The sequence below is a fragment of the Macaca nemestrina genome, chromosome 13, assembly GCF_043159975.1.
Source record: "Macaca nemestrina isolate mMacNem1 chromosome 13, mMacNem.hap1, whole genome shotgun sequence".
Lineage (NCBI taxonomy): Eukaryota > Metazoa > Chordata > Mammalia > Primates > Cercopithecidae > Macaca > Macaca nemestrina.
The window spans coordinates 32,119,944-32,224,469 of record NC_092137.1 but is presented as its reverse complement, the minus strand read 5'-3'; the positions used below and the strand labels follow the sequence as shown (position 1 = coordinate 32,224,469).

Here is a 104,526-nt window from a genome sequence, read left to right as displayed (position 1 = left end):
AGGTCAGGAGTTCGAGACCAGCCTGGTCAACATGGTGAAACCCTGTCTGTACTAAAAATACAACAAATTAGCTGGGCGTAGTGGCGGGTGCCTGTAATCCCAGCTACTCAGAAGGCTGAGGCAGGGGAATTGCTTGAACCTGGGAGGCAGAGGTTGCAGTGAGCCGAGATCATGCACCTGCACTCCAGCCCGGGCAACAGTACAAGACTTCGTCTCAAAAAAATTAAGAAATAAAAAATAGATAAAATCTTAGGTATTATTGTCTATCTACAGTCTGTTCTCCACACTGCAGCCACAGTAATCTTTTTTAGTAGAGGTGAGGTCTTGCTATGTTACCCAGGCTGGTCTGGAACTCCTGGGCTCAGGTGATCCTTCTGCCTCAGCCTCCCAAAGTGCTAGCATTACAAGCACAAGCCAACACCCCTGGCCTATACCTAGGATTTAATGAGCTCTTAATATGTAGTAGGCAGTATTCTAAGAGTTTGAGGCCAGGCACAGTGGCTCATACCTGTAATCCCAGCACTTTGGGAGGCTGAGGCAGGCAGATCACTTGAGGTCAAGAGTTTGAGATCAGCCTGGCCAACATGGCAAAACCCTGTCTCTACTAAAAATACAAAACTTAGCTGGGTGTGGTGGTGGGCACCTGTAATTCAGCTACTCGGGAGGCTGAGGCAGGAGAATCGCTTGAGGCAGGAGAATTGCTTGAACCCAGGAGGCGGAGGTTGCACCGAGCTGAGATGGAGCCTGGGTGACAGAGTAAGACTCCATCTCAAAAAAAAAAAAAAAAAAAAAAAGCTGGTGCGGTGGCACATGCCTGTAATCCCAGCACTTTGGGAGGCCAAGGCAGGTGGATCACAAGGTCAGGTTTTTGAGACCATCCTGGCCAACATAGTGAAACCCCATCTCTATTGAAAATACAAAAAATTAGCCAGGGGTGGTGGCAGGAACCCGTAATCCCAGCTACTCAGGAGGCTGAGGCAGGAGAATCGCTTGAACCTGGGAGGCAGAGGTTGCAGTGGGCTGAGATCATGCCATTGCACTCCAGCCCAGGCGACAGTGCAAGACTCTGTCTCAAAAAAAAAAAAAAAAAAAAAAAAAAAAAGCGTGATTATGTGATAGCTCATTTAATCCTCATAACAGCCTTTGATATAGATACTACTGTTATCCCCTGCTCGGCAAAACCACACACCTAGTCACTGGCAGATTATAGACAGGTGCCACCACACCCAGCTAATTTTTGTATTTTTAGTAGAGTCAGGGTTTCACCATGTTGACCAGGCTGGTCTCAAATGCCTGACCTCAGGTAATCTACCTGCCTTGGCCTCCCAAAGTGCTGGGATTACAGGCGTGAGCCACTGCACCCGGCCTGGAGAGGTACCTTTAAGCCATATAATTATCACATTCCTCATTATGCTTGTAATTTGTTTATGTACATATTCATATATTCACATCAGCTCATGGTTTATTTCATCTGATGGATTATATATAATTACTATTACTTATTTTGATGCTCAAATTTGTCCAGTGGGAACCCTTTTAATCTGTGTGTCATTTCAGTGATTCATGCTCATCATTCTTTGGGCACTTTCTTCTCTCTGGCACAAGAAGTTCCAAGCTCATGTATTTTCTCTGCCCCAGCCCTGAATTTAGCCATTTTATCAGTCTTGGTTCCTTTAGTTGATGTTATGGACTGAATGTTTGTGTCCCTCAAATTAATATGTTGAAGCCTTCACCAGCAATGTGATGGTCTTTGGCGGTTCGGCCTTTGGGAAGTACCTAGGGTTAGATGAGATAATGAGGATGGGACCGTCATGACGGGATTAGTGCCCTTATGTTTTTTTTTTTTTTTTTTTTTTTTTTTTTTTTTTTTTTTTTTTTTTGAGACGGAGTCTCGCTCTGTCACCCAGGCTGGAGTGCAGTGGCCGGATCTCAGCTCACTGCAAGCTCCGCCTCCCGGGTGTACGCCATTCTCCTGCCTCAGCCTCCCGAGTAACTGGGACTACAGGCGCCCGCCACCATGCCCGGCTAATTTTTTGTATTTTTAGTAGAGACAGGGTCTCCCCGTGTTAGTCAGGATGGTCTCGATCTCCCGACCTTGTGATCTGCCCGCCTCGGCCTCCCAAAGTGCTGGGATTACAGGCATGAGCCACCATGCCCGGCTAGTGCCCTTATGAAAAGGGACACCAGAGAGCTTGTGCTCTCTGCCATACGAGGACACGGCGAGAAGGTGGCCATCTGCAAGCCAGGAAGAAAGCCCTCACCAGAAACCAAACTGGCTGGTACTTTAATCTTGGACTTCCAAACTTCTAGAACTGTGAGGATAAATTTCTGTTATTTAAGCTGCCCAGTCTTTGGTATTTTGTAATGCAGCCCAAGCAGACTAAGAAAGTGAAGAATGGCCGGGCGCGGTGGCTCAAGCCTGTAATCCCAGCACTTTGGGAGGCCGAGGCGGGCGGATCATGAGGTCAGGAGATCGAGACTATCCTGGCTAACATGGTGAAACCCTGTCTCTACTAAAAATACAAAAAAAAACTAGCCAGGCGTGGTGGCGGGCGCCTGTAGTCCCAGCTACTTGGGAGGCTGAGGCGGGAGAATGGCGTGAACCCGGGAGGCGGAGCTTGCAGTGAGCCGAGATCAGGCCACTGCACTCCAGCCTGGGAGACACAGCGAGACTCCGTCTCAAAAAAAAAAAAAAAAGTAAAGAATTTGGAAGGCAAGATATGGGTACTTTATGTGCTCATTACTATTGGAGTGTAACTGCTCCAAGGCCACCTTGGTGGACAGACTAGGGAACACACATATTTGGACACATACACAAGTGTATATTTATATACTTACGTCTATATTTCCTCTATTTTTATTTATTTTGAGACAGGATCTCATTTGCCCAGGCTGGAGTGCAGTGGCGCGATCTCAGCCCACTGCAACCTCCACCTCCCAGGTTCAAGTGATTCTTGTGCCTCAGCCTCCCAAGTAGCTGGGACTACAGGTGCGTACCACCACACCTGGCTAATTTTTGTATTTTTAGTAGAGATGGGGTTTTGCAGTGTTGGCCAGAGTGGTCTCAAACTCTTGATCTCAAGCGATCTGCTCGCCTCAGCCCCCCAAAGTGCTGGGATTATATGCATGAGCCACTGTGCCCAACCAATATTTCATCTATTTTTATAGATTTTAAACCATGAATTCACTCTTAAACCCAACTCAAGCTGAACTCCAAGTTTCATTCTAACTTTCCCCCTTTGTGTATTTATAATTACCTTCTCTGATGGTGAGAAACCTGGCTTCCACTGTGGTTAGTATATTCACTTGATTCAATCAAGTCTTTGGTATGCAACCAATCTACCGTCTCTGCTGACACCCTTACCCCATATGGACACTCCTTTCTGTGCTTGAGCTTATTCCTCATTCCAGGTTGCCCCTATCCACCATGTGAATAACTGCCTCAATCTGTCCCTGACACCTCATACCTAGCTGTCCATCATTGTACACACAGTCTTCACCCTATTAGGTCTCTGACACCCAAATTTGGGCTTCCATAGGTCCCCTCTACCCAATGTAGGCACTTTGATCTGAACCATTGTGCAAATGAGTGCCTGAGACTGCTACCCCTAGAAAGGCCTGCTGGCAAGGTTGACCCTTGCCAGGCATCTGGGAACTTGAATTTGAGGAAAGATTCCTTCTATTCCCTAACAAGCTTACTATGCCTAACAGTGAGGCCTGACACTTTCACATGCTGTCACTTGTTGCTGGAGTGACATCCTGTGTGACTTCACCAGGAGAGAACCCTTAGAAGCTGGTGCTTGGTTTCCTCTGGACTTCACTTAATTCCCTTTTTTCCCTTTTGCTGAATTTGCTTCATATCCTTTTGCTCTAATAAATCATTGTTGGGAGTAAGGCTATATGCTGAGTCCTGTGAGTGCTCCTAATGAATCATCAAACTTGCACATAATCTTGAGGGCTTAACCACCTAATGACTTTAAAACAATAGTTCCAGCAGGGTGCAGTGGCTCTGCCTGCCTGTAATCCCAGCACTTTGGGAGGCCGAGGCAGGAGGATCACTTGAGCCCAGGAGTTTGAGACTACAGGGAGGTATGATTGCATCACTGCTGTCCAGCCTGGGGCAAACGAGACTCTGTCTCTAAAAAAAAAAAAAAAACCCCAACTCCTTGAAAAAAAATAAAAAATAAAAAATCCACAATAGCTCAGGAAGGAGGAAGGTAAGCAATTTAGTGACATTACTTAATTTCAGCTCTACCATCCCACTGTTTTATCTTACAGTTCTTTGCTCTATTTTTCTTTCCTTGATTTCATTTGACCAATCACATAACTCTTAGTAATTCTTAGCCATTTCATCTTCTCTAATGGCTTTTTAGATCTAGTGCAGTAGATCACCCCAGTGATGGGGTGAGAGATTATGAAATGCATTCTTATCACAGTCTACCTTACATTAATGCTATCTCACCTTGTGTACAATGTAATAATATTATTTCAATATAATTACATTTATTGTCCTCTCTGGCCCTTCATGCTATTTCTGTCTCATATTTTACTTATACATATATTATAAACAGTGCAATACTATTTTTGTTTGCTTTAAACAGCAATGATATTTAGAAAAATAAAAAAAGAAAAATGTAAATATGTTATTTACCAACATATTTGTCATTTCAAAATTCTTAATTCCATCCTGGAGATTACAGGTTCTCATTGAGAAATCCATTTACTGGTAAGTCCATCCAAGGAAAATTTTAATTTCAGGTACTTCATTTTTCACTTCAGATTTGTATTTTCCTTCAGCCTGAAGAATTTCTTAAAGCATTCCATATAAAGTCAGTCTGCCAGCAACAAATTCTGTTTTCATCTGGAAAAGTTTAAGTTTTTCAAGAGATAGGGACTCACTCTGTCCCCCAGGCTGGAGTGCAGTAGCACGATCACAGCCCATGCCCAGCTAATTTTATTTTTTGATGGGGTTCTCACTAGGTTGCCCAGGCTGGTCACTCATGGCCTCAAGGGATTCTCCTGCCTCAGCCTCCCAAAGTGTTGGGATTAGAGGGTTAAGCCACTGAGCCTGGCCATTGCCTTAACATCTTGAAGGATATTTTAACTGGATAGAGTTTTAAGTTAACCTTTGTTGTTTAATCTTTGCACCTTAAAGACGTCATTCCATCATTTTCTGAATTTCATCATTTCTGATGAGGTTAGCCATCACTCTTGTTTATCTGAGTGTAATGCTATTCCTTCCCACTCCCCACCTTGGTTGCTTTTAAGATTTTTTTTTTTTTTTTTTTTTGGCAATGTGATGTACCCAGATGTCATCTTTGTTGTATTTATTCTGCTTGGGGGGTTCAGTAAACTTCTTAGATCTGTACATTGATGCCTTTCAACACTTGGGGGAAAATTTCAGGCATTATTGCTTCAAAGATTTCTCTTGCCCCATTCTCTTCCTTTCCTTCTCTACTTCAAATTGCAGGAACTGATAATGTTCCAAAGGTCTCAAACCTCTGCTATTTTTTTTTCTTTCTCTCTGTGCTTTGGTTTGATACCTACTTGCTTGTCTTTTTCAGTCTTTCCTCTGTTGTGCCTAGTTTACTGTTAAGTCCGTGCATTTAAATTTTTAACTTCAGATACTATATTTTTCATTACAAGACTTTCCAGTGGGTTATTATTTTCTAATTATTATTTTTTATTTATTTTTAGACGGTTGCCCAGGCTGGAGTGCAGTGGCATGATCTCGGCTCACTGCAAGCTCCGCCTCCCGAGCTCACCCCATTCTCCTGCCTCAGTCCCCCAAGTAGCTGGGACTACAGGTGCCCACCACCATGCCAGGCTAATTTTTTGTATTTTTAGTAGAGACAGGGTTTCACCGTGTTAGCCAGGATGGTCTTGATCTCTTGACCTTGTGATCCGCCCGTCTCAGCTTCCCAAAGTGCTGGGATTACAGGTGTGAGCCACTGCGCCTGGCCAATTTTTATTATTTTTTGAGATGGAGTTTTGCTTTTCTTGCCCAGGCTGGAGTGCAATGGCATGATCTTGGCTCACTGCAAGCTCTACCTCCCGCGTTCAAGCAATTATCCCACTTCAGCCTCCCAAATAGCTGGGATTACGGGCATGTAACACCCATGCTTGGCTAATTTTGTATTTTTAGTAGAGACAGGGTTTCACCATTATTGGTCAGGATGGTCTCGACGTCCTGACCTTAGGTGATCTGCCTGCCTCGGCCTCCCAAAGTGCTGGGATTACAGGCGTGAGCCATGGCGCCCGGCCTCCATTGAGTTTTTAATTCCTATTTTTCTGCTGAAACTCCTAATCTATTCACCCATTTTCTCTTTTCCTGTAAATTCTTTTAACATATTTTAACACTATTTTAAAATCACTCTCATAGAGGTCACTTGTGCATCTGCTTCTATATATTCTCTGTTGAGTATGGTATGGACCACTTTTTTTTTTTTCCATGAGGGAAGGTGAGTCAAAAGGATCACATACTTTTTCCTTGCATGCTTAGTAACTGTTTATTATGTACTGAGCTTTGGGTATATGCTGTGATGACTGTTTTCTTCTCAAGAATGCTGTGTTTTGTTCTGGTTTTAAATTACTGATGGATAACCTTGATGCTGTAAGATTTGATTTTAAGCTTCATTACAGTGAGTTTCTTTCCATTTTGGCCTTAGTGCTAAAGCACAGCCTTTAGTTCTGGGATGCTGTCATTCTTCCTTAAGGCATGGCATTTTGGGGGTTCAATGGGAAACACCAAGTATTTACTCAGTCCTTCTTAGTGGAATTTGAATTTCAAACTCTCTGTCCTTGGGCAGCTGCAATTCTGCTGAGTTCTTTAGACTTTAACATGCTTTCTGCTGGGTTCCTTTAAATGATCACACTGCACAAGCACAATTTTGGAATCCACCAAGGATTTGAAAGGAATATGTAGGCAGATTTCAGGGCTTACTTTCTGAGGCACTCTCCTTCCCAAAATTTGTCTTCTAATTTTCAGGTGTTCTACAAGTCCCAAATGACTCCTCAGCCCATCAAGACTGCCACATTCTACTTGAATTCTATACCCGTGAACTGCACAAACTGGAAATTGCCCTATGGGTAAAAGCTGGTTAAGGTGAATCTCTTGTTTACTTTTTTTGAGACAGGGTCTCTGTAACCTGGGCTGGAGTGCAGTGGTGTGATCTTGGCTCACTGCAACCTCCTCCCAGGCTCAAGCAATCTTCTAACCTCAGCCTCTTGAGTAACTGGGACTACAAGTGTGGGCCACCAAACCTGGCTAATTTTTAGTTTGTTTTTTATTTTATTTTTATTTTTTTTTTTGCAGAAACGGCGTCTCCCTATATTCCCCAGGCGGGTCTTGAATTCCTGGGCATAAGCGATTCTCTCATATTGGCCTCCCAAACAGGCATGAGCCACCGCACCCAGCCTGAATCTTCCAATATAGGACTTTGCAGTTTCTACCTTGTTTTGATTGCTCTGCAGAGCCGCCCAATCATTGTTTTTTTTTGTTTTGTTTTGTTTTTTTTTTTTTTTTGAGACGGAGTCTTGCTGTGTCGCCCAGTCTGGAATGCAGTGGCCGGATCTCAGCTCACTGCAAGCTCCGCCTCCCGGGTTTACGCCATTCTCCTGCCTCAGCCTCCCGAGTAGCTGGGACTACAGGCGCCCGCCACCTCGCCCGGCTAATTTTTTTGTATTTTTTAGTAGAGACGGGGTTTCACTGTGTTAGCCAGGATCGTCTCGATCTCCTGACCTTGTGATCTGCCCGTCTCCGCCTCCCAAAGTGCTGGGATTACAGGCTTGAGCCACCGCGCCCGGCCTGCTTTCTAAATTTTGTTAAGAATTTATAATTGTTACTAACAGAATCCAATACACACAACTCCTTCATTATCAGACTGCAACCCCTAAAATATCAAAAAGTTTTAAAGTAAAAAAGTAAAGGCAAAATAAAGTTTATCATTTATTTCCAATACATTAGGATAAAAACCCACTTTATGCAACTGTACCCTTTAATTCATTTCTTCTGAAGAAAAGTACAAAAGACCAGACTAAAATTGAGACAAGCATTTAAAGGAAAATCCTTTGACTCAGAGTCCAAAACCGAACTGTAAATGGTTCATTTTTACCAAAAGAATTAGTTTTTGTACAAAATATAAAGAATTCTACACTATAAACAAAGACTGCTGTGTATGTACTTAAATTAGAATTCTAGTATCTGCTTTTCCTCTAATTCTTCTGGAGTACAAACATATTTGCAAGTCAGAAATCTAATATTCTCAATGGACAGACTATCTTAGAATAAGCTTTTACCCTTAAGATACCTGGAAAGATAGTACTCATTCTTCCCTTGGCTCAAAGTCCAATATATCAGTAAGTTTTAATTTAGTTTACAAAACTCTGCCATATTAACATGAAGAGCACACCAATGCTTAATGTTTAAGCATTATCTTTTAGGAAGTAATATAACACAGAGCTCAACACCCAATCTAAAAGGTCACAATCTAAGTCATTATTAATTCAGAAAACTTCAACAACTTCTATCTTTATTGAAAAAAGACCACACCAATCCCTTATCTCCTACTATATCATTACTCTATTTTCATGGCCCTTCTATCAAAGAAATAGCTTAAAATAAAACTTGGTTAGAGTTAAGTCATAGAAAATAATTCTCTAGCACTAGCTGAAGTTCAGACTTGATCAGGAAAGCAATTTCTATACAGCAATGATTTTCTGACTCAATGTTTAAGACTTTTATCTCTTTTAACATTTGAAATCTTTGTTACCTAAAAGTCTTTCCCAATAGAATTATAATCATGATAATTTTAAAGGAGATAATATATTAAAAGTTGAGCTGGAACCACATAGTCCTTTAATATGATTTGCCAGTTATCCAAGTATCAATAACGTTAATCCCCTTTTAAATGAAAACAATGAAATTTTATGAGCTTAACTGAAATGTCTTAATTTAGAACTTCTCAATTCTTTTAATCACATATATTTCATTACTACCTTTCATTATCAATATTTTGTAATTGATGTTGTAAGTTTGAGACCTTAAGAGGATACTATGCATCACCTAAAATACGCATAGCTCTGGCTTAAAACAAATTTTTTTCCCCTATTTATCTCAGCTCTCATTTTTATTATTCAGGGAGTTCCAAAATCATGATTAGAAGAGACATGATTTACTTTATGGCTACGAGCAGCATATGATCCTAAAAAATCATGCCTCTTCTGGCCGGGCATGGTGGCTCATGCCTGTAATCCCAGCACTTTGGGAGGCCAAGGTGGGCGGATCACCTGAGGTCAGGAGTGCAAGACCAGCCTGACCAACATGGAGAAACCCCGTCTCTACTAAAAATACAAAATTAGCTGGGGTGGTGGCACATGCCTGTAATTCCAGCTACTTGGGAGGCTGAGGCAGGAGAATTGCTTGAACCCGGGAGGCGGAGGTTGCAGTTAGTTGAGATTGCGCCATTACACTCCAGCCTGGGCAACAAGAGCAAAACTCCGTCTCAAAAAAGAAAAACCAGATTCATGCATCTTCTGTATTCAAACAAATCTTTAACAAGAGCAAGAGTAAATTTAAGAAGAATATGTCTTCATTATAAAGTTCTTACCTAGTAGGGGCAAGTTTTTTATCTTAACGTATTATTTCAAAAGCTAAGAAATCTTTCCTAAATGAAAAATTTTTGTTACTATTACAAATATTCTTTCCACCCATGACATTTTACATAGCATCATTTAAGCACCAGAGAAAAGTTCTGTAAACAAACTTTTAACCAGTAAACTAAGGGCAAATATCTATTTGCCTTTATTACAATATTTAAAAGGCCATGATATGAGTCTCTACTCCCTACAATGACATTTTTATAATGAAAATCCAGGCATATTTATACAAACAAGAAACAGAATTACTGTACATTTTGAGAGAACAAAAGGCAGATCAACAGACTAGAACTAGAACTTTTGAGTTAATAAAGCAAGCAGAAGGAACCTAGAAAAATGTATGCCATGTATAAAAATTCAGTTTTTTTAAAGTTTCATTGAAGGGATTTTTATTATTAAGAATAAAAGATGGTAGTTCCACTTGCTTATAATTATCCTGTAAACATTAAGAAAGTAATAAGCAATAAATTAGAAATGTCTTATACGTTCCTAGTATTTCCCTTCTCTTGCACTGGAAACATTTTCACAGCAGTTAAAATTGGCTCTCTTAAATATCAGAGTAATTCTTGCAGAAAATAAATTCCATCAGGAAGAAGTTAACAGTCTACAATAGATTTCTGACAAATACATTAGGAAAAAAAAATACTGCAGGTCACATGAGGACTGATCTACATGTTATATGACAGAGTAACTCAAACCTTCAAACCTTCTCTGTTCTACCAGATTTGCTTTGTTGCTATTATATTGCTATCTAAACTGTTTGGTAGCAAGGTAATAGAAAAATAAAAGGTAAAAAGAACACAACAATTGTTTAACGTCTGTAGATTTATGAAGAAGAAACTCTCAAAATAAACTTTTTGCTATTACAGTTACTTAAGAAAAAGGTTTAATTTGGCACACTGAATTTATAAAAAGAAAAAAGAAAATAAAGAGTGTTTGGCATTCCAATCACCCGTAGTTAAGACAACAGTAGGAAAGAAAAGTAAGAGAAATTACTATTTTAAGAAAAAACATCAGAAGACAACCAACCACATGTTCTTGTGTCTTCTACCATTCACTGTCTCTGGAATACTTTCATCTGCAACACAATATACAAATTATTATTTACATGATGATTATATTGGTAAAGAAGACCAGAATCAGTTTTTGTTGTGCTCTTACAGTGTCCATTGGGATAACTGTGACCATCAAGGCAAGGCCTTAAACAACAAAAAATTCTATTTGCATTGTGTATTTTGTTTAAGTTTGTTTTCTGGTTCATCTTCAAGTTTGGTGCACAAATATGTAAGACTCTAAAAAGTCCTGTAAACTTAGGCTGTTTCTGTAGCTGATGACTGTTCATTGAAGATCTTGTGTTTCCTCTTTTGTTAAGTAAAATGTTCTGCAGGTTTACAAAGGTATTTCCTTAAACGGTGGTATCTCCGAAGTCCTTGTTCCAACGAATGTACGCTTCTAAAGTTTGAGGGCTGACGCTGCGTTTTATTTTTTTCAAGGATTCAGTGAAGTCAGATAATTGAATATTTCTCATCTAGATTTTTAAAAAGCACATGACAATACATATGATGAACAGGTATATAGTGGTAAACGAAATGATGGATTAAAGTAATGATGCTGCTGTTTATTAATGTTATAAAAAATAAAAGTATGTATTCTTAGAAAATCATGTCAGCCATTTAAATATATTTTCTATGTACAAGAAACCTTAATAAATGCTATACTAATATATTTATTACTTGTGTTTAGTTTCATAGGATTAACATTTGAAAGCATAATATTTTTCCAATATAAAAACAAAACACTCATTATAGAAAAGTTCACAAAATATAGACAAAGATAAAAAAAGAATCACAATTTCACCACTCAGATGTGCAACCTCTGCCTCCCACGTTCAAGCAATTCTTCTGTCTCAGCCTCCCGAATAGCTGGGATTACAGGTGCATGCCACCATGCCCAGCTAATTTTTGTATTTACTAGTAGAGACAGGGTTTTGCCATGGTGGCCAGGTTGGTCCTGAACTCCTAACCTCAGGTGAGCTGCCCGCCTTGGCCTCCAAAAGTGCTGGGATTACAGATGTGAGCCACTGTGCCCAGCCTAAAGTATGCATTTTTATATGAATTTGGTCTTATTTTCTGATCTTTTAAATTGCCTTTGGAAATATAGATTAAAACAATGAGTTAATGAATATCTATATTTACACCTAAGTATTTTTAAAAGGCAAAATGGATAGGTTCACAGAGTCCAGGTAATAGAAAAATAAATAAAAATTTCGGCCAAGCATGGTGGCTCACACCTGTAATCCCAGCACTTTGGGAGGCCGAGGCGGGTGGATCATTTGAGGTCAGGAGTTCGAGACCAGCCTGGCCAACATGGTGAAACCCTGTCTCCATTAAACATACAAAAATTAGCCAGGCGGGTGCCTGTAATCCCAGCTGCTTGGCTGAGCAGGAGGATTGCTTGAGCCCAGAAGCTGGAAGGTGCAGTGAGCCATGATTGCACCACTGCACTCCAGCCTGGGCAACCAAGCAAGACACTGTCCCAAAAAATAAAATGAAAATAAAAATAAAAATAAATGAAATAAAATAAAATAAGTTAGAAAGCCAAAAGCTTTCAGCTGGGCGTGGTGGCTCATGCCTGTAATCCCCAGCACTTTGGGAGGCTGAGGTGGGTGGATCCCGAGGTCAGGAGATTGAGACCATCCTGGCCAACATGGTGAAACTCCATCTCTACTAAAAATACAAAAAAAAAAAAAAAAAAATTAGGTGGGCGTGGTGGCACACACCTGTAGTCCCAGCTACTCGGGAGGCTGAGGCAGGAGAGTCACTTGAACCCAGTAGGCGGAGGTTGCAGTGAGCCAAGATCCCACCACTGCCTTCCACTCCAGCCTGGCGACAGAGCAAGACTCCGTCTCACCAAAAAAAAAAAAAAAAACAAAAAAAAACTAAAAGCTTTCTTAAAAAAAAAAAAAAATCCAGTATGATGCCTCATCTGACAGGTGACTAAAAGCCTGAAAAAAAAAAAAAACCTCCAAAATGTACTCCTGAATACACTCATTATCTATGTTAAGTTCACTGTCCCCTCAACAGTTGCTAAAATCAGGGAAATAAAAAAATAAGTTACAAATATACAGCTGTCCCTTGGTATCTCTGGGAAATTGGTTCCCCCATAGACAGCAAAATCTGCAAACACTTAAAGTCCCTTATATAAAATGGTGCAGTATTTGCATACAACCTACGCAATCCTCCTGTATACTTTAAATCATCTCTAGATTACTTGTAACATTTAATTCAATGTAAATGCAATATAAATAGCTTTTGTACTATATTGTTAAGGGAATAATAACAAGAATAAAAGTGTACATGTTCAACACAGATGCTTTTTTTCCCCCAAATATTTTTGATCTGCAGTTGGTTGAATCCATGAATGCAGAATCCATGGATAGAAAAGGCTAACTGTAATTAAAGCCTGATTTCAAAAGTCTGCTCACATAGTTATGATCATTCTGTATACCCAGTTTTATATTTTACATGCAACTTTTTTTTCAAATGAAATGCTTCAGTGTCTCATAAGGGGGTCTTCCATATTAAGAAACAGTAATAAACTGGCCAGGCACGGTGGCTCACGTCTGTATCACCTGAGGTCAGGAGTTCAAGACCCACCTGGCCAACATGGTGAAACCCCATCTCTACTAAAAATACCAAAAAAAAAAAAAAAAAAAAAAAAATTAGCCGAGCATGGTGGCCCATGCCTGTAATCCCAGCTATGCAGGAAGGAGGCTGAGGCAGGAAAATCGCTTGAACCTGGGAGGTGGAGGCTGCAGTGAGCCAAGATTGTGCCACTGCACTCCAGCCTGGGCGACAGAGCAAGAGTCCTTCTCAAAAAAAAAGAAATTAATTAAAAAAAAAAAAAGATTGAAAAACAAAATAGAACGTTATTAAAGGATTAACCTATAGTTACAGGTTATTTTTATAATGTATAAAACCCCACAAGCTTCATATAATTTGTTTTTTCCTTTTTTTTTTTTTTTTTTGAGACAGGGTCTCACTCTGTCACCCAGGCTAGAGTGCAATGGTGCAATCTTGGCTCACTGCAACCTCTGCCTCCCAAGTTCAAGTGATTCTCCTGCCTCAGCCTCCCAAGTAGCCAGGACCATAGGCACGTGCCACCATGCCCAGCTAATTTTTTTCTATTTTTGATAGAGACAGGGTTTTGCCACGTTGGCCAGGCTGGTCTTGAACTCCTGACCTCAAGTGATCTGCCCACCTCAGCCTCCCAAAGTGATGGGATTACAGGCATGAGCCACCACACCTGTCCCATAGTTTTCTTCTGTTTGGTCTTTACATAATATGATTTGATAGAAAATGACTTAATGACTATGTATATATGTTTTGTCCATTACCAAAAAAAATTTGACTGAGACTATTTCATAGGTTCCATATTTTGAAATGAAGCAAAGTTCATTTTTTCTAGCTTCTAATCAACTAGAAAAATCCATTAAAAAAAATTAGTCCCAAGCACTGAGAGGCTGAGGCAGGAGGATTACTTGAGGCCAAGAGTCTGAGGCCACCCTGGGCAACAGGGAAAGACCCCATCTCTACAGGAAATTTAAAAATTAGTGGGGTGTTGTGGCACTTGCCTGTAGTCCCAGCTACCAACAAGTTTGAGACAAGAGGACTGCTTGAGATCAAGAGGTGAAGGCTACAGTCAGCCATGATTGCACCACCGCACTCCAGCCTGGGAACAGAGCAAGACCCTGTGTCTCAAAAAAAAAAAAAAAAAAAAAAACAGCCAGATGCAGCGGCTCAAGCCTGTAATCCTAGCACTTTGGGAGGCCGAGTTGGTTGGATCACTTGAAGTCAGGAGTTTGAGACCAGACTGGCCAACATGGTGAAATGCCCTCTCTACTAAAAACACAAAAATTAGATGGGCTTGGTGGTACATGCCTGTAGCTACTTGGGAGGCTGAGGCAGGAGAATCGCTTGAATCCAGGAGGTGGAGGTTGCAGTGAGCCGATACTGTGCCAGACAGTCTCAAAAAAAAAAAAAGAAAAAAAAAAAATACACACCCACACACTCATATGTATATGTCCTACAATACAGAGGACCAAAACAAAGAAAATATTGTAAAATACTATACCTCACTGGCAGACATATTCTTCACCTGTTCTGGTTTTAGTTCTGTAAAATATAAAAGTCAGGCACTTAAAAATATATAGATTTTGCAGTTTAAATTGTTGAAGGGCAAAACCAAGTACAATGATCTAAATGTATCTATTCAGTACAAATCATTATATTAAAAGAAAGAGACACATGTTAACTTTGAGAGCACATACAATTTATAAATGCTTAGAGGAGAATATTCCTTCTTAGGAATAACTGGAAAGTGTTCAATTTCTTGCATATTGCCAAAAACAATAGTTTACAAATCTGAAAGGGAACTTAAAAGAATGCAACTTGTTCTTTACAAAATGCATTAGTCTTTTTTGTTTTTACTCTATACTTTATGTACTTTTCTTTTCTTTTTTTTTTTTTTTTTGAGACAGAGTCTTGCCTTGTTGCCCAGGCTGCAGTGCTCGGCTTAATGCAACCTCCCAGATTCAAGAGATTCTCCTGCCTCAGCCTCCTGAGTAGCTGGGATTACAGGCACGCACAACCACACCTGGCTAATTTTTGTACTTTCAGTAGAGATGTGGTTTCACCATATTGGCCAAGCCTGATCTCGAACTCCTGACCTCATGATCCACCCATCTTGGCCTCCCAAAGTGCTGGGATTACAGGTGTGAGCCACCGTGCCTGGACTATTTATTTACTGTTTAAGACAGCACCTCACTCTGCTACCCACCCAGGCTGGAGTGCAGCGGCATGACCATGATTTACTGCTGCCTGGACCTTCCAGGCTCAAGTGGTCCTCCTACTTCAGCCTTCCGAGTAGCTGGGATTACAGGCACATGCCAACAGGCCTGGTTAACTTACTATATTTTTTTGTAGAGACAGGATCTCCCTATGTTGCCCAGTCTAGTCTCAAACTATTAGGCCCATGCAATCCTCCCACCTTGGCCTCCCGAAGTGCTGGGATTATAGGCGTGAGCCACTGCACTCGGCCATTTTCTGTACTTTAATGGATGCGAATCTTTTGTAAACCCAAATTTTGTCTACCTTAGAATAGCCAAAATGTTCTAAGAAAATACAACTGATTTATGCATTAGCTACTGTTTCTGAATCCACTATTTGAACAAGATTTAAGCTCCGGCAGCAAGAAAATTTGTTTATCCAGAGTTTCAAAATACTCTCAAGGCTACATTTTTTATTTTGCAAAGTAGCAGTTCTTAATCAGTACCCTATTTCACTACGGGAGGTGTTACTGGTAATTTTTAACCAGTAAAACAAAAAGGTTTTGTATAATGTAGGCTTTTAATGCAAATTACAGTGGACACTATGATAACATCTTTCTCATACAACTACATTCAATTGTACTTTCTTGAATGAGAGAAAAGGGATGGAGCTATTATGATTATTTTATCATCACAGCTAATAATCTGAGAGCATCAACCATTCACTACCCATGCTGGCTGTGGAAATGTAGCTGAAAATATCTATGTGAGTTTATCCTAACCTAACCTAAAAAGAATCAGTCGTGGTATTTCGGCATCAACCAAGAAAGTTGAATAAAAACATAGCAATAAATATTTTGCTGTAATTCCTCAAAAGACATAACTTCTCTTATATAATTTCTTTTAGACACATTAATTTCAAATGATGTCACAATATGAAAAGAGCCAGAAAACAGGTAACAACATTTTCCTTACATTATTCTTTTTTGTTTAAAGTTTTCTTTTTGAGTTTTCTGCTGCTTACTTACTATCAAGAAGTGAAACCTCTTGCCTAGAACAGGGGTCATAGTCCACTAGCTCACAGACTGTTTTTGAATGATCTGTGAGCTAAGAATGGTTTTAATTTTAAGGCAGGGCATGGTGGCTCACGCCTGTAATCCCAGCACTTTGGGAGGCCAAGGCAGGCTGCTCACTTGAGCCCAGGAGTTCAAGACCAGCTTGGGCAAGTGAAACCCTGTCTCTACAAAGAAAAAAAAATAAAATAATGATCCAGGCATGATGGTGCATGCCTGCAGTCCCAGCTACTGGGAAGGCTGGGTGGGAGAATCACCTGAGCCTGGGGGGTTCAAGGCTGCAGTGAACCACGATTGTGTCACTGCACTACCGCCTGGGCAACAGAGTGAGACCCTTTCTCCAAAAGAAAAAAAAAAAACTCTTGGCAGAGTTTTTTGGACTTCTTAAACTTCTAAGGTGGTGTAATAAACAGTTCTAAATGTTTCAAGCTCTTGTATACCTACCTCGGATAGGACCCAGTGCTGCATCTTTTGCCAAAGCTGTTAGGTCACTTCCTGAGTATCCATCAGTCATTCTGAGGAAGGGAAGGAAGAAACAGCAAATTATTTCCCCTTTTTTTTTTTGAGACGGAGTTTTGCTCTTGTTGCCCAGGCTGGAGTGCAATGGCATGATCTTGGCTCACCGCAACCTCCACCTCCTGGGTTCAAGTGATTCTCCTGCCTCAACCTCCCAGGTAGCTGGGATTATAGGCATGCGCCACCACACCTGGCTAATTTTTTTTTTTTTGTATTTAGTATAGATGGCGTTTCACCATGTTGGTCAGGCTGGTCTCGAACTCCTGACCTCAGGTGATCCACCCGCCACAGCCTCCCCAAGTACTGGGATTACAAGCGTGAGCCACCTCACCTGGCCAAACAGCAAATTATGTTCATCTCTGCAGATTTAAATCTCCATATAATAAGAAGGTAAAAACTAGTTTCCCTTTGTCAGCAAACCCATAGTTAGGAGGTTTGATTTTAAGGGAACAGAAAGGCCCATTTGCTGAAAATAAACAAAATAGTATACTGCTGTTTCCCTGTAATGCCTCAAATTTTAATCATTAGAACCATTCCTTTAGATTAAGGCATACTATCTCCAGAGGCTTCATTAAATTGTAAACATGTCACCTGGAAAGGTAACATCTATAAACTACTGTGGCCAACTGACACATAAACACAATTACTTCTCTAATTAGTGTTTATCTTGGCAAAGAATACTCTCTTGATGGGGTAAGGGACAATCAATGTACATTTCTTTAAATATGGGGATAGACAGAAAGGTCTGGAGTAGAAGGTATTTCCAAGTAATTTGTTCTTTGGTTATAGGTATCTGGGAACTCAGAGTTCTTGTTAAAATCATTCAATACTCACATACTCGTTGAATACTTTAAATTACTTTATGACATTTTTCAGGGAATAAAATTCATGAGCGCATCTCCTATACTCAGTTTCTACTTCACACTGTTCATAAAGTTTAAGATTATTCAAATAGCTGAAATTAAAATTATTAAAATTATCAAATAATTAAAATTATTGAAATAGCTGAAAACTATTCAGCATAATGCAAAGAACAAGTTTATATAAAAAATCCGTGTTAGTGTGAGCAATATGAAATGTTAAAAGTTTTTTTTGAACAGGGTCTCACTCTGTCACTCAACCTCCACCGCCTGGGCTGAAGCGATCCTCCCACCTCAACCTCCCAAGTAGCTGGGACTACAGGTGTGTACCACCATTCCTGACTCATTTTATTTTTTATAGAGATGGGGTTTCACCATGTTGCCCAGGGTGTAAATGTTTAAATTACTTTAATACCACTTACAGGTTTAAATAAATTTATAAAAAGAATATACTATCATCATTAGATATTTAGGTCATATCTTGCAGAGGACACAGTAAGTGAAATTTAGATTCCACATATATATAAGAATAAGACGTAAGAAAAAGGCAAAGGAGGTAGAGGATGAGACAAAAAGTCTTCTGTAAATGAATTACTCATTTCATACTTAAGATTACTTTAAATAACTAAAAAAATAATTATTTACAAAAAAATAAATAAAAGCTGTGAGATAAACCAAATCCAAATTACTCACCTAGCAAGTTGTGCTAGTTCTTTTTGGGTCAATGGACTTCCTTGTTTACATAACAGATTTTTAAGCAAAAGTAGTCTTGTCTGCAAAATATTAAAAAATGATCATTCAGTCTAATTTAATATCAGAATTAATGATTCTTTTTTTATTTTGAGACAGGGTCTTGTTCTGTTACCCAGGCTGCAGTGCAGGGCACAATCATAGCTCACTATAGCCTCAACATCCTGGGTTTGAGCAATCCTCCCATCTCAGCCTCCCGAGTAAGTGGGATCAAAGGCACGTGCCACCATGCCCGGTTAATTTCTAAAAAAGTATTTGTAGAGACAGGGTCTCCCTATGCCACCCAGGCTGGTCTTGAATTCCTGGCTCAAGCGATCCTCTCACCTCAACCTCCCAAAATGCTGGCATTATGGGCGTGAGCCACCACACCTGGATAAAAACATAGCAATAAATATTCTGCTGCAAAAAAAAAACCAGTTTTACAGAGGTATGAATTCATCTACTATGAATTTCACCCATTTTAAGTGTATAATTCAATTAGTTTTAATACATTTATATAATTGTTTAATCATCACCACAATCCAGTTTTAGAACACTTTTTAGTTCACTCATACCTGTTTGCAGTTAATCCTCATTCCCAACTCTCACCCTGACAACCCACTGATCTGCTTTATGTTTCTAGAAATTTGCACTTTCTGGCCGGGCGCGGTGACTCACGCCTGTAATCCCAGCACTTTGGGAGGCTGAGGCAGGCGGATCACAAGGTCAGGAGATCAAGACCATCCTGGCTAACACAGTGAAACCCATCTCTACTAAAAATACAAAAAATTAGCCAGGCACATGCCTGTAGTCCCAGCTACTCAGGAGGCTGAGGCAGGAGAATCACTTGAACCCGGGAGGTGAAGGCTGCAGTGAGCCAAGATCACGCCACTGCACTCCAGCCTAAACAACAGAGCAAGACTCTGTCTCAAAAAAAATAAATAAATAAAAATAAATAAATAAATTTACCTTTTCTGCATATAAACAGAATCATATGATATGCGACATATATCATCTTGCTTCTTTCATTTACAATGTTTTGGAGTTTCATTCATAAAACTTAATATATGAAGTGAGTATGCAGCATGTATAATGGATAACAGTATCCATTAAATGAATATACCACATTTGTTTATTCACCAAAAGGAACATTTTAGATCATTTGTAGTGCTGGCTATTATTGATACTGCTGCTATAAAAATTCTTGTACAAGTCTTTGTGTAGACATACATTTTTGTTTCTCTTGGGTAAATTCCTAGGAGTGAAATTGCTGGGTCTGACAGTAAGCTTATGTATATCTTTTTAAGAAACACTAAACTGTTTTCCAAACTAGCTGTACCATGGATTGGAAGACTTAATATTGTCAAGATGGCAGTTCTTGTTTCTGCTTTAAAACAAAAAAAAATTCAAACACAGATACATACCTCCTCATTTGGTAAAGACACATATACCCGTTTGATGAAACGCCTAAAAAAAAAAATCCAGCACTTTTAGAAATATAATTTTGAATTTAAAGCTGAAGCAGCAAATGACAGGAAAAAGCTTTTAAAATATAATATTCAAGGCATTGGAATGCATTTTGGTAGTTATCAATGTAAAAATATTTTTGTTACTCTTTTAAAACTCTAGTTAATGTTTAAAAATCCTTAATTTGGTATTGTTAGAATTAATCATTTATGTATGTATATGTTTTTAATAGCAGTAATGCTTTAAAACAAACAAAATATCTGATATAAGTAGATCTCCTATCTTCTTGAATCTGAAAAAAACTAAAATCAGCAAGGATAATAGAAACAGAAACGTACACTTCATCAACAAACTAGGTAATATTTGCGGAACTAAAATACATAAAGGTGAACTGCCTAGGGCAGTGAAAATTACACTGACAAAGGAAGACACACAAAGGATCTGCTGCTGAAGATCATGGACATGACTGTCAGAATACAGTTTTCCTCCCCAAAAGAGATAGCACACTCTAAAGGGTTATAATAAAGCCAATCCCTCCACATTTAAACAAGCATATAGGCCTGGCTCTGCAGACCATGTAAACCCTAACTGATAGCATAGGAATGGCAAGGAAGGTGAGACTGAACAAAGAAACTCTAAGACGAATTATCTTTATAAGAAGGCATCTAACAGTCTGGTGGGAAGGCAATGTCTTGCAGTGACCAATATTTTTTAGTAGAAGAATAAATCAACCCTATCTCTTATTTACACACACATATACTTCATTATTAGGTAGGGCTTCACTGTAAGTGAGGGAGGCTGCATGTTAGTTTAGAGTATACATGGACTACTCAAGATACCTATCCCTTCCCCTACAATATCCTTCCAAAACTAGGTTTTCCAAGAAAACTCTTTTATTCAAAGAAAAATAATAAGCAAAAAGAAAAAACCAGGACAGAGCTCATTAAACAAACAAAAAAAAACCTGCCCCCAAAAAGAGCAAACAAAACACAACAAACATAAACTAGATAAAATGAAGAACATACATGAGAAGATTTTGCCATAGAGCAAATTAAAATTATGACCAAATATCTTTCCATGAAATAAAATAATTTTAAAAGAATTTTTATTTTTTTATCCTTAAGTTTTTTTTATAGATATGGAGTTTTGCCATGTTGGTGAGGCTGGTCTGGAATTCCTGGCCTCAAGTGATCTGGCCTCCCGAAGTGCTGGGATTCCAGGTGTGACCCACCATGATGCCCAACCAAAGAATCGTTTTCTTTTTTTTTTTTTTTTTTTTGAGACAGAGCCTTGCTCTGTCCCCTAGGCTGGAGTAAAGTGCCCCAGTCTTGGCTCACTGCAACCTCTGCCTCCCGGGTTCAAGCGATTCTTAGCCTCCTGAGTAGCTGGGATTACAGGTGTGTGTAACCACACCCAGCTAATGTTTTATATTTTTAGCAGAGACAGTGTTGTGCTATGTTGGCCAGGCTGGTCTCGAACTCCTGGCCTCAAGTGATCCACCCTCCCCAAAAAATTGTTTTCTATGAAACAAGAGCCCAGTGAAATGTAAGCGCTTACGGAAATAACGTATAGATGCTCAAAGAAATAAAACAGAAGATGAAAAGTAGAATAACAGAGGTCAGGAAAGTAATGAATAAAAAACCACCAAGGAAAGAAGAGTTAGAAAAGATACAGCACAAAGGAGATTAGATACTAACCCAGTAAGAAATAAAGGCAACAGGCTTGGGAAAACAGAACAAAACAAAAAGACCTAAGAGTTTAAAAGGATTAACAAGAAAATTGCAAAAAGACCTAAGAGTTTAAAAGGATTAAGAAGAAAATTACAGATAGGGAAAACAAAAGGATGCAACATAACACATAATTTATGTGCAAAAAAAAACAGAAAAATGAACTAGGAAAAAAAATTAAGATACCATTTAAAATAAATTTCCCATTTTAACGATATTTATTCTTCCAATCCATGAGCATGGAGTGTTTTTCCATTTATTTGTGTCATCTCTGATTTATTTTAGCAGTGCTTTACAGTTCTCCTTGTACACGTTCTTTCACCTCTGTCATCAGCTGTATTCCTAGGTATTTCATTTTCTTTTTTTATTATTATTATTTTTTTAATTTTGGAAATGAATTCTTGCTCTGTCGCATCCAGGCTGCAGTGCAGTGGCATGATCTCGGCTCACTGCAACCTGTGCCTCCTGGTTTCAAGCGATTCTCCTTCCTCAGCCTCCTGAGTAGCTGGGATTACAGGCACCCACCACCATGCCTGGCTAACTTTTTGTATTTTTAGTAGAGACAGGGTTTCACCATGTTGGTCAGGCTGGTCTTGAACTCCCGACCTCAGGAGATCCACCTGCCTCAGCCTCCCAAAGTACTGGGATTACAGGCGTGAGCCACCGTGCCCGGCCGGTATTTCATTTTCTTTGTGGCTATTGTAAATGGGATTGTGTTCTTGATTTGATTCTTAGCCTGGACATTATTACCGTATAGAAACGGTACTAACTTTTTGTACACCAATTTTGTATCCTGAACCTTGGGGTAAAATTATTTATCAGTTCTAGTAGCCTTTTGATGGAATTTTTAGGGTTTTCAAAGTATAGAATCATATTGCCAGTGAAGAGAGAATGATGACTTCTTTTCCTATTTGGATGCCTTTTGTTTCCTTCTCTTGCCTGATTTCTCTGGTCGTAAAACGACCATACTGCCCAAAGCAATTTACAGATTCAATGCTATTTCTATCAAACTATCAATGTTATTTTTCACAAAATTAGAAAAAAATTATTCTAAAATTCATATAGAACCACAAGTCCAAATAGACAAAGAAATCCTAAGCAAAAAGAACAAAGCTGTAAGTATCACATTACCTGACTTTAAACTAAACTATACAGCAGCCCAAACAGCATAATTCTGGTATAAGACCCACAGGCCAAAGGAACAGGATAGAAAATTGAGAAATAAAGCCACACACCTGTAACCATCTGATCTTTGATAAAGCTGACAAAAACAAGCAATGGGGAAAGGACTCCTTACTCAATAAATGGTGTGGGGATTACTGGCTAGCCATATGTAGAAAAATGAAACTGGACCCTTACTTTTCACCATATACAAAAATTAACTCAAGGTGGATTGAAGATTTAAATGTAAGATCTCAAAGTATAAAAATGCTAGAATAAAACTGGCTAAGTCCCCAAATGCAATTGCAACAAAAATAAAAATTGACAAGTGGGGCCTAATTAAACTAAAGAGCTTCTGCACAGCAAAAAGAACCATCAACAGAGTAAACAGACAACCTACAGAATTGCATCCAACAATGGTCTGATATCCAGAATCTATAAGGAATTCAAACAATTGAACAAGCTAAAAACAGACAACCCTGTTAAAAAATGGGTACAAAGGAAATGAACAGACACTTCTCAAAAGACATATGAGGGGACAACAAACATGAAAAAATGCTCATCATCACTAACCATCAGAAAAATGCAAATCAAAACCACAATGAGATATCTCACACCAGTCAGAATAGCTATTAATAAAACGGCAAAAAACATCCCATATTGTCTAGAGATTGCGGGAAAAAGTAAAAAAATAACAGATGTTGGTAAGACTGTGGAGCATATGTACTGTTGGTGGGAATGTACAGTTCAGTCATTGTAGAAAGTAGTTTGAAGATTTCTCAAAAAACATAAAACAGATCTACCTTTGACCCTGCAATCCCATTACTGGGTATGTACTCAAAGGAAAATAGATCATTATACCAGAAAGACATGCATTTCATGTTTATTGCTGCACTATTCACGACAGCAGACATAGAATCAATCTAAATGTCCATCAATGGTGGACTGGATAAAGAAAATGTGGTACATACACACCATGGAATACTATGCAGCCATAAAAAAGAATGAAATAATGTCCTTTGCAGCAACATGGATGGAGCTGGAGGCCTTAATACTAAGCCAATTAACGCAGGAACAGTAAACCAAATAGCTCATGTTCTCGTAAGTGGGAGCCAAAAATTGAGTACACATGGACATAAACATGGGAACAATACACACTGTGGACTACTACATGGGGGAAGAAAGGAGTGAGGTGTGAGTTGAAAAACTACCTACTGTACACTATGCTCACTACCTGGGTGCAATATAATCACGTAATCCATCCAGTAAAGAGAGAAAAAAATCAAGTTAATTTACAAATTTGAAAAAATCAATTTGGATTCAGACTTTTATACTACTACAGCCAATCCTAGAAACAATGGGGCAATATTGTAAATTCCTTGGGAAAGGATGCCCAAGAATTTTATGCTGAGCCAAACCGTCCTTCCAGTACGAAGGGAATAAACTGGCTCAAACACACAAGAACAGAAAACACATTTTCCATGAACCCTGCTTTGATCATCTTCTCATGAAGCCCAATAAAAGAGGGTAAGAATCAATTCTGAAGTGTAAAGATAATTTAATGCAACCCAGAAGAACTGATCAATTTACCTAAAACCATAACTAAACCTTTACTAGACTAATTCTCCTGATATCAAGCAGTTGACCTCAAAATCCTTATGTAGTTGGTAACAAGAGGCTAGAGGATAGTACTGGAGGAAAATAGTGAATTTAGTCTTAAAACTGAGAGTAAGGAAATAATATGTAAGATGGACACGTGAGTATATACTGTCTGTAATAAATGCATGTATTTCCATATAAATCTCCCTACCTGAGAACAGCCTCGTCAAGCTCTTGTGGCCTATTAGTTGCACCCATTACAAGTACTCTGTCATCTCCAGCAGACTGTACCTACAAGCAAAAAATCTTTTTTCAATTCATTTAGAAAAGTAATAACAAATATAAAGATATTTGTAATTTTAACATTGGCCATTCAATAGGAAAATATATATATGAAAATGCTGCCACATTAAAAATATCATAATCAACACTTACACCATCAAATTCTATTAGAAATTCAGTTTTTAGGCGTCTACTAGCATCGTGCTCCCCTTCTCTTCTTTCACACAAAAGGCTATCAACTTCATCTAGAGGAAATACAAGTATGAGACTTTAATTAAAGACCAAGCTATGTGAATCATCTGAGATTAATCTAGTTTACCACTTAATAATATAGTGGGTCCTATTAAATTCATTAGACAGTCTTTAAGCTTGCCCTTCTTTAAAACTTCTTCCTTCTGAATAATGTTTCCAATCATATCTTTCCTATTTGGAAAGGGAAATTTCACAAATAGTCAACTTAGTTGGAAAATATGTTCTTACCTATAAAAATTATAGAAGGCTGAAGTTCTCGAGCCACAGCAAAAAGAGCCCTCACCAATTTCTCTCCTTCTCCCACCTAAAACAAGGCATTATATTGTTATACACATAAAATGCAACATTATTCCAGTTTTTTAAATTTTATGTTGAAAATCTAGCACACAGGAATTTAATTTCCCTTCCTTAAAACAACCAAAGATTTGGTTTGAGAAAGGGGACAGTATTACTGAACCATTCCTTACAATTTTAGACAATAGACCGTGATTTCATACAGCCTGGTAAGTGCTTTAAAAATTCATCTGTTTTGCTTCACCCTGCATTCCTAAGACTTGAGAATGAAATAGCTATTCGATCAAGGATATAACTAGTGAGAAAAGGGGAAGACGAGGGAAGAGAAAAAAGACACTGTACATATTCTTTAATCCCTAGATTACAGGGTATATTTACAGAAGCAAGTAAGTTGGAATGTGCTCTCCTAAACAAAACTTTCTCTATTAAGAACATCGTGAAAAGTCATTCACACATAAATATCAACATTTCTTTCTTTTTTTTTTTTTGAGACAGAGTTTTGCTCTATAGCCCAGTAAGGAGTGCAGTGGTGCAATCTTGGTTCACTGTAAATTTTGCCTCCTGGGTTCAAGTGATTCTCATCCCTCAGCATCTCAGGTAGCTGGGATTACAGGTGCCCACCACCATGTCTCGCCAATTTTTGTATTTTTAGTAGAGATGGGGTTTTACCATATTGGCCAGGCTGATCTCAAATGCCTGACCTCAAGTGATCCACCTAAACTTGGCCTCACAAAGTGCTGGAATTACAGGCATGAGCCACGGTGCCCAGCCAGTAAATATCGAAATATTTCCAGATAGTCCAGAAGGTCAGTGAACACCCCTTGAGACACTCCCAGGTGCTGACACCATACAAAGGCCATTTTATGCACCAAAGTAATGAAAGAGTCATGAGGTCTGTGATAATCTACAGTAAAAATTTTTCTGTCCTCTAGGTGGCATTTATTATTTTTATTGAAGATTTAACTGAAAACAAAAGAAATGTCACCAGATTTAGAATAATCAAAACAAATATTCTAGGCTGGGCGTGGTGGCTCACACCTGTAATCTCAGCACTTTGGGAGGCCAATGCAGGCAGATCACAAGGTCAGGAGATGGAGACCATCCTGGCTAACACAATGAAACCCTGTCTCTACTAAAAATACAAAAAATCAGCCAGGCGAGGTGGCGGGCGTCTGTAGTCCCAGCTACTTGGGAGGCTGAGGCAGGAGAATGGTGTGAACTCGGGAGGCGGAGTTTGCAGCGAGCCGAGATCACACCACTGCACTACAGCCTGGGCGACAGAGCAAGACTGTCTCACATAAAAAAAATAAAAATTCGCAGAGCTGAAAGAAATCTCAAAAGATCATCTCTTATGACATTAACATTTTACAGATGAAACAGGCCTAAAGTGATACTTTCTTAAGGCCAGTTCAGGATATAAAAGTTATGCTAGAGGCCGGGCACGGTGGCTCATGCCTGTAATCCCAGCACTTTGGGAGGCCAAGGTGGGTGGATCACCTGAGGTCAGCAGTTCGAGATCAGCCTGGCCAACATGGTGAAACCCTGTGTCTACTAAAAATACAAAAATTAGCTGGGCGTGGTGGTGCATGCCTGTAATCCCAGCTACTTGGGAGGCTGAAGTGGAAGAATTGCTTGAACCCAAGACACAGAGGTTGTAGTGAGCCGAGATCGCACCACTGCACTTCAGCCTGCGGCGTAAAAGTGAGACCTTGTCTCAAAAAAAGAAAAAGCTAGCCTAGAATCCCTATCTCCTAACTTCCACGACAATACTTTCCATTATACCATGTGCATAATGTGGGTAAACATGCTTTAATAACAACTTGAAGACCAGGCACAGTGACTCATGCCTGTAATCTACTAGCACTTTGGGAGGCTGAAATGGGAGGATCATTTGAGCCCACAAGTTTGAGACCAGCCCTGGCAACACAGTGACACCTTGTCGCCCAAAAAAAAAATTTTTTTTTTTTTTTTGAGATGGAGTCTCGGCTCACTGCAATCTCTGCCTCCCAGGTTCAAGCAACTCTCCTGCCTCAGCCTCCTGAGTAACTGGGACTACAGGCACCTGCCACCACACCCCGCTAATTTTTTGTACTTTTAGTAGAGACAGGGTTTAACCATGTTAGCCAGGATGGTCTCGAACTCCTGACCTTGTGATTCGCCCGCCTCGGCCTCCCAAAGTGCTGGGATTACAGGCGTGAGCCACCGCATCTGGGCCTCCAAAATTTTTTAAAATTAGCTGGGCATGGTGGCACATGCCTGTAGTCCCAGCTACTTGGGATGCTATGGTGGGAGGATCACTTGAGCCCAGGTGGTTGAGGCTGCAGCGAGCCATGGTCATGCCACTGTACTCCAGCCTGGGTGACAGAACAAGACCCTGTCTCAAAAAATAAGTAAGTAAATAAATAAATAAATAGAATAATGGCTTGTAAAATTTCACATAGGAAGTAAAATGTGATCAGGAAAATAGGTGCCATTTTATAGTTACTTTTAACTACTTTAGAAAATTGAGAACTTTTTTTTTTTTTTTTTTTTGAGATGGAGTCTCGCTCTGTCGCCCAGGCAGGAGTGCAGTGGCCAGATCTCAGCTCACTGCAAGCTCCGCCTCCCGGGTTTACGCCATTCTCCTGCCTCAGCCTCCTGAGTAGCTGGGACTACAGGCACCCGCCACCTCGCCCGGCTAGATTTTTGTATTTTTTAGTAGAGACGGGGTTTCACCGTGTTAGCCAGGATGGTCTTGATCTCCTGACCTCGTGATCCGCCCGTCTCGGCCTCCCAAAGTGCTGGGATTACAGGCTTGAGCCACCGTGCCCGGATGAGAACATTTTAAGTACTATGGTTTATTAAAATATTTAAAGAAACTTACAAAAGATTTTACTTAGCAGAGATAATACAAGATAAATATTACTGCCCACATGGAGACCATCTTCTAGTGGAGGTGACAGTTAATATTACTAACTTCTCCGATTTTTTTTTCCTAGTTTTTAAATCTAGCAGCATACTGATGCACTGAAGACCAAACTTTACATTTTGAAGACTGTGTGGAAAAACACTGTAAACTGGCTAGAACTATGTGAATGTTTTTTTTTTTTTAAATAATAGACAAGCAGATTAATTAACAGTTCGAACATATAAGAAAAATGTAAAAACTAAATCTATTTGTGTAAAAAAGCACAACTACAACTACATGCAACAATCCGGATAAATCTCATAAATATAATTCTGATGAAAGAAGCCAAATACACATACACACAAAATCCTACATCATTAGATTTATATAAAGCTCAAAGGCATGTTAGCTTTGTCTATGATGTTAGCATAGTGGTTTTGAGAGGAGTGGATAAAGATGGTGGAGTGCCTGGAGGGATTTCAGGGCCACAGGTAACAAACAATTTATTTCTTGACCTGGGTGGCGATTTTGAAAGTATATTTGCTTTGTGGTAATCCACTGAGCTGTATACTTAAGCTATAAATACTTTTCTACACATAAGTTATTCAATAAACAAGGTTAAACAACAATACATGTTAAGATACATATGTAACTGATTTTTTGTGGAAAATAATCTAGATATTTTAATAACACAAATGTTGTCCATGACTATGATGCAGTTCCTCCCAAAAGCTTTCTCAGGATGTATCACATGAGACGGAACATCTATATAACATTAGACAATGCTTTTTTTTTTTTTTTTGAGACGGCGTTTCACTCTTGTTTCCCAGGCTGGAATCGAATGGTGCAATCTCGGCTCACTGCAACCTCCGCCTCCTGGGTTCAAGCGATTCTCCTGCCTCAGCCTCCCGAGTAGCTGGGATTACAGGCATGTGCCACAATGCCTGGCTCATCTTTTGTATTTTTAGTAGAGATAGGGTTTCTCCATGTTGATAAGGCTGGTCTCAAACTCCTGACCTCAGGTGACCCGCCCACCTCAGCCTCCCAAAGTGCTGGGATTACAGGTATGAGCCACTGCGTCCAGCACAATGCTTCCTTTTTAAGTCTTCAAAATCAGGTCACATCTGAGGTAAAATATTCAGTTCTTATCTAGGCATACTGACAAACTGGCATGAGACCACAGAAAGACAACTAAAATAATGACTATTCTGGGGGCTGCGGGGAAGCGGATATAACATTAAGTTCCTATATATTTGAAAGGCTGTCTCATAAAAAAAAAAAAAAAAAAAAAAAAAAAACCTAGAGTTTTGTTAAATCAAGTATGTAAAAATTAGAAAAAGCAGATTTCAGTTAGACATAAGGAAAAAATTATATTAGCTAGTACTGCCAAAATGATAGACTAGACATTTCAATTTTCTTTTTCTTTACTTTTTTTTTTTTTTGAGATGGGATCTCACTCTGTCACCCAGGCTGGAGTGCAGTGGCATGATCTTTCGCCTCATAGCAAACTACCTCCCAGGCTCAAGAAATCCTCCCACTTCAGTCTCCCAAGTAGCTGGGACCACAGGTACACACCACCACGCCTGACTAATTTCTTGTATTTCTGGTAGAGACAGGGTTTCGCCATGTTGCCCAGCCTGGTCTTGAACTCCTGAGCTCAAGTGATCCACCCGCCTTGGCCTCCCAAGGTGCTGGGATTACAGGCATGAGCCACTACACCCAGCCTCAACTTTCTTTTTTTTTTTTTGAGACGGAGTCTCGCTCTGTCGCCCAGGCTGGAGTACAGTGGCCGGATCTCAGCTCACTGCAAGCTCCCCCTCCCGGGTTCATGCCATTCTCCTGCTTCAGCCTCCCGAGTAGCTGGGACTACAGGCGCCCGCCACCTCGCCCGGCTAGTTTTTTGTGTTTTTTTAGTAGAGACGGGGTTTCACCGTGTTAGCCAGGATGGTCTAGATCTCCTGACCTTGTGATCCGCCCGTCTCGGCCTCCCAAAGTGCTGGGATTACAGGCTTGAGCCACCATGCCCGGCCCAACTTTCTTAAAAGTAAACTTGCTTCAAGATATTCAGGCAGTATCAGAATTGGGGGTTAAGGTCATGAATGCTATGTTGTTTCCGGAAACATGAAGATGAAACAGAGTACTCTTGAAACAAGTATGGATAAAAGAGAATGGTTGCTGTAGGCCGGGTGTGGTGGCTCATGCCTATAATCCAGCACTTTGAGAGGTACATGCGGGTGGATCACGAGGTCAGGAGATAGAGACCATCCTGGCTGACATGGTGAAACCCCATCTCTACTAAAATACAAAAATTAGCCAGGTGTGGTGGCTGTAGTCCCAGTTACTCCGCAGGCTAAGGCAGAGGAATTGCTTGAACCCAGGCGGCGGAGGCTGCAGTGAGCCAAGATTACGCCACTGCACTCCAGCCTGGCGACGAGCAAGACTCCATCTCAAAGAAAAAAAAAAAAAGAGAGAGAGAATGGTTGCTGTAATATTTTTAATGAAAGACCACACTCACTGGAGCTCAAATCCTAGTTTCCCACTTCCTGGTTATGAGATCCTGGACAGATCACTGAACTACTCTGTAATTCCCTACTTAATAAAATAGAGGTATGAGAATAGTATCTATACCTCATATGATTATTCCACAAATATTTATTTGTACCTACTCACTGCCAACTGAAAATGGAAGTGAAGAACACGTGGTGATAGTCTCTGCCTGCATGGAGACCATCTTCTAGTGGAGGTGACAGTGATATCAGATACAATTAAAATAATCCTATCAATGAATATGAATTTCAACTCCAATGAGTATGACAAATGAGGTGCAAGTGGTGCTAGGAGAATAATAAGGGGGAATAGTTTGGAGGGTAAGGGAAGGTTGTAACATTTCCGCTGGTATCTGAAGAATAAGTACAAATTAACCACAAGATAGTGTTACTGAGAAAGGAAACTCCATGAAGAGGAATCCCACCACAGGAAAAAGCATAACAATATTTGAAGAACTGTCTAAAGAAGAGGGAGTCTTAGCAAATAGACTTCAAAAACTATGGGTCTAACACCAAGGCTATCTCTATCATAGTGATGGAGGGAGGCTACTTTAGTCCAATGCCATAACAACTATGGTCAACATGTCAAGTTTGCCTTTAACTCACAGCTCATTATACAACCTTACAAACAAGTTTCCCATACATGTCTATAGTTACAGGCAGAGAGCATGCTGTTCATAGCAGCTAGACAATTCGGATCTCATGTCTGTTCCAAAGACATAGATCTGCTCTTGGTGTACTGATAAAATCAAGTTGCTTTCTCTGCAAAACTATAGATAGCAAAGTTATCCTTTGAGACTCTCATGGAAAGAGGCTATCTGGATATCATGTAGTGATGACCTCTGGATTCACCTCTGGATCTTTTTTTTTTTTTTTTTTTTTTTTTTTTTGAGATAGAGTCCCACTCAGTTGCCCAGGCTGGAGTGCAGTGGTGCCATCTTGGCTCACTGCAACCTCCGCCTCCTGGGTTCAAGTGATTCTCGTGTCTCAGCCTCCCGAATAGCTGGGATTACAGGCGCATGCCACCAAGCCTGGCTAATTTTTGTATTTTTAGTAGAGATGGGGTTTTGCGATGTTGGCTGAGCTGGTTTTGAACTCCTGACCTCAGGTATCTGCCCACCTTGGCCTCCCAAAGTGCTGGTATTACAGGCGTGAGCCACTGCGCCTGGCCTCACCTCTGGATTTTGGTGCAACAAATGCCAACACTTCAAACTTTTACAGGTAACATGTTCTTTCATCAGAGATTCACATTTCAGTTTAAGTATTTTTGCCAAAACACTTCCAACCATAAAAGTTCGTTTTGTTTTGTTTTTGAGACGTGATCTTGCTCTGACGCCCAGGTTGGAATGCACTGGCATGATCGTGGCTCACTGCAGCCTCAACTTCCTCGACCCAAGTGATCCTCCCACCTCAGCCTCCTGAGTCACTGGGACCACAGGTATTCACTGGCACGTCCAGCTAAATTTTTTATTTTTTGTAGAGATGGGGGTCTCACTATGTTGCCCAAGGTGGTATCAAACTCCTGGCCTCAAGTAATCCTCCTGCCTCAGTCTCCCAAAGTACTGGGATTACAGGAGTGAGCCACCATGCCCCCCTTGTTTTGTTTCTTTGAGACAGGGTCTCATACTGTCACTCAGGCTGGAGTGCAGTGGCATGATCACAGTTCACTGCAGCCTCAAACTCTCAGGCTCAAGAGATCCTCTCACCTCAGCTTCCCGAGTAGTGGGACTACAGGTGCATGCCACCACGCCTGGCTAAACTTTTTATTTTTTGTAGAGATGGGGTTTCACCATGTTGCCCAGGCTGGTCTCAAACTTCTGGGCTCAGGTGATCTTCCTGCCTTGGCCTCCCAAAATGCTAGGATTATAGGCATGGGCCATTGTGCCCGGCCAATCATAAAGGTTTTGATAAAGGCAAACAGAGACTAAGGTATCTTTGGGAGGAGGAGGGGGCAACCAAGAGAAAGGGAGAGACGGAGAAAGACAAAGCAGTGTAAGGTTTGAGAGAAACTACTTCATAGTTTTGCAGTGCATCAGTTATATTTACACACCAGTTCTGCACACCAGACAAATTACTCTCTTTAAGCACTGTAATTATGCTTGCCCTACCCCAAAACTAGACTGAGCACTTGTTTGAATAATACTATAGGGTCAGCGGAGGGTGAATGGAAAAAGAAAACTAAATTATAAACAATCAAAACAAAACAGGGAAAATCTACTGGCCAGGTGTGGTGGCTCACATGTGTAATTCCAGCATTTTGGGAGTTCAAGGCAGGAGGATTGCTTAAGCCCAGGAATTCGAAAGTAGCCTGGCAACATAGCGAGACCCTGTCTCTATTAAAACAAAAAAGTTAAAAAATTAAAACAGGGAAAATCTTGTGTCATATTTTAGATCAGAATCAGAAGGTCAGAAATACTCAGTTTATGCCATCAGATCTGTGTTCGTATCTGGTGGCTCCTTGAGATAAAATAAAATCCACTTTACTTGAAGCTTAAGTGGAAAGTGACAGTATTTGTTAATGGGTTGAACTGTGTTCTCCAAAAACGTGTTGAAGTCCTATCCCTAGTACCTATGAATGTGACCTTATTTGGACATAGAATTGCTGCTGATGACAAACTGAAACTGAGATCATTAGGATGAGCCCTAATCCACAGAGGAAATTTGGATACAGAGACAGATACAGGGAGAATGCCTCATGAAGATAAAGACAGAGATGAGAGGGATGCATCTACAAGCCAAGGAATGCAAAAGATTGCCAGAAAGCCACCAGAAGCTAGGAGGGAGGCACGCAACATACACTTTCCCTCATAGCCCTCAGGAGGAAGCAACCCTGCCAACATTTTGACTGATCTTGGACTTCTACCTTCCACAACTGTAAGACAATAAATGGCTGATGTTTAAGCCAGCCAGTTTACGGTATTTTATTACAAGGCCCCAGTAAACTAATATAGTATTTGACAACACAAATGTACATAACTTTCTACTCTGAAGATTGATATTCATCATATGCAAATAATAGATATAAAACTCCTAGGAAAATATTTTCATGAAATATTATTACCATCTATAGTTAACAGTAACATTTAGACAGAAACTTAAAATATGACAATATTGGAAACAGAGCACTCACATATTTTGAAGTTAAACTTGCAGCACTTATATTAAAGAAGGTTGCATTCGATTCTGCAGCTACTGCTTTAGCCTTTAAAAATCACAAGAGCAAATATGAAATTAGTTCAATATATTACATTTAAAAGATAACCATATTTACTGATTTAAGTACTAGAAAAGATTCTCTAAAACTGTAAGCTATGAGGCCGGGTGTGGTGGCTCATGCCCGTAATCCCAGCACTTTGGGAGGCCGAGGCAGGTGCATCACTTGAGGCCAAGAGTTTGAGACCAGCCTGGCCAACATGGTGAAAACCCGTCTCTAATAAAAATACAAATATTAGTCAGGTGTGGTGGCACATGCCTGTAATCCCAGCTACTCCGGAGGCTGACATAGCAGAATTGCTTGAACCCAGGAGGAAGAGATGGTAGTGAGCCGAGATCACATCACTGCACTCCAGCTTGGGTGATATAGCAAGACTCTTGTCTAAAAAAAAATTAGTAAAAAATAAAAATAAAACTGTAAGGTATAATACAATCCCCAATACATAGCAATCAATGTGTTCCTTTCTCAGTAATATGGACAGGTTACAGGAAGAGCTGTGCTTCTTTCTGTTCTCCTCCTGAGAGAGAATGAGTAGAGAGATTTAAAAAAAAAAAAAGAGACACTGTTATTCTCTTCTCTTCTTAGATATACAAAGATAACTGCTTTGAGAAAGACAAACATCTAAGGAAAAGTTACTCTTTCCCTGTTTGTTTTTTCCATCCAGGAGGGCTATGCAGAGGAAAGAGGTATCCAGAGCCTGACAAAAACTTCTGGCAAAAGAATACTTAAAAAAAAAAAAAAAAAGCTATAACATACTGATTATTTAAATAAAGTTGTTATGATAGTAGAAGCAAGTATCAGAGGTTAGAAAGATACTCAATAGGCCAGGCACGGTGGCTCAAGCCTGTAATCCCAGCACTTTGGGAGGCCAAGACAGGCGGATCACGAGGTCAGGAGATTGAGACCATCCTGGCTAACATGGTGACACCCCGTCTCTACTAAAAAAATACAAAAAACTAGCCGGGCGTGGTGGCAGGCGCCTGTAGTCCCAGCTAGGGAGGCTGAGGTAGGAGAATGGCGTGAACCCAGGAGGTGGAGCTTGCAGTGAGCTGAGATCCAGCCACTGCACTCCAGCCTGGGCGACAGAGCAAGACTCCGTCTCAAAAAAAAAAAAAAAAAAAGAAAGAAAGATACTCAATATAGTAAGGTAAGCTCTTCCAAAGTAAAAATTTTATTTAATTTACAAAAAAACAATGACAATCACACTGTCAAATTTAACCAACCAAAAACACACTACTGAAGATAACATACATGGTTCTCCATCTACTTCTACATTGAAAAGTAGCTGAAAAACTTAAATGTGTATCAGCCATAGGCAATGGCTCACCCCTGTAATCCCATCACTTTGGGAGGCCCAGGTGGGAGGATTGCTTGAGGCCAGGAGTTCGAGACCAGCCTGGCCAACATGGCGAAATCCCGTCTCTGCCAAAAATACAAAACTTAGACAGGTGTAGTGGCGTGTGCCTGTAATCCCAGCTACTTGGGAGGCTGAGGCAGGAAAATCACTTGAACCCAGGAGGCGGAGGTTGCAGTGAGCTGAGATCACTCAAAAAAAACAAAACCAATAAACAAAAAAACCCCAAAAGTGTATAATAGCAAAAAGCAAGTCATAAATAATAGGATCAGGGACAAGATAAAGTTTCTTTTTTTCATATTATCCCAGATATCTCAACAGAAAACTCGAATTTGAAGAGAACTCTTACCAGCATTGTCTTCCCATTCCCAGGTGGACCAAAGAGTAACAGTCCTCTGGCAGGAGCTCTAAGCCCTGTGAACAACTTAAAAAGACATACTTCAGTTTACAACTGTGATTCTAGAGACACTTTAAGTACTCTTTGTCATCTAAAAAGCATCCTTTTTTCAGTAGCATCCTCCCAAACAGAGCTGCCCACAGCTTTAAAGGAAACACATAATCATAAATTAATGTAATAATTAAAAACAGCTTGGTGTGGTGGCTCACACCTGTAATCCCAGCACTTTAGGGGGCCAAGATGGGAGGATTACATGAGCCCAAGAGTTCAAGACCAACCTGGGCGACATAGGGAAACTCTGCTTCTACAAAAAAAAAAATTAGCTGGGTGTGCTGGATCGATCGCCTGTCCTCCCAGCTATTCAGGAGGCTGAGGTGGGAGGATCACTTGAGCTTGGGAGGCCAAGGGTGCAGTGAGCTTTGATCACGTCACTGTACTCCAGGCTGGCTGACAAAGTGAGACCCTGTCTCAAAAAAATAAAACAAAATGAAATAAAACCAGTGGTAAAAATGAAAGCAGACTTTCATACTCCTCAGTGGTAAAAATGAAAACAGACTGCTTAAACAAGAGAAATTGAACACAGGCATGTTTCTCTACTTAGAAATCCCCCCAAATAATACTAAATGAATAAAAAAGATATGAATCTTCCAAACAAAAACAGAAAAGGAGATTAACACAATGAATTCCCACAAAATGGAGAACTGATAAAGTGTGGTAAATCATTTAGCAGAGCTTAAAACCTAAATGCCTACTTGTGAAGGGATACCTAGATACAAGAAGCACGCTGATGTGAACAAAAATCCTGGGAAGGTTCAGTAACTGGATGTATCAGGCACCACAGCAAGCAGTAGTAAGGCAGGCAGTCAAAAATAGGAAATGGCTCACGCCTGTAATCCCAGCACTTTGGGAGGCCAAGATGGGCGGATCACGAGGTCAGGAGATCAAGACCATCCTGGCTAACAAGGTGAGTGAAACCCCGTCTCTACTAAAAATACAAACAAATTAGCCGGGTGCGGTGGTGGGCGCCTGTGGTTAAAGCTACTCGGGAGGCTGAGGCAGGAGAATGGCATGAACCCGTGAGGCGGAGGTTTCAGTGAGCCAAGATTGCGCCACTGCACTCCAGCCTGGGTGACAGAGCGAGACTCTATCTCAAAAAAAAAAAAGGAAGAAAAAAAGGAAGAAAACACAAACAGGAATTGACTCCCCACTAAAGGCAGTCAAGCAGGTACCAACCCCCACCAAAGCAGGAGGCAGGAGTTTCATTCCCTAAAGAAGTAAGTCACGAGTCTCCAGACTCAGGGACACTAGGCATGGCAGGAGTCAAGGGTGGAGCCCCAGACTGAAAACATCTCACCTACACTTACTAACAATAGCGAAGGTATATGTACTTTTAGGTTGAATCATATGAAATGGCTAATATCCAACTTCAAAAAAAAAACTTCTGCTAGGCGTGGTGGCTCACGCCTGTAATCCCAGCACTTTGGGAGGCTGAGGCGGGTGGATCCCCTGAGATCAGGAGTTCAAGACCAGTCTGACCAACATGGAGAAATGCTGTCTCTACTAAAAATGCAAAATTAGCTGGGCGTGGTGGCACAGGCCTGTAATCCCAGCTACTCGAGAGGCTGAGGCTTGAGAATTGCTTGAACCCATGAGGCGGAGGTTTCAGTGAGCCAAGATCGTGCCATCGCACTCCAGCCTGGGCAACAAGAGTGAAACTCCATCTCAAAAAATTTAAAAAAATAAAATAAAATAAACTTTTTTTTAGTGATTTTAGGTTTATAGAAAATTGAGCAGAAAGTACAGAGTTCCCATATAACCTCTCATTCCTTTCCAATTTCCCCTACTCTGAATATCTTGTATTAGTGTAGTATATTTGTTAGAACTAATGAAAAAATATTCATGTATTATTATTAAATGAAGTCCACAGTTTACATTAGGGGTCAGTCTTATGTTTTACATTCTATGGGTTTTGACAAAGGTATAATGACATGTATCCACCATTGGATTATCATAAAGAACAGTTTCACTGCCTTAAAAATCCACTGTGCTCCACCTATTCATCTCTCCCTGCCTTCCCTGGCAACCAATGATCTACTTATTGTTTCCATAGTTTTTCCTTTTCCAAAACATTATATAGTCAGAATCCTATAATTTAGCCTCTTCAGATTGGCTTCTTTCATTTAGCAATATGCATTTATGGTTCCTCCATATATTTCTGTGGCTTGATATATCATTTCTTTTTATTGCTGAATACTACTCCATTACATGATGTTCCACAGTCTGTTTATCCATTCACCTTCTTATGGATGCCTTGGCTGCTTCCAAGTTTTGGCAACTATGAATAATGCTGCTAGAAATATTCATGTGCAGGTTTTTGATTGGATGTACATTTTAAACTTATTTGAGTAAATACTAAGGTGTAAGACTGCTGAACCATATGGTAAGAGTTTTGTAAGAAACCATCAAACTGTCTTTGGTTTTGTAAAAAACTGTCCAACTATCTTCCAATAGGTTCTACCATTTTAGATTTCCATCAGCAATGAATTAAAATTTCTGCTGCTCCACATCCGTGCCAGAATTTGGTGTTGTCAGTGTTTTAGATTTTAGCCATTCTAATAGGGGTGGCAGGGTGTCTTGTTGTTGTTTTAATGTGCAATTTCCCTAATGACATGATGTTGAGCAGATACTCATATGCTTGTCGTCATCTAGCTTCCTTTGTGGGTGTCTGTTCAGATATTTTGCTCATTTATCAACTGGGTTGTATATTTTCTTATTGTTGAGTTTTAAAAGTTCTTTGTATATTTTGGATACTGGTCCTTCATCAGGTAATGAATTTTATAAAGTCTCCCAGTCTGCTGTGTGTCTTTTCATTCTCCTAACAGCGTCTTACACAGAGCAGAAGTTTTAAATTTAAACAAAGTTCAACATACTGATTTTTTTTTCAAGGATCATGTTTTGGTATTGTACCTACGAAGTCACTGTCAAACCAAACATTTTTCTCAGATGTTATCCTAGATTTTTCTCCTATGTTATCTTCTAGAAGTTTCAGTTCGCAAGTTACATTTAAGTCTATGATCCATTTAAGTTTATTTTTGTGAAAGTTGTCAGGTCTGTCTAGATTAACTTTTTTGCATGTGGATGTCCAGTTGTCCTATACCATTTGTTGAAAAGGCTATCTTTTCTCCACTGAATTGTCTTTGTCCCTTTGCCAAAGATCAGTTGACTTTATCTGTGTGGGTTGATTTCTAGGCTCTCTGTCCAGTTCTACTGATCTATTTGTCTATTCTTTTGCCAATGACATGCTGTCTTGATTAATGTAGCTTTACAGTAAGTCTTGAAATTGGGTAGTTTCAGTCCTCTGACTTTTTTCTTCTTCAATACTGTGTTGGCTGTTCTAGGTCTTTTGCCTTTTCATATAAACTTTAGTTTGTCAGTATCCACAAAATAACTGGCTGGATTTTGATTGGGACTGCACTGAATCAATATATGAACTTGGGAAGAACTGACATTGCAATAATAATTTAGTCTCCCTGTCCATTTACATGGAATATCTCTCAATTTACTTAGATCTTTGATTTCTTTTATGAGTGCTATAATTCTTCTCATATAGACCTTCTACAACAAACTTTGTTAGAATTACATGTAAGTATTTCATTTTATTAGTGTTAATATGAATGGTATTGTGTTTTAATTTCAAATTCCAGTTGTAGCCAGGCGCGGTGGCTCACGCCTGTAATCCCAGCACTCTGGGAGGCTGAGGTGGGTGGGTCACGAGGTCAGGAGATCGAGACCATCCTGGCTAACACGGTGAAACCCCATCTCTACTAAAAAAAATACAAAAAATTAGCCGGGCATGGTGGTGGACGCCTGTAGTCCCATCTACTTGGGTGGCTGAGGCAGGAGAATGGCGCAAACCTGGGAGGCGGAGCTTGCAATAAGTCGATATTGCGCCACTGCACTCCAGCCTGGGCAACAGAGCCAGACTCCATCTCAAAAAACAAACAAATAAAAAATTCCAGTTGTTCACTGCTGGTATATAAAAAAGCAACTGACTTTGTATATTAATTTTGTATTCTATACCCTGTCATAATCACTTATTAGTTCTAGGAGCTCTTTTTGTTGGTTCTTTGGGATTTTCTACATATGCAAACACATTATCTTCAAACAAAGATATTCATCCATTTTTTAAAAAAAATATATAGGCCGGGCGCGGTGGCTCAAGCCAGTAATCCCAGCACTTTGGGAGGCCGAGACGGGCGGATCACGAGGTCAGGAGATCAAGAGCATCCTGGCTAACACGGTGAAACCCCGTCTCTACTAAGAAAATACAAAAAACTAGCCAGGCGAGGTGGCGGGCACCTGTAGTCCCAGCTACTCGGGAGGCTGAGGCAGGAGAGTGGCATAAACCCGGGAGGCAGAGCTTGCAGTGAGCTGAGATTCGGCCACTGCACTCCAGCCTGGGTGACAGAGCGAGACTCCATCCCCCAAAAAAAAAAAAAATATATATATATATGGGGTCTCACTACATTGCCCAGGCTGGTCTTGAACTCTTGGGCTCAAGCAATCTTCCTGCCTTGGCCTCTGAAAGTGCTGGGATTATAGGTGTGTGCCACCATGCCTATCCCTTAACTGTTTTTGACCTATAAAAACAGTAATTTCAGGCTGGGTGCGGTGGCTCATACCTGTAATCCCAGCACTTTGGGAGGCCAAGGCAGGTGGATCACCTGAGGTCAGGAGTTCGAGATCAGACTGGTCAACATGGCAAAACCCTGTCTCTACCAAAATTACAAAAATTAGCCAGGCATGGTGGCGCATGCCTACAATCCCAGCTACTTGGGAGGCTGAGGCATGAGAATTGCTTGAACCTGGGAGGCAGAGGTTGCAGTGAGTCAAGATCATGCCAAGGTACTCCAGCCTGGGCAACAGAGTGGGGCTCTGTCTCAAAACGAAACAAAAAACAAAACAAAACCTAGTAATTTCACATGGCTCAACCTAACAGAAAACAAAGTCCTCTCCTCCCACCCATTTTCTGGGACACCAATAGTCAAGCTTGTATTCTCCAAACAAGAGACCAGAAAATTCTTTTCTAGAGAAGCGAAATAACCCCAGAAAAAAAGGACTGACAGCTATAGCCATTTGGAGAAACCTAAATAAACAGTAGGCTTGCTGCTTGATCATCCTGTGATTAATGGGCTCTCACTATCAACAATTTACTTACAGCACAGAGTCCTAATCAACTTTTTTATTGTTCCACGTAATATAAGTGGACAACCAGAATAACCAGACATTTGAGAGAAGCTTCCAATATGAAAGAGCTTAAGGCAAAAATAAAAGAGGAGGCCGGGCGCGGTGGCTCAAGCCTGTAATCCCAGCACTTTGGGAGGCCGAGACGGGCGGATCACAAGGTCAGGAGATTGAGACGATCCTGGCTAATACGGTGAAACCCCATCTCTACTAAAAAATACAAAAAACTAGCCGGGCGAGGTGGCAGGCGCCTGTAGTCCCAGCTACTTGGGAGGCTGAGGCAGGAGAATGGCGTAAACCCGGGAGGCGGAACTTGCAGTGAGCTGAGATCCGGCCACTGCACTCCAGCCTGGGCGACAGGGCGAGACTCCGTCTCAAAAAAAAATAAAAAAATAAAAAATAAAAAAATGAAAGAGGAGGAATCTGCAAGAAACAGATAATAAAGTAAACAAAATAAAACTTCACAAAAGCTCTCAGAGACAGAAAAGAAGACATCGCATCTATGAAATAAGAATAGGGCTGGGCACGGTGGCTCATGCCTGTAATCCCAGCACTTTGGGAGGCCAAAGTAGGTGGATCACCTGAGGTCAGGAGTTTGAAACCAGCCTGGCCAACATGGTGAAACTCCGTCTCTACTAAAAATACAAAAATTAGCCGGGCATGGTGGTGGTGGGCACCTGTAATCCCAGCTACTTGGGAGGCTGAGGCAGGAGAATCACTCGAACCCAGGAGGCGAAGGGTGCAGTGAGTGGAGATTGCACCACTGCATTCCAGCCTGGGTGAGAACAGTGAGACTTCTTCTCCCCTGTCCCCCAGAAAAAAAGAAAGAAATGTACAAGAGGGAAAAAGATAATATAAAGAAAATGCATGAAGCACATCATTATAAAATGTCAGAAGAGAAGAATAAAGAGAAAATCCAAAAAGCTTTGGGAAATAGAAATAAGAAGTCCAATGCTATCCTGATTCCTGATCTTCTGTCTCTAATACAAAGCAACACCGGAAGCTAGAAGACAATAGATAATGCCTTCGAAATACTCAGGGAAAATAGTTTCCAACTTAAATCTTGACATCCAGTCAAATTATTAATAAAAGAAGATAGCAGAACAAAGATATTTTCAAAACTACAGCATCTCAAAAAATTCCCTCACACAAACCTTTTCTCAGTTACTGAAAGATATAGCCATCAAAATGAGAAAATAAATTATGAATGTGGAAAATATGGAATTTAAAAGACAGGAGATACATAAGAAAGAGGAAAAAAAGGAAAAGGAAATCATGACGGTAGTGAAGACAGATTAGAGAACAACCACTTTGAAAGAGGCATGGAAAGCATTTGGTCTTGAATGAAAAGGTGGTGGTTCCAGGAAAAAGTATTCTGGGGAAAAAAAAAAAGATCTGAGTTAACAGGTTTTTAGATTGGTTTGGCCATGTGGAAATTAGACTGAAATGGAAAAGAAGAATTATCAATCAATAAGATGAAAATTAAGCAAATGAAAAAATAACACAATTATTTAGGGGGGAAAAAGGCTGTACAAGGAAAAAACAGTACACTACTTGGTTTGGTAATGAATAATATTTAAAAGCACTAAATATTCACTGTACTCCAGCCTGGGAGAGAAAAAGTAGGAGGACAGGAGTAGAAGGTATGTGGTATGATGGAACTAAGGGTTCATTCACTATGATATACAAGTTAGTAGATTAGAAAAGGAAACAAAAATTAAGAAATGGCTTCATAAGATTATTTAAAGAGGTAAGTTCTAACATTTTTGAAAGAAGAAAGGCTGATGTTTAAGCTGGTATATGAAAGATAACATCATATTTAGAAATTCATGGAAATTTTTGTAATCTCAGCTACTTGGGAGGCTGAGACAGGAGGATCACTTAAGCCTAGGAGTTTGAGGCCAGCCTGGAGAACACAGTGAGACTCTGTCTCAATTTAAAAAAAAAAAAAAAAAAAAAAGAAAGAAATTCATGGAAATTTTAGTAGACAGAGGAAAGCTTTTAAAAACTGGAGAACAATCACATTTTCTATAAATCTCATTTAAGAATCACATTTAAGCAAGAGAACAAAATAAGAAATATAAAAAGCTCAAAATGATAGACAAGCTGCACAGGATATGGAAGAGATCTATGTAGATCTATTTAAAGTATTTAGACAGATTACTGTGATATACTTTAAAATGCAGTCTTGCTTTTAGGTGAGAGGGCATGTTCTATTTTCTGCTATACAGTTTGAGGTTTTTTTCAAAGATTAGTATTTGCAACTTTTAAAAATTATGTTTAATGTTAAAATATAATTAAAAACATGGTCCTATGTGATTGAAGGAAGATGGAGAAGTTTTTCAATATCCCCTCCAGGGCTATGGCTTCATGAATGAGCAAGATTTAAAGCACTTGTTTTAAGTAATTCTGAGAGCAATCTATCTCAAGTGAGTATCTTTTGTATTATCTCCTTAAAACCAGTTTTAGATGACGAATTATGATTCTGTGTTTCTACAATGAAATAAAAATTCCAGTATACTCAAGAATGCCTGCCACTCACCTTCTTGATGTAACCTAACAATGTCTCTATTGTGGTCTATGCAAGCTTCCTACTATGGGGAATTAGGAATAAAGCTGATTTTTTGCACAATGGAGGCATGTTATGGGATAAGTCTTACCCATTCATAGGCTTAACATGATTCATTTTGTGAGTCTATTGTGAAAAGCTGAGCTAGGACAATAATATTCCCTTTCTTGGAAATCTGAACTAGAAGGAAAAAAAGTTCCATTTGGCAGGTGTGGTGATGTATAGACAAGTTTGTACCAAGATATAAACCTTGAGACCTGGCTCTACCACAGATCTTGCTCTTCCTTAGGTCTCAATTTACTAAGTTTCCTAAGGTTTCTGCCCCTCCTGAGGTCAGGTTATTCAACTTTATTTGAAATAACCTGCAACTGGCATTTTTATATTATAGCTTCTTAATTGCACATTATGTCACTACCATGAAAATATGCCTAAATTCAAATTCACATGTTACTTACTATTTTAGATATGTTCCCTATAGGCCTGGGTAAAGCAAAAGCTGAATGACTTCTTGCATAGCCTAAATATTTCCTTGGTATTACCTTCACAATTTTAGATATATTTTTCTACCCTTAAATACTAAAACCCCACATGTAAGAATTAGGTAGCAGCTATAGCACTAAAGAGGCAGTTCTAATCTTAGAAATGTATTTCTCAGGTCTACCACTTAACTAAAATCTTGAGCAAGTCATTTTAGCTCTTAGGACTAGTTTATTTATCAATGAATGGATCAGAAGACTGCTAAGATCCTTTTCAGGTCTATAATTACATAAATCCTCTTTGAGTGGGCTTTTTTTTTTTCTCAATATTTAGTCTACAGCATTTACTAATCTTACATAACTCCAGCAAAATACTAGCTCAATATGTAAGCTACGTTTCCCAAAAGTGTGACCTGAGGTGGTACATGATATAAACCCAGTTCACACAATGACAAATGCTTTCTATTTTAATAATTATCTAATTATTGTACTGGGTATTAGCAAAAATCTAACTAGCATATCAAACCACTGATTTTATGTACGTAAAATGAGTAATAAGTAAAACAGACTTGAAAAATATTCAGGAAGTTCTAGTACAGTTGGTACTCACTTACAAGTAATAAACAGCATGAAGGCAGTATGTGAATGACTCAGACTATGGAAAAATTGAGACAGCCATAAAACCTTTGCACATTCATTTAATAATGCACCCAGCACAATGTGCCACACAGCTTATTTCCACTAGATGTTATAGATAGGCCCGTAGATTTTAATGTTAATAGTGAAATAACTGTGACCCAGAAGTGAGTCTTCAGATTTATTTTTTTGCAATATTATTGGAACAGCACTAAATATACTGTGAAATGGAAAAATTCAAAACAGTGCTAAGTATGGAAAGCCGAATATTTATCATCAACTGCAAGATTACCTATCTTCCTTAATGAGTCACAAAGTATGGGATGCAAGATTCGGTTCCTACCCATCATTTAATTGCTCTATCTACTTTGAGGACTTAATATCCTTAAGAGTAATTCTTTTAAAAATTGTTCTTCAGGCCAGGCGCAGTGGCTCCTGCCTATAATCCTAGCATTTTGGGAGGCGAAGGTGGGCAGATCACCTGAGGCCAGGAGTTTGAGAACAGCCTGGCCAACATGGTAAAACCCTGTCTCTACTAAAAATACAAAAATTAGTCAGGTGTGGTGGTGCACGCCTGTAGTCCCAGCTACTTGGGAGGATGAGGCATGAGAATCACTTGAAGTCCAAAGGCAGAGGTTGCAGCTCTTAGGACTAGTTTATTTATCAATGAATGGATCAGAAGACTGCTAAGATCCTTTTCAGGTCTATAATTACATAAATCCTCTTTGAGTGGGCTTTTTTTTTTTCTCAATATTTAGTCTACAGCATTTACTAATCTTACATAACTCCAGCAAAATACTAGCTCAATATGTAAGCTCAATATGTAAGCTCAATATGTAAGTTACGATAAATATGTGAGCCGAGATCACGCCACTGCACTCCAGCCTGGGTAACGAGCAAAACTCCGTCTCGAAAAAAAAAGAATTATTCTATCTTAATTTCTCTTTCTCCAGTATAATTACTCTCTTTTTAAAAAAATTTTTTTAAAGCTTTCCCATAAAGTACTTGTTTATTATCAGTCTCATGCTGGTATTTAGCCTTAGATGGAGTTTACCACATTCTTCAGGCTGTGTTCCCAAGCAATCCAATTCTGGGAAAATTCATTGTGTCAGGGGCCACTACCTGCCTGATTTTCTTCTCTTAATTTTATTTATTTTTATTTATTTATCTTTTAAAATTTTTATTTATTCATTTTTTGAGATAGAGTCTTGCTCTGTCTCCAGGCTAGAGTGCAGTGGCACAATCTCGGCTCACTGCAAGCTCTGCCTCCCGGGTTCGAGTGATTCTCCTGCCTCAGCCTCCCGAGTAGCTGGGGTTACAGGCACACACCACCAAGCCCAGCTAATTTTTGTAATTTTAGTAAAGACAGGGTTTCACCATATTGGCCAGGATGGTCTCGATCTCTTGACCTCGTGATCCACCCGCCCCAGCCTCCTGAAGGGCTGGGATTACAGACATGAACCACCGCACCCAGCCTATTTTATTTTTGAGACGGCATCTTGCTCTATCTCCCAGGTTGGAGTGCAGTGGTGCCATCTCAGCTCACTGCAACCTCTGCCTCCTGGTTCAAACAATTCTCCTGCCTCAGCCTCCCCAGTCGTTGGGACTACAAGTGTGCGCCACCACGCTAGGCTGATTTTTATACCTTCTCTTAATTTTAAATCTCTCTCACCTTGATATCAAAATTTGGCCAGATGTAGTGGCTCACACTTGTGAGGCCGAAGTGGGTGGGTAACTTGACATCAGGTGTGAAAGATCAGCCTGGCCAACATAGCAAAACCCCATCTCTACTAAAAATACAAAAATTAGCTGGGCATAGTGGAACATGCCTGTAATCCCAGCTACTTGGGAGGCTGAGGCAGGAGACTCACTTGAATCCCAGGAGGCAGAGGTTGCAATAAGCCAAGATCATGCCACTGCACTCCAGCCTGGACAACACAGTGAGTGAGACTCCATCTCCAAAACAAAACAAAATTATACCATACTACCCACTTTCCCTAAAAATATAAAAGGATTGGAAATTAGGAACTCATATCCATTTTCCTATTCTGTAATAACTTCTCAACATCAATTGTTAATGTTTCGTCTTTTTTAAAACATTAAATCTACTGTTATCTTATATGAATGAATTATTCTAGTATAGCTCAAATATTTCTTTACTACTACTGCTACAGTGGATTTGGTAACAGATGGTATTATAGAAAAATAATAATATAAAGTTCTTACCTCAGGCCTCAGAGAAGGAAGAATAACAATTTCTTGCAATGCCTGTTTTGCCAAGTCTTGACCAGCTATATCATCAAATTTAACAGCTGTTCCACTAAGAAACAAGACCTCAGTTAGTTCTACAATACAAACAGGACCCAGTTATTACAAGATGAATCCTAAGCCCTATGACATATAGTTATTTTTATGTTAACTGTTAAACTACAGTTAAATCAGTAAAGCAATGGTTTCTACATTGATAATTGAAAACTATCATAAAAATTAAGTATGTAAACCAGACAAGGTATTTATTATCTATTTCACTCCTGACATGTTTTCTAAGTAAAATTAAAACATAAAAACTATAAAACATTTAGATGGCAAAACTTACTTGTCCACAATTTCATTCATTATAAGGTTAGCAAGGTTGCTGTCCACATTCCTAAAATTCTTCAAGTCTTTTTTCTTACGAGCAGCAGTTGTAGGGGTAGAAGGTTTATTTGTCCTATTTGTTTTTGGAGTGCCCTTAAAGGATACAAAATTTTAATGTGAAAATACAACGTAACATTTACACTTTTCATAAATAACCTTAAAGTTCACAGAATTCAAGCTTTAAAAATAGGAGAAAGAGTATAAAAATCCAGAAATTGTATATTTACCTGAAGGTAAAACTCTATTCACCAGAGAACTATATTTGGTATTAAGTCAGTTATAGAGGATTTTATCCAGAGATTTAGTTTTTACAAAATAAAAACAAATTTTAACCCTTGTTAGAGTCATGACAAAACTCTAGGTATGTTACTGCTATAAAACATTTACATAGACTGAAATAATTTTAAAAATAAATTTAAAATGAAATATATAGCATTATATAAAACAGACTGGGTAAGCAAAACTTGGTATTAAATGTCTAATGAGGTCCAAAAAAAGTTTTAGAGCAAGTTGCTCTGTAGATTTTAAAAAATATTAACTTTGATTGGGTGCGGTGGCTCATGCCTGTAATCCCAGCACTTTGGGAGGCTGAGGTGGGTGGATCACCTGAGGTCGGGAGTTCGAGACCAGCCTGACCAACATGGAGAAACCCCGTCTCTACTAAAAATACAAAATTGGCCAGACGTGGTGGTGCATGCCTATAATTCCAGCTACTTGGGAGGCTGAGAATCGCCTGAACCTGGGAGGCAGAGGTTGCAATGAGCCGAGATCGCACCATTGCACTCCAGCCTGGGCAACAAGAGTTTCAAAAAAAAAAAAAAAAAATTAACTTTATGGAAGCTTATCTATTCTCTAAAGTATTACAAAGTACTTATAATCAACTTAAGCAAGCATAGTATCTTAAAAATTTTTACATTTGCAAAAACACAGCAATTAAAGTTACTGTCCCAGAATACCTTATGAGTGGTAGGAGCAGGACCAGGTCCCTGTTTCACTCCAGAAACCATGGATAAACCACTGTAACTAGGTGCTCTATGATGGCCTGAAAGGCCTGCAGATCCAGTTTTCATAATTGTTTTTGAACGAGGCAGTGAATTACTAGTGTGTGTTAAGGGGTCTTTTCTTTTTGGAACAGCTCCACTTTCTGACAAGGAAAAAGTAAAACCATTGTGATTAGAAAATTGTAGCTGAACATAAAGACAAGCAAACATTTGTAAAACCAAGGTAATATTTTTTAAATTCAAAAATATTTCAAAATAAGATTTCAATGAGAACATGTACCAGGGTCTTCATAGGGGTGGTCACTAGGTAGATAGGAATATGGTTATTTAGTTTTTTTCTCCCTAATGTATATTCTAATTTTCTCTCTTTTTGAAACCTGTGGCCCAGGCTGGAGTGCAGTGGCATGATCACAGCTCACTGCGGCCTTAATCTTCCTGGGCTCAAGAGATCCATCCTCCCACCTCGAACTCCCAAGTACCTGGGACAACAGTTGTGCACCACCAGACTGGGCTAATTAAAAAATTTTTTTTGTAGAAACAGGGTCTCACTATGTTGCCTAGGCTGGTCTCAAACTCCTGGGCTCAGGCAATCCTCCCACCTTAGCCTCCCAAAGTGCTGGGATTACAAGAGTGAGCCACTGTGCCTGTCCCTATTCTACTTTTCTTATTAAAAACAGTATTTGTGCCTGTAATCCCAGCTACTTGGGAGGCTGAGGCAGGAGAATCACTTGAACCAGGGGCCAGAGGCTGCAGTGAGCCGAAATCATACCACTGCACTCCAGCCTGGCAACAGAGACTCTGCCTCAAAAAAAAAAAAAAAAAAACCCCAAAACACAAAGAAAACAAAAAACAGTATTTGTAAGAAGAAGAAACTACTTCATTCTGGGGAACAGGAAGGTGATATAAAAAGGTTACAAAGCGCCAGGCACGGTGGCTCATGCCTGTAATCCCAGCACTTCGGGAGACCAAGGTGGGTGGATCACCTGAGGTCTGTAATTCAAGACCAGGCTGGCCAACATGGTGAAACCCCGTCTCTACTAAAAATACAAAAATTTAGCCAGACGTGGTAGCAGATGCCTGTAATCCCAGCTACTCAGGAGGCTGACGCAGGAGAATCACTTGAACTCAGGAGGCGGAGGTTGCAGTAAGCCACGATTGCATCACTGCACTCCAGCCTGGGTGACAGAGTGAAACTTTGTCTCAAAAAAAAAAAAAAAAAAAGTTATGAAGCAAATAAAGCTCTCAAGTAAGAAACAAAAGATAATAAAGGCATTAGGGATAGGATGTACAGAGGGAAAAAAGTAGCACTCGACTACTTTGATTCCAAACTATTATAACTATAAATACCATGAAAGTCTGTTCCCACCAAGAGGGTCTTAAAAAGTAATTAATTTTAGACCGGGTGCGGTGACTCACGCCTGTAATCTCAGCAGTTTGGGAGGCTGAGGCGGGCAGCTCACCTGAGGTTAGGAGTTTGAGACCAGCCTGGCCAACATGGTGAAACCCCTCTTCACTAAAAATACAAAAATTAGGTGGGCATGGTGGCACATCCCTGTAGTTCAGCTACCCAGGAGGCTGAGGCAGAAAAACTGGTTGCAGTGAGCCCTGATCGTACCACTAGCACACCAGCTGGGTGATTGAGAGGGATTCTGTCTCAAAAGAAAATAATAATAATAATCAATTTTAATTGAAAGAGCATAAAGATGTGCTTTTACATATGCCAAGTATTGTATGTGCTGTATATATGTAAATGAACATTTATAGAACATCTCCGATTAAGCTGAAAAGGTTATTTGTCCAGTGTTGCTCTACTATATATATTACAGGTTTGTAAAAGTTTAAATCTCACCACTCCTAAATAATATTTTTATATACTACACAACAAACATCAGTGTTTATTTACAATGTTTACTGTGAAGACAAATGTTAAGTCAGTCAGCAAATTACAGTGGCCAAAAAAAAAGATAAAAGCCTCAATTTTACTTTTGTAATTAAATCTCTTTAATACGGTTTAAGAAAACAAAGACTCTAAACTAGTATAGGAAATCAGCTTATTTATTTAGACAACCAGTTTACTTTTACTGCAAGTTAACTATTATAAAATCAGAAAGCATAAATAAAATTCAAGTTAAAAAAAAAAAAACCCACATTGGGCTGGGCATGGTGGCTCACGCCTATAATCTCAGAACTTTCAGAGGCCAAAGCGGGCGGATCACGAGGTCAGGAGTTTGAGACAAGCCTGACCAACATGGTGAAACCCCGTCTTTACTAAAAATACAAAAATTAGCCAGGCGTGGTGGCATGCACCTGTAATCCCAGCTACTCAGGAGGCTGAGGCAGGAGAATCGCTTAAACCCAGGAGGCAGAGGTTGCAGTGAGCCAAGATTGCGCCACTGCACTCCAGCCTAGGCAACAGAGTGAGACTCTGTCTCAGAAAAAAAACAAACAAAAAAAGCCACATTCAGGATACCTTAAAACGAGGTTCTAGAATAAATAAGGCCTACTAGTTGATAGTGCAACAGGGTGAAATAGTCAATAATAACAAGGCCAGGAGTGGTGGCTCATGCCTGTAATCCTAGCGCTTTGGGAGGCCGAGGCAGGTGGATCACCTGAGGTCAGGAGTTGGAGACCACCCTGGCCAACATGGTGAAACCATGTCTCCACTAAAAATACAAAAATCAGCCAGACATGGTGGTGCACGCCTATAATCCCAGCTACTCAGGAGGCTGAGACAGGAGAATCACTTGAACCTGGGAGGTGGTGGCTCCTTCAAAAAAAAAAAAAAAATACTACTACTACTACTACTAACTTAATTATACATTTTAAAATAAATATATGTGTATATGTTAAAAATACATAGTTCTGAGATTTTATATATAGACATTTCCACAAGGAACAATTATGAGAATGACAGCAGACTCTAATGGAAGTAACAAATGTCTGTTGGAAATGAGGTATGTCCAAAATGTTGAGGGGAGAAAAGTGACCTGTCACATAAAAAATGAGGATATTTCAGACACTGGAAAGACTAAGAGTTTAACCACAGATATTCATTAAAAGAACTACTAACGGATGTCTTCTAGTTAAAAAGAAAATTAAACAGAGAAAGGAGTATATAGCTATAATAGAAAGTTAGAGAACAAAAAAAAGATCAGAAAACCTGTGGGGAAGAAAACTCAAAAAGGAAAAAATATCATTAATACATAACACTTGGCTTTGGGGTAAACAGTATTTTGCTAAATCATAATGTTAGCTATGGTTTTTTGATATTACTAAAAATAATTATACGTACATAGTTATATATACATATTTTGATAAAACTAAAAATAACTATATGTATATATAACTAAATAAGTATAGGTGCCAGGTGCAGTGGCTCATGCCTATAATCCCAACAGTTTGGGAGGCTGAGGCGGGTGGATCACCTGAAGTTAGGAGTTGGACACCAGCAGGGCCAACATGGTGAAAACCCCATCTCTACTAAAAATACAAAAACAACCTGATCATGGTGGCACACGCCTGTAATTCCAGCTACTGGGGAGGCTGAGACAAGAAAATCGCTTTAACCCAGGAGGCAGAGGTTGCAGTGAGCCGAAATCGTGCCACTGCACTCCAGTCTGGGCAACAGAGCAACTCAGTCTCAAAAAACTAAATAAAAATTTATTGAGGTATAATCTGCAATGAATTACATCCATTTAAAGTATACCAGCGGCTGGGCATGGTGGCTCAGGCCTGTAATGCCAGCACTGTGGGAGGCCGAGGCGGGTGGATTGAGGTCAGGAGATCGAGACAATCTCGAGCCAACATGGTGAAACTCCATCTCTACTAAGAATACAAAAATTAGCTGGGTATGATGGCGTGCACCTGTAATCCCAGCTACTCAGGAGGCTGAGGCAGGAGAATGGGTTGAACCCAGGAGACGGAGGTTTCAGTAAGCCAAGATCGCGCCACTGCACTCCACTCTGGGCAATAGAGCGAGACTCCGTCTCAAAAAAAAAAACAAAAACAAAAACAAAAAACAAGCTATACCAGCCAGGCATAGTGGCTCACACCTATAATCCCAGCACTTTGGGAGTCTGAGGTGGGAGAAATGCTTGAGCCCAGGAGTTTGAGACCAGACTGGCCAACATGGTGAAACCCCATCTCTACAAAAAATACAAAAATTAGCTGGGCACACTCGTGCCCACCTGTAGTCCCAGCTAATTTCAGCTGTACTCCAGCCTGGGAGATACAGTGAGACCCTATCTCAAAAAATAAATATATAAATAAAGTATACAATTTGATGAGTTTGTAAAGATGTATATAACTGTGATATAGCCATTAAAATCAAAGCACAAAATGTTTCCATCATAGAAAGTAAAGAGAAAAAATAGCAAAAAGAGTTAAAACATTGTATATAAAACCAAACTAGAGGTGAAGGATGCTACGTGAGAGTCATCAGTTTAGTAATTTCTACAGAGCTGGGTTCAAAGTCACTGAATCTTTCTTTTGCTATCTCTAATCTGCTGTTGAGGCTGTCTTTAAATTTTTAATTTCAGTAACTACACTTTTCAACTTTAGAATATTATTTTTATATCATCTGCTTAGATTTTCCATTTGATAACTGATGCCATATTTTCTTTCAATTCTTTAAACATATTATAATAGCTGCTTTGAAGTCTTTGTCTGCTAAATCCAACATCTGGGCCCACTCATAGTTTCTACTGATTGCTTTTTTTCTTGAGTAAGGGTTATACTTTTACTTTTTCTTTGCCTGTCTAGTAATTTTGAGTTGAAAATTGGACAATGTATAATAGATAACACATTGTAGTAATAAGCAGACTTTGGTATGACTATTTCCCAAGAGAGGTAAAAGAACTCATCCAAGTAAAACATCACAGAATGTTCCAGAAGTGAGCGACACTAATAAACTATTAATAGGTCTGAGTGAGATCTAGTTGGACTCACTGTGTATTAAACACCAATGCTGTGTAAATTAGCTATAAAGCCAATATGCCCTTCCAACCAGAAAACAGAAAAGAACAGATTATGGGTTGAGTATCCCTTATCCGAAATGGTTGAGACCAGAACTGTTTATGGTTTTTAAATTTTTTTGGATTTTGCAATGTTTGCATTTTACCTACTGGTTCAGCATCCTTAACCCAAAAATCCAAAATGCAGAATACTCCAATGAGTATTTCCTTTAAGCATCACGTCAGTGCTCAAAAAGTTTTGGATTTTTGGCTAGGCGCAATGGCTCATGATTGTAATCCCAACATTTTGGGAGGCCAAGACGGGTGGATCACTTGAGGTCAGGAGTTTGAGACCAGCCTGACCAACGTGGTGAAACCTCATCTCTACTAAAATACAAAAAATTACTTGGGTGTGGTGGCAGGTGCCTGTAGTCCCAGCTACTTGGTAGACTGAGGTGGGAGAATCGCTCGAACCCATGGTGACAGGGTTGGGGGAGGGTGCGGAGACTGCTGTGAGCTGAGACTATGCCACTGCACTCCAGCCTGAGTGACAGAGGAAGACTTTGTCTCAAAAAGAAAAAAAGTTTTGAATTTTAGAGCATTTCGGATTTCAGGTTTCATATTAGGGATATTCAACTTTGTACTAGGGATATGAAACAAGACAAAGTTCAATGTTTTTCAAACAGGTCCCAGGAAGAGAATGTTCTTTGGAGGGTGGGGCGGGGCACACAGTGGGAAAACATGATGGGGTCTAGCATGTGAAATGAAGTAAAAGAGAATCAAGATAACAAGGAAAGGAAAGACCAACACTTCACGGCTGGAGAATTTTTGCTATTTATCCTAGTAGAACTACTGGGATTGCAAATACATATTTTAGAAACTTAACTATATATACGTGATGGATTCTTCCATTTCTTTGTTTTTTGCGGTAAATGCCTTCTGAAAATGTCAGCCCTTCACAGCCGTGCTAAAAGAAACAGGCAAAATACTTATATCGATACTTGAAACGGCATTCTAAATCAGACATAGGAAGGAATGGGAAGAGGAAAACTGCCACTGACTATACTGTAAGACCAAACCAACATGAGAGGTCCTTAGGGGAGACATGAAGCCACAAGGGAAAGAGTTGATGAACAACTGTTTCTTCTGTCCATAGAAATCCTTTTACTCTAGCTCTTCTCCATTAAAACCTTAGAAGTTTTGACGGGGCGCGGTGGCTCATGCCTGTAATCCCAGCACTTTGGGAGGCCGAGGCGGGCGGATCACAAGGTCAGGAGATCGAGACCATCCTGGCTAACACGGTGAAACCCCATCTCTACTAAAAATACAAACAAATTAGCCGGGCATGGTGGCGGGCACCTGTAGTCCCAGCTACTCAAGAGGCTGAGGCAGGAGAATGGCGTGAACCCGGGAGGCGGAGTTTGCAGTGAGCTGAGATCACGCCACTGCACTACAGCCTGGGCGAACGAGCGAGACTCTATCTCAAAAACCACAAAACAAAACAAAAAAACCTTAGAAGTTTTGTATTACATATGAATAAAGAAGGCAGAGTTCCAAGAAGTAAGAATAGGAACAGCTGCAGTCTATAGCTCCCAGCGTGAGCAACGCAGAAGACAGGTGATTTCCGCATTTCCAACTGATGTAACGGGTTCACCTCACTGGGGCTTGTTGGACAGTGGGTACAGTCCACGGACCATGAGCGGAAGCAGGGCGAGGCATCGCCTCACCCAGGAAGCACAAGGGGTTGGGGAATTCCCTTTCCTAGCCAAGGAAAGCCGTGACAGATGGTACCTGGAAAATCAGGACACTCCCACCCTAATACTGTGCTTTTCCAGTGGTCTTAGCAAATGGCACATGAGGATATTATATCCTGCGACTGGCTCGGAGGGTACCACGCCCACAGAGCCTCGCTCACTGCTAGCACAGCAGTCTGAGATCGAACTGCAAGGCGGCACTGAGGCTGGCGGAGGGGCGTCCGCCATTGCTGAGGCTTGAGTGGGTAAACAAAGCAGCCGGGAAGCTCGAACTGAGTGGAGTCCACCGCAGCTCAAGAAGGCCTGCCTGCCTCTGTAGACTCCACTTCTGGGGACAGGGCATAGCTGAACAAAAGGCAGCAGAAACTTCTGCAGACTTAAAGGTCACTGTCTGACAGCTCTGAAGAGAGTAGTGAGTTCTCCCAGCACAGAGTCTGAGATCTGAGAATGGACAGACTGCCTCCTCAAGTGGGTCCCTAACCCCGAGTAGCCTAACTGGGAGACACCTCCCCATAGGCGCTGATTGACACTTCATACAGCCGGGTGCCCCTCTGAAACAAAGCTTCAGAGGAAGCATCAGGCCGCATTTGCCGTTCGCCAATATTTGCTGTTCTGCAGCCTCCGCTGGTGATACCCAGGCAAACAAGGTCTGGAGTGGACCTCCAGCAAACTCCAACACATCTGCAGCTGAGGGTCCTGACTATTAGAAGGAAAACTAACAAACAGAAAGGACATCCATACCAATATCCCACCTGTAGGTCACCATCATCAAACACCAAAGGTAAATAAAACCACAAAGATGGGGAGAAACCAGAGCAGAAAAGCTGAAAATTCTAAAACTCAGAGCACCTCTTCTCCTCCAAAGGAACACAACCCCTCACTAGCAGCCAAAAAAGCTGGACAGAGAATGACTTTGAGGAGCTGACAGAAGTAGGCCTCAGACGATTGGTAATAATAAACTTCTCCGAGCTAAAGGAGGATGCTCGAACCCATCACAAAGCAGCTAAAAATTTTGAAAACCAGATTAGACGAATGGCTAACTAGAATAAACAGCATAGAGAAGACCTTAAATGGCCTGATGGAGCTGAAAACCATGGCACGAGAACTACGAGATGCATGTACAAGCTTCAGTAGCCAATTTGATCAAGTGGAAGAAAGGTTATCAAGGTTATTTGAAGATCAAATGAATAAAATCAAGCCAGAAGAAAAGTTTAGAGAAAAAAAGAGTAAAAAGAAATGAACAGAGCCTCCAAGAAATATAGGACTACGCGAAAAGAACAAATCTACGTCTGATTGGTGTACCTGAAAGTGACGGGGAGAATGGAACCAAGTTGGAAAACACTCTTCAGGATATTATCCAGAAGAACTTCCCTAATCTAGCAAGGCAGGCCAACATTCAAATTTAGGAAATACAGAGAACACCACAAAGATACTCCTCGAGAAGAGCAACTCCAAGACACATAATTGTCAGATTCACCAAGGCTGAAATGAAGGAAACAATGTTAAGGGCAGCCAGAGAGAAAGGTTGGGTTACCCACAAAGGGAAGCCCATCAGACTAACAATGGATCTCTCAGCAGAAACTCTACAAGCCAGAAGAGAGTGGGGGAGCCAGAAGAGAGTGGGGGCCAATATTCAACATTCTTAAAGAAAAGAATTTTCAACCCAGAATTTCATATCCAGCCAAACTAAGCTTCGAAAGTGAAGGAGAAATAAAATCCTTTACAGACAAGCAAGTGCTGAGAGATTCTGTCACCACCAGGCCTACCTTACAAGAGCTGCTGAAGGAAGCACTAAACATGGAAAGGAACAACTGGTACCAGCCACCGCAAAAACATGCCAAATTGTAAAGACCATTGATGCTAGAAAAAAAATTGCATCAACTAATGAACAAAATAACCAGCTAACATCAAAATGACAGGATCAAATTCACACATAACAATATTAACCTTAAATATAAATGGGCTAAATGCCCCAATTAACAGACACAGACTGGCAAATTGGATAAAGAGTCAAGACCCATCAACGTGCTGTATTCAGGAGACCCATCTCACGTGCAGAGACACACATAGGCTCAAAATAAAGGTATAGAGGAAGATCTACCAAGCAAATGGAAAACAAAATAAAGCAGGGGTTGCAATCCTAGTCTCTAATAAAACAGACTTTAAACCAACAAAGATCAAAAGAGACAAAGAAGGCCATTACATAATGGTAAAGGGATCAATCCAACAAGAAGAGCTAACTATCCTAAATATATATGCACCCAATACAGGAGCACCCAGATTCATAAAACAAGTCCTTAGAGACCTACAAAGAGACTCAGACTCCCACACAATAATATTGGGAGACTTCAACACCCCACTGTCAACATTAGACAGATCAATGAGACAGAAAGTTAACAAGGATATCCAGGAATTGAACTCAGCTCTGCACCAAGTGGACCTAATAGACATCTACAGAACTCTCCAGCCCAAATCAACAGAATATACATTCTTCTCAGCACCACATCGTACTTACTCCAAAACTGACCACATACTTGGAAGTAAAGCACTCCTCAGCAATTGTAAAAGAACAGAAATCACAACTAACTGTCTCTCAGACCACAGTGCAATCAAATTAGAACTCAGGATTAAGAAACTCACTCAAAACCGCTCAACTACATGGAAACTGAACAACCTGCTCCTGAATGACTACCGGGTATACAACAAAATGAAGGCAGAAATAAAGATGTTCTTTGAAACCAATGAGAACAAAGACACAACATACCGGAATCTCTGGGACACATTTAAAGCAGTGTGTAGAGGGAAATTTATAGCACTAAATGCCCACAAGAGAAAGCTGGAAAGATCTAAAATTGACACCCTAACATCACAATTAAAAGAACTAGAGAAGCAAGAGCAAACACATTCAAAAGCTAGCAGAAGGCAAGAAATAACTAAGATCAGAGCAGAACTGAAGGAGACAGAGACACAAAAAAATCCTTCAAAAAAATCAATGAATCCAGGAGGTGGTTTTTTGAAAAGATCAACAAAATTGATAAACCGCTAGCAAAACGAATAAAGAAGAAAAGAGAGAAGAATCAAATAGATGCAATAAAAAACAATACAGGGGATATCACCACAGATCCCAGAGAAATACAAACTATAATCAGAGAATACTATAAACACCTCTACACAAATAAACTAGAAAACCTAGAAGAAATGGATAAATTCCTGGACACAAACATCCTTCCAAGACTAAATCAGGAAGAAGCTGAATCCCGGAATAGACCAATAACAGGCTCTGAAATTGAGGCAATAATTAATAGCCTACCAACAAAAAAAAGTCCAGGACCAGATGGATTCACAGCCGCATTCTAGCAGAGGTACAAAGAGGAGCTGGTACCATTCCTTCTGAAACTATTCCAATCAATAGAAAAAGAGGGAATCCTCCCTAACTCATTTTATGAAGCCAGCATCATCCTGATACCAAAGCCTGGCAGAGACACAACAAAAAAAGAGAATTTTAGACCAATACCCCTGATGAACATCGATGCGAAAATCCTCAATAAAATACTGGCAAACCAAATCCAGCAGCACATCAAAAAGTTTATCCACGACGATCAAGTTGGCTTCATCCCTGGGATGCAAGGCTGGTTCAACATATGCAAATCAATAAATGTAATCCATCATACAAATAGAACCAAAGACAAAAACCACATGATTATCTCAATAGATGCAGAAAAGGTCTTCGATGAAGTTCAACAGCCCTTCACGCTAAAAACTCTCAATAAACTAGGTATTGATGGGACGTATCTCAAAATAATAAGAGCTATTTATGACAAACCCACAGCCAATATCATACTGAATGGGTAAAAACTGGAAGCATTCCCTTTGAACACTGGCACAAGACAGGGATGCCCTCTCTCACCACTCCTATTCAACATAGTGTTGCAAGTTCTGGCTAGGGCAATCAGGCAGGAGAAAGAAATAAAGGGTATTCAATTAGGAAAAGAGGAAGTCAAAGTGCCCCTGTTCGCAGATGACATGATTGTATATTTAGAAAATCCCATCATCTCGGCCCAATATCTCCTTAAGCTGATAAGCAACGTCAGCAAAGTCTCAGGATACAAAATCAATGTGCAAAAATCACAAGCATTCCTATACACCAATAATAGAGAGCCAAATCATGAGTGAACTCCCATTCACAACTTCTTCAAAGAGAATAAAATACCTAGGAATCCAACTTACAAGGGATGTGAAGGACCTCTTCAAGGAGAACTACAAACCACTGCTTAACAAAATAAAAGAGGACACAAACAAATGGAAGAACATTCCATGCTCATGGATAGGAGGAATCAATATCATGAAAATGGCCATACTGCCCAAGGTAATTTATAGATTCAATGCCATCCCCATCAAGCTACCAATGACTTTCTTCACAGAATTGGAAAAAGCTACCTTAAAGTTCATATGGAACCAAAAAAGAGCCCGCATTGCCAAGACAATCCTAAGCCAAAAGAACAAAGCTGGAGGCATCATGCTACCTGACTTCAAACTACACAACAAGGCTACAGTAACCAAAACAGCATGGTACTGGTACCAAAACAGAGATATAGACCAATGGAACAGAACAGAGCCCTCAGAAATAATACCACACATCTACAACCATCTGATCTTTGACAAACCTGAGAGAAACAAGAAATGGGGAAAGGATTTCCTATTTAATAAATGGTGCTGGGAAAACTGACTAGCCATATGTAAAAAGCTGAAACTGAATCCCTTCCTTACGTCTTATACAAAAATTAATTCAAGATGGATTAAAAACTTACATGTTAGACCCAAAACTATAAAAACCCTAGAAGAAAACCTAGGCAATACCATTCAGGACATAGGCATGGGCAAGGACTTCACGACTAAAACACCAAAAGCAATGGCAACAAAAGCCAAAATTGACAAAAGGGATCTAATTAAACTAAAGAGCTTCTGCATAGCAAAAGAAACTATCATCAGAGTGAACAGGCAACCTACAGAATGGGAGAAATTTTTTACAATCTACCCATCTGACAAAGGGCTAATATCCAGAATCTACAAAGAACTTAAACAAATTTACAAGAAAAAATCAAACAACCCCATCAAAAAGTGGGCAAAGGATATGAACAGACACTTCTCAAAAGAAGACATTTATGCAGCCAACAGACACATGAAAAAATGCTCATCATCAGTGGCTATCAGAGAAATGCAAACCAAAACCACAATGAGATACCATCTCACACCAGTTAGAATGGCAATCATTAAAAAGTCAGGAAACAACAGATGCTGGAGAGGATGTGGAGAAATAGGAACACTTTTACACTGTTGGTGGGACTGTAAACTAGTTCAACCATTGTGGAAGACAGTGTGGCGATTCCTCAAGGATCTAGAACTAGAAATACCATTTGACCCAGTCATGCCATTACTGGGTATATACCCAAAGGATTATAAATCAGGCTGCTATAAAGACATCATGTATGTTTACTGCGGCACTATTCACAATAGCAAAGACTTGGAAACAACGCAAATATCCATCAATGATAGACTGGATTTAAAAAACGTGGCACATATACACCATGGAATACTATGCAGCCATAAAAAAGGATGAGTTCATGTCCTTTGTAGGGACATGGATGAAGCTGGAAACCATTATTCTGAGCAAACTATTGCAAGGACAGAAAACCAAACACCACATGTTCTCACTCATAGGTGGGAATTGAACAATGAGAACACTTGGACACAGGGTGGGGAATATCACACACTGGGGCCTGTCGTGGGGTGGGATGAGTGGGGGAGGGATAGCATTAGGAGATATACCTAATGTAAATGACAAGTTAATGGGTGCAGCACACCAACATGGCACATATATACGTATGTAACAAACCTGCACGTTGTGCACACGTACCCTAGAACTTAAAGTATAATTAAAAATTTATACATTATAATAATAATACCAAAAAAAAAAAGAAGGCAGTTTTTTGAGACAGTGTCTCGCTCTGTCGCCTAGGCTGGAGTGCAATGGTATGATCTCAGCTCCCAGCAACCTCTGCCTCCTAGGTTCAAGCGATTCTTCTGCCTCAGCCTCCCACGCAGCTGGAACTATAGGCGCCCACCACCACGCCCAGCTAGTTTTTATATTTTTAATAGAGACGGGGTTTCACCATGTTGGCCAGGATAGTGTCGATCTCTTGATTTCATGATCCGCCCGCCTTGGCCTCCCAAAGTGCTGGGATTACAGGCGTGAGCCACTGCGCCCAGCCAGAAGGCAGTTGTTTCACAGCCTAACCTAAGGTTGTTCTGCTATAATCTGAACAAAGTAATATTTAATATAATTTAAGCCCTGCACATGAAACTACTGCTAAAAAAAAAAAAAAAAAATTCACCAATAAAACTGTCAAAAACAAATATATGAAAAAATGCTCAACACCATTAATTATGAGGGAAATGTAAATCAAAACCACAATGAGGTATCTTACCCCAGTTAGGATGGCTTTTATCAAAAAGACAAAAAAAGTGCCAAATGCTGGTAAGAATGTGGAGAAAGTGAACTCTTAGACACTATTTTTGGGAATCTAAACTAGTACAGCTACTATGGAAAAGAGTATGGAGGTTCCTCAAAAAACTTCAAATAGAACTACCATATGACCCAGCAATCCTACTATTGGGAATTTATCCAAAGGAAAGAAAATCATTATATCGAACAGACATCTACACCCCATGTTTACTATAGCACTATTCACAACAGCCAAGATACAGAATCAACCTAGGTGTCCAAGAACAGATGAATGAATAAAGAAAATGTGGTATATATACACACAGAATATTATTTTTAAAAAGTTAATCTCATAGAAATAAAAAGCAGAACAGAGGATACTACAGGCTGAGAAGGGTAGGGAAAGGATACAAAATTATAGCTAGATAGAAAGAGTAAGTTCCAGTGTTCTACACCACTGCAGGATGACTATAGGTAACAATATAATACATCATTTTAAATAGAAGGAAGATACTGAATGTTTCCAACAGAAAGAATGATAAATGGGATGATATAAATGATAATTACCTTGATCTAATCACTATATATTATATGTATCAAAACATCACTGTGTAGCCCATGAACATGTACATTATCTAAGTAAAAAAAACTTTTTAACTAAATAAAAAACTAGCTCAGATGTCAGAGAACCTAAGAAATGGAGAGTTTCACAGAAAACAAAATAGAAAGACATTTAATCTTCTGTAGAAGTTGATATCCAAAAGTTTATCAAGGACAGAGTTAATCTATAGTAAATAAGACTGTAATGCTTCTCCTATGTGAAGCTTCAAATTTCTTCTATCAAGTACTATAAAACATTCACATATAGTATATATGAAAATTGATATGCAATAAAAATGGATACATAAAAAATTAAAATGTGTTTTAGAAAACACTATTTCATGAAAAAAATCAGTATAGCTATCATTATAAAAAACACAAAAGCCACAACAGAAAAAAAGATTATTTTAATCACTTCCGGGAATGCACACCTTCATATTTTATAATCTGAAATATCAGAGGTTGCAAAATATGCAAATGAAGCATGTTTAGAATGACTATACCTTGTTGCATGTTTATATACTATGAATGATAGAGGTACTATATTTTCAACATAGCCCTGTGAAAACATGAACAATTAAACCTACCATTATAAAATAAAATCAACATTATCAGGTTAAGTGAGACTCTTACTTTGCATTCAAGCTTTATTATTTTATGTTAGTTAACCTTAACCCACCTGACTGGAGATGTCCATTGCGGCATGCCACGTTAGTACTGTCATTATAGACGTCCGTTTGTGACTTGGAAAATGGCAAAACTGGTTGCATCTTCTCTATGCAACAGAGAAGGTAAAAAAAAACAAAGAAAAAATAAAAAGAAAAAAGATAATGAACAAATAAAATGTGCATGTGAAATGAAAAATTACTCAAGTTGTTACCAGATTGTTACATGATAAAAAGTTTTTGCATTTATATAAAATTATTTTTTAAAATATAATTAGTAAAAACTAAGTCACGAAAATAACAGAAATTAACAAGTGAATGGCTATGTTCAAAATATGCCTCATTCAGGTCAGGTAACCCGAGGCAGTTAGATATCACTATCATCACCAGAAAATAGTTACTGAATATTTAATATGTCCAAAACAAATACCATGGAGATTATTATTGGTCATAGTCTTGCTCTGTCACCCAGGCTGGAGTACAGTGGCACCATCATGGCTCACTGTGGCCTCAACTCCCTGGGCTCAAGTTATCCTCCTTCCTCAGCCCCCTGAGTAGTTGACACTACATACACACACCACTATGTCCAGCTAATTTATTTTTTGTAGAGACAGGGTCTCAATATGTTCCACAGACTGCCCTCAAGCTCCTGGCCTTAAGCGATCCTCCCACCTTAACCTCCCAAAGTGCAGGGATTACAGGCATGAGCCACAGTTCCTGGCTCCATGGAGATTAAAAAATGAATCACAGTTTCTACCATTTAGATATGTATTAAATGTAACTGGCAACTTATAATAAAACTGTGTATTTTTAAAAAGACTGCATAGTACAAAAGAAAGATCACTGAAAAAGCTTTACAGAGCAAGTGGGTTATGAACTGGCTAGAATTTGAAAAGATAAAAAGAAAGGAGAGCTGGGCGCAGTGGCTCACGCCTGTAATCCCAGCACTTTGAGAGGCTGAGGGAGGCAGATCACGAGGTCAGGAGATGGAGGCCATCCTGGCTAACACGGTGAAACTCCGTCTCTACTAAAACAAACAAACAAACAAACAAACAAACAAACAAACAATTAGCTGGGCATGGTGGCACGCACCTGTAGTCCCAGCTACTCGGGAGGCTGAGGCAGGGGAATGACTTGAACCCGGGAGGTGGGTGGAGGTTGCAGTGAGCCGAGATCGCGCCACTGCACTCCAACCTTGGTGACAGAGCGTGACTCTGTATAAAAAAAAAAACAAAAAAACCCCACAAAACCAAAAAAAAGGACATTTCAGGAAAGGAGAACAGCATTTAAAATAGCACAGAACGAAACTATAAGGGGTGTCTAGGAAATGCCGTATTTGGCCACATTAATACATGTCAGGCAAAAAATAAAAGCAATAAAGCAAAGTCAAATAAGCATACTGTAGTAACTGTATGTACATACAGTACCCTACTGTTTGTTTAAACACACATGTGCACAGTTGTATACAAAAAGATTACCTCTAAAAAGGACCCAGGGAAATTCATAATAACAGCTGCCTCTACGGAGGGGAAATGGGTAGCTGGGGCATAAAATGGGATGGAACTTTTCATACTCAAACTTTTTCAAATTTTGTGACATATGTCTATATTACCTATTTTTTATATTAATCAATTAAAAAGGATTATTTCAACCCTACCACCACATCAGATAACGACAAAAAACCCTCCCAAGATCTGGGTCTCTTTTTTTTTTTTTTCTTTTGAGACGGAGTCTCGCTCTGTCGCCCAGGCTGGAGTGCAGTGGCCGGATCTCAGCTCACTGCAAACTCCGCCTCCGGGTTTACGCCATTCTCCTGCCTCAGCCTCCCGAGTAGCTGGGACTACAGGTGCCCGCCACCTCTCCCGGCTGGTTTTTTGTATTTTTTTAGTAGAGACGGGGTTTCACTATGTTAGCCAGGATGGTCTCCATCTCCTGACCTCGTGATCCGCCTGTCTCGGCCTCCCAAAGTGCTGGGATTACAGGCTTGAGCCACCGCGCCCGGCCAAGATCTGGGTCTCTTAAGTCTAGCAACTGAAGCCCAAGAAGGTAGCAGTTTGATCCCTGCCACTCTACACCACTGCTGCACTCTCTTCAAGTGGAGTACTGTGCTGAATCATAAATGATTCTTTTCTTCAAGTCAATGAATACATGAAAAAATGCAGCACATATATATTAACTCTCTTAAATTTTCACTTCTAAGGTTTGACAAACAGGTACCATGCTTGGTTTATGGTACAACCACACATGCCTTTGGGACAGGTCAAATAGTAGCTACCCTTTCTGCACAAAACACAAAGTACTGCATGGCTTTTGTATCTTAGAACTGGCTGATACAATATACCTTGGAAGTTTTTTTTTTTTTTTGAACTAGCAGGTTGGTCATCTGATTTTTCTCAATGATAAACTCTTTAAATGACCATGCTGAGACAGAAACCCTTTGTCTTAGCAAAAGCATAAATCAGAAAATACGCTGATTTGTAAATGTAGACATCTGTACATAAATGGTATCAATTAATACTCTCCTCAATGAAATTTAACAAAAAGTTCACAGAACCATTCATTATGTAATAAAAAGAAACAAATTATATTCTTAGTTTTTATAGCTAGGAATAAAAAGCTACAGGATTTTTTTTTCATGTACATGGAGTTTAGATTTATATGTGTAGAAACAGACACATACAGTATAACAGTACACTGCTTCTGTGAATCTGCTTCAATATTTTTTCTTTTTTTTTTTTTTGGAGACAGAGTCTCACTCTGTCGCCCAGGCTGGAGTGCAGTGGCGCGATCTTGGCTCATTGCAACCCCTGCCTCCCGGGTTCAAGTGATGCTCCTGCCTCAGCCTCCCAAGTAGCTGGGATTACAGGTGCACACCCCCACGCCCAGCTAATTTTTGTATTTTTAGTAGATACGAGTTTTTGCCATGTTGGCCAGACTGGCCTCAAACTCCTGACCTCAAATGATCCGCCCGCCTCGGCCTCCCAAAGTACTGGGATTACAAGCGTGAGCCACCGCGCCCAGCCCCAATTCATTTCTGTTAAAGGACTAATGCTTCTTTTTGGAATGACTAGGGTTGTACAGATTAATCAATGATTTAAATCAAAGCAGTAACCTTGCTTCTTTACCTCCTCACATCCAACCCCCACACAGTCATCTGAGTGATCCACCAGAGAGGAAAATCTTACCACATAACACTCTTCTACTTAAAACCATTTAGTGGCTTCCCATTGCCCACAGATAGAGCTCAAGCTCCTTCCTATGACAAACCAGGCCATCCATGATCTGCCTATATATCTCTTATGCCTTGGCAATCCCAACTTCATGTCTCAACCTGCACCCTCCCCTATTCACCATGCTTTTCTTGCCTTTGAGTATTTGTTCATGCCATCACATCTTCCTGAGATATCTTTTCTCAAATTCTTTTTCTTTTCTTTTTATTTTCTTTGAGACAGGGTCTCACTCTGTCACCCAGACTAGAGTGCAGTGGTGCACTCATGGCTCACTGCTGCCTCAATTTCCTGAGCTCAAGCAATCCTCCTGCCTCAGCCTCCCAAGTAAGTAGCTGGGACTACAGGTGCATACCACCACTCCTGGCTAATTTGTTTTTTCTTTTTTAAATTTAGAGATGGGGTCTCAATACGTTGTCCAGGCTGGTTTCAAACTCCTGGGCTCAAGCAATACACTTGACTCAACCTCCTGAAGTGCTAGGATTACAGGCATGAGCCACTGTGCCCAGCCCTCACATTCTTTCATAATTTTTATTCATTTATCTAAGTGTACACTTTAGGTTTCACTTCTAGGAAGCTTTCTTTTCTTTCTTTAACCAGCTTTGTTACACAAGGAAGCTTTCTTGGCACCTTTTTCACCCTTACAAAATATTTGTAATCCCTATCCTGCAGTGATGACTATTTATGTGTCGTTTCTCCTACTGTATTATGAGGTCCTTAAAGAGAGGACCATTTTATCCAATCTATCAGCAAATCTAGTTGTTCAACCTTCAAGTATAATCATAATCCAACCACTTGTTACCATTTCTCCTGATACTACCCTGGTGCAAGCCTCTATCACTTTTCTCCTAGATGACTGTAACAGTATCTTAATTGCTCTCCCTGGTTCTACCTTTAGAGTCTATAATGCAACACAGCAACCAGAGTGGTCCCTCTAAAATTTAAGTCAGAGTACTTCATTCCTTCCCCAAAAATCTTTTTTTTTTTGGTTTTGTTTGAGATGGAGTCTTGCTCTGTTGCCCAGGCTGGAGGGCAATGGCGCAATCTCAGCTCACCGCAACCTCCGCCTCCCGGGTTCAAGTGATCCTCCTGCCTCAGCCGAGTATTTGGGATTACAAGCATGCCCACCACATGCAGCTAATTTTTCTATATTTAGTAAAGACGAGGTTTCTCCATGTTGCCCAGGCTGGTCTCGAACTCCTGACCTCAGGTGATCCACCCACCTTGGCCTCCCAAAGAGCTGGGATTACAGGCATGAGCCACCGCACTGCGCTGCTTTCTTAAAAATCTTTATAACTGCTCCCCATTTCACAGGTGGTAAAAGCTTAAGTCCTCATGGTGGCTTTTATAGCCCTGCGTGTTGTGACAATCCCTCCCCCCATGAGTTCTCTGACTTCATCTCTACTATAATCTCCTTGCTGGGACACACTGGCCTCTTTGCTGCTTCACAGACAAATCAGGTACGTTCTCTTAAGGCTTTGTATTGGCTCTTACTTCTCTGTGGACCATCATTGTCCCAGGTATCATCATGGCTAACTCATGGCAACTTCTCACAGAGAAGACCATCCTGTTTAAAACCAAAAACCCAAACCAGGGCCACCTGTAATCCCAGCTACTCAGGAGGATGAGGCAGGATAATCATTTGAACCCAGGAGGCAGAGGTTGCAGTGAGCCAAGATCGTGCCATTGCACTCCAGCCTGGGTGACAGGGTGAGACTCTGTCTCAAAAAAAAAAAAAAAAAAAAAAAAAAGGTGACATCAACATATTCCTGTCTTTCAATAACTCAAAAGGTCTGGGAGTGGATATACCTAAGACAGTAAAAATGATCTGTGTACAAATGTGTATTAACAGTAACACATATTTATTATGTGCTGGTTAAAAATGGAGTTTTTCAGAGATGTGGTGCCACATAGGTATCTAATTAGGATGGAGAATGGGGAGAATGATCCTGGGAATTCCTAATACAGACTGGTTTGAGAGGATGTAGCCTCTCTGTTAAAAATGAGAAAAGAGGGCAAGACGGGCGGATCACGAGGTCAGGAGATCGAGACGATCCTGGCTAACATGGTGAAACCCCGTCTCTACTAAAAAATACAAAAAACTAGCCGGGTGAGGTGGCGGGCACCTGTAGTCCCAGCTACTCGGGAGGCTGAGGCAGGAGAATGGCGTAAACCTGGGAGGCGGAGCTTGCAGTGAGCTGAGATTCGGCCACTGCACTCCAGCCTGGGCGACAGAGTGAGACTCCGTCTCAAAAAAAAAAAAAAAAAAAAAAAAAAAAAGAAAAGATCATATATATCATTTATTTTTGGTTTAATGACAGTAAACCTTAGAGCAAAGCTTAACTGTAAAACCTACAATAGATTAAAAGTTAATTTTGATGTCAGCAAATTGGTATAACTGGCTGTTATTTATATATATATATACACATATATATATATTTTTAACATAGCTTCATTTAACATTCATTTATTAAGGCCCTACTCTGTTTCAGGTACAATGCCAAGGGTTATACACAACTTATTAACTCAGTAAATATTTATTTGGTAACTAGCATGTGCTAGACACTGTTGTAGGCACCTGGGATATAGATAAAGATCCCTCCTCCATAAAGTTTACATTCTAACAGGGAGAAGACAGATAGTAGATAACAAACATAAAAAATAAGTTACACAGTTTATTAGAAGGTGATAAATACATGGGAAAAAAATAAGTGAAACACAGTAAGGAGGATTAGGAGTGGACAAGAGGTGGTTTGGTTTTTTTTGTTTGTTTTGAGATGAAGTCTCACTCTGCCACCCAGGCTGGAGTGCAGTGGCATGGTCTCTGCTTATTGCAACCTCTGCCTCCCAGGCTCAAGCAATTCTCCTGCCTCAACCTCCCGAGTAGGCAAGATTACAGGCACCTGCCACCATGCCTGGCTATTTTTTGTATTTTTAGTAGAGGCGAGTTTTCACCATGTTGCCCAGGCGCCCAGGATTGTCTCGAACTCCTGACCTCAAGTGATCTGCTCGCCTCAGTCTCCCAAAGTGTTGGGATTACAGGTATGAGCGACAGTGCCTGGCCTTTTTGAATTTTTTTTGAGATGCAGTCTCTCTCTGTCACCCAGTCTAGAGTGCAGTGGTGCCATCTTGGCTCACTGCAACCTCCACCTCCTGAGTTCAAGCCATTGTCCTGACTCAGCCTCCTGAGTAGCTGGGATTACAAATGCACAACACCAGCCTGGCTAATTTTTTGTATTTTTAGTAGAGACGAGGTTTCACCACGTTACCAGACTGGTCTTGAAAGCCTGACCTCAGATGACCTGTCCGCCTTGGCCTCCCAAAGTGCTGGGATTACAGGTGTGAGCCACCACGCCCAGCCGATGTCACCTTTCCCATCTACCACTCCTCGCTTTTAAAGTAAGATATTTCATAAATAGGCACATAGCATTTTTGAGGGTGAAAACAGATACCAACTTTAAAATATCCAAAATATTAAACCTTTAAATGCCTAGTTTCATATTACATATCTTCTTTTTGTTCTCTACTAACACAAATAAGAAAGTACAAAGTCACACTCAAAGATGAGTCTCTAATTGATAAGATATTAATACTTCTAATGTCCTATATCACAACATCAAACAAAACATAAAAACCAACTCTTATTCACTTTGAAAGATAGTACAAAATGCTCCAAAATCAAATTTATTCTGTATGATATACACAATACTTTATATATACACTGAAGAGCTTTAAAGATAAAACATGTAGAAAGTACCAATAAGAACCATCAATTATTTTACTGCAAGAAACTTTAATACACTATTTAATTATATTTGACACAGTAATAACCTCCATTTAGAAAGGAAGAAGGCAAGTCCTGTCAGCCACAGAAGCCAGGGAACACTACCTTGTTATTCATTTGAAAGCAGTAACGGCTGCTTTTTTAACTATGTGGGGCAAAAACCCCACAAACACAATGACCATACAGCAGTAAATGAATGAAAGAATGAATAAAATGTGTATGTATGTGTGTATGAATATATCTTTCTACCTAAGCAAAGGAAGTGATTACTGTCAGGTAAACAGATGAATAGAAACCAACATTTTTAAAGCACTTACTACTATGGTTTAGGTTCCTTTAATAATTCAATGGTCAGAAATATGAAATATTATTATTAGCTAATAATATTAGCTTCAGCTGGGCGTGGTGGTTCATGCCTATAATCCTAGCACTTTAGGAGGCTGAGGTGGACGGATCACTTGAAGTCAGATGTTCGACACCAGCCTTGCCAACATGGTGAAACAAACCCTGTCCCTACTAAAAATACAAAAATTAGGCATGGTGGTGGGCGCCTATAATCCCAGCTGCTCGGGAAACTGAGTCATGAGAATAGCTTGAATCCGGGAGGTGGAGGGTGCATTGAGCCGGGATTGCATCACTACACTTCAGCCTGGGCAACAGAGCAAGACTCCATCTCAAATAATAATAATAATAGTAGTTTCATATTACAAATTAGATAAAAAAGACTCAAACATGCATAATAACTTACCCCAAGTTACAGGGCTACAAAGAAATAAGATTTACCTGCTTACCAAGTATCTACTGTTTCTATCCACCAATGTATGGTAGAGCTACTCATATGTAGTGGGTTTTGTTCTACTTTTTTTTGAGTGGTAGATTTAACTTATTAATATATTTTTAAAACCTACACCATCAAACAGAAGACAAGTGAAAGTTTCTATTACAGTTGATGAATGCTGAAAGAATGACAGAATTAAAACATCACTGGGCATCAGTCATAGTTAACTGTTGCTAACCTCCCAAGATGGAACAACTAATGATGAATACACACAAACACAACCACCTAGTAAGTAGTCTTATCATTAAAAAATAAAAATTAACTTTCAATGTGATCAAGGCTCTATACCCAACTATCAGTTAACAGGGGGAGGAAAGAAGAACATGTTAAAAGATACCACAAAGATGCATGCAGCAAAAGTCAGACTGTAGGAAATACTACGTGACAAAGACCTGGTTACATCGACAAATAAATTGGAAGAAAATGAAAAACAGATGCACGTGAACACTAAAAGAGACATAAGGATCTTTTTAAGATCCTGATTCAAACAAATTATTAAAAAGAGTAAAAATTATTAAATTTTGAGAAAATGAGAAATTTGGAAATAGCATTTTTGGGGGGGGCAATTTTGTGGATAATGTTAAAAGAAATGTGGAATTACCTTTTAGGTGCGATAATGGTATTTCAGTGATTTTATTTTGAAGTCCTTATCTTTTACAGGTATAACATGAAATATTTATAAATGGAAAAAAGTCAAGAATTTGCTTCAAAATAATATGTAGTGGGGGGACAGTGAGCTGGGAAGTCAAGTGAAGATGGCAGACTTTTTCTGTAAAGGGCCAGACAGTAAATATTTTAGGTTTTGAGGGCAGTGTCAGCTCTGTATCAACTACTCAATTCTGTCACCATAGCATGAAAGCCATAGACAATACCTAAAGAAAAGGAATGGCTGTGTGCCAATAAAACCTTACGTATAATAATAGGCAGTGAGCTGGGTTGGCCCATCAGCTGCAGTTTGCTAGCCCTTGGTATGAATAAATCAAGACTGACAGTGAGGTGATAATTATCAAAGCTGAGAGAATAATAATTAGAAATTCATTATGCTCTTCTGTTTTTGTATATATTACACATTTTCTTTACGTTAAAAAGCCTGGACCACATTTTCAATCACTGATTTCTTTCTTTCTATAATTAAAGTTTCATTGAACACACATTTCCAATACATCTCACATCAAATTATACATTAATTGATACCTAGAAGTTGTAAGCGGTCCTTGGCCATAACCAAATTAGTCATCATTTTAGCTTGAAGGCGTCTAGCTCTTTCACACTGTTCACCTGAAAGAAAAAAATTAATTAAAATATCTACATTTCCCAACTAATATTGTTTCAAGACAAATCATCACCCAAACTATTTTCATGGGGAGTCACAGTCTTTACACAGAAATTTTTTTTTTTTTTTTTTAAAAAACAAGAAAATATATACTGAAAAGAAAGAGAACAGAAGAAATTTTAAAAATACTATCTTCAGGCCAGGTGTCGTGGCTCACTTCTGTAATCCCAGCACTCTGGGCAGCCAAAGCAGGAGAATCACTTGAGCCCAGGAGTTCAAGACCAGCCTGGGCAACATAATGAGACCTGATCTCTACTTAAAAACAAAAACAATTAGCCGAGCATGGGAGGGTGAGGTGGCAGGATCACTTCAGCTCTAGGAGGTGGATGGTGCAGTGACAGGTGACCACATCACAACATTCCAGCCTGGGCAACAGACTGAAAAAATAAATATAATAGCTCAAAAAATATATATAATAGCTACAAAAAAAAAAAAAAAAAGTTACAGTTTCTCATGATGGCTTCCAACCTACTGTAATATTTCATACATTTCAGGTCTATTTCATGGAGTCTAAAACATTTTTTCCCTACATTTCAAATTCTTTGAAATTGGGATCCGTTTTACAACCAATGCTAACTTACTAATGCTATCCACCAGGTTGCAGTCGTAACACAGTTTTTTCATTGCCCATGCCTGCACCAATTTGGTCACAGATATTAACACTGTTGTTATATCTATGTCTAAATAAAACGAAAACAGCCACTTCAACAAGATTAAAATTCAAATTTTAAGCGATGAAAAGAGCATATATCATACTTTGTTTTTTACTCTTACTGGTATAATACAAAGCATTTTTAATTCAATGAAATACTGTTTTTCTTTTCTTTCTTTTTGAGACAGAGTTGCACTCTTGTTGCCCAGGCTGGAGGGCAAAGGCAATATCGGCTCACTGCAACCTCTGCCTCCCCGTTCCAAGCGATTCTCTTGCTTCAGCCTCCCGAGTAGCTGGGATTACAGGCGTGCGACACCACGCCCGCCTAATTTTGTAATTTTAGTAGACACAGGGTTTCTCCATGTTGATCAGGTTGGTCTCGAACTCCCGACTCCAGGTGATTCACCCGCCTTGGCCTCCCAGAGTGCTGGGATTACAGGTGTGAGGGCACTGCACCCGGCCCAAATACTTTTATTAAGATAAACACAATCTGGCTGGGTGCAGTGGCTCATGCCTCTAATCCCAGCACTTTGCAAAGCTGAGGCAGGAGGATCACTTGAGGCCAGAAGTTTGAGACCAGCCATGGAAACACAGTGAGACCCGTCTCTACAAAAAAAAAATTTTTTTAATTAGCTAAGTGTGGCCGGGCACAGTGGCTCACGCCTGTAATCCCAGCACTTTGGGAGGCTGAGGTGGGCAGATCACGTGAGATCAGGAGTTTGAGACCAGCCTGGCCAACATGGCAAAACCCCATCTCCACTAAAAATACAAAAATTAGCTGGGCACGGTGGCACGCACCTATAATCCCAGCTACTCGGGAGGCTCAGGCAGGAAAATCACCTGAATCCGGGAGGTGGAGGCTGCAGTGAGCCGAGACTGCACCATTGCACTCCAGCCTGGGCAACAGAGTGAGACTCCGTCTCAAAATAATAATAATAATAATAATAATAATGAGCTAAGTGTGGTAGTATGTGCCTGTGGTCCCAGCTACATGGGAAGCAGAGGCAGGAGGATCACTGGATCACTTGAGCCCAGAAGTTTGAGGTTGCAGTGAGATATGATCACATCACTGCACTCTGGCCTGGGTAACGGAGGCAAGACCCTGTCTCAAAAAAAAAAAGAAAGAAAGAAAGAAAAGAAAGAAAAATAAATACATAAATAAATAGGTCTGAAATCTGGACGATCATGTGAATATATTATAATTTGGAATGGCTATAAACAAATATAATCTTACCTTGTCCTGTAACTATAACAGCTATTCCTTTTTCCAGTTCTTCAATACCTTTCTTATACCATCCCACAGCTTGCTCCTTCTGTCCTGCTTTAAAATAAAAAATTATTTGTATAGATTGTATGAAGAGTACACTAAATATTGCAAAGCATACTGTTGAGAGATAATACATAAAAAATAGGGTTGTAGACAAGTAAGTCTAAGAAACATTACTATATAACTTCTTAGTATTTTTATCATTGTAATGTGTACATGTAACTCCAATATGGGGAATATGGTCATGATGTTTATCAACATTTTAGGGCCGTGAGTCCTTTTTTGCTTATCACCTCATGGTATTGATCCTTATAATCACTAAAATGCTGTATTAGAGAAAGACATTTTATTTAGGAATTTTTAAGTATATATACTTTTGAAAAATACAAGTATGATTTCAATAACAATGAAACAAAAAGCATTGTTCAATCATATTCAAGTCTGATATAATGTGTTCATTGTTGGGTGCCTCTTCTCTAGAGTAAGTTTTTATTTAACAATTGATTGCATCATGAAAACTGGTATATGAGATTACAAGTGTGGCATTTAGTAACACATTTCTATTTTCTTTGAACCCAACAACTAGTTTAAAACATTAATTCCTGACACAAGTTTTAAAAGGACCTAAAAACTCAGCATAATCAAAAAGTATATAGAATAACTTCTGTAAAGTGATCGTTATACTCAAATCACATTATATTTGAAAATTAACTTTAATTTTTGTTTTATTTCTATTATTTTTGACCATTTGTCTGAATGAAAATTGGTTTCTTAGTCTTTCTTTTCTTTTCTTTTTTTGAGACAGTCTCGCTCTGCCGCCCAGGCTGGAGTGCAGTGGCGCAATCCTGACTCATTGCAACCTCCACCTCCCAGGTTCAAGCGATTCTGCTGTCTCAGCCTCCGGAGTACCTGGGGTTACAGGTGTGTGCCACCACACCCGGCTAATTTTTGTAATTTTAATATAGAGGCGGGGTTTTCACCATGGTGGCCAGGCTGATCTTGAACTCCTGACATCAGGTGATCCACCCGCCTTGGCCTCTCAAAATGCTCGGATTACAGAGGTGAGCCACTACGCCTGGCCTCATTTTTTTAAAAACAGTCTTGCTGTCACCCACAATGGAGTGCAGGGGCATGATCCTAGCTCACTGCACCCTCCAACTCCGGGACTCAAGTGATCGATCCTCTTCCCTTGACCTTCCGAGTAGCTAAGACTACAGGCATGTGCCACCACACTTAGCTAATTTTTGTGTATTTCTTTTGTAGAGATAGGGTCCTGCCATGTTGCCCAGGCTGGTCTTGAGCCTACCTAGGCTCAAGTAATCCTCCTGCCCTGGTCTCCCAAAGTACTAGGATTACATGCTTGAGTGACCACACCTGGCCTCATGTCCCCATTTAATCAAACAAAAATTTCCATACTATTCCTTATTATTATTTGAAATTTCAAAATCAATATATTACAATGACTCTTGATAAAACAGATGAAGTCTATTTGTTTGTTTGTGTGTTTGAGATGGAGTCTCGCTCTGTAGCCCAGGCTGGAGTGCAGTGGTGCGATCTTTGCTCACTGCAACCTCTGACTCCCTGGTTCAAGCAATTCTCCTGCCTCAGCCTCCCGAGGAGCTGGGGTTACAGGCACATGCCACCACGCCTAGCGAATTTTTGTATTTTTAGTAGAGATGGGGTTTCACCATGTTGGCCAGAATGGTCTCGATCTCCTAACCTTGTGATCTGCCCGCCTCAGTCTTCCAAAGTGCTGGGATTACAGGCATGCGCCACCGCGCCTGGCCAGATGAAATCTTATAAACACCACACAAAGTGCCTAAGAGATGCTGTCTCCTTATGAATATGTACTACCTCCCCCATTCTTCTGTTTCCTCATCCTGAAAATAAATAACCAGATGCACCCCCTTAAACAGGTCAATTTCATACCGTGCCTGGCTGACAGTAGGTGCTCAATAAGTACTTGATTAAGGACATGTAAAGAAAAGTTTATGAAGACCGGCACAGTTGGCTCACACCTGTAATTCCAGCACTTTGGGAGGCCAAGGCAGGAGGACTGCTTGAGCCCAGGAGCTCAAGTCCAGCCTGGGCAACAAGGTGAGCCTTTCTCTCTACCAAAAAATTTAAAAATTAAGCAGGATTGGGGTACACATCTGTGGTCCCGTCTACTTGAGAGACTGAGGAGACAGATCACTTGAGCTGGAGAGGTAGAGGTTGCAGTGAGATGTGACTGCACCATTGCACTCTAACCTGAGCAACAGAGCAAGACCCTGTGTCAAAAAAAAAAAAAAAAGAAAAGAAAAAATAAATTATTAAGAATTTGTTATAATTAACTAAAATTACTTGGATGCTCTCCTTCCTGTTTTCCATAAAGAAAATGCCTGTTTACATGTTTACATGTATTTTTGCTTTTTTTAATTTGAAAAAGGGAAAATTACAGAAAATAGTGTAATAGCATTTGTATTCTGAGTGGCAACAAAAGTGGTAACAATGCCATATTTGGTTTAAAATTTTAAAAACAAAGTGAGTACAATGTAACAGATTGAAAGAAGTTCCTTTTTTAGTGCCTCTTCCCATTTCCCATGCTCCTTTTTTTTTTTTTTTTTTTTTTTTTTTTTGTTGAGACAGAGTCTCACTCTGTCGCCAGGCTGGAGTGCAGTGGCGCGATCTCAGCTTACTGCAACCTCCAACTCTCTGGTTCAAGCAATTCTCCTGCCTCAGCCTCCCGAGTAGCTGGGATTACAGGCATGCACCACCACTCCCAGCTAATTTTTGTATTTTTTTTTAGTAGAGACGGGGTTTCACCATGTTGGCCAGAATGGTCTCGATCTCCTGACCTCATGATCTGCCCGCCTCAGCCTCCCAAAGTGCTGGGATTACAGGCGTAAGCCACCGTGCCGGGCTACTCCTCTTCTAAGAAACCTCTATCAAGAATTCAGTGCATATCTTTCTAGTATATGTTTTTTATTGTCCCTATCTAAGTTAGTGTAATTTTTTAAATTTATGTTTCTTTTGAGATCTAGCTATGTTGCTACATAGAGATCTGGTTCATTCATTTTGACTTCTGTACACCAACCTGTATCATCCTGTAACTTATAATTTATTCAACTATTTTTTCTTTTCTTTTTTTTTTTTTTGGAGATAGTCTCACTCTATCGCCCAGGCTGGAGTACAGTGGCATGATCTCGGCTCACTACAACCTCCATTTCCTAGGCTCAAGTGATGCTTGTGCTTCAGCCTCCCAAGTAGCTGGGATTACAGGTGTGCGCCACCACACCTGCCTAATTTTTTGTATTTTTAAGTAGAGATGGGGTTTCGCCATGTTTGGCAGGCTGGACTCAAACTCCCGACCTCAGGTGATCCACTCGCCCCAGCCTCCCAAAGTGCCGGGATTACAGGCATGAGCCACCACACCCAGCCTCAACCATTTTTTCTATTATTAAGATATTGAGGTTGTTTCAAGTTTTTTAATGTTTCAAACAATGCTGTAACATTCTTCTACCTGTCCCCTAATGTATACCTGCTTCCCCTAATGGACCAGTTTAAGATACATACTTAAGAAATAAAAAAGCCAGGCGCGGTGGCTCAAGCCTGTAATCCCAGCACTTTGGGAGGCCGAGGCGGGCGGATCACAAGGTCAGGAGATCGAGACCACAGTGAAACCCCGTCTCTACTAAAAATACAAAAAATTAGCCGGGCGCGGTGGCAGGCGCCTGTAGTCCTAGCTACTCAGGAGGCTGAGGCAGGAGAATGGCGTGAACCCAGGAGGCGGAGCTTGCAGTGAGCCGAGATCGCGCCACTGCACTCCAGCCTGGGCAACAGCGTGAGACTCCGTCTCAAAAAAAAAAAAAAAAAAAAAAAAAAGAAATAAAAGTAGGCCGGGCACGGTGGCTCACGCCTGTAATCCCAGCACTTTAAGAGGCTGAGGCGGGCGGATCATGAGGTCAGGAGATAGAGACCATCCTGGCTAACAAGGTAAAACCCTGTCTCTGCTAAAAATACAAAAACCAAATTAGCCAGGCATGGTGGCGGGTGCCTGTAGCCCCAGCTACTAAGGAGGCTGAGGCAGGAGAATGGTGTGAACCCGGGAGGTGGAGCTTACAGTGAGCCAAGACTGTGCCACTATACTCCAGCCTGGGCAACAGAGCGAGACTCTGTCTCAAAAAAAAAAAAAAAAGGAAATAAAAGTAATGAGTCATAGTTTGTCATATTTTCTCTATTCACCAGAAATCCACAAACTGCTTTTTAAGATTACTTATTCCAGCTAGGCACAGTGGGTCATGCCTGTAATTCTAGCACTTTTGGGAGGCCCAGGCGGGTGGATCACCTGTGGTCAGGAGATGAAGACCAGCCTGGAAAACATGGTGAAGCTCTACCTCTACTAAAAATACAAAAATTAGCCAGGCATGGGGGCATGAGTCTACAGTGCCAGCTACTTGGGAGGCTGAGGCAGAAGAATCACTTGAACCCGAGAGGCAGAGGTTTCAGTGAGCCAAGATCATGCCACTGCATCCAGCCTGGTCAACAGAGCATGACTTCATCTCAAAACAATTAATAAATAAATAATTAAAATATATATATATATAGTAGGTAGAGTCAAATATAAGTTTTGCCAAATAATTGAGAGATAATTGACAAATAGGAGTATAAAAAGATGCTCAATATCATTAGTTGTTAGGGAAGCACAAATTAAAACCACAAGATACAACAATGCACCCAATTTTGAATGACAAAAAAAAGAAAAGAACATAAAAATACCAAAATACTACAAGATAAAGGATAATGGACCTTTCATATGTTTGCTGGTAGGAAAAAAATGGCACCCAGTTGGAAAAAGAGTTTGGTAGTTTCTTATTATATTAAACATATATTTACCATATGAGTCAACAATCCCTTCTTCTACATATTTACCCGGAAAAATACAAACTTCCAAGACCTGTACATGAATTTACAGTACCTTTATTTATAAGAGTTAAAAACAGGAGGATGGGCATGGTGGCTCACACCTGTAATCCCAGCACTTCGGGAGGCCAAGGAGGGCGGATCACTTGAGATCAGGAGTTCAAGACCAGCCTGGCCAATATGGTGAAACCCTATCTCTACTAAAAAAATACAAAAATTAGCTGGGCGTGGTGGCGGGCTGGAGTGCAATGGCGCAATCGCAGCTCACCACAACCTCCGCCTCATGGGTTCAAGCAATTCTCCTGCCTCAGCCTCCCAAGTAGCTGGGATTAAAGGCACGTGCCACCATGCCTGGCTAATTTTGTATTTTTAGTAGAGACAGGTTTCTCCATGTTGATCAGGCTGGTCTAGAACTCCCGATCTCAGGTGATCCACCCGCCTCGGCCTCCCAAAGTGCTGGGGATTACAGGCGTGAGCCGCCGTGCCCTGCAGATCTGATTTTTAAAAAGCATGATATTCCAACATTTAATGTATAAGAATATCCATCTGGGCTTGGATTATAACATCAGAACTAAAATTCTGATCACCACAGTAAGATTAGAAGAGAGCTAGAGCCAGGCGCGGTGGCTCACGCCTGTAATCCCAGCACTCTGGGAGGTTGAGGCAGGGGGATCACCTGCGGTCAGGAGTTCAAGAACAGCCTGGCCAACATGGTGAAACCTAATCTCTACTAAAAATACAAAAATTAGCTGGGCTTGGTGGTAGGCGCCTGTAATCCCAGCTATTTGGGAGGCTGAGGCAGGAGACTTGCTTAACCCAGGAGGCACAGGTTGCAGTGAGTGGAGATCGTGCCATTGCACTCCAGCCTAGGTGACAGAGGGAGACTCTGCCTCAAAAAAAAAAAAAAAGGCTGGGCGCAGTGGCTCACGCCTGTAATCTCAGCACTTTGCAAGGCCGAGGTGGGTGGATCACCCAAGGTTGGGAGTTCAAGACCAGCCTGACCAACATGAAGAAACCCCGTCTCTACTAAAAATACAAAAATTAGCTGGGTATGGTGGCACATGCCTGTAACCCCAGCTACTCGGGAGGCTGAGGCAGGAGAATCACTTGAACCCAGGAGGCAGAGGTTTCAGTGAGCCGAGATCAAGCCATTGCACTGCAGCCTGGGCAATAAGAGCAAAACTCCATCTCAAAAAAAAAAAAAAAAAAGAGAAAAGTAGGAAAAAAAAGTTTTAAAAACATCTGTTTGAAGGGATTAGTGAGTTTCCAACACAATGAAAATTACTAAAATTTAGAAAGGAGGGACCATATCAAGCCCATTAAGATGGTTATTATTATTATTTTTTAAATTATCAAAATAAAAAAAGGAGAGAAGCCAGCAGAGATGAGCCCAGCATTTGGAGCACTTTTCTTTTCTTTTTTATTTATTTATTTTCTTTTAGACAGAGTCTCACTCTGTCACCCAGGCCAGAGTGCAATGGTACGATCTCAGCTCACTGCAACCTCTGACTCCCAGGTTCAAGCGATTCTCCTGCCTCAGCCTCCTGAGTAGCTGGGAGTACAGGCACACGCCACCATGCCCAGCTAATTTTTGTATTTTTAGTAGAGATGGGGTTTCACCATGTTAGCCAGGATGGTCTCAATCTCCTGACCTCGTCTACTTGAAGTGATTGCGAACTCTCAAAGTGGTAGAGAAACTAAGCAGAGCTTTTAGCAGACTCATGGAACAAAACAGAAAAAACGTGAATTTCAGAGCATGCCCAGGAGGAGAAGCTGTGGCAAAAAATTTTGGCTGGGACCCTGAATGAATGAACAGTTAAGAACTGAGCCACGGCCGGGTGCAGTGGCTCACGCCTGGAATCCCAGCACTTTGGGAGGCCGAGGCACGCGGATCACAAGGTCAGAAGATCGAGACCATCCTGGCTAACACCATGAAACCCCATCTCTACTAAAAACACACAAAAAAATTAGCCAGGTGTGGTGGCATGTGCCTGTAGTCCTAGCTACTCTGGAGGCTGAGGCAGGAGAATCGCTTGAACCCAGGAGGCAGAGGTTGCAATGAGCTGGGATAGTGCCACTGCACTGCAGCTTGGGCAACACAGAGAGACTCCATCTCAAAAAAAAATTAATTAATTAATTAAAAAAAAGAACTGAGCCAGACGGTAAAGAACTGAAACACATATTCAAATTATTTCAATCTCTTAATGTAGGGGTTGGCAAACTACAGCCCATAACTTACACTGATTACCCTTTAGATACATTTATAGCAGAAAATCAAATCTTCCTGTGGTCTCCAGTGCAAAAAAGGCCTCCAAAATCCTTTAACATTAGCTCCCAACAGTTCCTAGTTTCTCCCACACATTTCTCTTTTAACTCTACGACCCCGAGTAATACTCAAATTCAACCGAGACTATGTCAAATCAAGGAAGAATTTGGGTGGCAGAAACAACCACTTGTAGTTTAAATTATTAGCCAACAGTGTAACTACATTATCTAAGGCATGCCTTAGCAAATTACGGACCAAGATTAAATCTAGTAAGTGGCATATTTTTGTACATAAAGTTTTACTAGGTCAAACTCACCATATGACAGGGTTGAGCAATTATGATGCAGAGCTTAAAATGTTTACAAAATTGATAAACATAAAAACAACCCAATTTAAAAAATGGGAAGGCCGGGCGCAGTCGCTCAAGCCTGTAATCCCAGCACTTTGGGAGGCCGAGACGGGCGGATCACGAGGTCAGGAGATCGAGACCATCCTAGCTAACACAATGAAACCCCGTCTCCACTAAAAATACAAAAAAATTAGCCGGGCGTGGTGGCGGCGCCTGTAGTCCCAGCTACTCGGGAGGCTGAGGCAGGAGAATGGCGGGAACCCGGGAGGCGGAGCTTGCAGTGAGCCGAGATCGCGCCACTGCACTCCAGCCTGGGCGACAGAGCGAGACTCCACCTCAAAAAAAAAAAAAAAAAAAAATGGGAAAAGAACATTAATAGACATTTTTCCAAAGAAGATACACAAATGGTACATAAGTACATGACAAAATGCTCAACATCATAAGTCATTAGAAAAATGCAAATCAAAATCATAACGAGATACCACTTCGTACCCTTTAGGATGACTATTATTTTAAAAAATGAAAAATAACAAATGTGGAGAAATTGGAACCATTTTACACTGCTGGTGGGAACGCGAAATGGTGCAGCCCCTATGGAAAACAGTTTGGCAGTTCTTCAAAAATGTAAAAAAAAAGTTACCGTACAATCCAGTAATTCTACTCCTAGGTATATATTCAAAAGTACTGAAACCCAGGACTCAAACAGATATTTACACCAATGTTCACAGCCACATTATTCACAATAGATGGAAACAGTCCAAACACCCATTAATAAAAAACGTGGGCCGCACACAGTGGCTCACGCCAAGTTGAGTGGACTGACTGCGCCCAGGAGTTAGAGATGGTGAACCACAGGGTGAAACCCCATCTCTACAAAAAATATAAAAATTAGCCGGGCATGGTGGTGCACGCCTGTGGTCCCAGCTACTTGGGAGGCTGAGGTGGGAGGACTGCTTGAGTCCAGGAAGAGGAGGCTGCAGCGAGTCGAGATTGTACTACTGCACTCTAGCCTGGGTGACAGAGCAAGACCCAATGTCAGAAAAAAAAAGGCGGGCGTGGGGTAGTGGGTGTACGTGAGTTGGAAAAAAACAAAAAAAAACTTTTTTTTTTTTTTTTTAGAATGGGTCTCGCTCTGTCACCCATGCTAGAGAGCAGTGGTATGATCTCACTGCAACCTCTGCCTCCCAGGCTTAAGCGATTCTCCCACCTCAGCCTCTTGAATAGCTGGGACCACAGGTGAGCACCATCACACCTGGCTAATTCCTTTTTTAAAGACTGGGTCTCACTATATTGCCCAGGCTGGTCCTGAATTCCCGGGCTGAAGTGATACTCCCACTTCAGCCTCCCAAAATGTTGGGATTACAGGCATGAGCCACCACACCCAGTCTAAAAAACACAGTTCTAATCAGTGATATCCCCCTTTGCTTTACTATATTCCTCTATTAGCCACTTATGAGGTTTTGCAGATTGTAGAGAGGTGGAGCATGGTGGTTCACACCTGTAATCTCAACACTTCGGGAGGCTGAGGTGGGCGGGCCACTTGAGCCCAGGAGTTCAAGATCAGCCTGCGCAACATGGTGAAACCCCGTCTATACCAAAATAAAAACTAGCCAGGTGTGGTGACATGCACCTGTAGTCCCAGCTACTTGAGGGGCTGAATGGGAGCAGGAGATTGAGGCTGCAATGAGCCATGTTCTTACCACTTCACTCCAACCTGGGTGACAAAAACAAACAAACTAAAAAAATACAAGGAAGATCAAATATATTGAAATGAAAAAAATTCCAAAATATGGTAAGTGAAAAAGATTGCAAATTGTTTTGCATATTTTTTCTCTGATGAATATTTATGTTTATATAACTACAAAAAGTTAAGAAACTTATTAGTAACCATTTCCCTTACGGCAAGGTTAAGGAAGATTTTCACCTTCTATACTTGTGCACTATTTTACTTTATTTTTTAGAGACAGGGTCTCACTGTCACCCAACCTGGAGTGCAGTGCCATCATCATAGCTCACTGAAACCTTGAAATTCTGGGCTCAAGCAATCCTTTCACTTCAGCGTTCTGAGTAGCTGGGACTAGAGACATGCACCACTACACTGGGCTAATATTTTTTAATTGTTTGCAGAAATGGGGCCAGGCACGGTGGTCCACACCTGTAATTGTAGCACTTTGGGAGGCTGAGACGGGTATATCACTTGAGACTAGGCGTTCGAGACCAGCCTGGCCACCTTGGTGAAATCCCATCTCTACCAAAAAATATAAAAATTAGCCAGATATGGTGGCACATGCCTGTAATCCCAAGCTACTCAGAAGGCTGAGGCACGAGAATCGCTTGAACCTGGGAGGTGAAGGTTGCAGTGAAAAAAGAAATGGGGTCTTGCATACCCAGGCTAGTCTCGAACTCCCAGCCTCAAGTGATCCTCCCGCCTCAACTTCCGAAAGTGCTGGGATTACAAGTGTGACCCACTGCACCTGGACTGCGTTATTTTTAGTATGTGTTACTGTAGAAACAACAGAAATGCTAATATTCATCTTTAAATAGAGAGAAGAGAGAAGCATAACAGATTAACTTGCAAATTATCTACTGTATATTTTCTTTCACATATTAGTGAGACCCAGATTGCCACAAGAAGGGTCAAAACATGGGTAGCTTGGGGTAGAGTGAGAGGATATGTGTTTGCAAGTATGTGAGTTAGAAGGCAATGATTTAAGTCTTTGTTCCATCATTTAATAGCAATACGACTTTGGAAAAGTCAGTTAACCTGTCTGGGCTTCAGACTCCTTACCTGAAAAGAAAATATTTCTTTTACCTAACTCTGAGTTGTGGCAAAAATCAAACAAAATAGGGTATATGATGATACTTTAAGTAATAAAGTAGTATGGAAACACTATTTTTAGTATCTTTATTATACTTAGTAAATTTGTTAATTTAAATCATCCTTCCCCCGAACTGTGTGCACAGTTGTATATTCCTGATATTTGCTCATTTATGTTACATAAAGTCCACTAGCTTTACTTACCTATTTAATCCTTAAGTATTCTCACACAAACCATTCCAAGGAACAAATATAGCCATTTTCCTACAACAATTTTCTGATGGCAACTTGCAAGTGACAAAATTAGCAGAGTAACAGATATCTAAAAATCTCAATTAAGGCTGGGTGCAGTGGCTCATGCCTGGTAATCCCAGCACTTTGGGAAACTGAGGTGGGTGGATCACGAGGTCAGGAGTTTAAGACCAGCCTGGCCAAGATGGTGAAACCCCGTCTCTACTAAAAATACAAAAATTAGCAGGGCACGGTGGCAGGCGCCTGTAATCCCAGCTACTCGGGAGGCTGAGGCAGGAGAATCACTTGAACCTGGGAGGCAGAGGTTGCAGTGAGCCAAGATTGTGCCACTGCACTCTAGCCTGGGCGACAGAGCAAGACTCCATCTCAAAAAAAAAAAAAAAAAAATCTCAAGTCAGGTATGGTGGCACACACCTATAGTCCCAGCTGTTTGAGAGTCTGAAGTGGGAAGATCACTTAAGCCCAGGAGTTCAAGTCCAGCCTAGGCAATATATATTGAAATGAGAATGGTCCATTTCATTAAGGACTACTGATTATGGCCCCTGTTCTCAAAGAAAAAAAAAAAAAATCTCATGGTAGACTTTCATGGTGTGCTAATCCCCAGCAAACTACATGGACCACAAAGCATTATAATCACCGATTAATTCAGGGATGAATTACTAACAGCCCCTGATTAATTCTCTCATAGTTCACTATTACAGAAAGAGTGCTTTCTACTATAATTTGGTTAAAAAGACCCTGTGTGATGGCTCATGTCTGTAGTCCCAGCACTTTGAAAGACTGAGGTGGGAGGATTGCTTGAGGACAGGCATTTAAGACCAGTCTGGGTAATATAGTAGGGTCCTGTGTCTACAAGAAAAAAAATTTAATAAAACATTTAGTAAAAAGATCATATTTGCTTTCACTATCAAACTTAAACATTTATTTCCAAGGTAAAGAATTATTTTCCCTGTTAATTTGGAAAGTTTTAAACCCTATGTAAAGACATCATTCTAGTTTTTGACATTTTCTTTGAACCTTAAGAATGTCATCTTATTTATCTTCCTCAAAAAATTTTTGTGGCCAGGTGCAGCAACTCATGCCTATAATCCTAGCACTTTGGGAGGCCGAGGCAGGCAGATCACACGAGGATCTGTGTTCTCATTTACTGAGGACCTATTATGTGCAAGCACTAAGCATTTAAAAAACATCTCAGCATATGTAGTTAAGTAACTTGCCCAAGATCCTACATGGTCAGGACTTAAATGTCAATTTTGATAAGAAGTCCCACAATTCAAAAAGGGTAAAATTTGACCCTCAAAGCTGAGAAAGACGCCAGGAGGAATGGCTCATGCCTGTAATCCCAGCACTATGGGAGGCTGAGGCGGGTGGATTGCTTGAGGTCCGGAGTTCGAGACCAGCCTGTCCAACATTGCGAAACTCCGTCTCTACTAAAAATACAAAAATTAGCCGAGTGTGGTGACGTGCGCCTGTAATTCCAGCTAGTTGGGAGACTGAGGCAGGAGAGTCACCTGAATCCGGGAGGCAGAGGTTGCAGTGAGCCGAGATTGCCCCACTGCACTCTAGCCTGAGTGACAGAGGCAGACTCTATTTCCAAAAAAACAAAAAAAAAAGCTGAGAAAGAGAAAAGCAGCTTATTACATCCAGGAGCTGGCCTACTACTATCAGCTAAACCTTGGTATTTGACCTGGCACTTAAAGAATATCAGCATGAAATAAGGTCACTCTGTGACCACGGTGCAACAAGACCACTCTACGATTATGTCTAAACACAGACAAAACATGAACACTGAACACTGTCTGAAATACCAAACATTTCCCTCTTCCAGCTAATGAGTGACCTCTGCTTTTTAACCACTACAGCTTTAGACCTCACTCTGTCTTCTTCTAGATAGGTTTTATGATATTTATTCATAGAATTATTCCCAGCTCCTGGCAGCATCCAATTCAGAGAAAAACCCTGCTTCCTTAAACCCTCCTTAAAATCACCAAATAAATGAGCCCAAATCCTGTAAGATCTTTCTAACACCCTTTTACTATGATGTACCATGGTTATTATATATGTGTGTTCTCCCTGGCTACAGTGAGTAATAAACCCCACTTGCTCAACCATAGATAGGTTTGTTCCTGGAGATCGTTGATGAGGGCATTGACAAAGCCCACTTACGAAGTTAATTCTCTCCCTCTGCAGAAGGGCAGAAAAGTTATGTAAGTGAGTACAGCATGTCTACAGATTATCTATACAGTTGTAAGACATTTAATAACCTCTAAGAAAATCACAGATTTTGACATTTTTCTTTCCTCATTAACTAGAATGAGCTGCTGAGATATGACTGCGTTCAAAGACATTTTATTGTATAGGATGTCTAAGATCAGCAATTGTTAATAATTCACAAACAAAAGAAAAAAAAGGCTACATAAGCATATTAACAGCTTCACTGGCTTGGCAGGACTATTATAGGTCAAGACTGAAGAAAACTGGCCAGGCACGGTGGCTCATGCTTGCAATCCCAGCACTTTGGGGGGTGAGGTGGGAGGATTGCTTAAGCTCAGGAGTTCAAGACCAGCCTGGGCAGTACAGCAAGACCCTTTCTCTATTTTGCTTTAAAAAAATTAAAAAAAAAAAAAAAAAAGAGTGAAGAAAACTAATATAGAAGAGCAGACAATCTATACTTTGCCAGATGTCAAAAACCCGACTACTACTGGGTGGAAAAGAGACAGTAAGATATCAGAAAAGAGGCAGGAAGGGTTAGGGAACATCCTTCTTCAATAATTCAATATCCAGCCTGGTGCAGAGGCTCACACCTGTAATCCTAACACTTTGAGAGACCAAGGCAGGCAGATCACTCGAGGCCAGGAGTTTGAGACCAACCTGGCCAACATAGCGAAACCCCATCACTACTAAAAAAATAAAATGAGGCCGGGCGCGGTGGCTCAAGCCTGTAATCCCAGCATTTTGGGAGGCCGAGACGGGCGGATCATGAGGTCAGGAGATCGAGACCATCCTGGCTAACATGGTGAAACCCCGTCTCTACAAAAATACAAAAAACTAGCCGGGCGAGGTGGCGGCACTTGTAGTCCCAGCTACTTGGGAGGCTGAGGCAGGAGAATGGCATAAACCCGGGAGGCGGAGCTTGCAGTGAGCTGAGATCGTGCCACTGCACTCCAGCCTGGGTGACAGAGCGAGACTCCGTCTCAAAAAATAAATAAATAAATAAATAAAATGATTCAATATCCATTTACTAACTATCCTTAATAGTCATCAGGACAACTAACAATAACATTGGGAATCCAGTTTAACAGGATTTAACTGTATTCAACATTAGGAAAAATACAACAACAACAACAACACACCAGCTAAAAACAGAACAAGGGATAAAGTCCTTAACAGTGGCTGCTTTTCTGTGTGTTTTTTTTTTTTTTTTTTGAGACGGAGTCTTGCTTTGTCGCCCAGGCTGGAGTGCAGTGGCGTGATCTCGGCTCACCGCAAGCTCTGCCTCCCGGGTTCACGCCATTCTCCTACCTCAGTCTCCGAGTAGCTGGGACTACAGGTACGCACCACCATGCCCGGCTAATTTTTTGTATTTTTAGTAGAGATGGGGTTTCACCGCGTTAGCCAGGATAGTCTCGATCTCCTGACCTCGTGATCCGCCCGCCTCAGCCTCCCAAAGTGCTGGGATTACAGGCGTGAGTCACCACGCCCGGCACTTTTTTGTGTCTTTAGTGCAGATGCCAGTAAATATTCTTGAGAAAAAAATGTGAAATGTGTATTGCATATTTAATCAAAAGCAATGTTACCTTTTGGAAAAGTATGATATAATCTCAATGTCCATTTATCAGACTTATTCCTTAATCAGAGAAACTTTAAAGTAGAATCATTAAGTCTGAAATTAATCCTTTCAAAGTGGTAGGTATAGAGGTTTTCAGCAGTATAAGAAAATTACCAAATCTGACACTTCTGATTTCTACCCTCCACCCTCATCCTCTGAAAACAGATATGGACAGCTATTTTATATGTGAGTTTTAAATAAAGCACAATATTGAATTATATAGAACTATGAAATACGACAATTTTCATTAATTTTCTACAAACCTATAAGCCAAAAATAAAATTCTAAGACCCCCAACCGACTGACAGACCCTCCCCTTGCCCAGGGCATTCCAAAGTTAACCTAAAAAACTAGTTCAGGCTATGATGAGAAGTGGGGGTTGGACATGACTCATTATACCCTTTCCCTTTGGAATTCAGGGACAACTGATCAGCATTAACATTCAAACAGAGCTATTAAGATGTTTTGGAGCAGTAAGACGCCAAATTCCCAGCCTAACTCTAGTACAGTATCACATGTCAGATAGTACGCCATGAAAGAAATTGAAGTATTTTAGCCTAAATCATATTTCTTTGACATATTCTGAAATGGCCCTGCAAAGCTGTCTCTTGTGGGGAAAATTTATGTAGAGAATCCTTTCCCTTTCCAAGTCTTTTCTCTGAACCAGGAGAAGATTAAGAGTCTGCCACCTTTTAAAGTCTCATAAGAAATATTTACAATGTATTCTCTCTGAAGCCTGCTACCTGGAGGCTTCATCTGTATAATAAGAACCTCGGTATCCACAACCCATTATTTTAACCCAGACACTCCCTTCTATGGATTCCAGGACTTTAGATAAGCTCTTTTGACCAACTGCTCATCAGAAAATCTTTGAATCTGCCTATGACGTGGAAGCCTCCCCAAATTCCAGTTTTCCTGCCTTTCCAGATGGAACCAATGTACACCTTACATGCTTAATTGACATCTTACGTCTCCCTAAAGTGTATAAAATCGAGCTATAGCCTGACCACCTTGGACGGATGTTCTTAGTATCTACTGGGGCTGGGTCATAGGCCACTGGTCACTCATATTTGGCTCAAAATAAATCTCTTCAAATATTTTACAGAGTTTGACTCTCTTCATTGACAAAGTTATTTTAAATACACACATGCGCATATACACAGCTTAAAACTATGAATAGAAAAATATTTTACTTAGACAATTTCTGTCTTTAATGCCTGACCCTTTAGCCCTTTAAAACTATGAATAGAAAAATATTTTATTTAGACAATTTCTGTCTTTGGTGCCTGATCCTTTAGCCCTACAATATCCTGAGAAACTTCAGCTCTCATTCATATAACATACTAGGCCTTTTCTGTTTAGTCCTACATACTTGAGAAATCGAACCACACCTAGAGAACCTCCACCATTGTATTACCCAGGAGATCTCAGGCTTGTCTATCCACAGGAGACATGCAGAACATGTTAGGTCATGTTCCAGTTAATCCAAAGAACTATTATCACAACCTTCTCTTTTCCTCCAAGTATTCCAAGGAGCCCATTACCAGCATTACAACATAAAAACTTGTAGTATAAAGTAAAAAGTACAATATTTTGAGTCTATTCACTTAAATTCTATTTTTGGTTCTGCTGTGAGTCTACTCTTTAAATTTCAGCTTCTCCTTATACAAAATTGCTATCATAGGCCAGGCGCGGTGGCTCAAGCCTGTAATCCCAGCACTTTGGGAGGCCGAGACGGGCGGATCACGAGGTCAGGAGTTCGAGACCATCCTGGCTAACACGGTGAAACCCCGTCTCTACTAAAAAATACAAAAAACTAGCCGGGCGAGGTGGCGGGTGCCTGTAGTCCCGGCTACTCGGGAGGCTGAGGCAGGAGAATGGCATAAAAACCCGGGAGGCAGAGCTTGCAGTGAGCTGAGATCCGGCCACTGCACTCCAGCCTGGGCGACACAGCGAGACTCCGTCTCAAAAAAAAAAAAAAACAAAAACAAAATTGCTATCACAGGTTTTCAGTCTTCCAAGGAAGTTCGACAATTAAAGAAAATATTTACCAACTTAGTCAACATGGCAAGATCCCCATCTCTAAAAAAAATTTTTTAATTAGCTAAGCATGGTGGTATGCATCTGTAGACCTAGCTACCAGGGAGGCTGAGGTGGGTGGATCGATTGAGCCTGGAAGGCTGAAGCTGCAGTGAACTAAGATTGTGTCATTGCACTCCAGTCTGAACAATAGAGTGAGGCCCTGTCTCAAAATGTGTATGTACATATATACATATGTACACATATTTGTTAATCACATAACAAATGTTTTAACACATCTCACTGGAGAGGAAGTAAATATTTCTCAAATATCATCTCAAATGCAGAGCTGTACAAATTAACTGGCATCCAATAAATATTTGCTTTAATAAATACACCTCACATATCCTTCTATTAAGTCAATAGAATTTGCTGTGCTATTTCTCTCTCTTGAAATAGTTTGGTTTCAGACAAATTAAGGCCTTTATGAAAATTTACTGTCAAATTTGAGTATGGGCTGGGTGCAGTGGGTCATACCTATAATCCCAGCACTTTGGGAGGCTGAGGCAGAAGGATCACTTCAGGTCAGGAGTTCGAGATCAGCCTGACCAACATGGTGAAACTCTGTCTCTCCCAAAAATACAAAAATATTAGCCAGGCGTGGTGGTGCACGCCTGTAGTACCAGCTATTCAGAAGACTGAGGCAGGAGAATCACTTGAACCCGGGTGGTGGAGGTTACAGTGAGCCAAGATTGCACCACTGCACTCCAGCCTGGGTGACAGAACGAGACTTCATTTAAAAAAAAAAAAAAAATTTGAGTATGCCGTAAGAATTCAGAATAAACATAGTCACCATATAAACCACATTTATACACTATTTCATTAAAATGATATTTAATTTGGCATTTATCGTTTCAAGGTACCAAATGTTTCAATTAACACTACTACAGTTTGAAATACACCATTTCATCAATCAAATAAATTGGCTTTCAGTTAAATTAGATAAGTCGGCTGGGCACAGTTGCTCACGCCTGTAATCCCAACACTTTGAGAGACCGAGGCAGGTGGATCATGAAGTCAGGAAATCAAGACTGTCCTGGCTAACATGGTGAAACCCTGTCTCCACTAAAAAATACAAAGAAAATTAGCCAGGCGTGATGGCGGGCACCCGTAGTCCCAGCTACTCGGGAGGCTGAGGCAGGAGAATGGCGTGAACCTAGGAGGAGGAGCCTGCAGTGACACGAGATCACGCCACTGCACTCCAGCCTGGGTGACATAGCGAGACTCCGTCTCACTTGATCTTAGCCAAAAGGCCAAGAAGTGATAGAGACTCCGTATCAAAAAAAAAAGATAAGTCATGTTGCCAAGGGAATGGCAGTGCATGATATTACCAGCTCCTTAATAGTTAACCACAGAGTTAGGAAACTTTTGAAGAGACTGCCTACTCAACTCATTTCTATTTGATCATATGTATTTTGAAGCAGTGAGAAAGACGAAGAATTAAATTCTCTTGGAACTAAGGTTTGAGTTGTCAAGGACAGCCAAGAGGCAGGCTTCAAATGCGCACTCTCTTTCAACCACTTGATTAAGACTAAAGTACAAAAATGTTCAATCTCCTAAAGAAAAGATTTAAGATAGAAAAGAACCATAATAATTATAAACTCATTTTTCTTTTTTTTTTTTTTTTTTGTTTGAGAGATGGAGTCTTGCTCTGTCGCCCAGACTGCAGTGCAGTGGCATGATCTTGGCCCACTGCAACCTCCGCCTCCTGGGTTCAAGCAATTGTCCTGCCTCAGCATCCCAAGTACCTGGGACTACAGGCGTGCACCACTATGCCCAGATAATTTTTGTATTTTTAGTAGAGATGGGGTTTCACTAATATGTTGGCCAGGCTGGTCGCAAACTCCTGACCTCAAGTGATCCGCCCACCTTGGCCTCCCAAAGTGCTGGGATTACAGGCATGGGCCACTGCACCCAGCTTGAGCCACAACGCTCAGCCTTTTATTTTTGATGGAGTCTCACTCTTCTCACCCAGGCAGGAGTGCAATGGTGAGATCTCAGCTCACTGCAACCTCCACCTCCTGGGCTCAAGTGATTCGCCTGCCTCACCCTCCCAAGTAGCTGGGATTATGCACACCCACCACCATACCTGGCTAAAGTTTTACTTCATTTTTAAAGGAAAATGAATCTGTAACTAATCTGCTTCAGTCTGAACTAATTTAATTTGGCATATTATATCATCAGTTGTTGAACTAAAATCAAACTAAAGACCTGTCAGGCTGGGCGCGGTGGCTCACACCTGTAATTCTAGCAGTTGGGGAGGCCGAGGCGGGCAGATCACTTGAGGCCAGGAGTTCGAGAACAGCCTGGCCAACAAGGTGAAATGCCGTCTCTACTAAAAATACAAAAATTGGCTGGGTGTGGGGTGGCACATGCCTGTAATCCCAGTTACTGGGGAGGCTGAGGCAGGAGAATCGCTTGAACCTGGGAGGTGGAGGTTGCAGTGAGCTGAGATCGCGCCACTGCACTCCAGCCTGGGTGAAGAAGCGAGACTGTCTCAAAAAAGCTATCAACAGCCCATTCTGATGTCCACATTAGAAATCAAAATACAAAGAAAAAGTTGTGAACAGAAACATTATCAGTAGAAAGAGTATGAAATATGCATTACACAGATCACCGAAAACATTGTTGAAATTTCTCCAGCTTGGCCAACATAACAAGATCCTACCTCTAGCAAAAAAAGAAAAAAAAAAAGGAGGATCACTTGAGCCTAGGAGTGAGCCTTGAGGCTGCAGTGAGCTATAATCACATTCCACTCCAGCTTGGGTAAGAGAGTGAAACGTTGTCTCTAAAACAAATTAAATATTTTTAAATATTTAATATAGCCAACTGAAAAATAAAAATGTTCACGAGAATTTAAGTATAATAGATATATTCATACATGTGATACTCAAAGATTTAAGTCACCAGCCTGAAACCTGAGGTCTGAATTCTATTTCTTCCACTTATTCCTCACATGGAACTGCTATTTCTTCAAATCTAAGACCTCAGGGTCTTTTATTTTTCATGCCTAGGTTTTCCTTAATTTCCCCTTTTATCCTACCTCCCAACTCCCATCAACCAACAGTGTTAACTAAAATATCCTTGTAGCCAGGCACAGCGGCTCACGCCTGTAACCCCAGCACTTTGGCAGGCCAGGGAGGGAGGTTCACTTGAGGTCAGGAGTTCAAAACCAGCCTGGCCAACATGGTGGAACTCTGTCTCTATTAAAAATACAAAAATTGGCAGGGCACGGTGGCTCATGCCTGTAATCCCAGCACTTTGGGAGTCCGAGGTGGGTGGATCACGAGGTCGGGAGATCAAGACCATCCTGGCTAACACCGTGAAACCCCGTCTCTATAAAAAAAATACAAAAAATTAGCCAGGCGTGGTGGCAGGCGCCTATAGTCCCAGCTACTCAGGAGGCTGAGGCAGGAGAATGGTGTGAACCCAGGAGGTGGAGTTTGCAGTGAGCCGAGATAGCGCCACTGCACTCCAGCCTGAGTGACACAGCGAGACTCCATCTCAAAAAAAAAAAAAAAAAAAAAAATTAGCTGGGTGTGGTGGCGTACACCTGTAATCCCAGCTGCTCCAGAGGCTGAGGCAGGAGAATTGCCTGAATCCAGGAGGCAGAGGTTGCTGTGAGCCAAGATCATACCATTGCACTCCAGCCTGGGCAACAGAGCGAGGCTCCGTCTCAAAAATAAATAAACAAACAAACAAATAAATAAAATTTCCTTGCATGTTCTGACATTCTCTTCCTAAATACAACAATGGCTGAGCATGGTGGCTCACTCCTGTAATCCCAGCACTTTGGGAGGCCGAGGCGGGCAGATCACGAGGTCTGGAGATCAAGACCATCCTGGCTAACACGGTGAAACCCCATATCTACTAAAAAAATACAAAAAATTAGCTGGGCATGGTGGCAGGCACCTGTAGTCCCAGCGACTCGGGAGGCCGAGGCAGGAGAATGGCGTCAACTCGGGAGGCGGAGCTTGCAGTGAGCCGAGATCACGCCACTGCACTCCAGCCTAGGCAACAGAGTGAGACTCCGTCTCAATTAAAACACACACACACACACACACACACACACACACACACACACGTGAACAAAAAAACAAAATAACAAGTTTTTTTTTTTTTGGAGACAGAGTCTCACTCTGTCAACCCAGTTCGGAGTGCAGTTGCACAATCTCAGCTCATTGCACCCTGAACAACCTGAGCTCAAGTGATCCTCCTACCTCAGCCCCCCAAGTAGCTGGGACTACACGCATGTGCCACTGCGCCCAGCTAGTTTTTGTATTTTTCATAGAGACAGGGTTTCACTATGTTGCCCAGGCTGGTCTCTAACTCCTGGGCTCAAGTGATCCACCCACTTTGGCTTCCCAAAGTGCTGGAATTACAGGCATGAGCCACCGTGCCCAGCAAAAAATGATCTACTCTTGTTTTTCAAGATGGAGTCTTGCTCTGCCACCCAGGCTGGAGTGTAGTGGCACGATCTCGGCTCACTGCAACCTCTGCCTTCCAGGTTCAAGCAATTCTCCCACCTCAGCCTCCCGAGTAGCTGGGACTACAGGCATGTGTCACCACGCCCGGCTAATTTTTGTATTGTTAGTAGAGATGGGATTTCACCATGTTGGTCAGGATGGTCTCGAACTCTTGACCTCGTGATCCACCCGCCTTGGCCTCCCTTGGGATTACAGGTGGGAGCCACCGTGCCCAGCCCAAAATATGATCTACTCTTAAACATGCTCCTCTATTCTAAAACTTTGCAACTGTTTTCATTCTCCCCAAGGGATCCTGGATGTTCTTAAGAGGTGATAAAGAATGGAGCTTGCTGGGCAGGCACAGTGGCTGACACTTGTAATCCAAGCACTTGGGAGGTTGAGGCAGGCAGATCACCTGAGGTCAGGAGTTCGTTACCAGTCTGGCCAACATGGTGAAATACCATCTCCACTAAAAATACAAAAAATTAGCCAGCCGTGGTAGGGTGCACCTGTGGTTCCAGCTACTCGGGAGACTGAGGCAGGAGAATCGCTTGCATCTGGGAGGCAGAGGTTGCAGTAAGCCGAGATCACGCCACTGCACTCCAGTCTGGGTGACACAGCGAGACTCTGTCTCAAAAAAAAAAAAAAAAAAAAAAAAGAATGGAGCAGTTAACAAAAAATTTCCTTCCACAAACACATAGTATTCTTAAATGTTAACTCCTTCCTTGACCTCTCTTAACCATCACTTTCATTACTGTCCAAAACAATGAATACCTGCCTCTTTCCCTATATCCTACTTCCCACTCCGAGGCCCCACAAAGGAAATAGGTTTCAACAAGATTGAAATTCTAGAACAGTTTTTGGAGTTGGTAGTAGAGAGAGACACTATGAATGAAGTGCAGATTGCTCCTGTTTTCATTAATGGACAATGCAAGTGAGTATCTAATTGAGGTGTGGTAGAAAAGTGGGTTTTTTGGCAGAAGGAGAAGCAAGATCTCAGCATACTGGAAGTAAGGATAAAAGGGGAGAATTGTAAAAGTTAGACTTCTCCTAATTTCACTTATTTTCCATAAAAAAAATTTCATTAACTATTAGCATAGGTTTCGGCTGGGCGCGGTGGCTCAAGCCTGTAATCCCAGCACTTTGGGAGGCCGAGACGGGTGGATCACGAGGTCAGGAGATCGAGACCATCCTGGCTAACATGGTGAAACCCCGTCTCTACTAAAAAATACAAAAAACTAGCCGGGCGAGGTGGCGGGCGCCTGTAGTCCCAGTTACTCGGGAGGCTGAGGCGGGAGAATGGCCTGAACCCGGGAGGCGGAGCTTGCAGTGAGCTGAGATCCGGCCACTGCACTCCAGCCTGGGCGACAGAGCGAGACTCCGTCTCAAAAAAAACAAAACAAAACAAAACAAAAAAAAACTATTAGCATAGGTTTGGAATGATCTGCTTTATCTTTTGAGCCTCATTTTCTTCGTCTCTAAAATGCTGATACCAATAATACCTTCATCTCACAGGGTTATTGTGAGGATTAAATAACACCTTTCATGGTCTGGGATGGTTGTTTTTTAAAAAAGGAGAAAAGATAACACATGCAAAGCTAACGGCACAATGCCTGGCACATATACAAAAAAAGGTAGCTTAACGCCAGGTGCGGTGGCTCATGCCTGTAATATCAGTACTTTGGGAGGCCGAGGCGAGCGGATCACGAGGTCAAGAGATGGAGACCATCCTAGCCAACATGGTGAAATCCCGACTCTACTAAAAATACAAAAATTAGCCGGGCGTGGTGGTGCGTGCCTGTAATCCCAGCTACTCGGGAGGCTGAGGCAGGAGAATCCCTTGAACCAGGGAGTCGGAGGTTGCAGTGAGCCGAGACTGCACCATTGCACTACAGCCTGGGCAACAGGGAAAGACTCCGTCTCAAAAAAAAAAAAAAAAAAAAAAAAGGTTAGCTTAAAAGAAAACCGAAAGATGTAGTATCCTTACTTTCATTCAGATACATATTTGTTTTAGGTTTTATTGTAAAGTGGTATGTTTAAGTTTATGCAATTCATTCTTCAAACATTTCAACTTGGAAATTAAAGGCTACTTTGGAATACTGCTTTAATTAAAATCAAAGCAACCAGGGGGAAAGTTTTATGCTAAATATAACTTCATTGAAAAAGTATTGAGGAATCGTTGTACTGATAAAATGATTATCTTGATTAAAATGATGCAAATTCAACCGCAGTTATACGCAGCTATTTCTTTCAAAATTGTCACCATTTGTTCTTTTTTTCTGACACTACAGTACTCTGCTTTCATTAAAAGCCAGTAACAAGGCACTGCTTCTTCAATATCAAAACCTTTTGGAAACCTTGGCTCAGAGGAAGCCGCACACTGTTCACAGTGCTAGAAAGGATCGGTGTGGTCACTCTAGGACAACTGTCACTGTCATCTGCACGTCTGGGTGTCTCACAGTGACTTGGGTCATGTACAAGTGTGGGGGAAGGCTGGTGTCTGAAACAAAGTCGACAGCCAGGGTGCCCTGAAAGGGGAGAGGTTTTGAGAATACTAGAAGATAGAGGCTCCGACCTACGGGAACGCAGTCTCCCAGGGCATATCAATTCCGGGGGTGCACCGTCCCCTCCCGCTGGAAAGGGACGCAGGTGTTGCCCTCCCCCGGCGACCCCACCGCCTTCTTCCTGGCGTCGCCGCCCCCTCCCCCAGCCCCCTAGTTACCTTTCTCATCCTCATCGATGCGCAGGGCAATGGAGATGTACTCGAAGGCCTGTTTGTGGAAGACTCGGACGCGCTCGGCCTCGCCGCCCGGCACCGGCGCCGGGGCCGAGGCCGGTGCTGGCGCGGCCCCGGAGCTCCTCTTGGCTGCCATGAGGGCGCGGGAGAAGCGCTGGCAGAGCCACACGAAGAGGAGCCCCAGGTGGAAGGCGACCAAACGCAGCAGCGCGAAGCCTACAAACAGCGGGTAGGAGAAATAGTACAGGTTCCGCTTATGCGGCGACTCCGGCGGAGGGGCCGGCCCGGCGGCGGGAGGGGCGGAGGCCAGGCAAGGGGGCGGAGGCCTGGGAGGCACCGGGTTGCTGGCGCCGCCGGAGCCTTTCTTCTTCCCTCGTCCACCCGGAGAATTCATTCACAGCTCTCACTGCCGCCGCCGCCATAACCCGCCTCCCGCAGACCGATGGGAACCAAGCGACGGCGGCGGCCACTGCGACGGCGAGGGCCACAGACCCCCGTGTGCCCGCCGGTCTCAGGGGCTCCGCACCGCCGCGCGCTGCCCGCCGGCCCCGCCCCTTTCTCCTTCCTCGGCCAGGAGCACAACCCCTTCTCCTCCTGCAGTCGGTGGCTCGGGCCCCTCCCTTCCTGCCACTGTCCTCTCCGCCGCCTGGTGGCTCCCAGTGGCGGCCGCGCACGCGCACGTCTTCCCGTGTTTTTCTCCGGGGCGCGCGCACGGCGCGTCTTTGTTGACCCGGGCTCCTGTACGCGTGTGCGGCGCCCTCCTCTCTGCCTTCCCCGCTCAACTACAGTTCCCAATGTGCAGTTCGGCTCACATCGGCAGCCCTGGAGAGCGCCTGCCAGGAAGCCTTGGTAATCGATCCACCGAAGGGGGAATTGCGGATTGGGGTCGCTTTGCTGGTTCGCGAGTCTCCTCTCTCAGTGTCATAATTTTCCTAGTTTCTTTCATCTTTTTCTGCCAGGCGACCTTAGTCTTCTCCAAAGGATACATCTCAGAAGCAATGGGTATCAATCTGGGAAATAAATTAGCCGGGCGTGGGGGCGCGCGCCTATAGTCCCAGCTAGCTGGAAGGCGGAGGCCGGAGAATCGCTTGAACTCGGGAGGCAGAGGCGCAAGTGAGCTGAGATCGCGCCACTGCGCTCCAGCCTGGGCGACAGAGCGAGACTCCGTCTCCAGAAAAAAATAAAATAAAAATTTAAAATCTGGGAATTATTTGAGAGGAAAGCAATTGTGAAGATAGAAACTTCAAGTCACTGTAAACAACAGCAACAAGAATGTTAGCTCAGTGTGATGAGATCAACGAACCCAAGGGTTTAGCTAAATTAGTGCATATTTAGATGTCTAATATGAAAGATAATTTATTTGAATAAGGGAAATCTTAGGTTTTGCATAGTAACCGTTGCATAGTTTACTGAAGAATCCATACTTAAAAAACAATTAAAAATCTACTCAGCATCCCTTCCTTTGGGAAACTACCTGCTTGTCTCTGCTCCCTGTATTCTAATGAGCTGCAAGCACAGAACCCAGGCCACAAAGGTGGAAACAAACACTAGGTCAGTCAGACTCTCCTGGGACCTGGAATCTTGGCTGGAGACCCACCGAATAGAAGGTAGCAGGAATCGAGTGCTCTTAAGAGCGTGTTTGTCAATGCATCACATTGAGCTCCCCAGAGCTGCTGGGTTCCTGACTGGTCACTTGGTTATGTAACCTATCCAATACACTAATCAGTCTGTTTCTCTCTTTCTCTCTCCTCTCTCCTTTCCCCCTTCCTTCCTTTCGTCTTTTCCTCTCTCTCCCTCTCTATCTCCATATCTTTTTTTCTCTTCTCTTTCTCTTTTTACTTGAGTTAGCCATAATTATTTCTTGTTTCCTAAAACTAAGGAAGCCTAACTGACACAAAGACTCCGTTATTTACAACGTGAGGTTTACAAATACCACTTGGGAGCTTCCAGCTTCCAAGAATCTCCACATTCTGCCACAGCTTTATTTTTTTATTGTTTGAGACAGGGTCTCACTCTGTTGCCCAGGCTGGAGTGCAGTGGCACAAACCACATGACTCACTGCAACCTCCACCTCCCTGGCTCAGGTGACCCTTCCACCTTAGCCTCCTGAGTAGCTGGGACCACAGGCACATGCCACTGTGCCCGACTAATTTTTGTATTCTTTGTAGAGCCAGGGTTTCACCATGTTGCCCAGGCTGGTCTCCACTCCTGGGCTCAAGCAATCCACCTGACTCGGCCTTCCAAAGTGCTGGGATTACAGGCATGAGCCCCCACATCGCGCCCCCAGCTAATTTTTTAACCTTTTTGTTGAGACAGAGTCTTGCTATGTTGCCCAGGTTGGTCTTGAATTCCTGGCAGGCCTCCCAAAGTGCTGGGATTACAGGCATGAGCCACAGCACCAGCCAATTTTACTTAATTATTCCCCACCAATACTGCCCTACAAATATCACAGGCTATTGCAAAAATGACCTACTCCTTGTTTCCCTCTTATTGCTCCCCCTTCTCTGTGCTTATGCTAGATCCTCATTCTGAAATGCTCTCTTTCAGCCGGGTGCGGTGGCTCACGCCCGTAATCCCAGCACTTTGGGAGCCCAGGCAGGCAGATCACCTGAGGTCGGGAGTTCAAGACTAGCCTGGCCAACATGGCAAAACCCCCTCTATACTAAAAATATGAAAGTTAGGTGCATTCCTGTGGTGGCAGTGCATTCCTGTAATCCCAACTACTGAGAGGCTGAGGGAGGAGAGTCACTTGAACCTGGGAGGCTGCAGTGAACGGAGATCATGCCAGTACACTGCAGCCTGGGCGACAGAGCAAGACTCTGTCTCAAAAGCAAACAACAACAAAAAAATTTTTAATGAAATGCCCTCTTTTAAATCTGATTCAGGGCCTGGCGCGGTGGCTCACACCTGTAATCCCAACACTTTGGGAGGCCGAGGCAGGCGGATCACCTGAGGTCGGGAGTTCGAGACCAGCCTGACCAACATGGAGAAACCCCGTCTCTGTTAAAAATACAAAATTAACCGGGCATGATGGCGCATGCCTGTAATCCCAGCTACTTGGGAGGCTGAGGCAGGAGAACCACTTGAACCCGGGAAGCGGAGGTTGCGGTGAACTGAGATTGCGCCATTGCACTCCAGCCTGGGCAACAAGAGCGAAACTCCGTCTCAAAAAAAGAAAAAAAAATTATATTTATACATATATCATGTAAACAAGAAGTGTATTATTTAAATGTACAGTTTAAAGAAAAATAATAAGCAGCATTCCGTTTAAGAAAAATGAATGTAACCAACTCCTAGAAGCACTCTGTGAGCTCCTTCTCTAATCTTAATGTCTTGTCTCTCCCACTAGAGGAAGCCACTATCCTGAATTTTATATTAATCATTCTCGTGCCTCATTTTAGTTTGCAGTGTATTTATGTATTTCTAAATAATGTGTTGTATGATTTTGCCTCACTTTGACTTTATGGAAATGTAATCATATTTCAAGTATCCCTTGTTTGCTTTCCCTCCTCAAAATTTTTAAAATTTCATTTATTTTATTTTAAGAAAATAGAGATGGAGTCTCACTATGTTGCCCAAGTTGGTCTCAAACCCCTGGGCTCAAGCAGTCCTCCTGTCTTGGTCTCCCAAAGTGCTGGGATTACAGGCAAGAGCCACTGTGCCTGGCTACCTGCTCAGTAATTAAGTGTTGAAATTCCTCCCTGTTGATTTCTGTAACTGTGGTACATTTCCACTGCTATATAGTATTCCATTATATGAATTTACCACAACCTATTTTACTGTTCAACTATTGATGGATATTTAGTTTGGTGCCAGTTTTTCTTCTTAAGTAACTATCTTTCCTGTTATCCCTACAGTCTTTATCACTAAAGAAAGTAACTAACTTTTTAACTTAGCCAAGATAGGGCCCAATAGTAGAACAGTTAAATGGTCCTGGCGTCAGACTGGTTGCATTTACATCTGTGTTCCCTAAGCAGTGCCTGGAATCAAGTTGATACTTGCTCGTTTTTTATTTTTTGTTTTCTTTAAATATATTTTTAAATTATTTCTTTTTTATTTTAAAGCTTCTTTTGTAGAGACAAGGTCTCTCTCACCATGTTGCCCAAGCCAGTTTTGAACTCCAGCCCTCAAGCAATCCTCCCACTTCAGCCTTCTCATTTGCTAGGATTAAAGGCATGAACCACCATGTTCAGTTTATTTCTATTTTTATGTTATTTTATTTTTTACTCACCATAATACTAACAAGGAGATTTGTTGCTTTTTTGTTTTTGTTTTTGAGACAGGGTCTTACTCTGTCACCCAAGCTGGAGTACAGTGGCGCCATCATTGCTCACTGCGGCCTTGGTCTCCTTGCTCAAACCACCCTCCTGCCTCAGCCTCCTGAGTAACTGGGACTACAGGCATGCACCACCATGCTGGGCTACTTTTTTAAAAATTTATTTGTTTTTTGAGATGGAGTCTCGCTCTGTCGCCAGACTGGAGTACAGTGGCGCCATCTCGGCTCACTGCGACCTCTGATTCCCTGGATCAAGCGATTCTCCTGCCTCAGCCTCTTGAGTAGCTGGGATTACAGGCATGTGCCACCATGCCCAGCTAATTTTTTATTTTTAATAGAGATGGGGTTTCTCCATGTTGTCCAGGAAGGGCTTGATCTCCTGACCTCGTGATCCGCCCGCCTCGGCCTTACAAAGTGCTGGGATTACAGGCGTGAGCCATGGCACCCATCCAAATTTTTTTTTTTTTTTTTTTTTTAGTTGAGATGAGGTCTCACTATGTTACCCCAGATGGTCTTGAATTCCTGAGCTCAAGTGATCCACTCACCTTGACCTCCCAAAATGCTGGGATTACAGGCATGAGCCACTATGCTTGGCCATGAGGAAGACAGTTTTTGAATAAAGAATGGTTCTCCAACATTTCCTCTACATTTTCACTATAATCTGGCTAATATAGACTATTGGTCTGTACCAACTTTGCTCTTTTCCGGGACTACAATTACTCTCCTGTCATTTTTCATTCACTTAGAATGGCCTCTCCTGCTACTTCCACTGTTGAAGTCCTTCAAGACTTACCTCTAATGTTATATTCCTTTTTTTTTTTTCTGAGACAGTCTCACTCTGTCACCCAGGCTGGAGTGCCTTGGCGCGATCTTGGCTCACTGCAACCTCCGCCTCCCGGGTTCATGCCATTCTCCTGCCTCAGCCTCCTGAGTAGCTGGGACTACAGGCACATGCCACCACACCTGGCTAATTTCTTGTATTTTTAGGAGAGATGAGTTTCACCATGTTAACCAGGATGGTCTCGAACTCCTGACCTCGTGATCCACCTGTCTCGGCCTCCCAAAGTGCTGGGATTACAGGCGTGAGCCACCGCGTCCAACTCTAATGTTACATTCTTGGTAAATTATTCCATTATCACCTCCAGCAGAAATGATCTTGTTTTTCAGTTGTTATGACAATATGGTTGTGTTACTCTATGGCTCTTATACTATATTGCCCTGAGTGATGCTTATTTAAACACTTCATCACCTCTTGATATAGATTATAAACTTACGGAAGGCAGTGGTCACATTTTATACATTTTGCCTCACTTTTTGCATCTAGCCTGACACCTTGCTTATGGTACTCATTTAATAAATATGAGTAATTTGAAAAACAATTCAAACATAATGATTGTGTTAGATTTCTGATGCTATATAATATACCACTCCAAAACTCACTGGCTTAAGATAGCAGACATTTATTTACTCACAACTTTGTGGCTCAGCAATTTGGGGTAAGTTCAGCTGGATGGTTCTTCTGATGGCCTTGCTGTGGACCATTCATGTGGATGCAGTCATCTGATGGCTTGACTGAATGGCTGTATGACCTAGCTAGCCTCATTTGTATGTTCAGAGATTGGTTGTGGCTATCAGCTGGGACATATGTCTCTAGCAGGACAGCCCTGACTTCTTTACATTGCATCTGGTTTCCAAGAGAGTGTGAGTGGAAGCTGTAAGATCTCTCAAAACCTAAAATCCAGAGTTGCACAGTGTCATTTGTACTACATTCTATTGTCAAAGCAAGTCACAAGGCCAACTCCAGTGCAAAATATAGGAAAACAAACTCCACATCTTGATAGAGAAGTAGCAAACTCAGATTGCAAAGGGGCATATATATAAGGATAGGAAGAATTGTTATGGCCATCTTTGCAAGCAATTTATCACAGTGATTACGTGTAGAATTTCCTTTTACCTCATGTTCAGATGGCAGCTTAAGCATCTCATTTAAGATAGCATTTTCCAGTCGGGCGCGGTGGCTCAAGCCTGTAATCCCAGCACTTTGGGAGGCCCAGGCGGGCGGATCACGAGGTCAGGAGATTGAGACCATCCTGGCTAACACGGTGAAACCCTGTCTCTACTAAAAAATACAAAAAAACTAGCCGGCGATGTAGCGGGCGCCTGTAGTCCCAGCTACTTGGGAGGCTGAGGCAGGAGAATGGCGTAAACCCGGGAGGCAGAGCTTGCAGTGAGCCGAGATCCGGCCACTGCACTCCAGCCTGGGTGACAGAGTGAGACTCCGTCTCAAAAAAAAAAAAAAAAAAAAAAGCATTTCCCAACCATTTGATGAATTATAAAAACCTTAATTAACACGCTTAAGCCTGGATGCTGTGGCTCACACCTGTAATCCCAGCACTTTGGGAAGACAAGACAGGTGGATCATTTGAGGTCAGGAGTTCAAGACCAGCCTGGCCGACATGGTGAAACCCCACCTCTACCAAAAATATAAAAAATTATCTGGGCATGGTTGTGGCACGTATCTGTGGTCCCAGCTACATGGGAGGCTGAGGCAGGAGAATCAGTTGAACCTGGGA

At 41.1% G+C, this 104,526-nt stretch overlaps 1 protein-coding gene across 5 annotated transcripts; it reads right to left on the bottom strand.

Annotated features, from left to right (window-relative positions):
- Positions 1–7,935: 7,935 nt before the first annotated feature.
- On the bottom strand, positions 7,936–98,348 carry LOC105479905 (spastin). Of its 5 annotated transcripts, none has more exons than XM_071076468.1 (17): positions 97,663–98,348; positions 73,947–74,033; positions 71,922–72,005; positions 62,893–62,988; positions 48,361–48,548; positions 47,364–47,497; positions 46,994–47,087; positions 35,795–35,869; positions 34,008–34,079; positions 25,379–25,454; positions 25,052–25,143; positions 24,828–24,907; positions 20,087–20,129; positions 18,627–18,706; positions 17,002–17,072; positions 14,791–14,831; positions 7,936–11,185 (listed from the first exon to the last, which is right to left on the bottom strand). In XM_071076468.1, exons 1-17 carry the CDS (start codon positions 98,069–98,071, stop codon positions 11,063–11,065), a joined length of 1,845 nt encoding a protein of 614 aa, XP_070932569.1. In that variant the 5' UTR covers positions 98,072–98,348; the 3' UTR covers positions 7,936–11,062. The 5 variants fall into 5 exon arrangements, with proteins under 5 accessions (XP_070932569.1, XP_070932570.1, XP_070932571.1 ...); XM_071076469.1 differs by having other exon boundaries at positions 73,947–74,030; XM_071076470.1 differs by lacking the exon at positions 62,893–62,988.
- Between the last annotated feature and the right edge of the window lie 6,178 nt (positions 98,349–104,526).

Bases quoted from the DNA above. Each gene is read 5' to 3' on its own strand.
- LOC105479905 (XM_071076468.1), bottom strand. From the start codon at position 98,071: ATGAATTCTCCGGGTGGACGAGGGAAGAAGAAAGGCTCCGGCGGCGCC. The intron at 72,006-73,946 runs GTAAGATTATAT...TTTTTCTTTCAG, and splicing joins TGTTATAGTTACAGGACAAG to GTGAACAGTGTGAAAGAGCT. The intron at 48,549-62,892 runs GTGGGTTAAGGT...TTTCCTTGTCAG, and splicing joins CAATGGACATCTCCAGTCAG to AAAGTGGAGCTGTTCCAAAA.